The following is a 144,179-nucleotide window of genomic DNA, read 5'->3' as shown; positions in this document are numbered from 1 at the left end:
TCTCTGCAGATCCTCTCAAGGTCTGTCAGGTTGGATGGGGAGCATCGCTGCACAGCTATTTTCAGGTCTCTCCAGACATATTAGATCGGGTTCAAGTCCGGGCTCTGGCTGGGCCACTCAAGGACATTCAGAAACTTGTCCCGAAGCCACTCCTGCATTGTCTTGGCTGTGTGCTTAGGGTTGTTGTCCTGTTGGAAGGTGAACCTTTGCCCCAGTCTGAGGTCCTGAGCGCTCTGGGGCAGGTTTTCATCAAGGATCTCTCTGTACTTTGCTCTGTTCATCTTTCCCTCGATCCTGACTAGTCTCCCATTCTCTGCTGCTGAAATACATCCCAACAGCATGATGCTGCCACCACAATGCTTCACAGTAGAGATGGTGCCAGGTTTCCTCCAGACGTGACGCTTGGCAGTAATGATAGAGGCCACTGAGTTCTTGGGGACCTTCAATGCTGCAGACATTTTTTGGTACCCTTCCCCAGATCTGTGCCTCGACACAATCCTGTCTCGGAGCTCTACGGACAATTCCTTCGACCTCACGGCTTGGTTGTTGCTCTGACATTTACTGTCAACTGTGGGATCTTATACAGACAGGTGTGTGCCTTTCCAAATCATGTCTAATCAATTGAATTTACCGCAGGTGGACTCCAATCAAGTTGTAGAAACATCTCAAGGATGATCAATGGAAACAGGATGCACCTGAGCTCAATTTTGAGTCTCATAGCAAAGGGTCTGAATAATTATGTGAACAAGGTATTTCTGTTTTTTATTTTGAATAAATTAGCAAACATTTCTAAAAACCTGTTTTCACTTTGTCATTATGGGGTGTTGTGTGTAAATTGATGAGAAAACATATCATTTAATCAATTTTAGAATAAGGCTGTAACGTAACAAAATTTTGAAAAAGTCAAGGGGTCTGAATACTTTCCAAATGCACTGTATTCTTAATCTTCATTTTTTTATATGTTGGCTGCACTTCCCTTAGCGACACACTAAAACCATATCTCACCTGGGATTCAAACTTTTAAAAAATGACCAAGAGCCAGGCTTGTGAGCTATTCGTCCAGTGAAAATGTTGTGCGTGTTTTAGTAGGCTGACTTTTGATTAGCAGATGGTGCCATTTGACTTCTGTTAAGGACGCTGTCATGGAAAAGCGTTCGATCATATCTAACTATGTGAACATTTGTAATTGGCTGATGCATAATTTGTTACAGGAAATAATCACTGCCAGCTGGTCAGGTTAGAATAGGGCTAAATGTGCCAGTTTATCTAATGGGAACAGCTAACATGTAGCTTTTTATCATGTGCAACTACGTCAACTATTTTAATTGACTGATGCAAATTTTGAGACTGAGAAAAAGTTTAAACTTGAACTTTTTCTAATGTTCGCAAGTATGGACCCCCAGTGTTCTGACTTTCTAGTTCTACAAACACATTTCTGCTCTATGTTTTTTACACAAACAAGGACAGCTTGATTTTCTCCTTTTCTTGCTGTGTTCTGAAGCCAAAATGTCCCTAATTTCAGCTAGGTCTTAGGGTTACAGTAATGTCAGAATGTATTTGTTTAGTGACATGGCATGGGGCTCATGACTGAGCCGTTCACATGTCAGATGGTATCGTGACATCCAGCGCGATGAGAGAGCTGATTGTATTTCACTAAAACCTCTCGCAGCTAAACCTGCCCTGAGGATAGGATGGCACATTCACATCTGGAAGGTGGCGTGTCTTGTTAACTGTCACTTGACATGAGAAAAGGTTGACAGTCACATGTGTCAGAGACATGTGGCTGTCTGTGTGTGTGTGAAAGCATGAGCGTAAGCATGTATGTGTGTGTAGGTGTTTTGTGTAATTGGGGTTGGGGTGTTTATCAGCAGCTTTTGGAGCTACGTAAGATCAGAATGACATTGCCTCCATTCATGTCATTTACCTCTGAAATGTCACTCACAGTTGCCCCGTCACCATCTTCTTGTCCTGAGTGCCATATTCACCCTTCAACCTTACAGTAATGTAGAAGAGGATAGGACAGCCACACTCAGTTTCATTACGCCAGTTTATTTGCTTTGCATGTTTTACTGTAACACTGAAGGGCATTAAAGACATTGATACTTTTTTAAATGTAAAATAAGGTTTTTAGGAATTATGGTATTCTGTGTCTGAATGTCTATGTATGCATTTGTGTGTGCATCTGTGTGCGTGCCTACTGTGTGTGTGTGTGTGTGTGTGTGTGTGTGCGTGCGTGCGTGGGTGCATGCCTGAATGTGTGAGTGTGTGTGGATGTTGATGTGTGCTCAACAGTTTTCCTGTTGGCCCCACCGTAACCTTGTCCCTAGGCTATTGCACACAGCGCATATAAGCCTGGTACATCAACGATTCAAAAGTTGGCCTTAGTGGGAGTGAGTGACCATTGAATTCTATGGGAGTGATCTTACTGAGTAAAGTTCTTGTCATAATTTATTAGAGCGAATAACCTGACTGCGAGGCATGGCTCTGTGCTTGTGATGTGCTAGAGTACGGGGGAGGGTAAGAGGGAAGGTGTAGTGAGAGATGATTGGTTGGTAGATTAAGACGATTAAGCCAATGCCTATGTGCCGGGAGTTTCTCCTGGTCTTTCTGTACTGGCTAATGAAGGCAACATTGGTCCACCAGACTCTTAGAGCATTTGGGCAGAAATGTCTGGAAACGAGATTAGCCCCACCGTGACCTTTGATCCCGTGTGACCCTTGATTTGGTGACAGCCAGGCTAATTATGCACAGTGGGCCTGGGAGGGCTGTAAAACTATTAATGTCTATGGGAGGGCTTTAAAACTTCTCCCCACCTACAAACAAAGACTCAAGAGGGATGTTCCGGTGGTCAGGTCTGTACAGCGTTGGTCCGACCAATCAGAATTCACGCTCCAAGACTGTTTTGATCACATGGACTGGAATATGTTCCGGGTCGCCTCTGGAGATAACGTCAATGATTATGCCGACTCAGTCACCGGAGTCATCAAAAAATGCATAGATGACGTGATACCGATAGTATCTTTCAAAACATACCTTGTAGGAAAACTGAAAGAGAGAGATGATACTTATAAACAGGGCAAGGTGACCAGGGACAATAGTTTGGTTAAAAAATACAAAATTGACTTACGCAGATCGATCAAGATGGCGAAACACAAGTATAGGGACAAAGTGGAGGAGCAATTCAGCGGGTCAGACACAAGGAGTATGTGGCAGGGGCTCCTAAGAATCACTGGATGTTGTGTTCTCTGAAATTTTCAATCTCTCCCTAGCTCATGCCTCTAAGCCCACCTGCTTCAAGATGTCCACTATCATCCCTGTGCCCAATAAATGGAAAGTAACTGAACTGAATGACTACCAACCAGTAGCACTCACTTCCATCATCATGAAGTGCTTCGAGAGGCTAGTCAAAGACCAAATGTCACCTCCTCCCTCCCCTACACGCTCAACCCTTTCCAATTTGCATACCGCCTTGACAGATCCACGGAAGACTCAATCGCTGTTGCGCTGCACACTGCCCTTACCCACCTGGACAAAAGGAATGCATGTGTGAGGATGCTGTTCATCGACTACAGCTCGGCCTTCAATACCATAGTGCCCTATAAGCTCATTACAAAGCTCACGGACCTGGGTCTAAACACAAGGGTGCGTCCTCAATATCCTCCTCTATTCCCTGTATACCCACGACTGCGTGGCCTCACACAGTTCCAACTCCATCATTAAGTTTGCTGACTATACGTCAGTAGTAGGCCTGATCACCAACAACAACGAGACAGCCTACTGGGAGGAGGTAGGCACTCTGACGGTGTGGTGCCAGGTAAACAACCTCTTCCTCAATGTTAGCAAAACAAAGGAGCTGATTGTGGACTTCAGGAGGAACCAGGCTGAACACGCCCCATCCTCATCAACGGGGCCGCCGTGTAGACGGTCAATAACTTCAAATTCCTCTGTGTACACATCTCAGAGAAGCTGAAATGGACACCGTAGTGAAGAAGGCACGACAGCGACTCTTCAACCTCTGGATACTGTCAGGCTGCATCACAGCCTGGTACGGCAACTCCATCGCCGCGGACCGCAATGCTCTTCAGAGGGTGATACGTGCAACCGAACGCACCATTGGGTGCACACTGCCTGCCCTACAGGACACCTACAACAGCAGGTGTCGCAGGAAGGCCAAGAAGATCTTCAGCCACCCAAGCCATGCCTTGTTCTCCCCACTTCAATCACTCAGACACGGGCAGTACAGGAGCATCATGGCAAAAACTGAAAGACTGGCCAATAGTTTCTACCCTCAGACCATCAGACTGCTGAATAGCCACCACTAGTCAGCTATCTACTCTCCCAACACCCTCAACTCTCACTTACCTTACCTGCTGCTCCCCCTATTGACATTCTTTCTCCTACTGCTCCCCCCCCCCCCCCGCTACTCAGACTTTTACTCCATCCCCACCCCAACGACATTCATCACTGTTGTATTTGTTAATATGAAGTTATATAATGGCGCCGGAGGAGATGGCTGCTGTTTTATGGGCTCCTAACCAATTGTGCTATTATGTGTGTTTTTTCGCGTTATTTGTAACTTATTTTGTACATAATGTTCCTGCCACCATCTCTTACGACCGAAAAGAGCTTCTGGATATCAGGACAGCGATTACTCACCTCGTACTGGACGAAGATTTCTTCTTCAATGAGTCAGACGCGAAGGATTTACTTCAGACACCCGACAAGGCCCAAATCCCTGTCATTCGCAGGAGAAAGAGACAGAGATATCGGGGACGTAGGGGCCTTGTAAGGATCCGACGGCGAGTGAGTAATCTGGCTCTTCCATCAGTCCTATTAGCCAACGTCCAATCATTGGATAACAAAATTGAAGAGTTATGATCACGAATATCCTACCAACCAGTGGCGGCTCCTGAAAAAATTCTCAGGGGGGGCAATTTTTCTGATGATTTAGGTGACCTACACACATTTTAAAAAAGATATGTCCAGCAACAACATGAAGACAGGGGCAGCATATAAGTCAATACCAGAAGCATTTATTGACTGATCTCAAAAGTGTTGGCTTACCAGGGTTGGTGGAGCCCTCAGTTTCATCTTTGCCTCGCAAAGCTAACTCAAACTGGTGGTGGCAGAGAACGCCTTTGGTATTGTCCCATAGCACAAATCAAGAGTCCTATTTTTCCTAGTGTGACATTTCACATACTGATGGTATGTGCGCAAGACTTTGTGCAAGGTACAGTTGTTAAAATCCCCTAAAATAAATTTGGGTGCGTCGGGGGAGATGGATTCCAGTTTCTGTGACAGATTATAAATAATCTCTGATGCCTTTGTTATATTAGCTTTTGGTTGAATGTACACAACGGTAACAAACAATTGGGGGAACTCATGGGGCAGATAGTAAGGTCGCAGTGACACAGAAAGCAGTTCAATGTCGGGGGTACAGAGTCGCTCTCTTACCAGGATCGATTTACACCACTGGTCCCTGACAGACGCCCCCGCCGTGAAGTTTCCCTGTGACTGTCAGATCGCGGTCCGCTCTGACCAGGGTGAAGCCGGCCGGCTCCACTTCTCTGTCCGGGACTCTGTCATCCAGCCAAGTCTCAGTAAATGCCAGCAAACAGGCCTCCCGATATTCGTGTTGGAAGCGCAGATTCGCTGACAACTCATCCGCTTTCCCCCTCAGTGACTGGGCATTAATCAGCAAGGTGGTGGGTAAGGGAAGTTTGTTCTTAATTTTTTTAAGTCGTTGTCTGATTCCCCCGCGTTTTCCACGTTTGCATTTGGGTTTGTAATCCACTCGCAGACAATCAGGTATTAGATGGGCCATTGGGATATCCATCGCGTTGGTATTTGAGTTGCATTGTAGTAAAAAACTCCCTGCTGTATTGGATTCCGCTGCCAGCAGCGTTTTCATTATTTAGTCCGTTCGTAGCGGGTATGTACACGATCAACAAGATCAGTCCAACACCCCACCACTGGAAATCCATGGTTGGCAGAATGTTTGTAAACTAAGTGTACAAATTAAAAACATAAAATAACGCCACTAAGTGTACAAATTAAAAACATAAGATTAAAAACATAAGATAACGCCACACCAAACGTCACACACACTGCAGGTCGCAACAGAGACGCTGCTACCCGCTCTTTTCTTAGTTACGTTCATGGTTATGTTACGTATGACGAAAGCGCGTAAGTGCAAGCCCTCAGACACCCATAGAGATTGTATTGAAAGCTCTGATATTTGAAAAAAATAGATTTTACATGGGAGTCTATGACAGACTTCTGGGCGATTTTCAACCTGACTGAAATCGCCCCAAAAGGGGGGGGGGGCCATTTGAAGCACGACTTTAGCCTGATTGGACATTTAGTGGCACTGTGGCAGATCAGACGTCTAGATTACAACACTGATAACTACTGTTGCCGTGATATAATTGATTAGAAAAAAAATCCCTTCCTTTTCCCGTTTGGCAGTGCGTCGCCCATATCGCCCTATTGAACACACCGCCCCTGCTACCAACAGGACAATAGAAACTGTAATATCTTATGTTTCACCGAGTCATGGCTGAACGACGACATGGATAATATACAGCTGGCGGGGTTTATGCTGCATCGGCTAGATAGAACAACGGCCTCCGGTAAGACAAGGGGTGGCGGTCTGTGTATATTTGTAAACAACAGCTGGTGCACAAAATCTAATATTAAGGAAGTATCGAGGTTTTGCTCGCCTGAGGTAGAGTATCTCATCATAAGCTGTAGACCACACTATTTACTATCATCTATATTTTTTGTAGCTGTCTATTTACCACCACAAACCGATGCTGGCACTAAGACCGCACTCAATGAGCTGTATAAGGCCAATAGCAAACAGGAAAACGCTCATCCAGAGGTGGCTCTCCTAGTGGCAGGGGACTTTAATGCAGAAAACTTAAATCCGTTTCACCTCATTTCTACCAGCATGTTAAATGTGCAACCAGAGGAAAAAAAACTGTAGACCACTTTTACTCCACACACAGAGACGCTTACAAAGCTCTCCCACGCCCTCCATTTGGCAAATCTGACCATAATTCTATCCTCCTGATTCCTGCTTACAAGCAAAAACTAAAGCAGGAAGCACCAGTGACTCGGTCAATAAAGAAGTGGTCAGATGACGCAGATGTTAAGCTACAGGACTATTTTGCTAGCACAGACTGGAATATATTCCGGGATTTGTCCGATGGCATTGAGGAGTACACCACATCAGTCACTGGGTTCATCAATAAGTGCATTGATGACGTCTTCCCCACAGTGACCGTACGTACATACCCCAACCAGAAGCCATGGATTACAGGCAACATCTGTACTGAGCTAAAGGGTGGAGCTGCCGCTTTTAAGGAGCGGGACTCTAACCCGGACACTTATAAGAAAAATCCCACTATGCCCTCCGACGAACCATCAAACAGACAAAGCGTCAATACAGATTGAATCGTACAACACTGGCTCCGATGCTCGTCGGATGTGGCAGGGATTACAAACTATTACAAACTACAAAGGGTAGCACAGCCGCGAGTTGCCCAGTGACACAAGCCTAGCAGACGAACTAAATCACTTCTATGCTCGCTTCGAGGCAAGCAACACTGAAGCATGCATGAGAGCATCAGCTGTTCCGGATGACTGTGTGATCACGCTCTCCACAGCTGATGTGAGTAAGACCTTTAAATAGGTCAACATTCACAAGGCCGCAGGGCCAGACAGATTACCAGGACATTTACTCCGAGCATGCGCTGTCCAACTGGCAAGTGTCTTCACTGACATTTTCAACCTGTCCCTCACTGTCTAAACTCAGCAAAAAAAGAAACATCCCTTTTTCAGGACCCTGTCTTTCAAAGATAATTGGTAAAATTACAAATAACTTTACAGATCGTCATTGTAAAGGGTTTAAACACTGTTTCCCATGCTTGTTCAATGAACCATAAACAATTAATGAACATGCACCTGTGGAACGGTCGTTAAGACACTAACAGCTTACAGACGGTAGCCAATTAAGGTCACAGTTATGAAAACTTAGGACACTGAAGAGGCCTTTCTACTGACTCTGAAAAACACCAAAAGAAAGATGCCCAGGGCCCCTGCTCACCTGCGTGAATGTGCCTTAGGCATGCTGCAAGGAGGCATGAGGACTATGGGCACAAACCCACCGTCGCTGGACCAGACAGGACTGGCAAAAAGTGCTCTTCACTGATGAGTCGCGGTTTTGTCTCACCAGGGGTGATGGTCAGATTCGCGTTTATAGTCGAAGGAATGAGTGTTACACCAAGGCCTGTAATCTGGAGCGGGATCGATTTGGAGGTGGAGGGTCCGTCATGGTCTGGGGCGGTGTGTCACAGCATCATCGGACTGAGCTTGTCATTGCAGGCAATCTCAACGCTGTGCGTTACAGGGAAGACATCCTCCTCCCTCATGTGGTACCCTTCCTGCAGGCTCATCCTGACATGACCCTCCAGCATGACAGTGCCAAAAGCCATACTGCTCGTTCTGTGCGTGATTTCCTGCAAGACAGGAATGTCAGGGTTCTGCCATGACCAGCGAAGAGTCCTGATCTCAATCCCATTGAGCACATCTGGGACCTGTTGGATCGGAGGGTGAGGGCTAGGGCCAATTTGCATAACACCCCAACAGATCCACAGATGATGCAATCTCTATTGCACCCCACACTGCCCTTTCTCACCTGGACAAAAGGAACACCTATGTGAGATTGCTATTCATTGACTACAGCTCAGCGTTCAACACCATAGTGCCCTCAAAGCTCATCACTAAGCTAAGTACCCTGGGACTAAACATCTCCCTCTGCAACTGGATCCTGGACTTCCTGACGGGCCGCCCCCAGGTGGTAAGGGTAGGTAACAACACATCTGCCACGCTGATCCTCGTGCTCAGTCCCCTCCTGTACTCCCTGTTCACCCATGAATGCATGGCCAGGCATGACTCCAACACCATGATTAAGTTTGCCGATGACACAACAGTAGTAGGCCTGATCACCGACAACGATGACACAGCCTATAGGGAGGAGCTCAGAGACCTGGCCGTGTGGTGCCAGGATAACAACCACTCCCTCAACATGATCAAAACAAAGGAGATGATTGTAGACTACAGGAAAAGAAGGACCAAGCACGCCCCTATTCTCATCGACGGGGCTGTAGTGGAGCAGGTTGGGAGCTTCAAGTTCCTTGGTGTCCACATCACCAACAAACTATCATAGTCCAAACACACCAAGACAGTCGTGAAGAGGGCACGACAAAGCCTGTTCCCCCTCAGGAGACCCTCAAAAAGTTATACAGCTGCACCATCGAGAGCACCCTGATTGGTTGCATCACTGCCTTGTATGGCAACTGCTCGGCCTCTGACCACAAGGCACTACAGTGGGTAGTGCATACGGCCCAGTACATCAACAGGGCCAAGCTTCCTGCCATCCAGGACCTCTATACCAGGCAGTGTCAGAGGAACGCCCTAAAAATGGTCAAAGACTCCAGCCACCCTAGTCATAGACTGTTCTCTCTGCTACCGCACGGCAAGCGGAACCGGAGCGCCAAGTCTAGGTCCAAAAGGCTTCTTAACAGCTTCTACCCCCAAGCCATGAGACTCCTGAACAGCTAATCATTGTCCCCCCCACCCCCCTTTTTGCGCTGCTTCTACTCTTTGTTTATTATCTATGCATAGTCACTTTAACTATACCTACATGTACATATTACCTCAATTACCTCGACTAACTGGTGCCCCCGCAAATTGACTCTGTACCGGTACCCCCTGTATATAGCCTCGGTACTGTTATTCTTACTGTTATTTTACTGCTTTTATTTTTAACATATCTATTGCTTACTTACAGTGCCTTGCAAAAGTATTCATCCCCCTTGGCGTTTTTCCTATTTTGTTGCATTACAACCTGTAATTTAAATGGATTTCTATTTGGATTTCATGTAATGGACATACACAAAATACTCCAAATTGGTGAAGTGAAATGAAAAAAATAACTTGTTTCAAAATATTCTCAAAAATAAATAACGGAAAAGTGGTGCGTGCATATGTATTCACCCCCTTTGCTATGAAGCCCATAAATAAGATCTGGTGCAACCAATTACCTTCAGAAGTCACAAATTAGTTACAGTGAGGGAAAAAAGTATTTGATCCCCTGCTGATTTTGTACGTTTGCCCACTGACAAAGAAATGATCAGTCTATAATTTTAATGGTAGGTTTATTTGAACAGTGAGAGACAGAATAACAACAACAAAAATCCAGAAAAACGCATGTCAAAAATGTTATAAATTGATTTGCAAGTATTTGACCCCGTCTCAATCAGAAAGATTTCTGGCTCCCAGGTGTCTTTTATACAGGTAACGAGCTGCGATTAGGAGCACACTCTTAAAGGGAGTGCTCCTAATCTCAGCTTGTTACCTGTATAAAAGACACCTGTCCACAGAAGCAATTAATCAATCAGATTCCAAACTCTCCACCATGGCCAAGACCAAAGAGCTCTCCAAGGATGTCAGGGACAAGATTGTAGACCTACACAAGGCTGGAATGGGCTACAAGACCATCGCCAAGCAGCTTGGTGAGAAGGTGACAACAGTTGGTGCGATTATTCGCAAATGGAAGAAACACTAAAGAACTGTAAATCTCCCTCGGCCTGGGGCTCCATGCAAGATCTCACCTCGTGGAGTTGCAATGATCATGAGAACGGTGAGGAATCAGCCCAGAACTACACGGGAGGATCTTGTCAATGATCTCAAGGCAGCTGGGACCATAGTCACCAAGAAAACAATTGGTAACACACTACGCCGTGAAGGACTGAAATCCTGCAGCACCCGCAAGGTCCCCCTGCTCAAGAAAGCACATATACATGCCCGTCTGAAGTTTGCCAATGAACATCTGAATGATTCAGAGGAGAACTGGATGAAAGTGTTGTGGTCAGATGAGACCAAAATGGAGCTCTTTGGCATCCACTCAACTCGCCGTGTTTGGAGAAGGAGGAATGCTGCCTATGACCCCAAGAACACCATCCCCACCGTCAAACATGGAGGTGGAAACATTATGCTTTGGGAGTGTTTTTCTGCTAAGGGGACAGGACAACTTCACCGCATCAAAGGGACGATGGACAGGGCCATGTACCGTCAAATCTTGGGTGAGAACCTCCTTCCCTCAGCCAGGTCATTGAAAATGGGTCGTGGATGGGTATTCCAGCATGACAATGACCCAAAACACACGGCCAAGGCAACAAAGGAGTGGCTCAAGAAGAGCACATTAAGGTCCTGGAGTGGCTTAGCCAGTCTCCAGACCTTAATCCCATAGAAAATCTGTTGAGGGAGCTGAAGGTTTGAGTTGCCAAACGTCAGCCTCAAAACCTTAATGACTTGGAGAAGATCTGCAAAGAGGAGTGGGACAAAATCCCTCCTGAGATGTGTGCAAACCTGGTGGCCAACTACAAGAAACGTCTGACCTCTGTGATTGCCAACAAGGGTTTTGCCACCAAGTACTAAGTCATGTTTTGCAGAGGGGTCAAATATTTATTTCCCTCATTAAAATGCAAATCAATTTATACAAATATTTACATGCGTTTTTCTGGATTTTTTGTTGTTATTTTGTCTCTCACTGTTCAAATAAACCTACCATTAAAATTATAGACTGATCATTTCTTTGTCAGTGGGCAAACGTACAAAATCAGCAGGGGATCAAATACTTTTTTCCCTCACTGTAAATAAAGTCCACCTGTGTGCAATCTAAGTGTCACATGATCTTTCACATGATCTCAGTATATATACACATGTTCTGAAAGGCCACAAAGTCTGCAACACCACTAAGCAAGGGGCACCACCAAGCAAGTGGCACCATGAAGACCAAGGAGCTCTCCAAACAGGTCAGGGACAAAGTTGTGGAGAAGTACAGATCAGGGTTGGGTTATAAAAAAATATCAGAAACTTTGAACATCCCACAGAGCACCATTAAATCCATTATTAAAAAATTGAAAGAATATAGCACCACAACAAACCTGCCAAGAGAGGGCCGCCCACCAGAACTCCCGGCCCAGGCAAGGAGGGCATTAATCAGAGAGGCAACAAAGAGACCAAAAATAACCCTGAAGGAGCCGCAAAGCTCCACAGCGGAGATTGTATTATCTGTCCATAGGACCACTTTCAGCCGTACACTCCACAGAGCTGTGTTTTACGGAAGAGTGGCCAGAACAATGCCATTGATTCAAGAAACAATAAGCAAACACATTTGGTGTTCGCCAAAAGGCATGTGGGAGACTCCCCAAACATATGGAAGAAGGTACTCTGGTCAGATGAGACTAAAATTGAGCTTTTTGGCCATCAAGGAAAACGCTATGTCTGGCGCAAACCAAACACCTCTCATCACCCCGAGAACACCATCCCCACAGTGAAGCATGGTGGTGGCAGCATCATGCTGTGGGGATATTTTTCATCGGCAGGGACTGGGAAACTGGTCAGAATTGAAGGAATGATGGATGGCGCTAAATACAGGGAAAATCTTGAGGGAAACCTGTTTCAGTCTTCCAGAGATTTGAGACTGGGACGGAGGTTCACCTTCCAGCAGGACAATGACCCTAAACATACTGCTAAAGCAACACTTGAGTGGTTTAAGGGGAAACATTTAAATGTCTTGGAATGACCTAGTCAAAGCCCAGACCTCAATCCAATTGAGAATCTGTGGTATGACTTAAAGATTGCTGTACACCAGAGGAACCCATCCAACTTGAAGGAACTGGAGCAGTTTTGCCTTGAAGAATGGGCAAAAATCCCATTGGCTAGTTGTGCCAAGCTTATAGAGACATACCCCAAGAGACTTGCAGCTGTAATTGCTGCAAAAGTTGGCTCTACAAAGTATTGACTGTGAATAGTTATCCACGCTCAGGTTTTCTGTTTTTCGGTCTTATTTCTTGTTTGTTTCACAAAAAAAAGTATTTTGCATCTTCAAAGATGTAGGCATGTTGTGTAAATCAAATGATACAACCCCCCAAAAAAAAAAATCTATTTTAATTCCAGGTTGTAAGGCAACAAAATAGGAAAAATGCCAAGGGGGGTGAATACTTTCTCAAGCCACTGTAACATTTATTTTTCTTAAAACTGCATTGTTGGTTAAGGGCTTGTAAGTAAGCATTTCACTGTAAGGTCTACACCTGTTGTATTCGGCACATGTGGCAAATAAAATTGGATTTAATTTGATTTGATTTAATATGTATATTATTATTACTTATTTTATTACAATTTGTATTGTTTTTATTTCACTCAATGGTCATGCTGCTTCCCCTATGGTCATTCCCCCCCCACCCCCTCATCAGTCTTTACTCTGCTTCCACCCCAATGGACATTTATTTATTCATCACTGCCACCGTTGCTATTTCTATTTCTATTGTTGTTTTTTATTACCAGTTTCATTATTTTATTTCACTTAGTCCTGCGTGTTGGAGTTCAAAGCCTAAGATTTTCACTGTACCCTGCAATCACACCTGCAACACTGTGCATGTGACTATTAAACACTCTGAATCTCTGAATCTGAATCAGGATGACAGAGCACTTTATAGATGTGTTTATAATTGTGTACTATGTCATCGATTTCGCATGATATGTTTTTTTTTTGTTGCAATTCGTATGATATGTTATGAATCCAATTCGTTGTGCTTAAGATCCTGTTCAACCTCTTTAATGTCTAGTGTTCTGTCAGTGGTGTTCTAAGTCTTGTTGCCTTCATTATTCTTTAATGAATACTTCAATGTGTGTTTGTGCCTAACTAAAAGCATAACATCTTATATTTCTAAAAAGACATATTCAAAACCTTCATTATTACTCTCTAGAAAATGACCACATTGCTGTCAAGTTGGACAATTTTTTTTATCACCATGTAGGAGGGAGAATGGCTAGGTATTGGTGTTTTGTAATTATCAGAATAAGCCAGGCTAAATATCATGCTCTGTCAATATCTTCACTTTCACACACAGTATGTACATGGATGGTTTGGGATTGACAACCATTTTAGTTTCAATGACATAGCAAGAGAATTTCCTAGGGTATAATTTAAAAACTGAAACAACGTTTATTGATGCACAACGCTGCCTCTTCTGTCATAGATAAAATAATGAAACACTTCCTCCTTACTACGTCTAAAAATAAAGAATGAAAGTAGTGTCAAATAAATAAATAAATAAAAGATAATCCGTTTGTGACCCATTTCAGAATCAGTGAGACCCATTGTTTGGAATAATAAAAATATATTTCCCTTGGCGCGTAAATATCTACAAAGCCTCCATCACTGACAAAGGGGTTTGTTACTATGGGACCAGGAGGAAATTAGGACTCCAGAGCACGGGGTACAGAGCCCAATTCCTTCCAAAAACAAAGTGCTGTTTGTTGTGCCACGGATGTGGATGTGATCCCAGTTCTAATTTTGAGTGTCCCACCCCTGTGTGTTGCGTTGTGGTATTGAGATGTGTGAAGCTTGCAGCATTAGTGCTGCCTCCCTGCTCATCTCTCTCCAGAAGTGGAGCATTGTCACCATGTATGTTTTAATAGGATAGCAAAATAAACCTGTTTTCTGGTCAGCAATTACCCATTCTTCTGGCTCGGTGTAAATTAGGAAAAGCTGCAGAAAATAGGCTTTGTAAAAGCTACAGGGGAAGGGGGTGGGGGGTTACATACACAGGGTCTCAAATTAAGGAGTTGCTTCCCTTTTGTTACTGTGACATACTGTATATACAGCCTTGGCTCTGCTCAGGCTCTGTTGATTCCCCCAACCCCCACGGCCCACGCACTCCTCCAGATGCTCTTAGCTAGCCACTTACTACTACCAATCTCTTCCCTATGTGTCTCTCTGCACACTCTATACATATATCTCCTTTCTGTTATCTGACCCAGTGAAATAGTATATTCTGTATGTGCTCTGTTGGGTCTAATGAATTAGCTGACTGACTGTTTCTATGTGGAGGCTATGTGGTTGGTTGTCGTGACTTGACAAGCCCCTCTTATCCACTCCATAATGAACCACAGAACACAGGAAACTCAATGATCTAACTCACCACAGCCCTCACTGACCGGACTATTCATACTGTACAATGGGATTATGAAACAATATCACTGGTGAGTTCATTGCTCTCTGGACTTGGAATTCACCATGGATGTGGTATGTTAATTGAATCATGTCCTTTGTTTATTTATTGCATTGGTGTTGTACAGTGGACCAATCATGTTCGCTGTCCAAAGAGCCATAGTGTTGAGGAGTAGTGAACTACATGTAGTTCAACTAGTAATTAAACTACATTTTGCAGTAGCTTGGTTGTAGTTGAACTAAATTCAAATCTTGGTAGTGCTTTCAGTAGTTAATTACTGTTTTGGCCATGTAGCTAACTACTGGAACTACACACTACTTATTTAGCTAAAATAAAATATGGGTGAATGTCCTTTCTTTTTTTTGGAATCAGACCTTCCTAATTCTCACTTGAAACATATATTTTGTGTTTAATAGGCAGAATTACACATTCTGTTAACATCTGATTTCAGAGTGATCTGTTCTTGCAATTTGTAGCTTGGATGTGGTGAACTACTTTTTCAAAGTAGCTTTAGTTAAGTCAACTATATTTTTTATTAAGGGTAGATTTAGTGTAGCTTAACTTCTTCCGGTGTGAAGTAATTATCAGTTTGGTAAACTACGATTTCAGAGTAGCTTCCCCAACACTGAGTATCACACCTGTGTTTATTGTTATACATCAATGAGGATGTTTATTACATTATAGGCAGGAGCACATCCAAATGCCGCAGGGGGTTGGGTATGGGGGTGGGATGAGGGGAAAGGTGATAGGCCCGATGGTTGTGATTCTGGCTGTTGGCTGACATCTTCCTCAGCTTAGAGGTGTTACAGCTAACAAATAGCAGGTCTGTCTGCTGTCAGCCCGTGGGCCACCCAGGGGCTCTGGCCCCAGCCTCAGCCCCCACTGCATGACGTTCCACACTGTGACAGGACAGACCCCCCCCCCCCAACTCCTGGGGCACTCACAGCCTCAGATCCACAATGCACCAGGAGCCGTCATGGCGGATGAGAAGTGATGCTTCTGAGGGAAGGAAAAATCTCTATTTTCCTTAGGTGTAATGAAAGGTCAGGAGGTAGTATCACCGGGAGAATTACTCACCCTGCTGTGTCCCTCCTCGCCAAGGCAACAACAGAACAACAAACTTGTGGAAGGAGGGGGGGGTAGGAGAAGAGAAATAGAGGTGGGGGTAGGAACAGGTGCAGGGGGGGGTTGAAGTAATGGGCTGAGGGGAAGGAGGGGGAGGGGGGCTCGTTAAAGACATCTTGCCCTTGCAGCTCCTCATCACATTCAGAGTTTTTTATCCATGCTTCCTGAACTTCCACTGGCTTTTCCGCTCCACTTGGCTCACAGCGGACAATGTGATCGGAGTGTCCCTGCCTGCCTGCCTACGCTGTGCGTTGTGGAATGGAATGAAACGTGTTCCGGTCTTTAGTTAAGATGTCAATGGTGCATGAGCCTCCTCAAGGTCAACACCCTAATGAGAATCCTCCAGGGACCACGGTAATTATTGAGTAACAACGCAACGCAAGGCCAGGGAGAAAAAAATGTAATTATTCTTGGGCACGTAGTAGATAAAGGGTTTCATTGCCTCCTTTCTGGAGAGAGAAATGGCCTGAAAGAGATTATATTTCCCCAAATACTTCTCCAGCCTGCTCCTTCCTATGTGGTCATTGCAAATTGCAATGTCAGATCCCCATTGCCAGTCAATCTCAGGAGTGGGGTCGTTTAGATTAAACTGCTGTTGCACTTCACATTTCTCATGTTTAATGGAATGGTGATATACCTTCACACAAAGGTAACATAATGCTATTTGGCAATTCAGCCTAGCGAGATAGCTTCACAACAAGCTAACGGGGGGCTTGCTAATTTGTTTCCACAGATCCCATGACAGCTGCTATAACCTGTTATTGATGACATGCCACCAGCTTTACCAACAGACTGTATTATTTGAGTAGTGATGTCTGTGTGTGAATGACACAGAGGGGGAGCTGAGGTCAGCAGTGGATGGAGATTGATCAGCGCTGAGACAGGGGCCATGCCTCTCATCGAGAGTTTCAGATTTTTAAGGTCACCTCGGCAGAGCCAAAAGGGCACATCAATTTTAGAGCCCTCATGAGGAACAGAACAACATGTCTTCTCCTCAATCACTCAGCCCCCCTCCACCCCCCATGGAGCGGAGAGAACAGCTTTCATCAACCCATCTGCAAGGAGTTCCTTCTTGATTTGTGTAAAGCTCCAGCAGGTGCATGATCAGAATGAAAATAAAGACAAAAGGAGACACAACTTATGTAAACAGACAAAGCTGAAAGGAGGACTTGTTTTATTTTGTCATGGCAATGCCTGCGCTGTACTCGCTGCCTGCCTACGTTAGTAATACAGAAGAAAGAAAAAAAGCAATTGAGCTGCTGCATCACCATTCTGTGCTCACACGCTCAGATGTTTCATTATGTTGCATCTCACCTATAAAAAGGAGGATGTTTTGTTGTTTTTACATACAGTAAGAAGATTAATCACGCATAGTGCATGGATCCAAATAAATCACACACTAACAGGGCACAGTATTGTTCAGTTCTGATATGAGAATGAACACTGACATGTAGGCTACAGTCTGAGTGTTGCTGCGAGAGGATTAATTTTCTTTAAGTCGGCATTGGCCTGCTTCTGACCCATCCTCCTTTCAAAGGGGGCTGTGTAGGAAATGGCTAAACACCCTGACTAGTCATGCCGTGTTGGAACCAGCACAAGGACAAAAACAATGAGCTGTTCAGCCCGAGACAGCTTCAGGGAACAGCAATGAGTGGGAGGAGAGTGAAAAGATAACATAATTAAAAAAACACAGAAACAAGGAAAGGAGATGAGAACAAGGAGGAGGAGGAGGAGGAGAGAATGGGCAAGCAGGGATCAGGGTGACCGCGTGCCAGCCGCTCGGGAACATGTTCTGCTGAAGCCGGAGAAAAGCCTAAACTAAACTATACCAGGTAGTAATCTCACCACCACAGACACAAATCCTGGGAATCAGTCTTGACGCCGACCGAACCCTCTCCGTGGAACAGAGCTACGCTGCTCTCCCAGTCACCCAGTCCCACAGCACAGAGGAATAGGATGACTCTGACTCTGAGGAGCCACGCGGTCAAACCGCTCATAAAAGCAGCAGCAGCAGCTCCATCTTGACCTGACAGCAGTCAGTGGGATTAAAGAGACAGGGCTTCCTGTGATGTCCACCTGCCCTCTCACAAAGGCCCCATTAGGACCATGTGAAGAGAGGCAGGAGGGAACACTTAGACAACCACGATCAAAGACCCACTGGCTGTCTGTCACACCTGTGATGATGGGCTGGTTTAGAGGGTCAGTAGAAGGTTAAAGGGACTATTTCACCGCTGCTCTATTTCACTATATATGTCCATTAACATGTTATTAAAATATCAGATGTGCCATAAAAATATAGAATCTATTTCCTCACTACATGCAAATACAAGCATTTCTGCATCTCACCGATAGAAACGGGCCAGCTACATTTCCTGGTTGTAAGAAAACCACAATATCCAGAATTTATAGCGATTTCAGGACGTGGAGGACCGCCCCGTGGAGGAGTAGGCTATCCAATTGATGTGAGAAATATCAAAATGTTTGTAGCCAGCACTTTCAGCCAGAGGATTTTGAAATGGAACTGAAGTCTCAACTGATGGGGTTGCCATGTCGTCGAACATTGAAAAGTGATGCTATTCCAGTGAATTACCCCTTCACTTCAAAGAGGAAGGCATCCGATCAGCCAACATCAGTGCAGCAGAAAAGAAGGCAAGCTGAGTGTGTATTGATGGCTAATCACTGACTAATCCTGCTGCTGATGATGACAATGATCTTGACACCAGCTTTAGTAGTACAGAGCCTGTAGACCCATTGGATGAAAGCTTTCAGCCTGGAATAAGCTCAAACTCAACATCATTTGACTTTGAAACAAGCCAGGACAGCCAAAGGTATTTATGAAAGCACATTACCCTCTTGAGAAAACAATATCACCAATGCTCTAAACTGTCTACAAGACAAGTGTCCCTCAAACCTTTTACACCCTTCCATTCAGTTCTTTGGTATGGGGGAGAGGAGCCGTTAGTATACTCATCTAGCCTATTCACTCTATTCTTGGCAGTTCTTGTCTACCCAACAGCACAACTGTAGGTGCTCATACACAACAATACACAGCTAGATGGTCTACAAGTCAAGCCCCCCTCAACCTTTTCACAAGTCAATGCCCCATTATTGACTCTGAGTGTAACAAAACACATACCAGTCTACTGTACCCTTTTTTGTTTACAGATGAACATGGTTTATTATATGGTTACACACCCTCATGATTAGTCTTCCTGTCTTTCCAGGAGACTTGCAGTACATACAAATATTGCCACAGCGCCAAAGCCTGCTAAACCAGCTGCCATTACCCAACACAAGAAGAGGTTCACCAGCTGAAGAACATTCTGGAACTTGCCTAGAACATTCAACCAACACAACATCAATATTCAGTTAGACTGATGTTGTAGTATAATATAGAATGACCAGTATGCTCACAACTGCATTGTGGTATAGATATTGCTAGCTGTTGTACATACAGCGCCTTCGGAAAGTATTCAGACCCCTTGACTTTTTCCACATTTTGTTACATTAAAGCCTTATTCAAAATGTTTATCCTCAGCAATCTACACACAATACCTCATAATGACAAAGTGAAAACTGGTTTTTAGAAATTTTGCAAATGTATTAAAAATAAAAAACGGAAATACCTTATTTACATAAGTATTCAGACCCTTTGCTATGTGCCTCGAAATTTAGCTCAGGTGCATCTTGTTTCCATTGAGTTGTTTCTACAACTTGATTGGAGTCCACCTGTGGTAAATTCAATTGATTGGACATGATTTGGAAAGGCACACACCTGTCTATTTAAGGTCCCACAGTTGACAGTGCATGTCATAGCAAAAACCAAACCATGAGGTCGAAGGAATTGTCCGTAGAGCTCCGAGACAGGATTGTGTCGAGGCACAGATCTGGGGAAGGGTACCAAAACATTTCTGCAGCATTGAAGGTCCCCAAGAACACAGTGGCTGCCATCATTCTTAAATGGAAGAAGTTTGGAACCACCAAGACTCTTCCTAGAACTGGCCACCCGGCCAAACTGAGCAATCGGCGGAGAAGAGTCTTGGTCAGGGAGGTGACCAAGAACCCGATGGTCACTCTGACAGAGCTCTAGAGTTCCTCCGTGGAGATGGGAAAACCTTCCAGAAGGACAACCATCTCTGCAGCACTCCACCAATCAGGCCTTTAAGGTAGAGTGACCAGATGGAAGCTACTCCTCAGTAAAAGGCACATGACAGCCCGCTTGGTGGTGGTGGCAGCATCATGCTGTGGGGATGTTTTTCAGTGGCAGGGACTGGGAGACTAGTCAGGATCGAGGCAAAGATGAACAGAGCAAAGTACAGAGAGATCCTTGATGAAAACCTGCTCCAGAGCGCTCAGGACCTCAGACTGGGGTGAAGGTTCACCTTCCAACAGGACAACGACCCTAAGTACACAGCCAAGACAATGCAGGAGTGGCTTCGGGACAAGTCTCTGAATGTCCTGGAGTGGCCCAGCCAGAGCCCGGACTTGAACCTGATCGAACATCTCTGGGGAGACCTGAAAATAGCTGTGCAGCGACGCTCCCCATTCACTCTGACAGAGCTTGAGAGGATCGGCAGAGACGAATGGGAGAAACTCCCCAAATACAGGTGTGCCAAGCTTGTAGCGTCATACCCAAGAAGACTCGAGGCTGTAATTGCTGCCAATGGCACTTCAACAAAGTACTGGGTAAAGAGTCTCAATACTTATGTAAATGTAATATTTCCATTTGTATTTTTAATACATTTGCAAAAATGTCTAAAAACTGTTTTTGCTTTGTCATTATGGGGTATTGTGTGTAGATTCATGAGGTAAAAAAATATTTCATCAATTTTAGAATAAGGCAGTAACCTAACAAAAGGGGGATGAATACTTTTGCAAGGTACTGTATCCTTTCAACTTCAATTTGTTGGCAAGTAAACATGTTTCAATAAAACAATAGATTAGTCTGTCAATATAGCAAATATGTAGACATGGCTTGCATTCAAGACAATGTTTATTTGCTCTGGAGACTGAGGTGAGTTTACACAGCAGTATGCTGGAACAGTTATGGCAATATATGACATACAGTATATACAGTAGAATAAATATATACTACTAACGCTTATGATAAAAACGACAGTTCTACAAAGGGAATACTTGCATATGGTGTGTGTGGATGGTGCAGTGAGGTGTTCAGAGGCACTTTGATACAAGGGGAGATTGTTGTTATGGGACCTTTCACATCTCCTCTTGAGTCATCAACTTCTTTGTATCCAAGCGGTATTGTCTGTAAGAGAAATATGAAAACGCTATCAGACATTCATGGGCAATCGTTGTGTACTGTCTGTATTCCTACTGTAGCAGTATGGTGTAGAAATATAAGACATCCCACAGAAACACGTTAGCTAGCTAGCTAGCTACAACACTGGGATAGTTACTCCAAGACTAATATGAGCAATAAAGCCAAAGTCATTCCTTTACTCTCCGCCATCATCATCAAAACAATTATCCAGTTTTGCTCCTAATGAGAGGCACTGAGTATAGCTCGGCTAGTTAGCTAACTAGCTATAACGTTAGACTAAAGTACATTTTAGGTATAGCAAACACAGCTAGCAAAACATGACTCCATTCATTTTTAGATCTGGCAGCAGGCTCAATCAACCAATGACATCATTGGTTGAACTCTCTGGGCACGAAAATTCAGAAATACAGCTATAGTGCATAATTATGTCTGAAACACCCTCTGATCACTCAGAGGAGACTGCAAAAATACCCAGAATAGTGTGTAGCGGTGAAGTTTCCATTTAAGCTACAATGTGATGTTTCCACCAGGGCTGGGGTAAATTCCACTTCAATGAGGAACATTGAAATGTCAGTTTACTTCCTCAATTGCCTGAATTGAAAGGGAATTTACCCCAACCCTGGTTTCCACTGGTCGCTTTAAAATTTATTCCAAATTCGACCTCACATCAGCCCTTGTATTTACATTTACATTTTAGCCATTTAGCAGACGCTCTTATCCACAGCGACTTACAGTTAGTGAATACATATATATTTTTTAATACTGGCCCCCCGTGGGAATCAAACCCACAACCCTGGCGTTGCAAACACCATGCTCTATCAACTGAGCTACATCCCTGCCGGCCATTCCCTCCCCTACCCTGGACGACGCTGGGCCAATTGTGCGCCGCCCATGAGTCTCCCGGTCGCGGCCAGCTGTGACAGAGCCTGGATTCGAACCATTACCAGAACCCTAGTGGCACAGTTAGCACTGCGATGCAGTGCCTTAGACCACTGCGCCACTCAGGAGTATTATATTTGCTCAGTTGATGACATTTTATTGGCACTGTCTGTCTAGATATATAAAAACAGGCTTAACTGTGAGATCATGTGTGTTGTTGTTCCACATGATCCATTGATAGACCCATCCCATCTTGTGGTTTTCTCTCACCTCATGTTTAAATCCATCTCATTGAGATTTAATGGCAAAGCCATCTACAATCCTCCCTCCTCCTCTGGCCCCTTCTGACCTCTCCCTTTGGTCCTCTGTTAGTACAGCAGTGCTTCAGGATAGACAGTAATTTGCATTTTACAATTGTTAAACAAATACCCAGCCATGGCTCCCTCTTCTACCACCCAATGTGACCCTGCACCCAACATTGGTCTTCTAGGTCACCTAAAGGTAAAACCAGTCACACTGTAAAACGTACTACAAGGAAGGTTAAATTGAAAATAGTGCATTGATCCTGAGTGTGCGAAGACTTCTTTTAATTTCAGTGTTACTCTTTATCTCCTGCACCTCAGCAACTGTCGGGTGTGTGACAGATTCTCTCAAGAGCAGCGGGGCAAAACTATTTGCAGTACATATTCTGCTGTTCTATCGTGCGTGCAATGATGTCCAAGAGGGAAAAACTGTGCAGTAACTTCTTTGTTGTTGTAATATCCCAAACAGACGTAGTAGTTTCACCATTAAGGATTCCAGGTTTTAAAAAGCAAACATTTTTGGGGAAATATACCGCTAAAGCAGGGGTATTCAACCCGGTACTGCAGGGGGTCTGCAACAATAGTATATGTACAAATATACAGTATATAAAAAAAGTACAACTTTATTTCAATGTTTTTATGAATATCGCTAGCAACCACAGAATAAACAAATGTTGATATACGTACCTAATTACATACCTACAGTATAGTAGAAAATAGGAGAATATATTCCTAAGGATGCCAGCTTTGTACTGCTAATATTGAGCAAATTACACTCACTGGAGCTAATTACACTCACTGGAGTATCTGACATAGGCTTTGAAAAAGCAACTGTGAGTACCAGTCACAGCAAGTGCCGCTGGCTGCTAGTAAGTTTTCTTGACTTGGACATAAACTTTTGCAAACACATGGCTAACCTTTGTTTAACCAGCTTAACAGCTGTTATTAGCAAAAATGTGTTTGAAGTTACATTTCTAGCTAATAGGCTATGTTAGAGTTCACACTACCTTTCCAATTTTAATGTGGGGAGGTTGAAATAATAAAGAACTATCTACCAAATCTATTAATTAAAAAATGTCATTCACCTGATGTACAAGACATGCTAACACATAATGGGGGTACCTGGGATCGGTTTGCCTGGGAGGGGGTCCCTGGGCAAGAAAAGGTTGAAGAGGCCCCTGCGCTAAAGTACTGTATATTCAGTGATCAATGACTGAACACAGATCACTCCTCCATAGTATCATGGATGTACCAGGGAGTGTGATGAGTAATTTTATGTGGAGCCATTTTGTTTAATTTGTCATTTGGCTCGCTGAACCATTTTGCAGACGAAGGGATGGAGCCGTAATTTTTTTTGCATTATTGAACAGATGCAGCATAGATTGTCTCATGTACATTAGCTAATGATGTCAGCAGTGGAGTGGGAGAGGAGAGGAGATGGGCAGTTGTATGGCACCATGGCCTCTCTAACGTTATAGGAGATTTTGGTGCTATAGTACACTATAGAGAGAGGCCTGTCGTATTGGGTGTGTGGTGTGTTCGACTGGAGATCAATAACAGGCACCGGGCGTCGGGACAGGTAGACTCTGGTGTGCTGCAGTGCGCTCTGGGAGTTGCCTCTGGGGAGGAGTAGGTCACAGGGGTGCAGAGCGTGGTGGAGCACTGGGCTGCTTGTGTTGTTTAAGATGGGAGGACAGGCGAGGAGAGCGTGGTGTGTTTGTGTTGCAGCTGCTGATGCGTGAAATGGAACTCAGGTAGCCAAGCGGGCCTGAGGCCTTCCCTGTATCTTCCGCCCACTGATTACTTTACTCTATAGATTTTTTTCTCCACTCCTCCTTCAGTGATCTGGGACGAGGGAGAGAGAGAGAGGACCATGCAGGTCAAATTGATTGACCTGCATGGTCCTGAGGTTCAGCGATTGACAGCAGAACCTTAAGATACAATACGCTCCTCTTAGTGTGATAGCTAGCCTTTATGACCAACATCCTGCTTCTGCCAGTAGCTCTGTTTCACAAATCCCTTCAAATGATGTTTTCCTAGACAAACTAATTGTGATGCACGTAAAATAGGAAATTACCCATAGGTATAATTCTGAATTGCGCATTAAGAATAATTTAAGCACATCTAATACGTTCAATTAGTACTAATATCTTCTTCTCATTTTACATAATGGTTGTATGCACGGTGTGTGTTTGGTATTATTTCCCATGCTCTTATCAAGGTCTAGTGACCTGACTACGCTAGACAAATATATTCATGAAATTTGTATGGTCTCTTCTCATAATACGGTTTGTCTTCATTGTTCATTGTCATCCAAAACAGATTTTTACCTTCAAGGCAAATAATAAAATACAGTATATACCATATGCCTAAAATGCATGTCATTACCAGAACCTATAGTGGTATGCGAATGCCAACACTCACCTAAGCGTCAGTGATATTGTAGTTATATTATAGAAGAGAAAACCATGTCTTCACTTTTCCATAGAGCTTCCATAGTAAGATATTGTTACTGCATATGGTATGTGGACAATACACCAAGTGAACTTCTCACCATTGACCACTAGTACCCACAGCAGCCTTACAATTAAATCCCATAATACTGTATGGACAGAGTAGGACAAATGGTAGATATGTTGTTCAGCGTTAAAAGAGAAACATCTCAGCTCTGTTTGCAAAAATATTGAACAGTAAGATTTGGCAGGCAGGGTGAGAATAATCAGATCCCATGCGTTGGCCATGCAGCCGATAGCTAAGGTCAAACACAATAGTATTATTGGTCCATTATTAGGGCAGGAACCCTGCGAAGGCCACTGTCGTAATTAAGACCTGGGACCTGCGCTTAACACCGGAACACTCTGGGTCTGGAGAGTGATAAGTGCTTGATCCTGATCAATAAGATGCACATCACTGTTGCCACTCGTAAAATCAATATTGTTTTATTTGCTGTTACAATAGGCTTGTCTGGTTGCAAATGAGATCGGAGTCGCAGAGCTACTTTGGAAGTGGAACCCGTACCCTAGAGGTCTGCCCCAGTCCGCTTTAATGAAGAGGTCAATGATTGTCTGCACTAGTGGCCTTTCTCTAGCCTACTGCTGAGGTACTGGTGACCTCTCTCTAGTCTCTCCAGCCTCACTAGCCCCACTATACTGCAGGGGTTATCCAGAAGAGAGAGGAGTGAGGACCTATGACTGGACTACAGACTACAGACATTTACATTTACATTTTAGTCATTTAGCAGACGCTCTTATCCAGAGCGACTTACAGTTAGTGAGTGCATACATTTCCATACAGACAGACATGCTCCCCAGCCTTCTTCGGCATTGGCTTGGCCAGACATGTAATTATTCATGTAAAAAATTATGCAATAGTAGGGCTATGCATGCATACTCGTAGTTATCATACTTGTTTTACATGTAGTACCAGACAACTTTGTTCTAATGCCAGCCAGTGTCAAGTGAAGTGTTACTACTATTTTGATTAGCATTTTTATAGCCATGAACAGTAGGCTACTTACTGTACTGTAGTACTTAACATCTACTGTAGCAGTGTTAATTCTCCCAGACACCAAGAAAGTCTTAAATATAATAAATCAAATCAAATCAAATCAAATTGTATTTGCAACATGCGCCGAATACAACAGGTGTAGACATTACAGGGAAATGCTTACTTACAAGCCCTTAACCAACCATGCAAAGTAAAAAAAGAAAAAATTGTGTTAAGCAAAAAAGAAAAAAAAGAAAATAAATAATGAGCAGCAGTAAAATAAAATAACAGTAGGGAGGCTATATACAGGGGGGTACCGGTGCAGAGTCAATGTGCGGGGGCACCGGCTAGTCGAGGTAATATGTACATGTGGGTAGAGTTAAAGTGACTATGCATAAATAATAAACAGAGTAGCAGCAGAGTAGAAAAGGGGGGACGGGGTGGGGGTGGGGGGGCAGTGCAAATTGTCCGGGTAGCCATGATTAGCTGTTCAGGAGTCTTATGGCTTGAGGGTAAGACACTATTGTCTTCATTAATCATCTTCAAATTTTCTATCCAAGCATTGGTGGCTTGATTTCATCTGGATTTAGCAAACATGATGTCCAGTATTAAGAGCCTAATTGTAGTGCTAGAGAAATGATCGCTGAGGAACAATGACTTATAGATAGAAATCAGCAGATTTATGGATGGTGGGCAGTTGCGATAATAGAGGGAAGGTCAGGGTCATTATAGACTCTCCAAACGTATTGGTTTAATGAGAATGTACTGTGTCTTTCTGCAGTGTGATCATACAGTAGATCATGCTAATGTTCTTCTTGCTAATGCAGATCTCACCTCTAGTCTAGTCGTATCGTCTCCAAATTGTATTTTGGGGTGATATCGATATCATTCCCATGCTTTCACTGACATACTGTAACATAGAAGAGTATGGGTATTTTCCAGTGTCCCTTTTTAATGCTATTTCATCTCATTTAGGTTTCATAACACAATGCCTTTAATCTGATGCAATTTTATGGAAATATTAGTAATGTTATTTATGTTTAAAGATTAAACCATACTAATGCATTTTGTCAAATATTGCAGAGTGATTATGTTGAAGTTATCTCATGTAGGTTTCTGACCCCCCTCTCAGACAAAATGTTAGCCATATATGGCTGTAAACATTACCTTTCTCTGACCTCGTCATGCAAATTAGTCCAGTCAGTCAGAGGACAAACAGGAGACACATAGACACGCAGCAGCACAGCCTGCTACCCGCATTTGACTGTCATCCCCTAACCAAACACACACACACACACACACAAACCCACCGTCCATTATCACTAGGCTTTCATACAATCAAATCAATAATGTAGCACATAAGACACGAATGACCCCAAAGATTTAAAACCTCCATTACCGCCACCTCTATCCTCACAATCTGTACCAACTTAATTACGACACCGTGCCACAAAATATTTGCTACCCCAAACCATAATCCATTTCACCATTCCCCCATAATTCACCTGGGCTCGCTCCTGCGCTTCATCCTGGCCAAATGGCAGGGCTAATAAGGCTCGATAGCTCTTCTTGATTATTATCAGTGACTGCTCGGTCAGGAACCAGCGCCCCTCTGCTGGCCCTGTGTGCGTGGGACGCTGAGGTCCCTTGGCCCTGTGGCAGAGCAGCCTCAACCCTCTGACACACACACCACCACACAGGAGAGGAGAGCAGAAAGTAGAAGGGGCTGAGCTGGTGTGGGTAATTCCTCCTGCCCACAGCCGCACGCCAGCACCATGGCTCAGCTGCCCCTTCGAGGCCCCCAGGCTGTTCTGTCTGTTCAGCATCTCCCTTTAACCTTCAACTGAGAAACAATAAAACAAGAACAGAGAGGAGGGGAGTGTGTTTGTGCATGTGTGTGTACGTATCTGGTGTGTGTGAGATAGAGAGAGATGCTGGGGACATTTGACACATCTCCTTAAGCCAATGTCTCCTTTATTATCTTTGGCAGCCCTTATTGGTTGTGCTAATCAGGTGAAAGGGAGTAGCACTGTGTCGGGGGCTAACACACTGCGTGTGACAAATATATTATTAACTGGAGGGAGACGGGCGACCTTGCCAGTGTCACCTGAGGACCCCGCCGGCACTCGCTCTACCATCAGGAAACGACCTTCATATTAAATCCCTGGAGAGGTCAATAAACTAAATAATTCACAAAGGTTATTTGCTTTGCGCTGAAATCTGCTAAAAAGAAAAGAAAGAAGAGAGAGGGGGGAAAAGAAGACAGCAAATCTTTTAACTCCTCAGCGGCCAAACGAGGGCTGGGTGTGTGTCTTTGTCACAGTGCAGTCTCTTTATCATTGGGGGGTTTATATGAGTGTGTCAGAGGACGATGTAAATCCTGAATCTCTCTCTATTTCCTCACCGCTGTCACTCCGAAATCGACCCGTCATCCTGTGTCTGTTTCAGTGTCAGCATGTGTGTTTTGTGTGTGTGTGTGAGAGGGGACCAGAGCCTTTCACAACAAGACCAGAGCAGGCATTGTGCTTTTGAAAACCGTTATGAAGCTTTTTTCCCCTTTCAATTTATGACAAGAGATACCGATCTGAGGCATTATATGTACTTCTCAAAAGGCAGTTTCGAAATCATTATGGACATTTACAGTTTTCATTACACCAGACATAATGCTATGACTAAATTATCACATCTATTAAATCCTTAAGAGTCTGTTGACGCTCCCTTGCGTCAATCTAAGTAACATAATGAAAAAATCCCCATCAAAATCCGTCAGTTTAAGCTAGAGATGTTTTTTTGCATGGGCTGCGTCTCAATCCACGGCATCTGCCTATGTCGGTGGAAGGTGGCCGAGCTACAGCAGTGTTTGTCAGACCATGAGATATCCCGAAAATCAGTCTTCTTCACTACATTCCTAAAGAAAATATTGTACTTTTTACTCCATACATTTTCCCTGACAACCAAAAGTACTCGTTACATTTTGAATGCTTAGCAGGACAGGAAAATTGTCAAATTAATGCACTTATCAAGAGAACACGTGGTCATCCCTACTGCCTCTGGCCTGGCGTACTCACTAAACAGAAATGCATCTTTTGTAAATAATGTCTGAGTGTTGGAGTGTGCCCTTGGCTATACATCAATTTAAAAAACAAGAAAATGGTGCCGTCTGCTTTGCTTTATATAAGGAATTTTAAATGATTTATACTTTAAGTATATTTTAGCAATTACATTACTTTTGATACTTAAGTATATTTAAAACCAAATACTTTTAGACTTTTACTCAAGTAGTATTTTACTGGCTGACTTTCACTTTTACTTGAGTAACTTTCTATTAAGGTATCTATACTTTTACACAAGTATGAAAATTGGGTACTTTTTCCACCACTGCTTAAAACAATTCCATATGTTAGCTTAATGCCTCCCCAATGGCTTAGACTTTTAGCGGTGATTGTATCCTGTTTGTGATCATCCACACAGGCTATTCCTGTGTGCTGGAGGTATTGCCATCACGGCTAAAGGTCAGGGTTAGAAAAATAAAACAGTGGGTGGGGAACCAAGCCAGTCATTTATTCTGAGATAAAGTCATTCACACTTTAGTAGTTTACCAGATGCTCTTATCCAGAGCGACTAACAGTAGCAAGTAGGGTTAAGTGCCTTGCTCAAGGGCACATCAACAGATGTTTCACCTAGTCGGCTCAGGGATTCGAACCAGCAACCTTTCAGTTACTGGCCCAACGTTCTTAACCGCTATGCTACCTGTCGCCCTCATTGATGTCAAGCCCCAATTACTGGAAATCTGTCTGGACATTTGACCGATCGCTGGGGCTGTGCAAATGCTCAGTATTTCAAAAGTAAAGGTTTTGGTCATCAACACAGCAAGGTCAGTAATAGATCTTTGTGCATTTCACTTTTATGATGTTCTGTCCTGTCCTGTAAAGTCCTCACACATGTCCTGTATTCATGGGTAATTTTAATTAATTTAAATATCTCTTTACTGCATTCATGTATTATATTGTATACATTATATATTCATGGGATTTCATACTGTATCTATAGGTTGTTTATCTTCTGTATCGTTGTGTTCTAATCCTCTCGCTACAGTAGATCTTAGTAATATTCTAGAGCTTAACCATATGACTTGTTTACCCCGGTTAAACCCTGACACTTTATCAAATCCTCTCATACTGTGTAGAACATATTATGTTTGTCAATCTTGTTGTTTTCCTCAGCTCTCATTCATTCATTGGTATTATTGATTGAGCAGTAGGAACTACAGTGGTACAGTAGGTTAGATTAGTAGGGGCTGACAAGACAATGCTGTCCAGATGGTAGTAGAGGTGAATCACAGGACACTGGTAGTTGCCTGGCTGGTGTTGTTCTACCGTTGAGCAAGGAGATCCTAGCAGTTGGTTAACAGTGCACAGGGTGGGTAGGACCAACACACAACACAACACACTGTCTTGAGAGATGACTTACAGTATGTTAAAGCAAATAGTGCAATGTAAACCAATTTCCCAAACATCTCGTCAGTGGTGATTTAGCAGGACTTGTTTTCCCATAAACAGAAATATGTCCGTTTGAAATCTCCATGGAGTTGACAATGCATACACACACACACACACACACACACACACACACACACACACACACACACACACACACACATACACACAGCGAGTATTGGACTGGCAATGCACGTAATTAGACATTGCGTAACTGACATCTGGAACTTGCTGACACTCTTGCAATTTTCAGCAAATGCAGCAACTCTTGAAGCATCCTATACATCAAGGGGCTTGTGCTGCTCACCTGGCAAGGCAACGCTGCTTTAGCTGCTGCCTTCTTTAGCGTCAGATATTTCACAGCTCAAAGAGTCAGGGAAGTGTTTAATGTGACTGTAATGTCTGCTCTGTGTCTCTGGCGTTCTCTGGGCTTTGAACACGCTGGGGTATCAGACACATCAGTGCCATCACGGTGTTGTCATGAGGAACGCACACAGGCACACAGCTTTAAATAACACTAGCAGACTAGCGTGTTCAAGGAGCCTGACATGAAAGGATGACAGAGGTATCAAAGGTTGTTGAGTAAATGTTGCTTCCGCGTTCTTTTCTTTAGTGGCACATGTAGACATAGACTGTTGTGCATAGAGAGAAAGAGGGGGGAAAGTCAGAGAAATAGAGCTAGTAGGCGGTAGAGAAATAGAGAGAAGAACATTTGAGAGATTGAGAGATACTAAGGGAGACAAATGCTGTAGATGAAGGATAGACAATTGAAAGGGGGAAAGAGAAGGAGAGAGCTAGAGAGGAAGAGAGAGAAAGACTGGGATAAGGAAGCAGTGAGAGAGAGGCATGGAGAGGGGGATGAGAAGGAGTGAGAGACAGGCAGGGAGAGGGGGATGAGAAGGAGTGAGAGACAGGCAGGGAGAGGGGAATGAGAAGGAGTGAGAGACAGGCAGGGAGAGGGGGATGAGAAGGAGTGAGAGACAGGCAGGGAGAGGGGGATGAGAAGGAGTGAGAGACGCATGAAGAGGGGGATGAGAAGGAGTGAGACAGGCAAGGAGAGGGGGATGAGAAGGAGTGAGAGACAGGCAGGGAGAGGGGGATGAGAAGGAGTGAGACAGGCAAGGAGAGGGGGATGAGAAGGAGTGAGAGACAGGCAGGGAGAGGGGGATGAGAAGGAGTGAGAGACAGGCAGGGAGAGGGGAATGAGAAGGAGTGAGAGACAGGCAGGGAGAGGGGGATGAGAAGGAGTGAGAGACAGGCAGGGAGAGGGGGATGAGAAGGAGTGAGAGACGCATGAAGAGGGGGATGAGAAGGAGTGAGACAGGCAAGGAGAGGGGGGATGAGAAGGAGTGAGAGACAGGCAGGGAGAGGGGGATGAGAAGGAGTGAGAGACGCATGAAGAGGGGGATGAGAAGGAGTGAGACAGGCAAGGAGAGGGGGATGAGAAGGAGTGAGAGACAGGCAGGGAGAGGGGGATGAGAAGGAGTGAGACAGGCAAGGAGAGGGGGATGAGAAGGAGTGAGAGACAGGCAGGGAGAGGGGGATGAGAAGGAGTGAGAGACAGGCAGGGAGAGGGGGATGAGAAGGAGTGAGAGACATACATGGAGAGTGGGGTGAGAAGGAGTGAGAGACAGGCAGGGAGAGGGGGATGAGAAGGAGTGAGAGACAGGCAGGGAGAGGGGGATGAGAAGGAGTGAGAGACAGGCATGGAGAGCGGGATGAGGAGGAGTGAGAGACAGGCAGGGAGAGTGGGGTGAGAAGGAGTGAGAGACAGGCAGGGAGAGGGGGATGAGAAGGATAGACATTAACTGTCTGAAGGACAAAGCTAGTGACCCACAGATCATTTAGAGGATTGCCTTTCAGTTTCACAGCAAGGTCAGGCTGCTTATTTTACCTCAGTGTTTTCACTAATCTGCTTTATGTCTGACGCACACAAACACACACGCAGCAGGCAATGCACACACACACTGTGTAATCCCACACTGTATACACTCACGCACACTCACTGAAACTAAGCCTGTCTCCTACTGTTTTAACCCTCCCGTTGTCCTAGGGTCAAAATGACCCGCCACTGTGTTGAACCAACTTTATTTAATTTTTATATTTTGGGGATCATTTGTGAGAAGGAGGCAGTGAGACTTTAAAGAAAGTATCACTGCCTCCTTCTCACAAATGATCCAAAAAATATAAAAATTAAATAAAGTTGGTTCAACACAGTGGCGGGTCATTTTGAACCTAGGACAACGGGAGGGTTAAAACAATGTGCATTGTATCTATAAACATTAGAATTGCACACAGAAGTTGTGCAACTACATGCGCATTACAGTGCAGTACATGGCACTTGCCATGAATTTCAATTGAGTAGCACACACCTCTTTCTCAATTCTAATAGGTTTAATAATATTTTCAGGGTTTCTTTTTTTACATTATTACATTATTTTTACACATCTCACTTGAGGTGTTTGTTAAAATCTTTATATATTATAATATAATGAGTAAAAAAGTGCACCACATCCAGTATAATATAATATTGACAGTCAGTCCCTTAGTAGATCGATGACAGTGGATCATGGCTAGCAGCTCATTAGGAGACACACTACATTTCTGTCAACACATTTAGTGATGATAATCAGGGAGGCTGCTGCTAAGCACTGGCATTCCCTCAGGGCCTGACGATTGTGCTGCTGGAGGATACACTAGTGGTACCACTGGGCTTTAGGCTCTCTCCCTCTCTCTTTCTGTCACTCTGTCTTCTGTTTCTCTCTTTCTCTCATTTTTTCTCTCATCCCTGAATAAAAACCCTACAGAGAGAGATTAGCATGGTATCTGTCCTACAGTCATTACAGTACGGGCACGTGTTATTATTTTACAGTGGGGCAAAATCTCGCAAAAACTCAGGTATTTTTCATCCGGTATTGTTCTCCATCTTCTTTTTAAATATCCAAGACATTTTAAGAAAGTTAAAGCTAATTTACTACATTTCTATAGAATTTAAAAACTCTAAAATGCTGTTTGGAGAACAGCAAAAACAAGCAAGAATTACCCCAGACATTATTGGTTGCTGTAGCTTCATTCACCTCAGTCGATCTACAAACACATAGCCTATTAGCTATACAATTAGCCACTACACATTAACTCACATTAACTCAGCACCAGGATATTTATATTTTTTAACAATACAAAACATACACATACAAACGACAACACACAGACGCATACAAAAATCCACAACATCATCCCAGCCCCACCTGCTCACACACTCATCTCCAGTGCCCGTATCACTCTCTGCCACATGGCCTCAAACTGCATCATTTTGTTTCTCTCCATCGCCCACGCACTTTCAACATTTAGATAATAAAGCATTTGACCTTTGCATTGTGTTAACAATGCAGGATTGGTTGATTTCCAGTTTTTAAGTATACGCTTTTTCAAGATGATTGACAAGAAATGTCCAACCCATCGGGTATCTCACTGCACCCTCATATGCCATATAAAGTAATAGCAAATCAGCGTTGAGCTAAACTGAGTGAGCTCACCTGTAAATGGTCCAGGCGCACCAAAAAAGGGCAGCCAGTTTGGATTTTTTGCTTCACTCCTATCACAGAGAAATACGTCATCGAGAGAAACAACTTGAATTGCTGAATCTTGCTGTGTTGTTGTCCTCTGGTGGCTAGCTAGCTAGCTAAAATTGTCTCTTTCCTAAATTAGCCATGGATGGAGATAAGGATTTGGAATTGTGGTTTTATTTAATTATCCGTACTAGCCAATGATTAAAATGGCGATTCTGATCCAACCATAAAATACATTGTGCCCCTGGACTGAGAGGATGGAAGTTCAATACGTAACTAGATGTAGAAGGCTAATGTTAACTAGCTAACGTTGCCCATGAAAGGAAGTTAGGCTAGCGAGCAAGCATTTTAGCCAAGGTAGCCTAGGACAACAAAAAATTAAAGCGTGTACTATATGACAGATTCATAGACCATTTCGTCAACATGAAAGAGAGAAGGATGGCATTGGTGTTTCTCTAAAAGTAGGGTGAGTCAACATGTTTTTTCTACTTGCACGAACACACACACACACACACAAACACACACACACAAATCAGAACCATGGACAGCCACATCATACTTAGCTTACATTGATTGGACTAAATAGTTTTTTATATATTTTAGTTGTCACTGTATTAGACTAAGCATAGCTGATTTGATGATGTTGAAATGTTGAAGTTGAAATGGTGCTGGAATAGTGGAGGCAGCTCCTGTTTTCTTTGCGACTGGTAGTAACTCTCCACGGTTCTACAGTGGGGAGAACAAGTATTTGATACACTGCCGATTTTGCAGGTTTTCCTACTTACAAAGCATGTAGAGGTCTGTAATTTTTATCATAGATACACTTCAACTGTGAGAGACGGAATCTAAAACAAAAATCCAGAAAATCACATTGTATGATTTTTAAGTAATGAATTTGCATTTTATTGCATGACATAAGTATTTGATACATCAGAAAAGCAGAACTTAATATTTGGTACAGAAACCTGTACCTGTACCTGTACCTGTTTGCAATTACAGAGATCATACGTTTCCTGAAGGTCTTGACCAGGTTTGCACACACTGCAGCAGGGATTTTTGCCCACTCCTCCATACAGACCTTCTCCAGATCCTTCAGGTTTCGGGGCTGTCGCTGGGCAATACGGACTTTCAGCTCCCTCCAAAGATTTTCTATTGGGTTCAGGTCTGGAGACTGGCTAGGCCACTCCAGGACCTTGAGATGCTTCTTACGGAGCCACTCCTTAGTTGCCCTGGCTGTGTGTTTCGGGTCGTTGTCATGCTGGAAGACCCAGCCACGACCCATCTTTCAATGCTCTTACTGAGGGAAGGAGGTTGTTGGCCAAGATCTCGCGATACATGGCCCCATCCATCCTCCCTCAATACGGTGCAGTCGTCCTGTCCCCTTTGCAGAAAAGCATCCCCAAAGAATGACGTTTCCACCTCCATGCTTCACGGTTGGGATGGTGTTCTTGGGGTTGTACTCATCCTTCTTCTTCCTCCAAACACGGCGAGTGGAGTTTAGACCAAAAAGCTCTATTTTTGTCTCATCAGACCACATGACCTTCTCCCATTCCTCCTCTGGATCATCCAGATGGTCATTGGCAAACTTCAGACGGGCCGGGACATGCGCTGGCTTGAACAGGGGGACCTTGCGTGCGCTGCAGGATTTTAATCCATGACGGCGTAGTGTGTTACTAATGGTTTTCTTTGAGACTGTGGTCCCAGCTGTCTTCAGGTCATTGACCAGGTCCTGCCATGTAGTTCTGGGCTGATCCCTCACCTCCCTCACCTTCCTGCATGGAGCCCCAGACCGAGGGTGATTGACCGTCATCTTGAACTTCTTCCATTTTCTAATAATTGCGCCAACAGTTGTTGCCTTCTCACCAAGCTGCTTGCCTATTGTCCTGTAGCCCATCCCAGCCTTGTGCAGGTCTACAATTTTATCCCTGATGTCCTTACACAGCTCTCTGGTCTTGGCCATTGTGGAGAGGTTGGAGTCTGTTTGATTGAGGTGTGGACAGGTGTCTTTTATACAGGTAACACGTTCAAACAGGTGCAGTTAATACAGGTAATGAGTGGAGAACAGGAGGGCTTCTTAAAGAAAAACTAACAGGTCTGTGAGAGCCGGAATTCTTACTGGTTGGTAGGTGATCAAATACTTATGTCATGCAATAAAATGCAAATTAATTACTTAAAAATCATACAATGTGATTTTCTGGATTTTTGTTTTAGATTCTGTCTCTCACAGTTGAAGTGTACCTATGATAAAAATTACAGACCTCTACATGCTTTGTAAGTAGGAAAACCTGCAAAATCGGCAGTGTATCAAATACTTGTTCTCCCCACTGTAAATCAAGAGTTGTGTACTAGTCTGATTTTTTTATTTTTTATTTCACCTTTATTTAACCAGGTAAGCCAGTTGAGAACAAGTTCTCATTTACAACTGCGACCTGGCCAAGATAAAGCAAAGCAGTGTGATAAAAACAACAACACAGAGTTACATATGGGGTAAACAAAACATAAAGTCAAAAATACAACAGAAAATATATATACAGTGTGTGCGAATGTAGTAAGTTATGGAGGTAAGGCAATAAATAAATAGGCCATAGTGCAAAAATAGTTACAATTTCGTAATTAACACTGGAATGATAGATGTGCAAAAGATGATGTGCAAATAGAGATACTGGGGTGCAAATTAGCAAAATAAATAACAATATGGGGATGAGGTAGTTGGGTGGGCTAATTTCAGAATGGCTGTGAAAAGATGTCGGAAACATTAACTTTCTTGACCATGCTGTAGGTCATGTAACTGTTTGTTACATGCAATATGCTTTGTGGACTTCACCGGACAGAGATTGCTCTCCAGTTTTGTGATGAAACAAAGGTGTGGTTGAATTGAGACTAAATTAGTTTATACTGGATTAAACATAGATTTTTGTTAACTATTTGTTGTTTGTTGTCACTTATTAAGCATCCTAAGTATTTGACATTTTTTGTGGTCCACTTAAAGGATTGCTGTAGATCATGGGTTATTCTATTTATTTTTCCTATTGCCATTAATTCGGGGGGTCACCTAATTTTATTTCATGAAAATAAAAAGGGGGGTATTGAGTTTTCAATATTGGTCAAGTATATCAGGAGATCGTTAGCAAATAAGTTTAGTTTATATTCATGTTTACCAATACTGATACCTGTTACGTTTGGGTCCTGCCTAATTATTTCTGCAAGTGGTTCAATTGCCAGTGCAAACAGGAGGGGGGAGAGGGGACATCCCTGTCTTGTGCCCCTTTCTAAAGAAATTTTATCAGATAATGTATTATTTGTGTAAATTTTTGCTTCACGACGTTTGTATAATATTTTTATTACATGTATTATTTCAGCTTGAAAGTTGAAAGACCATTCAAGACGGTTGAACGCCTTTTCGGCATCAACAACCATTATTGATGAATCTTGTTTTTTAGAGTATTGTATTACATTGAAACATGTTCTTGTATTTGTTTGTAAGTGTCTATTTTTAATAAACCCAGTTTGATTGATATGTATCAAGTCTGGTAAGACTTTTGCCATTCTATTGCTTATGAGCTTTGTTATTATTTTATTGTCACAATGTATTAAACTTATGGGTCTGTAATCAGCAGGGGACTCTCCAGATTTTCCTGGTTTTAATATAACTGAAATAGCGTTTTGATAGATGGAACTAGGAAGCACTGAATTAAGTGACATGTTGTATGTGTTGTCATTTGTGTAAATAGAGGCGCTACAAATGTTAAATAGAATTCTATGGGAAAGCCATCCATTCCTTGTCACGGTTCAGACAGACGACAAGAGGACCACAATTGCGTCACACCAGAAAGTTTATTAAAACTTAAGGGAAAAGGGAAGTAGGGAGTGAGTGAAGGCTCCAGGGGTTATCCCGTCCAATGTGCTGGGTCTGTGCCCCCCCCCAGTGGCAGCGGTGCGTCCGATGACGCCGGTGGTTGGTGGTCCAGAAGTCCTGGGGGAGGAAACACAGACACAACGGGGCGGATGAAACAAGGCAGAAGTACAGTTCAAGGGAAATCCAAATACGTTGTAGCAAGGCAGAAGGCTGGTCAGAGTTACCGGGGTCGAAGAGTAGTCAGGAGTCGTAATGGCAGAAAGCAGGTCTGGTTTTCCTGGGGCAGAAGAGTATCCAAGAATCAGGCAGGTCCGGGGTCACAAAACAAGGGTGAGCCAGAAGCGCGAGCACACAGGTTCGGGTGTGAGCTTTGCAGACGATCTGACAAAGGAGAGCTGAGAGACGGGACTTTAAATACTGGGAGAGGTTAGTGGGTAATGCAGCGCAGCTGGCAGAGTAATTAGAGCCGAGCAGAGCAGGGACAGGTGGAGCTCGTTAGGCTGAGTAGAGAGAGAGAGATGAGCAGAGTGGAAGATAGTGGAAACACATTAAGGTGGTAACCCGGTGGAGTGAGAGGGCTCATGACAGAACCCCCCCCAAGGGGACGGCCCCAGAAGTCCCAAGAGCAACACCACGCCCGGGCGGGAGGAGGGGGAGCCGGAGGAGGGCTAGAACTCCTCCGAACGGTCCGAGCGAACGCCTCATCCTCGGAGGAAGCCGGAGGGCCGTGGTCGGGAGATGGGACAGGTCCCGAGACAGGATCAGGCACAGGACAGGAAGCCGAGCGGGCAGGACGGTTAGGGATCCCTCTGGGGCGGCCCCTACGGATTGCAGGTTGATCAGGATGCCGTTGGTGGAAGGCGGTGATGAGAGTCCTATCCACAATCCGACTAGCTGGCACCCAGGTCCTTTCCTCAGGTCCATAGCCCTCCCAGTCAATGAGGTACTGGAGACCCCTACCCTCCGTCTGGACCGAAGCAGGCGGCGGACGGTGTAAACCAGACCACCATCGACGAGCCGTGGAGGAGGAGGACAAGGCGCAGCAGGGACCAGCGGACTCTCATGAATGGGCTTAATCTTAGACACATGGAAAGTGGGGTGCACCCTCATGGAATTAGGCAGTTGGAGCCGGACAGCAGTTGGGCTAATCACTCTTATGATAGGGAATGGGCCAATGAACCGAGGTGCCAACTTCTGCGACTCCACCCTGAGTGGCAGGTTCCTTGACGACAACCACACCCTTTGACCAACATGGTAGGTGGGAGCAGGGATTCTCCGACGGTTGGCCCCGGTAGTGTAGCTGGCAACGGATCTGAGAAGTGTGGCTCGGGCCTGTGACCAGGTGCGGCGACATCGACGGGCAAACGCAAGTGCAGATGGGCAAGTAACCTCCCCTTCCTGACTGGCAAATAGAGGAGGCTGGTATCCATAAACACATTGGAAAGGGGACATACCGATGGCAGAGCAGGTCAGAGAATTGTGTGCGTACTCCACCCATGTCAATTGCTGCGACCAGGAGTGGGGGGTTGCGTGAAGTCATGCATCGCAGTGCCTTCTCGAGCTCCTGATTTGCCCGCTCTGACTGCCCATTGGATTGGGGATGGAATCCGGAAGTCAGACTGACTGTGGCTCCCAGCAGGTGACAGAACTCCTTCCAAAAAGCGGAGGAGAATTGTGGACCACGGTCAGAAACTACATCCTTTGGCAGTCCGTGGATCCGGAAGACGTGTTCCAGGACCACCTGGGCGGTCTCCTTGGCGGTTGGGAGCTTGGGGAGGGGAATGAAGTGTGCCATCTTGCTGAATCGGTCAACTATGGTGAGAATGACGGTCTTGCCCCTTGAAGGGGGCAGCCCCGTGACAAAGTCAAGGGCGATGTGAGACCAGGGACGTCTGGGCACAGGCAGGGGCTGCAGCAATCCGGCTGGGGGGCTGGCAGGACGACTTGTGTTGGTTGCAGATGGGGCAGGCTTGGACGAATTCCCGTACATCCTTTCTCAGAGCGGGCCACCAGAACCTCTGGGCGAGCAGGTTGTAAGTGCGGGTGGAGCCAGGGTGACAAGCTAGGCGGGAGTCATGTCCCCACTGAACGACCTGGGACCTTAGGTTTTCGGGGACAAAAAGGCGGTCAGCTGGGCAAGTGCTGGGACCGGGCTGGTTACGGAGAGCTTCCAGCACCTGTTCCTCAACAGCCCAGGTCAGAGCTGCTACGATGCAGGGACTTGGCAGAATCGACACAGGATCCTTGGAGGGGTTGTCATCCTTCTGGAATTGACGGGAGAGGGCGTCTGGCTTGGTGTTGCGTGATCCAGGCCGGTATGACAGAGTGAAATTAAACCTGGTGAAGAACAGGGCCCAGCGGGACTGCCTGGAGTTCAACCGTTTGGCCGTGCGGATGTACTCCAAGTTCTTATGATCGGTCCAAACGAGAAATGGAATGGTGGACCCCTCCAGCCAGTGACGCCACTCCTCCAAGGCAAGCTTCACAGCCAGCAGCTCTCGGTTCCCTATGTCGTAATTGCACTCAGAGGGGGACAACCGACGTGAGAAAAAGGCACAGGGATGGAGCTTCCTATCCTCCGCAGCCCACTGAGAAATCACAGCACCAACTCCCACATCCGAGGCGTCCACCTCCACAATGAATTGCCGGTCCACGTCAGGCATCTGGAGGATGGGAGCGGAGGTGAACCTTACCTTGAGGGTACTGAAGGCCTTGTCGGCTGCTGGGGTCCAGGTGAAGGGTTGCTTGGTGCTGGTTAGAGCAGTGAGAGGGGCAGCAACGGTACTGTAGTTCCGGATAAACTTTCTATAGAAGTTAGCAAACCCCAGAAACTGTTGCAGCTTCTTTCTGTTCTCCGGAACTGGCCATGACGTGACTGCTGATACTTTGGCAGGATCCATTTGGATACTTCCCTCTGCCACTATGTACCCCAGGAAGGCCACTGTCTTGACGTGAAACTCACACTTCTCTGCCTTGGCGTAGAGGGAATTCTCCAGAAGACGATGAAGGACTTGCTGGACATGGCGGGTGTGTTCAGACAGGTTTCTGGAGTAGATTAAGATGTCATCCAGGTAAACGAAGACAAACTTGTTTAACATGTCCCGCAGTACATCATTCACTAGAGCCTGGAACACAGCAGGAGCATTGGTGAGGCCAAAAGGCATAACCAGATACTCGTAGTGGCCTGTTGGTGTATTGAATGCGGTCTTCCATTCATCTCCCTCCCGGATCCGCACTAGGTGGTAAGCGTTTCTGAGATCCAACTTGGTAAAAACAGTGGCTCCCTGGAGCAACTCAAAAGCAGAGGTGAGCAGAGGGAGAGGGTAACGGTTTTTCACTGTGATGTCGTTGAGTCCCCTGTAGTCGATGCAGGGGCGAAGAGATCCGTCCCTCTTCCCCACAAAGAAGAAGCCAGCACCAGCCGGAGATGAAGATGAACGGATCAATCCTGTGGACAGAGAGTCATTGATGTAGTCCTCCATGGACCTTCTTTCAGGAGCAGACAACGAATAAAGACGGCCCCTTGGAGGGGCTGTTCCAGGGAGGAGGTCGATGGCACAGTCGTACGGTCGGTGAGGGGGCAGAGATGTGGCTCTTGCTTTGTTAAACACTTCTCTGAGACCATGGTAGCATTCTGGGACATGGGAGAGGTCAGGGGCGGAGTTAGTAGGTACTGGCCGAGGGGGTAGTGCGGCAGCAAGCAGGCAGGTTCGGTGGCAGTCCTCTCCCCACTCCCTGATCACCCCGGTCACCCAGTCGAGCTGAGGTTGTGCCGGGCGGAGCCATGGGTAACCCAGGATGAGGGGTTGGCCTGGAGAGGGGAGCAGGTGAAACTGGATAGTTTCTTGATGGTTTCCGGACAGACCCATCAAGACCGGGGCCGTGACATGAGTGACCGATCCGAGTAAGTGTCCGTCCAGTGCCCGGGCAGGAATAGGAGGTGTCAAACGGAGGTTCTCCAGTCCCAGTTGGCGTGCCAGCTTGATGTCCATTATGTTGGCTTCGGCGCCAGAATCCACCAGAGCAGCCAGGGTGTGAGTAGAGTCAGAGAGGCGGAGGTGAACTTGCAGCAAGGGTTTGCGGTCGGAGGACTGGATGGTCATTGAGCTCAACCGGACTCCCCCTATGCCCGGTGAGCTTCGGCTTTTAAAGGGCAGGTTACCACACGATGTCCATCACCTCCACAATAGAGGCAGAGGTTTGAGGTGAGCGGCGCTGGCGCTCTGCAGGAGTGAGAGAGGCTCGCCCAATCTCCATAGGCTCAGACTGATCAAGCTGACTTGGGTGAGTGGCAGTAGCTGACAGGAGCCCAGTCGGATCTCTCCGAATGCCGGTAGTTGGTGGACCTTGGCGCCCCCTCTCACGACGACGGGTCTGTATCCTTCTGTCGATCCGGACAGTCAGTGCGATGGCTTCATCAAGAGTGGAAGGCAGTTCATGGGAGACCAACTCGTCCTTGATATAGTCAGCCAAGCTATGGAAGAACGCGTCCACCAACGATGGTGTGTTCCAAGAACTTCGTCTTGCCAGGGTTCGGAAGTCGATGGAATGGTCTGCGACTGTACGTCTGCCTTGTCGAATACTGAACAGTTCACGAGACGCCTCTGCGGTTGGTGAATCCAGGTCAAACACCTTCAGCATCTCCTCAGCAAACAGGTCGAAGGTTGCACATGCGGGGGTTTGACGTTCGAACTCTGCTGTTCCCCAGAGTCGAGCTCGGCCCGTCAGGTGAGTGATGGCATACCCGACCCTAGCCCCCTCCGTGGCGAAGGTCCTTGGCTGCAAGGAGAACTGAAGTCGGCAGCTAGTCAGGAATGGCCGGACCTGGGTAGAATCGCCGTTGAACCGCTCGGGGTTTCCAATCTTGGGTTCCGGGGCAGCGGCTGAAATGACCGGGGCAGGTGACTCGGGAGGCAGGGCTGGTGGGCAGACTGGCTGGGGTAAGGTTGGTGAGGAGTTGGATGATCCTGGCGAGTTGTTGTTGCTGCTGCTGGGACTGCTGCTGGTGCTGCTGGAACTGCTGATGCTGTTGGTGGCCGACCTGAAGCAGAGAGGTGATGTCGCCGCTCATGCGGCCTAGCTCTCTCTCAGTGTGTTCCAGGCGTAGCATGGCGGTGGGTTGCTCAGGTTCTTCGGTTTCCATGTCGGGGGAAGTGTGCGCTGAGTCCATGATGGTCAGATCGTACTGTCACGGTTCAGACAGACGACAAGAGGACCACAATTGCGTCACACCAGAAAGTTTATTAAAACTTAAGGGAAAAGGGAAGTAGGGAGTGAGTGAAGGCTCCAGGGGTTATCCCGTCCAATGTGCTGGGTCTGTGCCCCCCAGTGGCAGCGGTGCGTCCGATGACGCCGGTGGTTGGTGGTCCAGAAGTCCTGGGGGGAGGAAACACAGACACAACGGGGCGGATGAAACAAGGCAGAAGTACAGTTCAAGGGAAATCCAAATACGTTGTAGCAAGGCAGAAGGCTGGTCAGAGTTACCGGGGTCGAAGAGTAGTCAGGAGTCGTAATGGCAGAAAGCAGGTCTGGTTTTCCTGGGGCAGAAGAGTATCCAAGAATCAGGCAGGTCCGGGGTCACAAAACAAGGGTGAGCCAGAAGCGCGAGCACACAGGTTCCGGGTGTGAGCTTTGCAGACGATCTGACAAAGGAGAGCTGAGAGACGGGACTTTAAATACTGGGAGAGGTTAGTGGGTAATGCAGCGCAGCTGGCAGAGTAATTAGAGCCGAGCAGAGCAGGGACAGGTGGAGCTCGTTAGGCTGAGTAGAGAGAGAGAGATGAGCAGAGTGGAAGATAGTGGAAACACATTAAGGTGGTAACCCGGTGGAGTGAGAGGGCTCATGACATTCCTGTTTATTTTCTCAGTGCAAATGTTTTAACAGTGTGTAATATTTATTTTTGGGTGATCTCTGTTTTTAGTGATTATTTTTTGTCTGCTGATAATTGGTTCAGGGTTGTTGAGTCTAAGAAGGCTATAGGATCAATCCCACTGTTGTCTAATTCAAATGTATATTGATTTTCATAGAAGCTTTTAAAATGGTCATTAATCGCATTGTTGTTTCTAATCAACACATTTGTATCTTTATCATAAAAATTTATAACTGGTTTGGCGTGTATTTGTTTTGTGAGGGCTGTGAGATGTTTACCAGGTTTATTTGTCATTAAGTAGTACGCTTTATTTGAGATTAACCCGTAATTGTTGGCTCTCTTCAGAAGTAAAAGATCATATTCCTGCTTATGTTCAGAAATGGTATATTCTTCTTTACCTTGTAAAAAAATCGTATGGGCTTTTTCTAAGATAGTGATTTATATCTCTTTAATTTGTATTTCTATGTCAGATTTTACTTTAGCTGAGTATGAGATTATCATTCCGCTAATGTACGCCTTAAAAGCATCCCAAATGATATTGGGGGTCTTCTTTTCTCTGTCATCTGTCTACATTTGTAATGGTAAAAGTTTTTATTTTTGTATTTACGTATTTAATAAATTTAGGGTCTTGAAGATGCGCTCTGTTCATTCTCCATATTCTGTCACTAAGTGTATTTTCTGTTGTTGTAATTAAGCATGATACCGGAGAATGATCTGATATCACTATGTCATTGATTTTTGAACACAGTAAATTGTTGAGATCATTTCTGGAAATAAAAAGTCAATTCTTGAATAGCTTTTCTTACTTTGAGAAAATAAGGAGTAGTCTGTTGTAGTTGGGAATAGTAATCTCCAGGTGGCCTGTAAATTATTTGTAGAGATAAAAATGTTTAGCCTCTTTGGAGGTTCCTTGAATTTGCCTTTTTTACTGCTACCTCTGTCAATCTTATTGAATGTATGATTTAGGTCGCCTGCTAAAAGAATAGTTCCTGTCTGGATTTGATCTAATATAGCTTGAATTCTATCTAAAAACACTAGATTTACCCCTTGTGGGATATACAGTGAAATCAATGTTTATTTCTCACCATGTAAGGGACAATTCAACATTAGAAAAAGGCCTTCTTGGTCCGTGGGCTGGGATATAAGGGTGTATTCTTATCTATCAGGATGCCTACACCTCTGCTGTTACTACAGTAGGTGTCAGCATAGGCCTCTCCAACCCAGCTCCTCTTTAAATATTAAATTTCTCATTTTTTGAAATGTAACTCTTGCAGGAAAACCACATCTGCTGACAATCTCTTTAAGTGTTCAAGAACCATATGCTTTTTCTCCCCCATCATGGAACCTGTGCACATTCCATGTAATAAGTTGGATTTTGTTGGTCTTTACTTGTATAGAATCAAAGTTAACTTTATCTGTTCCGTCTATCATTGAAGAACCAGATAAAACATTTTAGCAGACATGTCATTTAAGGGCGGTGGACATTCCATAGAATGGGAGCGTCATAATATGAATACATAGTTATTGTATATATTACATCTATAGAGATTGTAGGCATGTGGGCTGAGCAGACATTTAACAGAAAACATACAAAAAACATAAAGCAAAGTATTTTTTTTACTTTGAGGCGCTATGACTTTTTAGGGCTTTTAAGCTCCAACTCCTCTCCTAATGTATCAAAGGTATTTGGATTATGTCATTGTGCATACATTGGAGAAAGACTGCCACTTAAGTATTTTAGTTAGTTTGTATTACCTTGTAAATTTAATTAAAATACAGTGGCTGGTGGGGGTCTACTTGGGAAGAGTGGGTCCACCGAGAGACTGAAGTGAGATGAGTGGAGGCCCCACGCAAACCTCAGAGAAGTGTCTGATGCCCTCCCTGTCACCCTGTCCCAATCCCTCGGATAGAGCCCCTCTCCACTCTCACCAATAACCACCATTGAATCTTAGATATAATGACAAACAAGGAATAATAATGACTCGACATCCTCTCCTAGTCTGTCCAGAACTCTTGTTTATTTTACAGCAACTTTGCAAGTCACAAAAATAAATACAATTACATTGTAGTATAGTTAAATCCTTCCTTCTCTCTCTCAAGCCAACCCATCCCTCTCCACCTCCCCCCCCCCTTTACTCCACCCAAGCCAAACTTGTCCCAACCTCCCATCCTTGCTCACCCAAACCAAGCTTGTTCCAACCTCACATCCTTGCCCACCCCATGCAGACCCAAGTTAAGCTTGTCCCTACCATCCTTGCTCACCCTTACCCACCCAAGCCAAGCTTATCCCAACCTCCCATCCTTGCCCACCCTTATTACATTTACATTTACGTAATTTAGCAGACGCTCTTATCCAGAGCGACTTACAAATTGGTGCATTCACCTTATAGCCAGTGGGATAACCACTTTACAATATATATTTTTTTCTTCTTTGGGGTGGGGTAAGGGGGGGTAGAAGGATTACTTTATCCTATCCCAGGTATTCCTTAAAGAGGTGGGGTTTCAAGTGTCTCCGGAAGGTGGTGAGTGACTCCGCTGGGGGGAGGATTCAGCAGGGAGGAGAAGGTGGCAAAGAGCTTCCTAGGGTTAGAGGCAGATGCTTGGAATTTAGAGTGGTAGAAAGTGGCTTTAGCAGCAGAAACAGAGGAAGAAAATGTAGAGAGGAGGGAGTGAAAATATGCCAGGTCCGCAGGGAGTCTAGTTTTTCTCCATTTCCGCTCGGCTGCCGGGAGCCCTGTTCTGTGAGCTCGCAATGAGTCGTCAAGCCACGGAGCAGGAGGGGAGGACCGAGCCGGCCGGGAGGATAGGGGACATAGAGAGTCAAAGGATGCAGAAAGGGAGGAGAGGAGGGTTGAGGAGGCAGAATCAGGAGATTGGAGGGAGAAGGATTGAGCAGAGGGAAGAGATGATAGGATGGAAGAGGAGAGAGAAGGGAGAGAGAGAGCGAAGGTTGCGACGGCGCATTACCATCTGAATAGGGGCAGAGTGAGTAGTGTTGGAGGAGAGCGAGAGAGAAAAGGATACAAAGTAGTGGTCGGTGACTTGGAGGGGAGTTGCAGTGAGATTAGTAGAAGAACAGCATCTAGTAAAGATGAGGTCAAGCGTATTGCCTGCCTTGTGAGTAGGGGGGGTGGTGAGAGGGTGAGGTCAAAAGAGGAGAGGAGTGGAAAGAAGGAGGCAGAGAGAAATGAGTAAAAGGTAGACGTAGGGAGGTTAAAGTCACCCAGAACTGTGAGGTGTGAGCCATCCTCAGGAAAGGAACTTATCAAGGCGTCAAGCTCATTGATGAACTCTCCAAGGGAACCTGGAGGTTGATAAATGACAAGGATGTTAAGCTTGAATGGGCTAGTGACTGTGACAGCATGGAATTCAAATGAGGAGATAGACAGATGGGTCAGGGGAAAAAGAGAGAATGTCCACTTGGGAGAGATGAGGATTCCTGTGCCACCACCCCGCTGACCAGATGCTCTCGGGGTGTGCGAGAACACATGGTCAGACGAGGAGAGAGCAGTAGGAGTAGCAGTGTTTTCAGTGGTAATCCATGTTTCCGTCAGCGCCAAGAAGTCGAGGGACTGGAGGGTAGCATAGGCTGAGATGAACTCTGCCTTGTTGGCCGCAGAACGGCAGTTCCAGAGGCTGCCGGAGATCTGGAACTCCACGTGGGTCGTGCGTGCAGGGACCACCAGGTTAGAGAGGCAGCAGCCACGCGGTGTGAGGCGTTTGTATAGCCTGTGCGGAGAGGAGAGAACAGGGATAGACAGAGGCATAGTTGACAGGCTACAGAAAATGGCTACAATAATGTAAAGGATATCGGAATGAAATGAACTAAACATCTGGGAAAGCGAGAGAGCGGGGCCTCCCTCACTTACGTTTCACTGAAACACCCAAATATAACTCTCCCAACTTCCACCTCAGAAACTATAATTGTTGTAAACTACAGTGGTTCAATGTTTTCTATGAATAGACTAACTTAGTTTATTCAGCTAGCTAATTTGGTACAGTATTCTTCCGTGAAAACCGTCCAGGGCACCGAATCCTATGACGCCACAGCCAACTAGCATGCCAGCCTCCAGCAAGACGGTTTAGCACCAATACTCGGCCACAACAAACCACCAGTGTGTCAACACGCCAAGCAGATCATACGTGTCCGTGTCTAACGTTGTGGGTTAGTCCCGACAGCTTGAGCGAGTCCGTCGTCAACTTATTCAGCCAGTAAGTTAGCTAGAATAGTTAGCATACTAGCTAGCCATTGCTTTCTGCCAACGTAAAAAACCCTCCACCCACGGCACGAACACACAGAGAGAGCCAAGCTAACGTTAACTAGTCACCCATGTCCCGAATTCCTTTGAACGACTCTGGCTACCAGTATGTAAAAAACAAAACACAAATGTAGGTTTTAACTTACCCCTAGCAGCTACTGTTAGCTAGCCAAGTGCAAAGCTAGCCACTGAATTGACTCAGCCAGTTCGCGTCTGTTCGCTAGGTCGTTCCAGCTATTGTTTAGTTAGCTATCCAGGTAGCAACAAGCTAGCTACTGTAGTATCTGAAAGTTTATGATTTTGCTGACGTTTGAAAATGGTGTGATAGATGAACTTTACTCTGCTTTGCTGAAACATCTGGAAAACATTACTACATAGGCTTCTTGGAATAGAGGACATTTGGAGATATGGGGAGGCCAGGGATTGGTCTATCAAAAACCACCCATCTTATGTTACATAGGATAAATACCATGTTTGAACAAAGGACGGGGAGAATAACATATTAGAGATTGGGTCAGTTGTTCTCCGGACTTCTGCAGGAGTCTGTAAATTGATACTGTAATCTTTGATGTAATAAACCATTATAATCAAGGACAGTGTCAGCAGATTTCTTGTCATCACAGCATATCAGCATCGTTGTCTCAACACCACACTACATTTCGAGCACAGTAGCTACTTACTACCTAACGTTAACGCTTCAGACAATGAGGTTAGAAAAACAGCTGAATGGTAGGCATTATTGTATGTAATTATTGTAGGCAGCTAGCTGGCGTAATTACAGGCACTCTCAAGCGTGAAACAACTATCCACAGTTGCTAATAGTTACCAGTAGCTACCCGCTAGCTAGTCCAGGTAGTGGGTTAGCTAGCCTCGTGCTTCACCGGGCTCAGCCGAATACAATACCTACAATAATTACATACAATAACCCACGATAACTACCTACAATACCTAACTACAATCTAAATACATGGTTTAAGCTTTACTCGACACCATATAAGCCATATAAGCCACCCAAGCCAAGCTTGTCCCAACCTCCCATCTTTTCACACCCTCCCTATCTCTCAGACACACTCACCCATCCATCCATCGACTTACTCATCCATTCTCATTCATTCCCACCCAACATATACCCTATGCATCCACACACCCATTCTCTCCCACCCTCCTACACATATTCATATTCACCATCCCTCACTCATTCTTTACACTCCCATTCATATACACAAACACACACACACATACACACCTACACTCCCACACACACGCACACACACGCACATCCATAGACAGTTATTGACATACATGCTATATTTTCACATTTTAATTATCTTTTCAGTGTCCATGTAGCCTATTGGCATCGGCTACTTCTATCGTTACTTCATAGAGAAGAAGAGTTATTTGGGGAAAGTAGAGTATAGATTGAATTGGGGGGAGGGGGAAAGGATATTGTCTCAATTTACGATAAGTTGGTCTTAGGCATCACTGTATGTAGCCTAGTGAGCGCATAGTTTTTTCCTACTTCATCCTATTCTCACAACAGGGGGCTCTCCTCCTTCAACTGGGGAGGTTTCTTGTAACTTGATTAGCGCTTCATCGGCGGTTGTGAACTCCATCCTTTGCATTCCCTTCCATACCCACAGCATTGCCGGGAAGCGGAGCTGACACTTGACCCCTTTTCCTCCAGTAACTGTCTGATCGGAATGTATTCCTTGCGTCTCTCTCTTAGCTTAGCAGAGAGGTCCTGGAGGAATCGATTGGACTAGCCGGGGATTTTGATCTCCTTTCCCTCCTATGCCCTCAGAATGTTTTTTTCGTCTGATAGTTCCACAGTTTGAAGATTACCATGCATGGGTATTTAGCGTTCTTCTGTTTCATGCCGATCCTATGGCATAGTTCCAGATCTTCTGGTGATATATCCATGTCAAGTTCCTCTGATATCAGTTTGACCACATAGCTGGAAAGTTGTCCAATTAATCTTCAAAAGTTTGCAAATTTGTTTCCAAAAGGCTAATTTTGTTATCTTGTTCATTCATGCGCACGCAACAAGGCGTGTCTAACACGATAGCCTCTACTTTCTTTTTAAGTGAATCTGCTTTTGTTATAACTGATTGTAGCAGTTTGTTTGTTTTGGTGTGCATTGAGAGCATTTGAGCTATGTTTTCGCTATTGTTCTCGATTGCATCTCCAAGTTGCTCCTTGTCTTTTCCTCTGGGGGAAGCCATGGCTTGTTGGATTCGTGTCGCCGCCCCGCTTTACCAACTGATTGGTTCGCTGTTGTACATAACTGATCACTCTCACTCTCTCAGTTGCTTGGGGATATGTTGATTTATCGATTTTAGAGGCTTAATTTAAACGTTGTTGTCTGATTTCTACATATAACCACAGTTTTGTTTGTACAAAACGGAGCTACTCACTCCCCATGCATCCTATCGGTACGCGCATGCGCCTCTTCTGAGAAGTATTTTATGAACAAAAGGTAAACAAATACATTTGCTTTACAGAACTTTTTGTTTCAGTTTTATAGCTAATTTCATGCAAATTCTGCACACTTTGTGTCACGACTTCTGCCGAGGCTGCCTCCCCTCCTTGTTCGGGCAGGCTTCGGCGTTCGTCGTCACCAGGCTTACTAGCCACTGCCGCTCCATATATCATCATTCCATTTGTCTTGTCTTGTCAATTACACACACCTGGTTCGTATCCCCTCATTAGTCTGTGTATAAGTGTTCCCTCTGCCCCCCTTGTCCTTGTGGGTGATTGTTGATTGAGTAATGTAGCTCGGTGGAGCTAATCGCACCTTGTATTGCCGGGATAAATATTTCCCCTGTGCCTGTAAATTGTTGGAGCTACCCGTACTGTGTATTGCCAGGGTAGATAGTTTCCCCTGTGCCTGTTTTCGTTTGTCGCTCTCCAGCGCAATTGTGTACGACGGAATAAACTCTGTATTCGGTGATTTACCCTCCTGCGCCTGACTCCTTCTATCACACTCATCACACTTTGCCATGGGGTGGAGATACATTTTTGCAGTTTTAAAAGCTAATTTCCTGCAATTCTACACATTTTCCATGACTTATGCCATGTTAATATGATATCTTAGTGAAAGTGACTAACAAAATCAATGGGGGCCTCCTGGAGGTGAGTCAATCCGGAAATTTCAAGAACTTTGAAAGATTCTTCAAGTGCAGTCGCAAAAACCATGAAGCGCTATGATGAAACTGGCTCTCACTGAGGACCGCCACAGGAAAGGAAGACCCAGAGTTACCTCTGCTGCAGAGGATAAGTTCATTAGAGTTATCAGCCTCAGAAATTGCAGCCCAAATAAATGCTTCACAGAGTTCAAGTAACAGACACATCTCAACATCAACTGTTCAGATGAGACTGCATGAATCAGGCCTTCATGGTCGAATTGCTGCAAAGAAACCACTACTAAAGGACACCAATAATAAGAAGAGACTTGCTTGGGCCAAGAAACCCGATCAATAGACATTAGACCGGTGGAAATCTGTCCTTTGGTCTGATGAGTCCAAATTTGAGATTTTTGGTTCCAACCGTCATGTCTTTGTGAGATACAGAGTAGGTGAACGGATGATCTCCGCATGTGTGGTTCCCACCGTGAAGCATGGAGGAGGAGTAGTGATGGTGTGAGGGTGCTTTGCTGGTGACACTGTCTGTGATTTATTTAGAATTCAAGGCACACTTAACCAGCATGGCTACCACAGCATTCTGCAGCGATACACCATCCCATCTGGTTTGCTCTTAGTGGGACTATCATTTGTTTTTCAACTGGACAATTACCCAACACACCTCCAGGCTGTGTAAGGACGATTTTACCAAGAAGGAGAGTGATGGAGTGCTGCATCAGATGACCTAGCCTCCACAATCACCCGACCTCAACCCAATTGAGATGGTTTGGGATGAGTTGGACCGCAGAGTGAAGGAAAAGCAGCCAACAAGTGCTCAGCATATGTGGGAACTCCTTCAAGACTATTGGAAAAGCATTCCAGGTGAAGCTGGTTGAGAGAATGCCAAGAGTGTGCAAAGCTGTCATCAAGGCAAAGGGTGGCTACTTTGAATAATAAAAAATATAAAATATGTTTTACACTTTTTTGGTTACTACCAGGGGCGGCCTGTTCAATAGGGCGATATGGGCGACGCACTGCCAAACGGGAAAAGGAAGGGATTTTTTTTCTAATCAATTATATCACGGCAACAGTAGTTATCAGTGTTGTAATCTATACGTCTGATCTGCCACAGTGCCACACTGCCACTAAATGTCGAATCAGGCTAAAGTCGTGCTTCAAATGGCTCCCCCCCCTTTTGGGGCGATTTCAGTCAGGTTGAAAATCGCCCAGAAGTCTCTCATAGCCTCTAATGTAAAATCTATTTTTTCAAATTTCAGAGCCTTCAATACAATCTCTATGGGTGTCTGAGGGCTTGCACTTACGCGCTTTCGTCATACGTAACGTAACGTAACCATGAACGTAACTGAGAAAAGAGCGGATTGTGTCTTTGAAAGAAGTTCCTTTTGTCGGCGAACAAATGAAGATAAATTGGCAACGAAACAATTAGGACCTCCCAGACCAAATTTAATAATTCAACAGGTTTCTACTAAAGGCGGAAAGTCCTACACCCGAGGATTTTCCAAAAATTGGTACGAACGGAAAAATAACATTGCCACTCAACTTGATGAGGGATACAGGCTAGCTGTCCGCCGCCACAACGATGAGGTTAGTGTTGATAATCACAAGTTTACTGGAGAACTGAGACCAAGTAGAGACTTTGGACAGGGTGGATATGGTATAATAAAGGCAGTTTATTCAGAGGTAAAGATATCTGGAATCGCGTGCACGGACCCGTTCGTCAAACTCTTAGGGAGCTATAAATTAAGCCCCATTACTTACCATATCAGATAAGAGAAATTGCTGCAGCTACATATATTTTACATCCTGGCCCTACATAGTTCACTATTTGCATCACTTACCAAAATATTACATGTGGTCATATATGCTTGGAAAGTGGAGATGCCATAGAACGTCAAAAAAGTAAACATTGCTGGAGACACATTGCCGTTTTGGAGAAGACATCGCGTTTGCTAGCGAAGAGATTTGTTGTGGCAAATGAACTTGGGCTGGGAATTGCCAGGAACCTCATGATAAGATATATGCATCAGCATTGCGAGTCTCATGATTCTATACGTATTGCGATTCGATACTGTGATTTTATTGCGCACCATATGTCTGTTGCAGAGGGATCAGAAAGCCATGAGAACGAGTTTTGATCAGTCATGGAAATAAAAGTGCTGAAAACAAATTGGCTCCCAATGTGAAAAGATTGAGAACAAGCTATGAAGGAACAATAATGGTGTTTTGGTGCAGGTACAGCCAACTAGCGCTAAAATATTGCGATATTGTCAATACAGTATATCGTAAAGTATCACTATGTAACTCGATTTCTTTCACCCCAATCCCTCAAATTAATGGTAAATAACTGAATTGTTTGCCCCACATTTAGCTAAGATGATTAGCTAGCCAGCTAAAATGTTTTATTTAGTTAGCAGTCGCATCTACAATAGTTTACTGTCAATAACATGTCTCCAAAAATGACGTGGTGTCTCCAATTGTGTTGACATTTTACAATTGCGATGCGCATCCATGAGTATCCACTTTCTGTAGCTCAGCTGGTAGAGCATGGCGCTTGTAACGCCAAGGTAGTGGGTTCGATCCCCGGGACCACCCATACACAAAAATGTATGCACGCATGACTGTAAGTCGCTTTGGATAAAAGCGTCTGCTAAATGGCATTATTATTATTATTATTATTATCTGAAGAGAGCCCCGAAACATTGTGTGCAGACATTTTATGCAATAAATGAAGTAGGTTGAATCTAGTAGTTCTGATCTTCTGATTGGTCCTGATGAGTTGGGCGAGGTCCCCTCCAGGCTACTGTCACTGTTGCATTGGCTCTGAGTCGGGTTCTCTGTCTTCAAATGTTCAGCCTAAGAGAGGGGATTTGTGTGTGTGTGTGTGTGTGTGTGTGTGTTTAACAGTGATGATGTGTGTGTGTGTGTGTGTGTGTGTGTGTGTTTAACAGTGATGATGTGTGTGTGTGTGTGTTTGTGTGTGTGTGTGTGTGTGTCCTCAGAGCAAGAACTCGTGAGTTGGAAGAACTGAGAGGCCTATGGCGTGGGTGTTGTCCTTGGCCACCTGCTGACAAGGCTGACAAGATAGGACCCTTTTGTCCATTGTTATTGGATAGGAACAGAACTTATAACCAGCTCCTGACCTAAATAGATCTTAGCACAACATTTTACTCAACATATCATATTCCATATTCACTATAACAAATATATTTACTACGACATTAGCAAGAACCGCCACATCCTCAGCCGGCTAATCCAGTGTGTGAAGTTTTGCGGAGTGTTTGAGTTAGCTTTGCGAGGCAAAGATGAAACTGAGGGCTCCACCAACCCTGGTAAGCCAACACTTTTGAGATCAGTCAATAAATGCTTCTGGTATTGACTTATATGCTGCCCCTGTCTTCATGTTGTTGCTGGACATATATTTTTTAAAATGTGTGTAGGTCACCTAAATCATCAGAAAAATTGCCCCCCCTGAGAATTTTTTCAGGAGCCGCCACTGGTTACTACATGATTCCATATGTGTTATTTCATCGTTTTGATGTCTTCACTATTATTCTACAATGTAGAAAATAGTAAAAATAACGAAAAATCCTTGAATGAGTAGGTATGTCCAAACTTTTGACTGGTACTGTATATATTTTTTGCCACAAAAACGTTATAGAGGTCCGGACGTCAGTGTCCTCATATGTAGCTTCAGCCTTGAATAGAATGTTAACGACCCCGTGGGAACTGCTGGTGGTGGATGGAGGTGTGGAGGAGGGATGTGTGGAGAAGTGTATGGGTAGGTGGGTGGATGGAGGAGGGATGTGGCCCCAGCTAGTCAGCCAGGGCTGGGGAGCTAACAGTGTGGTCTTTGGGCGCTCGCTATACTGTGTCTGTGTGTTTGTCCCATTCAGGCAGCATGGGGGAGGGAGGGAAGGAAGGGTGAGACATTTGACTCCCCTATGCTCAATCCCCTCCCCTCCCTCACCTGTTCCTCTCATTAAAGGCCTCAGTCAAACAAAGTAGCAGGTAAAACCAAAAACATCCCTCCTTGCTGAATGAATAAAATACTTATTTGCACTGTATTTGCTCTTATTTTGTGTTATGTGCCCACCTGGAGCATTAGCAAGATATGTCCAATCAATTCACTCTTACAGTCAATTTTAACATTTAAAAAAGTTAAAGAACAAAATGTTGTTGAAAAATATGTTGAAGTAAAAACATGTTGGCAATTAAAACATTATTTTTAAGCAAATTCAATAATTTTTTATCCACTTGACTTGAAGACAGATGACTTCACCCACTTGACTTGATTTGGCAGTGTATACATTAATGGTATATCTATAGCTCATTATACTTGCAAATGGAAGTAAGGGCCATAAAGCACAAGGGGAAAGAGTAATTAGATAACCGAAATATAAGTAATAAAACCTCACACACACAAGACAGCATGTCACTGTGTGTCACTGAGAAAACTCCCATTATATGTGTAAGCTGATAGGGTAGCATTTATAGCTGGGTTATCTGTGTTAGGGTAGATGCTGGTGCTATGTAACCAGGTCCATGTTGGATATAATATGTACTTACCGCTCTCACAGTGGCCAACCTGCATACACGCACGTGCACACACACACACACACACACACAGGAGGAGAGAAAGAGGGCCGTGTGATCTTTGGTAAACAAGGCCAGGTAAAAAGGGAGGGAAAAAACACAGTACAAAACATGCCCTAGTTTTAGTTCTGTGGTTCCCGTATTAAGCTGGGGTGTCAGTATCAGACCCAATTCAGCTAATAAGATGGCTGCCATTCAAGGCTAACAAAGGAGAGAGAGAGAGAGAGAGAGAGAGAGAGAGAGAGAGAGAGAGAGAGAGAGAGAGAGAGAGAGAGAGAGAGCGCAAGGGGGCACTGAAAAAACATTGCGTGTTGTGTTGGCAGGCATTCCAGTCAAATCCCTTGGCAGTTCAGAGATGTTGTGAGGCCCCGCCTTTGCCATCTGATATTCAAATGTAGGGGAAACCGGAGCAGAGCTCCTCCCAGACCACCCGCAGAACCGCCAAGGATTAGTCAAATAGTAGCAAGTAGGTCAACAAGATGCAGGGGCCACTGCACGTACAGGGGGACAGACAGGCAGGGCAACTCACCCACAAAGCAGAGCAGGTCTAGGCCAGCTGGAGTCACTCCTCACTTCTCACACACACATGCACACACACACGTGTTCATGCACACTTACACACACACAATGCATACTCCTACACTTAGTCACACACTCACATGGTTAGGCAGTGACCTGTTTTTCTCATTTTGACAGTGATCCAGAAACAGCTCTAAAATTAGTCTTGATTTGTGAAAGCAGTAAATATGGGTTAAGTGCTGGATGTGATGTGTAGAGAAGCATTGGGAGATGTAAACATTCCCTCTGCTGTCAGGAGCTTCACACTATGACAGAACACTGCTTCTCTGGGGCAAAGGAAAACGTCAATGAGTACACTGAATTAACTTTTACAGTATACTTACTACTCAACAAGAAATCAATAGGGTTTATACAGTATGTGTTTAACAACTTAGTCTGTTGATTAGCGGCTCTTCTATTGATGGTAGTGTATGTTGGTTTTTCACTGCTTGTGCATGTGCATCAGGCAAGAATATCAAATCACATTTTTTTCACAGGCAAGTCTTGGTTTCAGGCTAGATGGCCTTGGACAAACTAGAGTGCTTTGTCTTGCCTTTCCTTTCCATGCCAATAACACAGGGGAAGAAGTGTACAATGAGAAATCAGACACCAACCCCATTGTGACCCAAACATCATAATATCCCTCACAGAGCAGCGAGTGGAGCGCAGATCCCTTCATAGAGATCAGTAACCCTCAGGAGAAATACAACATGCAAAAACACCCATCACACGGAGAATGGAGCCGTGAGCCTTGACATACCATAAACGTAGAATGTTGCGAGAAATGTCATATTTCTAAGTATAAAGCTATGGTAATTAACTCCATATCAATGTGTTAAAAATATATTTGAAAACATATTTTATCAGAAACATTTTTCACACATGCTTCGATGTTCCAAATGTATTTTGATGTACTTGACCTGCCGCCATGGCAAGCTTGGATTCCAAGACGTGTGTTATTACACATTCCAGGAACAACTGATAGGGATTCTTGTGGGAAAAGAAGGAGGTTATGGTCACGATGCAAAGTCAAGGCTGACCTTTGTGTTGCTCCCCACCATCTTCGATAATAAGTCTAGCATAGATAGTATATTTTCCCTTTCAGATATGCAGTCAACTAGAGGAGAGATATCTCATGTCCTCACATTCATCCCCTTTCCCTTATCAGAGGCAGATAAAAGAGGTGACACAAGTGTCAAATAGCTGTCCATCAACTAGGATTAACTTGTACAAACTGGTAAATCCAGCATGTTTGCATGAGTGCTTATATTCCATTACTTAACACTCACACCATAATGACAGTAGCAGTAGTTTATGGACTTCCCTATTTTTCATTTGCCTTATATACCTTACATAAATGCTAAATGATGTTGGACTCATTGTTAATTATTCCATTCTATCATAAATGCCAGTCAGTGTATCTATGAAAAAACAAGGAGGGAGAAGTAAAATAAATGCATCTCTGCTAGTAACAGTGTAATATCATCTGTGTTTGTTTACTCTGAGCAAAGACTTTCTTTTTCCTGTCCTTTGTTTGGTGCACCAATAAAGTCAGTTTAATTTGTTAAGGAGTCTCCTCTCCTTGTGGGAGCTAGAACCGTAGGAATAGGGTGACTAGAGAGGACATCACTTTTAAGGTCAGTATTTGATGGAAGCCAAACAAATTATTAAGTTGGTTGAACTTTTAAAATTGGAAAAATATTGAAATGGTTTGAAATTGATACAGTCAGTCAGTCTACAGTCAGTAAGATTGAATTCCAGATGAATTTCAATAGTGTCTCCATAATATTCTAGTCGATTAAGATTATACATTTGATAAAAACAGAACCCTCAATATATTTCATTTCCATACTCACGCTGTTGCCACCTCAAGTCTAAAGGTCAAAGTACAGCTCTATCCATTCTATTTCTTTACTAGGGACGTCACAACAATTCTTTACTCATTTGAGTCCGAAGGTTACAGTATATTGTGACTTTCAACAGTCCCTCTCCAATCCCAGTTTGCACCTGCCAGCCCCTCCCGCCACTCCAAACCGTAGGAGACGTTCTGGCTGAAATTGGGGAGTAGAGGTTAAAGGTCATGGGTTAATGTCTGCTGGCACTCTGGCTCTCTCCTTCGGAGACAAGCAGGCATCTGAATCTAAACTCTCCTCTGTTTGCACTACTGGGTTCAGGAGACCAGCCGTGGAGCACCACAGACCTTTGTGTAAAGGATGTCACGCTGCTTGCTCAGCGAGTACCACTTTCTCCCGATTCGGCACATACCTGGCTCAAGCCCGGGACCTCTGCTTCACAAATACACAACGTCCCGCTCAAGCCTCTCTACCAGTCATGCCATTTAAAAGCTAGTTAATGAGCGGCGCAAACATGGACACTTACAGTTCAAGTTGGATGTTTACATACACTTAGGTTGGAGACATTAAAACTCGTTTTTCAACCACTCCACACATTTCTTGTTAACAAACTATAGTTTTGGCAAGTCGGTTAGGACATCTACTCTGTGCATGACACAAGTAATTTTTCCAACAATTGTTTACAGACAGATTATTTCACTTATAATTCACTGTATCACAATTCCATTGGGTCAGAAGTTTACATACACTAAATTCACTGTGCCTTTAAACAGCTTGGAAAATTCCAGAAAATGATGTCATGGCTTTAGAAGCTTCTGATAGGCTAATTGACATCATTTCAGTCAATTGGAGGTGTACCTGTGTATGTATTTCAAGGCCTACCTTCAAACTCAGTGCCTCTTTGCTTGACATCATGGGAAAATCAAAAGGAATCAGCCAAGACCTCAGAAAAAATGTGTAGACCTCCACAAGTCTGGTTCATCCTTGGGAGCAATTTCCAAACGCCTGAAGGTACCACGTTCATCTGTACAAACAATAGTACTCAAGTATAAACACCATGGGACCACGCAGCCGCTCAGGAAGGAGACGCGTTCTGTCTCCTAGAGATGAACGTACTTTGGTGCAAAAAGTGCAAATCAATCCCAGAAATACAGCAAAGGACCTTGTGAAGATGCTGGAGGAAACAGGTACAAAAGTATCTATATCTACAGTAAAACGAGTCCTATATCGACATAACCTGAAAGGCCACTCAGCAAGGAAGAAGCCACTGCTCCAAAACCGCCATAAAAAAGCCAGACTACGGTTTGCAACTGCACATGGGGACAAAGATCGTACTTTTTGGAGAAATGTACTCTGGTCTGATGAAACAAAAATAGAACTGTTTGGCCATAATGACCATCGTAATGTTTGGAGGAAAAAGGGGGGACCTTGCAAGCCGAAGAACACCATCCCAACCGTGAAGCATGGGGGTGGCAGCATCATGCTGTAGGGGTGCTTTGCTGCAGGAGGGACTGGTGCACTTCACAAAATAGATGGCATCATGAGGAAGGAAAATTATGTGGATATATTGGTGGCAAATGGGTCTTTCAAATGGACAATGACCCCAAGCATACTTCCAAAGTTGTGGCAAAATGGCTTAAGGACAACAAAGTCAAGGTATTGGAGTGGCCATCACAAAGCCCTGACCTCAGTCCTATAGAAAATGTGTGGGCAGAACTGAAAAAGCGTGTGCGAGCAAGGAGGCCTACAAACCTGACTCAGTTACACCAGCTCTGTCAGGAGGAATGGGCCAAAATTCACCCAACTTATTGTGGGAAACTTGTGGAACGCTACCCGAAACGTTTGACCCAAGTTAAACAATTTAAAGGCAATGCTACCAAATACTAATTGAGTGTATGTAAACTTCTGACCCACTGGGAATGTGATGAAATAAATAAAAGCTGAAATAAATCATTCTCTCTACTATTATTCTGACATTTCACATTCTTAAAATAAAGTGATGATCCTAACTGACCTAAGACAGGGAATCTTTACTAGGATTAAATGTCAGGAATTGTGAAAAACTGAGTTTAAATGTATTTGGCTAAGGTGTATGTAAACCTCCGACTTCAACTGTAAGGCTGAGGAGTACGTTTTACACATCTACGTGTGCCTCATTTGCATTGGGATTCATATCAATTTTTTTCTTCATTGAAATGTTAAGATGGAATGTAATTACATTAAAGCATTTTTGGGGGGGACTGGGGGTTGGTTGGGTTATTTAATTCCTAGATTAAAAACAATAATCCAATCTCCTGTGTATCTTATTCCGATGATAATCTGCCACTGTAACTGTTCACTGAACCCTTGCTCAAATGGAAGGTGAATCACAGTTGAATGGCTATTTTCAACTATTTAATGGATGAATTTAGGTAGCGTAGCATTTAAGAGTGTTGGGCCAGTAGGTGAAAAATCTACCGATGTTCCCTTGAGCAAGGCACTTAACCCTAATTGCTCCTGTAAATCGTTCTGGATAAGAGCATCTGCTAAATAACTAAAATGTTATAACGATGAGAAATTCCATGTTTAGACTTGGAAAGCAACCATGCTAGTTAGCTTTATGAAACAATTTGTCATTTTAACATTGACAGGTTGGCTTTTTGTGGGGTTTTCTTGTAACATAATGCTTTCTTTAAGTTTTTATTAGTTGATGAGTAGGCAGTTTGTTAGAGAAAGACTAATAACATTCTACACAAGGATACTAAATATCTTTGTGATTTCCACCTTTTATTTTTATTGTATTTTTTATATTAATCTATTATTGTTTTGTATCAAATAATGGCGCCGGAGGGGATGGCTGCCGTTTTACGGGCTCCTAACCATCTGTGCTATTTTGTGTGTTTTTTTCGCATTGTTTGTAATTTATTTTGTACATAATGTTGCTGCTACCATCTAGTATGAAAGAAAATACCTTCTGGATATCAGAAGAGCGATTACTCACCTCGAACTGGACAAAAAAAAAAGATTTAATGAGTCTGACACGAAGGATATGCTGCTTCTCCGAAACCAGGCCCAAACCCCCGTTATTTGCATGAAGAAAAGACGGAAATACAAGGGGCGGAGATCGCTGTGCCTTGTGAGAATTCGTCGGCGAGTGGGTAACCCGCCTCTACCATCCATTCTATTGGCTAACGTGCAAACACTGGAAAATAAACTGGATGATCTCCACTCGAGACCATCTTACCAATGGGACATTAAAAACTGTAATATCTTATGTTTCACCGAGTCGTGGCTGAACAACGACACGAATAATATTAAGTTGGCTGGGTTTTCCGTGCATCGGCAGGACAGAACAGCTATGTCTGGTAAGACGAGGGGTGGAGTTGTGTGTCTATTTGTCAATAACAGCTGGTGCGCGATGTTAAGGAGGTCTCGAGGTATTGATGAGTACCTCATGATAAACTGTAGACCACACTATCTACCAAGAGAGTTTTCATCTATATTTTTCGTAGCCGTCTATTTACCACCACAAACCGATGCTGGCAATAAGCTGTATAAGGCCATAAGCAAACAAGAAAATGCTCATCCAGGAGTGGTTCTCCTAGTGGCCAGGGATTTTAATGCAGGCAAACTTAAATCTGTTTTACCTCATTTCTACCAGCATGTCACATGTGCAACTAGAGGAAAAAAAACTCCAGACCACCTTTACTCCACACACAGAGACGCATACAAAGCTCTCCCTCGCCCTCCATTTGGCCAATGTGATCATAATTCTATCCTCCTGATTCCTGCTTACAAGCAAAAACTAAAGCAGGAAGTACCAGTGACTTGCTCAATATGGAAGTGGTCAGATGACGCGGATGCTACGCTACAGGACTGTTTTGCTAGCACAGACTGGAATATGTTCTGGGATTCATTCAATGGCATTGAGGAGTATACCACCTCAGTCACCAGCTTCATCAATAAGTGCATCGACGACATCGTCCCCACAGTGACCGTACGTACATATCCCAACCAGAAGCCATGGATTACAGGCAACATCCGCACCAAGATAAAGGCTAGAGCTTATAAGAAATCACACTATGCCCTCAGACGAACCATCAAACAGGCAAAGCGTCAATACAGGACTAAGATTGAATCCTACTACACCGGCTCTGACGGATGTGGCAGGGCTTGCAAACTATTATGGACTACAAAGGGAAACCTAGCCACAAGCTGCCCAGTGACGCGAGCCTACCAGATGAGCTAAATGCCTTTTATGCTCGCTTCGAGGCAAGCAACACTGAAGCATGCATGAGAGCACCAGCTGATCCGGACGACTGTGTGATCACGTTCTCCGTAGCTGATGTGAGCAAGACCTTTAAACAGGTCAACATTCACGAGGCCGCGTGGCCAGACGGATTACCAGGACATGTACTCAGAGCATGCGCGGACCAACTGGCAAGTGTCTTCACTGACATTTTCAACATTTCCCTGACCGATTCTGTAATACCTACATGTTTCAAGCAGACCACTATAGTCCCTGTGCCCAAGAACGCGAAGGTAACCTGCCTACATGACTACCGCTCCGTAGCACCCACGTCGGTAGCCATGAAGTGCTTTGAAAGGCTGGTCATGGATCACATCAACACCATCATCCCAGAAATCCTAGACCCACTCCAATTCGCATACCTCCCCAACAGATCCACAGCAATCTCAATCGCACTCCATACTGCCTTTTCCCACCTGGACAAAAGGAACACCTATGTGAGAATGCTGTTCAATGACTACAGCTCAGCGTTCAACACCACAGTGCCCACAAAGCTCATCACTAAGCTAAGGACCCTGGGACTAAACACCTCCCTCTGCAACTGCATCCTGGACTTCCTGACGGGCCGCCCCCAGGTATTTCTATTTGTATCTGTATTTATTATTGTGGTAAGTGTAGGCAACAACATATCTACACAGGGGCCCCTCAGGGGTGCGTGCTTAGTCCCCTCCTGTACTCCCTGTTCACCCATGACTGTGTGGCCAAGCACGACTCCAACACCATCATTAAGTTTGCTGACGACACAACAGTGGTAGGCCTGATCACCTACAATGATGTGACAGCCTATAGGGAGGAGGTCAGAGACCTGGCAGTGTGGTGCCAGGTCAACAACCTCTCCCTCAAAGTGAGCAAAACAAAGGAGATGATAGTGAACTACAGGAAAAGGAGGGCCGAACATGCCCCCATTCACATCGATGGGGCTGTAGTGGAGCGGGTCGAGAGTTTCAAGTTCCTTGGTGTCCACATCATCAACAAACTATCATGGTCCAAACACACCAAGACAGTCGTCAAGAGGGCACGACAACACCTTTTCCCCCTCAGGAGACTGAAAGGATTTGTCATGGGTCCCCAGATCCTCAAAAAGTTATACAGCTGCACCACCAAGAGTATCCTCACCGGTTGCATCACCGCCTGGTTTGGCAAATGCTCGGCATCCGACCTTAAGGCGCTACAGAGGGTAGTGCGTACGGCCCAGTACATCACTGGTGCCAAGCTTCCTTCCATCCAGGACCTATATACTTGGCGGTGTCAGAGGAAGGTCCAAAAAATTGTGAAAAGACTCCAGTCACCCAAGTCATAGACTGTTCTCTCTGCTACCGCACGGAAAGTGGTACCGGAGCGCCAAGTCTAGGTCCAAAAGGCTCCTTAACAGCTTCTACCCCCAAGCCATAAGACTGCTGCACAATTAATCAATCGGCCACCTGGACTATTTACATTGACACCACACCCTTTGATTTTACACGGCTGCTACTCGCTGTTTATTATCTATGCATAGTCACTTTACCCCTACCTACATGTACATACAGTGAGGGAAAAAAGTATTTGATCCCCTGCTGATTTTGTACGTTTGCCCACTGACAAAGAAATGATCAATCTATAATTTTAATGGTAGGTTTATTTGAACAGCGAGAGACAGAATAACAACAACAAAATCCAGAAAAACGCATGTCAAAAATGTTATAAATTGATTTGCATTTTATTGAGGGAAATAAGTATTTGACCCCCTCTCAATCAGAAATATTTCTGGCTCCCAGGTGTCTTTTATACAGGTAACGAGCTGAGATTAGGAGCACACTCTTAAAGGGAGTGCTCCTAATCTCAGTTTGTTACCTGTATAAAAGACACCTGTCCACAGAAGCAATCAATCAATCAGATTCCAAACTCTCCACATTGGCCAAGATCAAAGAGCTCTCCAAGGATGTCAGGGACAAGATTGTAGACCTACACAAGGCTGGAATGGGCTACAAGACCATCGCCAAGCAGCTTGGTGAGAAGGTGACAACAGTTGGTGCGATTATTCGCAAATGGAAGAAACACTAAAGAACTGTCAAACTCCCTCGGCCTGGGGCTCCATGCAGGATCTCACCTAGTGGAGTTGCAATGATCATGAAAACGGTGAGGAATCAGCCCAGAACTACACGGGAGGATCTTGTCAATGATCTCAAGGCAGCTGGGACCATAGTCACCAAGAAAACAATTGGTAACACACTACGCCGTGAAGGACTGAAATCCTGCAGCGCCCGCAAGGTCCCCCTGCTCAAGAAAGCACATATACAGGCCCATCTGAAGTTTGCCAATGAACATCTGAATGATTCAGAGGAGAACTGGATGAAAGTGTTGTGGTCAGATGAGACCAAAATGGAGCTCTTTGGCATCAACTCAACTCGCCGTGTTTGGAGGAGGAGGAATGCTGCCTATGACCCCAAGAACACCATCCCCACCGTCAAACATGGAGGTGGAAACATTATGCTTTGGGGGTGTTTTTCTGCTAAGGGGACAGGACAACTTCACCGCATCAAAGGGACGATGGACGGGGCCATGTACCGTCAAATCTTGGGTGAGAACCTCCTTCCCTCAGCCAGGGCATTGAAAATGGGTCGTGGATGGGTATTCCAGCATGACAATGACCCAAAACACACGGCCAAGGCAACAAAGGAGTGGCTCAAGTAGAAGCACATTAAGGTCCTGGAGTGGCCTAGCCAGTCTCCAGACCTTAATCCCATAGAAAATCTGTGGAGGGAGCTGAAGGTTCGAGTTGCCAAACGTCAGGCTCGAAACCCTAATGACTTGGAGAAGATCTGCAAAGAGGAGTGGGACAAAATCCCTCCAGAGATGTGTGCAAACCTGGTGGTCAACTACAAGAATGGTCTGACCTCTGTGATTGCCAACAAGGGTTTTGCCACCAAGTACTAAGTCATGTTTTGCAGAGGGGTCAAATACTTATTTCCCTCATTAAAATGCAAATCAATTTATAACATTTTCGACATGCGTTTTTCTGGATTTTTTTGTTGTTATTCTGTCTCTCACTGTTCAAATAAACCTACCATTAAAATTATAGACTGATCATGTCTTTGTCAGTGGGCAAACGTAAAAAATCAGCAGGGGATTAAATACTTTTTTCCCTCACTGTATTACCTCAATTACCTCGACTAACCTGTACCCCTGCACAATAACTCTGTACCGGTACCCCCTGTATATATAGCCTCAGCATTGTTATTTTTTTGTGTAACTTTTTATTTTATTTTTTACTTTATTTTGAAAATATTTTCTTAACTCTATTTCTTGAACTGCATTGTTGGTTAATGGCTTGTAAGTAAGCATTTCACGGTAAGTTCTACACCTGTTGTATTCGGCGCATGTGACAAATAAAATTTGATTTGATTTGATCACATCAGCTATTCAGCATTCTTGTATTGCTTTCTTTGGTACCACAGTTATTTTGGTAATGTCCCATGATACAAAATCCAAACCTACCACTTTTGGGTGTTCTGCATGACAGAGCAAAGCAGTGTGTTGGTTGTTAACAAGATTGTAACTAGTGTGTCCTGTAAAACATCAGAGTGCATTTACAAATGGCTCTTAAATGCCTTGTTATCCAGCCCCCTTAAACATGCCATGCTTTCTCCTCTTTTCTGTCTTTTGTTGTTTGCCAAACTCCCACTAACGTCACGGTTATCCTAATGACTGCCCTGACCGACTTTACCCTCACCACTTCCACCGTAGAATGTAACACACAAAGCATCATGTCTATTACCAAAGACTTTGTTTGGTGTGTAATCCTTTTCAGTGTTACTGTGTTTACCAGCAGACTTCTTAATACGGCCACAAAAACAGCCACAGGCTGTCCTTCCCCTAGGGTCAAAGTTGGTGGTTCTTTGAACCACATTTCTGTGAAAAGCTTGTGGGCAGAGGTCAGGGGAGCTCTGGTGGGGGAAGGAATGAAGGGAGGATATTGTGTCTCCATTCATGTGGCATTTGAGGTCAAAGTTCAAAGATGAATGGTCACTTTAGTTCAGACAGAGGTTACGAGATACTGTTTAAATTGCTGAGTCAGTTTGCTCCCCCTAACCTAAAGTCTGCCCTCTCAGTGGTCAGGTAGAAGATTCTAGATGTATTGTGCACATTTAGTTAGACAATTAATTAGCATGCATCTTTATTCACATAAGAATCTCAAAGTTAAGCCTTTTTTCATGTGTAGTATCTATTCAGACAGTGCAAGCCATAAACTGAGGGAATACAAGTTTGATATGAATGCCAATTTGGACTGAACTTTAATCTATGAGGCCTACATTAACCTCAGTTACACTGTAAAATGCAAATTAAAGGTAAGACATGTCATGAACAATGACCTTGTAAAGTGCTGTACAATTTACCTCAGAGACAAGTTGAGTGTTAGTTCTGTTTATAAAACTGACATTTAATTAAATGACTGTATAACCATTATGGTGAGGTTACATTAGGTTGTGAGGCACAGTATCCATTGGTTACCTAAATGCTGAAGCTGTGTGTGTGTGTGTGTGTGTGTGTGTGTGTGTGTGTGTGTGTGTGTGTGTGTGTGTGTGTGTGTGTGTGTGTGTGTGTGTGTGTGTGTGTGTGTGTGTGTGTGTGTGTGTGTGTGTGTGTGTGTGTGTGTGTGTGTGTGTGTTTGCGCATGCACATGTGTGCGTGCGTGTGTGTATGTATGTACAGTATGTATGTGTGTGTCCTGTTAAACACCTGTCTAGACAATAACATGTAATGATAAAGATAGTGAAAGGGAGGGAGAAAACTGCACTGCCCATCACACCCGCCTGCCCTCACCCTCCAGACCCCCAGTCTGAAAATAAAATTTAAAAAAGTTTATCTGGAAGAAGGGCTGTGCAGAAGAGAAGTAGGTTATGTTGTTGTATTTCTATTCATGAGAGAACACGGAGATGTTCCCCAGGTTCTCTGAGACATTTGTTCAAGGCTAGATGAGATGGAAGACTGTCTGTGGGCCATCACAGTAGATACCACAGAGATGATCACTATATATCACAGAAAAAAGGAGCTACGGCTAAGTAATAATAGAAATTCACAACGTACTATACTGAATTGCCCACACTGTCAGTGTAATGATAGAAAAACCCGACTGTGCTAATTTTTTTAGTTTTTAGATTGGAATATTCTCATTCTATTTCACTTGATGTTGTCATATAATGTGGTCCTTTGTAGCTCAGTTGGAGGAGTATGGCGCTTGTAATGCCAGGGTAAGAGCGTCTGCTAAATGATGTAAATGTAAATGTAGTTGGTTCGATTCCTGGGACCCCCCCATACATAAAATGCATGCACACATGACTGTAAGTCGATTTGGATAAAAGTGTCTGCTAAATGGCATATACAGTGCATTCAGAAAGTATTTAGACCCCTTCACTTTTTCCACATCACGAGTGGCACAGCGGTCTAAGGCACTGCATCGCAGTGCTAGAGGCGTCACTAAAGACCCGGCTAAACTGAGCAATCGGGGGAGAAGGGCCTTGGTCAGGGAGGTGACCAAGAACCCGATGGTCACTCTGACAGAGCTCCAGAGTTCCTCTGTGGAGATGGGAGAACCTTCCAGAAGGACAACCATCTCTGCAGCACACGGAAGCCACTCCTCAGTAAAAGGCACATGACAGCCCGCTTGGAGTTTGCCAAAAGGCACCTAAAGGACTCTCAGACCATGAGAAACAAGATTCTCTGGTGTGATGAAACCAAGATTGAACTCTTTGGCCTGAATGCCAAGCATCACGTCTAGAGGAAACCTGGCACCGTCCTTACGGTGAAGCATGGTGGTGGCAGCATAACAAAATGTGGAAAAAGTCAAGAGGTCTGAATACTTTCTGTCTTTCAGGGTTTGTAAGTAAGCCCAGTTTATAGAAAGTTAATTATTTGATATTAGCCATGTGTATATTTCAATAATGAACTAATATTTAACTGTTTATAAACTACTTATAAACACAATACAACTCAAATGTTACATCATTAAAATACATTTTAATGAAGTCTAATGATATAGTACATTTGGAGAGGGGCAGGGATAGCTTGATAAAGCCACTGCTCCTTTAAGGGTCGTGTCAGCGGCAGAGAGTAGGAGTGTCGCCTCTGCTGAGTTCTCCGGAGCAAGGGGATTCCGAGAATAAACAATTCCGTCAGACTCGACTACAGGTCTCAGAGCCTGATCACTTCGATCCAAACGCGAAGCGTTTTGAAACAAATCTACCATTTGATATTCATTTTTCATCATTAACGCGCGTTAGAGAAATGCGACCTTTTCACTGAGACTATCGGACGGATTTCCTGACGAATAATGATGCGCCTTTTCAGTTGAGTGGGGTCCACTGCCAGCCAGCGGGGTAGACAAACCCAAGCAGGTAGGCTACGTGCCGAGCTAAATGTAAAGAATAGGCTGTGAAATTAATATGAGTCTGTAAAATCCGCGAGGGCACAAACGGGGTGTGTGTCATGGATTTAACATGTTTACAGCATGTTTTCATGGATTGAATAATGTTTGTGTCTCGAGCCCGAGTCTCTGGGCTCATACTGGTTATAGCGGTGTGAACGCTGCGTAAAGAAGTCGGAATAAATCAGCCAGTGCTGTGGTGGTTGTGTCGTTTCCATTTTGTTAAATGGCATCAACGATACATTACAGCCAGTTTGAGATTATTTCCTTCTCAACCACCCCACCCCAAAAAAACGCATCACCGCACGTAGAAATGTCATATTTCATATTTGACATAGAAAGCGCCAATGTTTTTGTCTCCAAAATCTAATGCCTCAAACACGAATCATTTAGCTTGCTCGTACTGGCTACTTTGTTATTCCGTATTTTTGTCACATTGTTGCATTGTCGTTACAGTGTTGTTACAATGTGAAATTGTTGTTAGTGTTTGTTGTTACAGTGTTACAATTGTTGCACTGTCCTCGCTGTAGTCTAGTTTACGTACAAAAATGACACAAAATGATAGGCCACAGATATCTGTTCAGTTTAACCTGCATTAAAATCAGAAATGCTGCATAGGACTAGTAGCCTACTAAGTAACCAGGCGTACAGCCACTGCCTGCTGAGACAGATAATGAATAGTATTTCTATGAACATTAGTAAATAGGCCCGGTAGGCTATTGATATTATGACTGTATGACTGTCAGCATCAGCTTGGCTTTTTCGTAGGGTACTCCATTGTAGCCAAATTAGTCATAATTTCAGAGTTTTGTGTGGTGTAGTTTAGCATTATAAATGCATTATAATGCTTCATAGTTAAAATGGATTCACTCTTGCTGATTATTCTCAATTCATATCTTGTGCTTCCTTGTTCCTTGTCGAAAGTGACACAAATATTTGGCATTGCATGACTCAAATGTTCATTCAGCATTGGTACGTTGTCTGGAATAATGTACAGTAGCTACATTTACTCACTTTATTTTCTGAGGATTATTCAATATTCAGTTCATAAACCAGATTGTAAATTAGCCTAATGGATTTCTACACAGAATGTACTGGTATCATAGTATTACTACTGCTTATTTATTATTATTATTGATGGAGTTGTTATCTACATCTTATATAATATTTCTTGTGCTATGGTTTAATTCAAGATCTAAGTAGGAGGCTAGTGACAATTGACAGGTAGACTGGATTTGAACTATTCCAGGGTTTGGAACAGTGACTGGTTTGGAGTAATCATCACAAGATGTCATCTTGCTTCATTTGACCATGGGATCAGTGGAGAGGCAAAAGGTCAGGGGCTGAAGGTTGGCCAGGGGGGAGTCACAGGGGAGAGAGAGGGCAGGACCACACTGTTAGTTCAGGTGTGCTTAGCCTTAACCACCCTGGCTAAACTTCCCTCCAACAACAAACCTGTTTACTTTTCATGATTTGGAACACATCAGCACATTCATATGTGTACTAGACCTACTTTTACAGCAAACTCGGGTGGATTAGTCAAAAATAGGCTTGAGCTTTGTTGAAGTGAACTTGTCTGACTTTTACAAATTCTAAATACTCTGTCTGTCTGGGGGTCTGGCTTTTAGCCCTCCTTTTGTGAAGTGTTTAAGCTGCTTAATTATTTGACCTGATCTTGTACGGGATGTTCAAGGGTAGCTGCTTATAGTCCTATGTACTGTACTAGAGCCATAGATAACTAAAACCTCCACATTTAACATTGTCTTTCTCTTGAATAATCTGTCTTCAATAATGTGGTGCACATCAGCCATCTTCCTCCTTTACTGAGTTAGTGTACTGTACTCTACACAACTTGTTTTGTTGTTGCTGTGGGTTGTCTAGGGAGCTACTGATGATGATTGATGTGCAGTATCCCGCCACAGAATCAGAAGATATGTAAATGACAAATATGCAAATTATGTTAGGTCTTCTGAATGGTCACACTACTGGACTCTGGACCCTGGTCTGACAGATCAAGGGTCTGTCTTCTCAGGACAATACATTCATCTACCTGCCCCCCAAATGGTTGCTACAGTGTTGTTACAGTGTTGTTACAGTGTTACAATTAAAGACAGGCTCCGGAACTTTGGCGACTAGTAAGTATTTTTTGGGCTGGGTGTGTCAATGTGTAGTTCATACATGCATAATCTATGAGCAGAATTACTGTTTTGCCAAAATTGAAAGTGACTGTTTTCTGGAAGCTGTGCGATGCCATTTTCCCTACATTTACCCCTACTACTAAAAAGTATACAAAAGTACCGGAGAATCTCTTTAATGCACTGTCTTTGCTGTAGTTTATGTATTAAAATGACACAGAAGGAATATACCCCAGTTGGTATATTAAGGGTAAAAGAAATATGCAATTGTAGAGGAAGGTGTATGTAGGCCTATACTGTGAGAGTGTGTGTGCATATCCGTGTGTGCATACATGCATTCCTGTGTGTATGCTTGTGTTGTGTGCTGAGCCACTGAAACGAGCTAGCTGTGTTTGGATTACACTCTCATGTGTCAGGACAGTGTAAGGTCATTTGTCAACAATCGGCATACTGTAAACTACTGGATATGACAGGTGTCATGGTGTGTCCATGATAGCTCTCTGTAGGCCTTATGAACGTGTGGTCGGAGTCAAGCATTTACTATCAGGCCTTTAGGTTGTTGTAGATGAAATCAGAATGCTGATTGTGTTGCAATGACAAACCTCTTAACTGTACAACACCACAGTATGGTCATTCAGTGGCTACTCATTAGACATGTTGCTTGGGTAAAATACACTCTGATCTCTAACAGTAGGCCTAGATGTTGAATTAGTGATGTAGAAATACAGTGTCATGTCGATCATGCTTTCACACCATCACTCCAACTCTCCTAGGCTATCTATTCCAATCTGGGAGTGGGCGGTAGGGAGGAAGAGAACCAAAGTCAATGGGACTCATTTTGATGACACGGCAGGAGCAGCTAAATGCGTCTTTATTGCTGTGGCTCCTGGAGGCAGGCAGGCAGGGTGGAATGATGAAATGGAGGGATGAAAGATGGAGGGAGGCTGGAGCAGGCAGGAGGCAGCCCTCTGAGAGCCCCCCCCCCCGCACCCTGGCCTTGGAGCACTGACAGGGCCTCTCAATTATCCACACACATTGATTGTTACTGATTGCGATTGCAGTACATTATTTATACTTTACTGAAATCACTCCCAAAGTGATCCACGGAGAGAGGGAGAGATGCAGGTCAGATAAATGAAGCATGTCACCCACATGAAAACGTTGCACCCAATTTCAGAAACAACAGCTGTGGAACCTAACTGTGCCGATCAATGAAGCAGGGACAACGAGAGAGCAGAACAGTGCTACCTTGTACTATTAAACACATATGCCAAACATAATGTGTGTTGCCATTGTTCTGTCTTTTGCCTGACTACTGCTGAAATGTGGATATAAAGCCCAAACCTACAGGATGATGTGAGTAGAGCTAACTGTCTCCTTGGGTTGGTTAGTGTGGTCACAACCGAGGAGCAGAGTTGACAGGAACAGACACTCATGAATACAATACAGTAGTTGTAACTGTAGTAGTTCTGGAGCAAATTAGGGTTAAGTGCCTTGCTGAAGGGCACATCGACAGATTTTTCACCTTGTCAGCTCAGGTAGTCAAACCAGCGACCTTTCAGTTACTGGTCCAGCGCTCTAACCGCTAGGCTACCTGCTGCACCACAGAAGAGCACAGCTATGAGGTTAAAGGTTAGCACAACAAGTCACAAAGTCCGATTAGGATGTCAGACACACCAGAGGATTTTTGCGGCCTAAGGGAAGTGTTACTCAACTGTGTCTTGTTTTAACCAGGTTATGTGCAGGGACAGAGAGCAGAGCAGATTTCAGAGCTGGGGGAGAGAGAAGCTGTCCAGGCTAAGTGAAAATGCCACTCATTGCTGACGAGTCCCTGGCCTTATGAAGGTTAGTGGCTTGTCTTTGTAAGCTGAGGGATTGATGCATGAGCCTGTCTGGCGGAGAATTCAAAGTCCAAGGCCGTCGCAGGCAGGCGCAGTCTCAGCACAGCGCTACCTCCCAGCCAGCCTATCACAGGGGCCCTGTCCTTCCCAACTTCTTAGCAGCCTGTCCTTTTGGGACCTTGAAGCAGCCCAGGCAAGGACACAGCGTCTGGTGCAGTAAGCCTGTGCAGGGGGAGGCTTTACGTAACGCTGCCTGCCTGGCTCGCCTCTGCTTTAAACATGGGCATATGTGACTTCCTGACACCACGTAAAGTAGCGCAGAGCAGCACCCGGCCCCCAGCCCGGCCCCCTGGACAAGGAGGGGGCAAAGAGATCCCGGCAACTTTATATCTTTCTCTTTTAAAAGCTTTCGTTTGAAATTACATTTCCCAAGCAATTAACTAAAGAGGAGTTTTCAGAGTTGATGAATGAATGATGGATATATTGCACAGGAAGACAGGAGAGCAAAGGAGGGAGGAGGGGGGTGGAGGGGTGCATATGCTATATTTGCTGTGTCTGATTTATTTCCCTCAAGAAGGGCTGCGTTCGGGAAAATTTAAATGGTGTAAAACGTTGTCCTTTGAGTAGTTAGCTGAAATACTTCAAGACCAAGAAAGAGCACTGACCAGAGAGTTCATTGTGCACAGTGTGGCAGTCAATATATGTCAACCCACACACACACACTCACACATACACAGACACGCACACCCTGTTGTCTGACTCTATAGGCAGACTGAAATCTGAGTCATAAGACTTTGCAAGTGAGATGAAAGAACAGAGCTAGGGCCAAGTTCAAAGGGAGTAGGATCCTGATGACGTCACAGTGACTTTGTATCTGTTTGTGGTAGTAAGAGCTGCTAGCTGGGATTTCCCAAGTCAGTCAGTCAGTCAGTCGGTGCTTCTTTTAGACACACATCCTTTATTGTTTTAGTGCTGTGGAAACAACCTGAATCCTATTATGTACTGTATTCCACAACACCTCCACACCACCAACTGTAATTGTGTAACTTTTGGGAGCTCTTTTAGGCTTTTAGTGATGAGGCGATGCTGTTGCTGGGCAACAGGGGACCTTGTGCAGGTGGCTGTGCTATGGAGAGTGATGACTGGAGCGGGGAGTTTAGGAGGAGAACTAAAGTATAGCCTACTGCACAGACATGCTACTGAGAGATAAATGGACTATGACATAAAACCAGGGAGAATTTCAGCTTCTAGGTGTAAAAAAATAAATCCTAAATGGTTTATTCACCTACTGACTACATACCAGTAAATACATTATTACATTTTGGAGTGATAATTTATACATGACAAATGTAACATGTTGCCCCTTGCTTTTCAGACAAGAGTTCATATGACGTTACAATATTTTGCCTGAACATGCATAGGCTCTCACACACTGATGAATAGTATTTTTCAAATCGAATCAAATTTTATTGATTGCATACACATACACTGAGTATACCAAACATTAGGAACACCTTCCTAATATTGAGTTGCACCCCATGTTGCCCAAAGAACAGCCTCAATTCGTCGGGGCATGGACACTACAAGGTGTCAAAAGCATTCCACAGGGATGCTGGCCCGTGTTGACTCCAATGCTTCCCACAGTTGTGTCAAGTTGGCTGGATGTCCTTTGGTGGTGGACCATTCTTGATATACACGGGAAACTGTTGAGTGTTATTGCAGATGTTATTGCGGGTGTGGCGAAATGCTTGGGTTCCTAGCTCCAACAGTGCAGTAGTATCTAACAATTCACAACAATACACAAATCTAAAAGTAAAATAATGGAATTAAGAAATATATAAATATTAGGACGTGCAATGTCGGAGTGGCATTGACTAAAATACAGTAGAATAGAATACAGTATATACATATGAGATGAGTAAAGCAGTATGTAAACATTATTAAAGTGACTAGTGTTCCATTATTAAAGTGGCCAGTGATTCCATGTCTATGTACAGTACCAGTCAAAAGTTTGGACACACCTACTCATTCAAAGGTTTTTCTTTATTTTTACTATTTTCTACATTGTAGAATAATAGTGAAGACATCAAAACTATGAAATAACACATATGGAATCATGTAGTAACCAAAAAAGTGTTAAACAAATCAAAATATATTTTAGATTTCAGATTCTTCAAAGTAGCCACTCTTTGCCTTGATGACAGCTTTGCACACTCTTGGTATTCTCTCAACCAGCTTCACCTGGAATGCTTTTCCAACAGTATTGAAGGAGTTCCCACATATGCAGAGCACTTTTTGGCTGCTTTTCCTTCACTGTGCGGTCCAACTCATCCCAAACCATCTCAATTGGGTTGAGGTTGGTTGATTGTGGAGGCCAGGTCATCTGATGCAGCACTCCATCACTCTCCTTCTTGGTCAAATAGCTCTTACACAGCCTGGAGGTGTGTTGGGTCATTGTCCAGTTGAAAAACAAATGATAGTCCCACTAAGCGCAAACCAGATGGGATGGCATATCGCTGCAGAATGCTGTGGTAGCCATGCTGGTTAAGTGTGCCTTGAATTCTAAATAAATCACTGACAGTGTCACCAGCAAAGCACCCCCACACCATCACACCTCCTCCTCCATGCTTCACGGTGGGAACCACACCTACTCTGTGTCTCACAAAGACATGGCGGTTTGAACCAAAAATCTCAAATTTGGACAGATTTCCACCGGTCTAATGTCCATTGCTCGTGTTTCTTGGCCCAAGCAAGTCTCTTCTTATTATTGGTGTCCTTTAGTAGTGGTTTCTTTGCAGCAATTCGACCACGAAGGCCTGATTCACGCAGTCTCCTCTGAACAGTTGATTTTGAGATGTGTATGTTACTTGAACTCTGTGAAGCATTTATTTGGGCTGCAATTTCTGAGGCTGGTAACTCTAATGACCTCATCCTCTGCAGCAGCGGTAACTCTGGGTCTTCCTTTCTTGTGGCGGTCCTCATTAGAGCCAGTTTCATCATAGCGCTTGATGGTTTTTTATGACTGCACTTGAAGAAACGTTCAAAGTTCTTGACATTTTCCGTATTGACTGACCTTCATGTCTTAAAGTAATGATGGACTGTGGTTTCTCTTTGCTTATTTGAGCTGTTCTTGCCATAATATGGACTTAGTCTTTTACCAAATAGGGCTATCTTCTGTATACCAACCCTACCTTGTCACAACACAACTGATTGGCTCAAACGCATTAAGAAGGAAAGAAAATTCCACAAATTAACTTTTAAGAAGGCACACCTGTTAATTGAAATGCATTCCATGTGACTACCTCATGAAGCTGGTTGAGAGAATGCCAAAACTTTCATCAAGGTAAAGGGTGGCTATTTGAAGAATCTCAAATATAAAATATATTTTGATTTTTTAACACTTTTTTGGTTACTACATGATTCCATATGTGTTATTTCATAGTGTTGATGTCTTCACTATTACTCTACAATGTAGAACATATAAAAAATAAAGAACAACCCTGGAATGAGTAGGTGTGTCCAAACCTTTGACTGGTACTGTATATAGGGCAGCAGCCTCTAAAGTGCAGGGTTGAGTGCAGGGTTGAGTAGTGGCTCGGGTGGTTGATGTCCTTGATTATCTTTTTTGCCTTCCTGTGACATAGGGTGCTGTAAGTATCCTGGAGTGCAGGCAGTGTGCCCCCGGTGATGCGTTGGGCAGACCGCACCACCCTCTGGAGAGCCCTGCGGTTGAGGGTGGTGCAGTTGCCGTACCAGCCGGTGATACAGCCCGACAGGATGTTCACAATTGTGCATCTGTAAAAGTTTCTGATGGCCTTAGGGGCCAAGCCGAATTTCTTCAGCCTCCTGAGGTTGAAGAGGCGCTGTTGCGACTTCTTCACCACACTGTCTGTGTGGGTGGACCATTTCAGATTGTCAGTGATGTGTACGCCGAAAAACTTGAAGCTTTCCACCTTCTCCACTGAAGTCCCGTCGATGTGGATAGGGGCGTGCTCCCTCTGCTGGTTCCTGAAGTCCACGATCAGCTCCTTCGTTTTGTTGAAGTTGAGGGAGAGGTTATTTTCCTGGCACCACTCCGCCAGGGCCCTCACCTCCTCCCTGTATGCTGTCTCGTCATTGTTGGTAATCAGGCCTACTACTGTTATGTTGTCTGGAAACTTGATGATTGAGTTGGAGGCGTGCGTGGCCACGCAGTCATGGATGAACAGGGAGTACAGGCAGGGGCTGAGCACGTACCCTTGTAGGGCCCCTGTGTTGAGTATCAGCAAAGTGTAGGTGTTGTTTCCTACCTTCACCACCTGGGGGTGCGGCCCGTCAGGAAGTCCAGGACCCAGTTGCACAGGGCGGGGTTCAGACCCAGGGCCCCAAGCTTAATGATGACCTTGGAGGGTACTATGGTGTTGAAGGCTGAGCTATAGTCAATGAACAGCATTTTGACATAGGTATTCCTCTTGTCCAGATGGGATAGGGCAGTGTGCAGTGCAATGGTGAATGCATCGTCTGTGGATCTATTGGGGCGGTAAGCAAATTGAAGTGGGTCTAGGGTGTCAGGTAAGGTAGAGGTGATATGATCCTTAACTAGCCTCTCAAAGCACTTCATGATGACAGAGGTGAGTGCTACGGGGCAATAGTCATTTAGTTCAGTTACCTTTGCTTTCTTGGGTACAGGAACAATGGTGGACATCTTGAAGCAAGTGGGGACAGCAGACTGGGATAAGGAGAGATTGAATATGTCCATAAACACTCCAGCCAGCTGGTCTGTGCATGCTCTGAGGACGCGGCTAGGTATGCCGTCTGGGCTGGCAGCCTTGCGAGGGTTAACACGCTTAAATGTCATACTCACGTCGGCCACTGTGTTATCCTCAAAGCGGGCGAAGAAGGTGTTTAGCTTGTCCGGGAGCAAGACGTCGGTGTCCGCGACGTGGCTGGTTTTCCCTTTGTAATCTGTGATTGTCTGTAGACCCTGCCACATACGTCTTGTGTCTGAGCCGTTGAATATCGACTCCACTTTGTCTCTGTAGTAGTGATACTAATGCAGTCTTTGTGTGCATCCCAATCAAGGACTGCTGCCTGCCTGCCCTGTGCAGTGTGAGAGAAAGAGAGGAGGGAAGATGTCAGCAGGCAAGCGCTATGACCTATTACTTTGTGAGAATGGACTGCTGACCAGAAGATTGCTGGCTCATACTCTGCTGTTCTCCTTTGCCCTTGAGCAAAGGCAATTAACCTGGATTTGCCCAGGAAATATCCAGCAGTACCCCCCCCGCCCCCCACCCCCCCCAATTAAGACCAGAGCACTGACCTTGACCTGATTGCTGAGGAGGCTTTTTAAGTAACTCTTCAGAAGAAGGAGATCTAATCATGTGACACACTTCATCCAACATTAACATGACTAGCAGCTGCGGGGGTTGTCCTCCTATTGGCCAATCACGCCAGTCAAAGGTTAAACAGGGTGGAGGTCAACTTGTTAGAGCCAGGCAGATACATGGCTTCCCCTAGTCTCTACCCCTCGGATGACTCCTGTCATGATCTGAGCTGGAGCAAACAAAATAAAGCCCCACTAGTCCCCGGTCAGGCTGGTTTAGTCATCGTCTCGATCATCGATCCCAGGATATGTCAGTTTGAAGGTCAGTCTGTGTCTAAAGTGATTCATGTCCTTGCAGGGTTTCATGTTATTGCAGTTGTCTTGAGTCAGTCCTTCTCTCGGCTACATCAGCTGTGCCACTCTTTAAACTGTACCTGCTCCTACCATACTTCTGCTTTCTTAGATGCTGACTGCTTTTCAGAGTATTTTTACTCGGTCATTATAGTATTTTTCCCCCCTCTGATGTATTTGCCATATGTGCTGCCTAGTGAATGGAGCAACCTGATCTCTGTGTTAACACCACATTAACACATCCCAATGAAACTCCATGATTTCCATGAAGTGTGTAATGATACATTAGGCAGCAATCTCTCACTCACTCAGTATTTCTCATCTCTCTCTCTTTCTCTCTCTCTCTATCTCTCTCTCTCTCTCTCTCTCTCTCTCTCTCTCTCTCTCTCTCTCTCTCTCTCTCTCTCTCTCTCTCTCTCTCTTTCCCCTCTACCCTTTTCTCTATCTCCACAAATGTAGTTGGTTTTAGGTTATAGGACTTTGGATCAAGGGTTAATTAGATGTCAAATGCTTTTTATGGAATAAAGAATGCTTTATGAGTTCAACGCATAAACAGAATGGACTGAAAGTCTGTATTTTCTAAGGTAATATTTGAGTTATAACAGAATTGTGTAACATAAAGGAAGTATTTTCAGTATGTAACCTAGGTGTTTTTCAGACAGTCAGACAGACATTTTAATAGAAGTGTTAACATGTAGGGTTAGCAGCCCATGAGTAATCCTCAGCTTGTATAACCTTGTTTGCATGTCAAGGTTTAGCATTAGCGCTGCACAAACGCACAGCAGCTTGTGCAACTGTATTTACATGTCAGTGAATGGGGCTAGCGTTTGATTAGCTAACGCACATCTCAAGTATTTTTTAATCAGGGACGTGCTCTAGCGAAAAGATTTGGCAAGTGCCATACCAAGCGGCTTAAACTTTTAAGAATTAAATAGTTAACCAATAGCTACCCGGACTATCTGCATTGACCCTTTTTGCACTAACTCTTTTGACTCGTCACATACGCTGCTGTTACTGTTTATTATCTATCCTGTTGCCTAGTCACTTTATCCCTACCAATATGTCCATATCTACCTCAATTACCTCGTACCCCTGCACATCGACTCGGTACTGGTACCCTGTGTATAAGTAAGCATTTCACTGTTAGTCTACACCTGTTGTTTACGAAGCATGTGACAAATAACATTTAATTTGATTTGATTTGTAACTGATGCTAATGTTCAGCTTGTGTAGCATGGTTAGTCTATACCAGGGCTGTTCAATGTCGGTCCTGGTTTTTGTTTCTACCTCTTAGTTAATTGCACTCACCTGGTGTCCCAGGTCTGAATTAGTCCCTTAATAGAAGGAGAGGATGAAAACCAGAAGTGTTTTGGCCCTCCAGGACCAACATTGAACAGCCCTGGTCTACACGTACACACACACAAGTGCTTGTGTCTTTATGTGGTTTAGCAAAGCCAGGCCTCTCTCACTCTTTCTCGCTCCCTCTCTCTGTGTAAGCCACCTGCCGTTCCATTCAGCAGCGTTGACCTTGGTGCTTATGAGACCAGGCCTGACCTACACCCAAAAACAGGTTTAGACGGTTCCACTTACTGGCTTTTCCTAGGGAATCTCAACCCTCACAGGCCACATAAACACATCGGACACACATTCACCCCACAAGAGAATAAGACCATGGTCCTCTGTTCTCAGCTGCTGATGTTGCTCATTCACATCAGTTCTGGGTGTCTTGTGTTGTGTTTTTGTCCAGTGTTTTGTTTTGAGCCAGGCTAGGCCAAGCGTAGGGGAAAGTGAAGCAGCAGCAGGCTTCATGATGATGACTGTGTCTCTGAGGCTACATCAGGTCTGTGTAGTAGCAGCAGCAGGCTTCATGATGATGACTGTGTCTCTGAGGCTACATCAGGTCTGTGTAGTAGCAGCAGCAGGCTTCATGATGATGACTGTGTCTCTGAGGCTACATCAGGTCTGTGTAGTAGCAGCAGCAGGCTTCATGATGATGACTGTGTCTCTGAGGCTACATCAGGTCTGTGTAGTAGCAGCAGCAGGCTTCATGATGATGACTGTGTCTCTGAGGCTACATCAGGTCTGTGTAGTAGCAGCAGCAGGCTTCATGATGATGACTGTGTCTCTGAGGCTACATCAGGTCTGTGTAGTAGCAGCAGCAGGCTTCATGATAATGACTGTGTCTCTGAGGCTACATCAGGTCTGTGTAGTAGCAGCAGCAGGCTTCATGATGATGACTGTGTCTCTGAGGCTACATCAGGTCTGTGTAGTAGCAGCAGCAGGCTTCATGATGATGACTGTGTCTCTGAGGCTACATCAGGTCTGTGTAGTAGCAGCAGCAGGCTTCATGATGATGACTGTGTCTCTGAGGCTACATCAGGTCTGTGTAGTAGCAGCAGCAGGCTTCATGATGATGACTGTGTCTCTGAGGCTACATCAGGTCTGTGTAGTAGCAGCAGCAGGCTTCATGATAATGACTGTGTCTCTGAGGCTACATCAGGTCTGTGTAGTAGCAGCAGCAGGCTTCATGATGATGACTGTGTCTCTGAGGCTACATCAGGTCTGTGTAGTAGCAGCAGCAGGCTTCATGATGATGACTGTGTCTCTGAGGCTACAGCAGGTCTGTGTAGTAGCAGCAGCAGCACAGTAGGTCACCATTAACACACACTGGCTTAGCACTCTGCTGCTGAAAGTGTAGCGCTGGGTCAACCTCCTCTCTCTGCTTTTAAAGTAGAATGTCAGGCAACGGCTAATGCTATTCAGTACGCATGCAACCACATAGCAAACGTGCTGCTGCTTCCACCTGAGTTATTATTGTGCTTGTCCACACTAGGGTGAGACATGGGCTGAACTAGCTAAGGGATTCTAACATATAGCTAGTTTACCCACCACTGGGTAGAATCAATAGGTTTGACGACTTATCGCTGAGTGCTTTGTGAAAACAAATTATCACGTTAGCAGATAATTGTGTTGTTGTTACTTGGTACTCTGATTGCCTTTAGAGCAACATACATTCGTCCTGCCTCACATTATACCAGTCCTGGATTCTCCTAACCGTTATCAATTCAAACAGTGTCAGTTTTGAATTTTAGACCGTTGACGTGCCTTAAACTTTGTTTTTGTTTTTAAAGATGTATTATTGCGTTACAGACGTTAAATAACATGCAATCCCTCGTGCACTAGTGCCTGTTGGTCTGTGTCCCAAATGGCACCCAATTCCATATTTAGTGCACTGCTGTTTTTCAAACGCCATGTGGCTCAGTTGGTAGAGCAGGGTGCTTGCATTGCTAGGGTTGTGGGGTTGATTCCCACTGGGGAATGTAAAATGTAAAATGTAGATCAACCTCAGGGACAAGAGGAGCCGTTGTCATGTTATCTGCTGCTGTTGTCACTACAGCTAACTGAGGACTATGGCTAATGCAGGGGAGAACGCATGACTGAATGCTGGTTAATGAAGAATTGTGTGTGGGTGGAGATACCACGAACTACATTGTCAGGCAAGTCCAATGGTATTACATTGAGGGGCTAGAAATGCTACTAATTGTTCTTGTCTGATGGCATGTCATAGCTACCTTTACGGTGTTAATAAATTAGTAAAAAAACACTGTGTGTTTTAAATAAGGCAAAGGATCCCATTTAACATTTTGAGTAACAGATAAGCTAATTTTCACCTCCAAGCTCAGGAGGGGTAGCATGGGATGGGTGTCTGTGTGTGTACGTTCGTGCATGTGTGTGAACGTGGTAGACTGGTTGGTGTTGTGCCCTGAGAGCAGTAGATAGTTGTTTAATGAAGGCGTGGGAGGATTGCTCTTCCTACTGTACATACAGGCCAGGCCAAGCTGAAAAGGGTCAACTCTGTTTCAAAGGCCACGGGAGCGAGATCTCACAAACACTGGGGCTCATCAGGGTAGTCTCTTGTCTCTTTCTTTCTTTGTCTCTCTCTCTATCCCCCCCCTCTCTCCTTGTCTCCCTCCCCCCACCCCCTCGCTCTCTCTCTGTCTCCCTTGATCATACTCTGCAGAACTCCTAGCACAGTCTCGGGGAGAAAAAGGAAGAATGAAAAGTGGGTCAGGGCGACCTATTTATTCCCACAGTTCACAGAGGCAGAGAATGGCGGAGTTATCATCAGTTAGACTGTAGAGGAGGGAGAAGAGCAGAGCAGGGCCTGATAGGGAGGCAGGGCCCTGGCTGTCACGAGACGCAGGCAGAGGCAGCCACTCAGAACTGGGTCAGCAGCAGAGGCTATGTCTTGTAAACGGCTTGTCATACTGGGTAGAAAAGCTGCAAATGAACCATAGATTATACGCCCCAAGCTGAGCGCTGAGGTCTCTCCTCGCCATTCCTTAGCCCTACATCACACAGAGACACACACCACACACACACAAATACACTACACACACTACAGAGAAACACACGCACACATGCAGGGCCTACAGTAGTGTAGGAGTCTGAAGTACTGCCACCTCCTATAAGCTCCTCTGTTCCCCCCTTCGTCTCTAGTAATAGCATTTGATTACTGCAGTCAAAACTGACAAGCTCAAAGCCAAGCCAGTCAAGCCACACACACTCAGAAGAAATGAAGCTCTCTACATTCTCTTCTTCTGACCTCAGCTTGTTATTTGTCTAAAAATAACCCAGATATCTCCCAGATCTCTTCCCTCCCTCATCACATTCAGGTCAGGGTATTTACAGTGCAGTTGTCCGTGTTCAGTGCTAGGCCTAGCTAGCTCCTGGTGGATGGGTGATGGGACAATACTAATACTCACTCCCCCTGAAACGATAACCATGCATATCGTTTGTATTTCCATCTGATTCTGGATTCCCCTGTTATGTAATGAGATGTGTGTTCCTGATAAGTCAAGCACTACACTCTTATAAATAAAGGTGCTATCTAGAACCAATAAGGGTTCTTCAGCTGTCCCCTTAGGAGAACCCTTTGAATAACCCTTTTTGGATAACCTTTTTGGGTTCCATGTAGAACCCATTACACAGAGGGTTCTACATGGAACCCAAAAGAGTTATCCCTAGAACCAAAAAGGTTCTACCTGGAACCAAAAAGGGTTATCCTATGGGGACAGCCGAAGAACCCTTTTGGAACCCTTTTTTCTAAGAACTTAGCATGTGTATGTATGTACACAGTCAGTCAGTGTCTAAGCGAAGCCTTCATCCAAGGCAATCTCCATTCTACATCGAGGGGCTAAATTAAGGAGGCTATTGATGTTATGGGAGATTGACTAGTGAGCAACACCAGCCCATGCTGATTCCTGTCACATCCTCATTAGGTTTGGGCGATATTACAATAGTATCGTCTATCGACAATGATTGACAGCCATCGACGATGATTGACAGCCATTTTCGATGGTGACAACATCGTGATGTGACAGACAATGGTTTAGCCTATTTGAACTTGACTGGCGCCGTAGTCGGACACAAGTGACATTCCGAGTAATTTGCCTATTCCTATTTGCTATAGCCTATTTTAATAAACATGTTATATACAGAACGCACGAGGGGAATGTAGGCCAGACTGAGCAGAGAATTCCACTAAAGCAGCGCAAAATGTCCAGTTAGAAAATATTGTTTCTCTCTCTCTCTGTCGGATGCATGGGCCTTATAGCCTAAACCTATTCCTTTTTTATATAGGCTATATAACGGACACTCCTTAACTATCGTGTGTCTAGCTGTTTTCAAAAATGTATATTCCCTTCTCTCTCCATTCAATAGGCTATGAATATGACTTTGGGCTTTCATCGTTTTATGCATGCATGGCTTTCTCCCGATCAAACAATGAATTAATCTAACGGAGTTCTATCTCAAAAAGTTATTTGAATAGCCTTAAAATGTAAGGTAGCCATAGGACTAATAATGAGAGAGAACATACAATATCAATAGCCTTTAGAAAAATCGAATGACAAGTTTAAATTAGTTTACGCTTATTAAGATAGAAATGATCCGTGTGGGGCGGAAAAATCCCTCCATGCAAGGTTGAAAACCAAATGGCCAATCCTATGATAAAAGCTTTAAGACAAATTAGACAGTAGCCTATTTCCCAAATATTCTAATAGCCTAAGAATGTGTCCGTCCTAAAGTTGCCACTTTCAAATAGAACAAGCATGGAAGTCAGAGTATATTCTCAATTACAGCTTTATGAGACATTGAACAAACAATATTATGAGAGGAGGATTAGGCAAATAAACAATTATTATCCAGTTCGGAAGACGGTAGACTTTGCTTCTATCCAGCCCATGATTTATAACCTAACTCGGCAAGACAGCCCGTTCCTCATCAGTTGACTGTCACTTTGCTTGGTCATGTGCTCGCCGAACAGACACAGACAGACACACACAAACCTGTTTCATGCTGAAGCTCCACCAGAAAGGAATATTAGAAAAGATTTGCCTGCACTTAGCCTCTGTCCAGGCTTTCAACAACATTATCTTCCATCATGATTCATCCAGTTGTTGCGTGCGATTTTGCGCTTTAGCCCAACAGTGGTTTATAGCTGTTTTTATTTAATTAATTTCACAGGGGAAAAAGGTTACCAGCGATATCACAATGTTTTATGAGTACATAATCACGATAGGACAAAGGTTGACAACGCCCAACCCTAATCCCCATTTAAACCCCGTGAAATACACCACACTCACTATAAGTTATTGGTATTGACTTCAACACGCATTTATTAATTTACTTGGCATAGTTTATGTCTCCAAAAAGACAAAGCAGGATAAGCAGGGGTTGACTTGACAGAATATTTGCTTAGAAAATATTTGCCTGACTTTGTAGGGAGCTGAGCTTAGCTGGGACCTTGGAATTGAAATCAGGGTTTATCCTTGTATTGGGTTTGTTTATGGACCAATTCAATGTTCAGACAGTCCGGTAGCTCTCATTCATATTTCACTATGTGGAACAGAACTGCTTGTAATGAATCTCCTAGGCATTGTGGAAGAGAGGTTCCACACCCCAGTCTGCTTTCAGGCTTCTCGTCCTCCACAGGGGGATCTATAGTATCCTTGTCGGCTGGCTTCAGGTTTGAGGAGACTTTTGTCATATTGAAATTTGTGATTATTATCACATTAATAAACACAGTAGTGCAAATTTCTCCACTGTTTGTAACTGTTAATAACCGTCCTAGGATAGCTAGTGGTAATTAGATGTTACACTAACAGCAACCTCATTAAGCAGTGTCACTAACAACAACACAGAGTCATGTCCTGAGGTGGGGAGCTATACATGGAGTGTGTAGTGTAGGATTAGCTCTTAACTCTCTCTCTCACACACACACACACACACACACACATACTCCTATGTGCAGTACTTTAGCCTCCCTTTGCTTGTTATTCCTAGCCTCAGAACTTGTCTCGGTAAGAGAGCACCTTCCACTAATTGAGGAGTCTGTTTGTTGCTCATGTCACCAAACAAGAGTCCCTGAGGACACTCATATGTCACTGTGTGTCTGTCTACATGTGTTGTGTGTGTGTGTCGTGTGCGTGGCGTTTGTGTGTTTATGCGTCTGTGTGTGTTTCTATATTTGTGTGAAGGTGAGACATGCTGAGCAGTAAACCAGTTCGATCCAGAGCTGGGCCTGGTCTCTCCAGCCAGTACCAGAGCAGTGTTTTAGTGAGGGGGCCACAGCCGCCATGGTGCCTCTAGCAAATGGTTTCCAGCAGGCCTGCCTGCGTATGACATGTGATAACATTACAGTCATGAAAGGTCAGGCATGAAGGGAGCTGCAGGGGAGAGGAGGGGAGGGTAGGGGGCTGGGCCGGTGGTGAGGAGGGGGGCTAGGCCTTTCTCTCTCTGCTGCTCCCCCTAGTACACTCCTCAACACAGACCTGGCACACATTGATACACACACACTGATACACGCACACACACAGTCACAGACAACACTGTGATTCCTGGAAGTTGTATTAGCTTTCCTTCCAGTTCACATATTGAAACAGTGTCTCTTGGTGCAGTGTAAATATTAGCTCTATTCCATGAAGCTAGCTGACCTGCACTTGCATCATGTTGAAAGGGAGCGGTGCTCTGCACTATTTGCATGTTGATAAAAGCATCTGTGTGCTTTACAGTGGCTTAGGTTGAGTTTCCAGCCCAGGTGAAAGTAGCAGTAATGACTGGCTAGTATGACAGTACAGAATGAGAGGAGGACTTTGTTCAGTGAACCATGGTGTAGGGATGTGCACGGTTATTTGAATATCTGAACGGACGTTAGTATACGAATACTAGTGTGAGTATTCATTTTTTATAGCCTTATTCTAACACTGAAAAGGCTTTTTGTAAATTAAATAAAAATATCCATGTGACATTATTATATACAAGGATATACCATGACTTTTCAAATGATACATTTAATAAAACAAACTTTTCAATGTAGTTTTTATGACGTGCGCCCCATAAAAAAGACTGGTAGCCGTCTAGTAGTCTTCATGTGTGTAGCTTGTTGTTTATGTTGGCCAATCAAAGCGTCTCAATTTGTAGCAGGTGTAGTGAGAGTTCACTAAGGCAATGCAAGATGGAATAACATTACAGAATTCAAAGTTAGCGGAAGGAGTAGGCTACAATGAGCAACCAACAGGTAAGCTGTTGGCACAAAATATGGCCTCAATTTGCCTAGCTAGCAAGCTTCTCTTGGCTACTCCAGTCAAGATAGGCACTGTTATATGGTATGATAAATAACATTGTGGCTGCTACAAGTTAGGTAGTCTTGGCTTTCTGCCTCCGTCTGCTCACTCCCATCTCACTGGCACCTCCACAGCTGCAGTAATAGAGCGCAGGCCTCAGCCTCACCCTCGCACAGCAGTGCTCAATATCCAGATATCCGCCAAAAATGAATGATACTATTCTAATAGTGAAATTATTTCAAATCCCCATTCCTACCATGATGTTGTTTACCCATGTAAATGTCACATTTCTTCACCATGACCTAGCATTCCCGCCAGTCACCATGGTTAGCCTGTTCAAATCGACTGCCAACTGTTCAGAGGCTCCTCCCCTTTCTAAGTTAGTTAGAGAGGCCACCTCTTCAGCTGATGATTCAACACAAAGCTGTCAGATCTCTAAAAGAGAGAGCAATGGGATGTTTGTTTGGAGCTCCAGTACAGAGCCCTTGTGCCAACTGCCTGGAAGTGAAGGGGGGAAAACTGTCTGGGATTTCCTGGTATGTACCCAGCTAGCAACAAACGTTCCCACAACTTTAAAGAACATACCCTTAAGAGTCTCATTAGGTCAAGGTTTTCATAGGAATGTTCCTGTGATATGCAAGTAATGTTTCCAAGAGACCATTCCCTTAATGTCAAATAGAACTTACCCAGAACGTGGGTTCCATGTTTTCAGAAGATAAGATATTAATGTTTTAGACACGTTAAATGAGAACGTTGCAAGAACATTCATGTGTCCAGTTTTCTGTGAGTTTGGAGAATATTCCATCAACGTCCCACCAAACATACACAGAACATGGTTGCCATGTTCTCAGAACATTAGATATGAACGTTCCAGGCACGTTTCATCGGAACGTTGCAAGAACATTTCTGTCCAAAGAAAAATTCATTACATATCACGATGTCTTGTTACGCTTGCCGAGCCAATCAAGGCCCTGATTGATGAACCACTGATCCATTCATAGCTCTTTGTCTATTGGCAAGGGATACATACAGGTCTTCAACTTAAATATTTGACACACTTTGACATACATGATTACATTGTGCATGTTCATTTATACAGTAATTATTATTGAACATGTTCTCACTAGGGATGTGAACTCACAACCTCCTGATTCACGGTACTCCAATCTTCCTGCTACGCCACCATGTCTGTGTCAAGTCTCAGCTAATCTGACTATTCTCTCATCATTGATTTTATTTACTTATTTAAGCAAATTAAGGGCTTACTGTATAGTTGTCTAATGTTGGTGGGGCATATTAAGCTGTTTTAATGATACTCCTGAATCACTATGATCAATAAAATATTTTCTTGATTGTACTTTTAAAAGAGCTGAGATTTACTTCAAAGTGCGTTCACCCTATTGCTTACACATATCATGTTGTTTCAGTGCCTAGGAAGGAGGGTTTAGGGTATATTCTGGACAGGGCCTAACTATACTGACCAAATAAGCACATGCCCTAAAGATATCCCTTATTGGGACAGTGGTTAGGGCATTTGATGTTGGTGGCCTGGGTTCGAGACCTGCAAGGGGAGTTGTCCTATTCTCACATTCTGTTGCACGTTATACCAAAACGTAGGTACACTATACTATATACAAAAGTATGTGGACACCCCTTCAAATTACTGGATTCGGCTGTTTCAGCCACACCCGTTGCTAACAGGTGTATAAAATCGAGCACACAGCCTTGCAATCTCCATAGACAAACATTGACAGTAGAATGGCCTTATTGAAGAGCTCAGTGACTTTCAACGTGGCACCGTCATAGGATGCCACCTTTTCAACAAGTCAGTTCATCATATTTCTGCCCTGCTAGAGCTGCCACGGTCAACTGTAAGTGCTGGTATTGTGAAGTGGAAACGTCTAGGAGCAACAACGTGCACAAAGCGAGGCCCATACAGAAATGGTTTGTTGAGATTGGTGTGGAAGAACTTGACTGGCCTGCACAGAGCCCTGACCTCAACCCCATCAAACACCTTTGGGATGACTTGGAACGCTGACTGCGAGCCAGGCCTAATCGCCCAACATTAGTGCCCGACCTCACTAATGCTCTTGTGGCTGAATGGAAGTAAGTCGGCACTATAATTTTTGTTAAGTTCGGTACTTCTGTCAAATGTGTCTCACATGAGTCTGTCTATCAGCGCAGCCCCTTTATAGTGCGAAAAGTGCCTGCTCCACTTACTCATTCATTGCTAGGACTGTCTGGGCTGCACTGTTAGCTCCCCACTCATGCTGCACAGAAGTTAACACACTTGAATAATGCAACACGTCATGTAGAAATGTTGAAACTGTTCATTACTGTTCGCAAAACAATGTCCATACACGCTAGAACACTTTTACAATGCAAGACAATACCAGTAACATCCAGCTTTAATTGTACTAGGCTAACTTTCCTTGCTAGCTTACAGCTGAAGCAATTCACTAAACTAGTACTTTGATTGTGATAATATGCTAACCATAACACAAAATATGCTGATTTCGAAGCTGATTGTCACCAAAAACTTTATTAATTCACTTAATCTCCCTCGCCACCAAAAACTAAATCACTTCTTCATCTCCCTCGCCTCCCGAATGGTTTCCACTAGATTCCATATAGTGATGGATTGTTTGCAAACGAACAGCTCTTTCTGAACTGATCTTTTTGGCTCACTGATTTGCATACTGCTACTAATGCTTTTTGAGCTCAAAACAATGTTTCTCTGCAGATAAGTTACAAAATAATTATATAAAGAGGGTGAATGCCAGGGTTGTGGGTTCGATAAAATAATGTATGTGCTAACTGTAAGTCGCTCTGGATAAGAGCGTCTGCTAAATGACTAAAATGTAAATGTAATGTGAATCCTCACTCCAGAAACAATAAATAGTAGGGAGTGTGAGTCAGTCTGGTCCACGCTGATTTTTACAATGCGTAATTTAAAAAAAAACAAATATTGGTCCAGGTAGAAATGTATTTGAGCCAGCTTATCACGATCTGACATAATGGTAGCCTAACTTTTGGGCTTTACATTGGAGATTTGCAAATTAAGGTCGATTTTTAAGCATTTTGAGCGAAGAGCCATTTGGGAACCAAATGAGCCGGCTCTGTTATGTGAATGGAGCCAAATGAGCTGGCTAACCAAAAAGACTTGGAATGCCCATCACTAATTCCATAGCCACAAAGTCAGATTCCACAGCCATGTTCTGCCTCACGAATGACGTCATCACTTTCTTAAAGAGAGAGCGCACACTTTTATAAAAGAAGAGCTTGCTTCTTCTATGCAAATGTTGTTGATCAGTACAATAAAAAAATATGTTCTCCTAACAGTTGCCAATAAAATAAGTCCTAAATGGAAGGGATTGTTTGTCATTTGTAGCCCCATGAAATCAGCTAAAATAAGCTTAACATACAGTGTTTTCAACTTACTTATTTGACACCCTTAGATATACTGTACACTGAGTGTACAAAACATTAGGAACACCTGCTTTTTCCATGACATAGACTGACCAGGTGAATCCAGGTGAAAGCTATTATCCCTTATTGATGTCACTTGTTAAATCCACTTCATGTCCATTACTTTGTTTTTACCAATCTAACTACAAAACAACATAATGGTGATCACTTATTTGAATGATAAGTCTCTATTGCACCTATTATATTGTCATTATATTATTTAATAGGAGTGTGTGCATGCATTGAAAAACTCAATGCATACACCCAAGTGACATCAATAAGGGATCATAGCTTTCACCTTGATTCACCTGGTCAGTCTATGTAGTGGAAAGAGCAGGTGTTCCTAATGTTTTGTACACTCAGTGTACAGTATATCTAAAGGGTGTCAAATAAGTTGAAAACACTGTATGTTAAAAGCACTGTGTGTGTGTGTGTGTGTGTGTGTGTGTGTATCCATAACCTTACCAACAGACAAATAGAGCTGTGAACCAGTGGATCAGTGGTTCACCAATCAGGGCATTGATGGGCTTGGCAACAGTAACGGGGCGTGACGTGTAATGAAACAAGTTTCTTTGGAGAACGCTTCTTTGGGACCATCAGGCGACGCCCTGACAACTGATACACAGAAATGTTCTTGCAAAGTTCCTATGAAACGTGTCTAGAACATTAATATCTTATATTCTGAGAACATGGCAACCATGTTATGTGTATGTTTAGTGGGACGTTGATGGAATATCAAATCAAAATCAAATGAAATTGTATTTGTCACATGCTTCGTAAACAACAGGTGTAGACTAACAGTGAAACGCTTACTTCCCAACAATGCAGAGAGAAAAATAGAAAAATAATAACACAAGGAATAAATACACAATGAGTAACAATAACTTGGCTTTATACACGGGTTACCAGTACCGAGTCGATGTGCAGGGGTACAAGATAATTGAGGTAGATATGTACATATAGGCAGAGGTGTAGTCCAGGGTATACGCTGGTATACGGCGTATACCTACTTATTTTTCAGTCAGCATTGCGTATACCCACTTCTAAATCCCCCCTGATGCGCATCATTCAGTAATATCTGTGAGTCAGATTGCCTATTTTCTTCCTCGGGGATAGTGAAGCCATGACCCACCCTCCTCTGCCTCTAATTGGCTGGTACTCGCTGCTTTCACTGATTAGATTGGTTAACTTTAGGCATGAGGACTGATGAGCCAATCAGAGGCAGAGTAGGGCGGGTCATGCCGAGGAAAATATCGCTAATACCTCAGGTGCCAGTGAAAAAAAAAAAAAAACTCAGGTGCCGGTGCCACTTGACTACGATAACGGCAGCAGACCAAACAACGGATGAAGAAAGGACACAAGCGGCGGTGTGCCACCCCAGTTGATGGAAGACATCATTCTGAGGTAAGTTTTAAGGTGGTTTCCAAATGAATCATTATTTTAAACTACTGGCAAATTGCCAGTGACTGCACATTTAGAGGAGAAGAGATGTTGCCGCCAATAGTTAGTGCGAGTCGGCTAACGTTATGAAGCTAGCTACGTAGATTGGGATAATGTGGGGGAAACCGGGGCATTGTTGGTTTTCAGTAAGTGTTTAATCAACCCAGTTCATAAGAATTTCATACCAGACTGATGAAACTGATTATCTCAATGTTTATGAAGCTTGTTTATTATTGTAAAGGTCTAAATTATAACGTTAGCCAAGTTACTAAGCCCTAAATTATAACATTAGCCAAGTTACTTAGCCCTAACTAACCTATATGATCTAGTTTAATTGCATAGTAGCTAAGCTGGTAGTTGATTTTTAAGTAAGTTAAAACACAAGAATGGGGACAAATAGTTTAAGATTCAGCCTAAAACAATATTGAGGTCTAATCAGGCTGTCTTATTTTGTATAGGGACAGGTAACCATGAAAAGGAAGGGGAGATATTGCAGACTTTTTTTGTAAAGAGGCACAAATCAGGCCCAGATCAGGCCCAGGCAGACCCCACCCCTAAAACCAGCAGCCCTGGCAGCTCTCAACCGGGAGCTAGCCAGGCAAGTCAGTGTGAGCATAGAGAAGGATCCAGTCTACCACCACCAGGTCAGAACACACAGGCAGTAAATTGCATCTCCAGTTTATTGAAAAGTGAAGCCTCACACTGTAACAAAAGGTGATTTTGACAGATTAAGCCTCATTTTGAATTTCTGTGTGATGTTATTTATTTTATTGCCCTTCTATTTATTTTGTCTGTATCCATGTTTGTTTTTTACAATGCTACTGTTATATAACATTTTGTGTTAAATTTGTTGTTTTTTTGTTAAATAAACTCTCCCAAGTATTTCACTCACTAATCTCCTGTATGCTTCAGCTTCACTTGCTGAAAATATTTCCACTTGGTTATGCAGATTGTTAATGTAAAGAGGGGGGACCCATGTCTTGCTGATGACTATTGTGATCACAGTAGTGTGTGTGTGTGTGTGTGTGTGTGTGTGTGTAAGTGTGTGAGAGAGAGAGAGACAGGGAGATGCATAATTAGTTTTGTTGTTGTCTGTAGACATCAATAATGACTGGCCAGACCTGTGGAGTGCTAAACAAACAGAAGACTTCAAATCCAAGAACCCCTGGTTGGGATCCAAAAACAAAAAATTGGGTAAGTTTAGGTAGATTGCTAGTTTGGGTAACTTCTGAAACAGTGGGCACAGATAACTTTGTGTGTGTGTGTGTGTGTGTGTGTGTGTGTGTGTGTGTGTAAAGGACCATGCACACGTACAGCTGTGGATACAGGAGTAGTTACATTGTTTGTTTATGCTTCGCAGGATGTCTGGTCTGTAGCAGTGTGAACTCCATTGGGATCGACAAGGAGCAAGGACAAGGTGTATCGCTCTCAAGAGAATGGATGAACTTTGAAATTCAAGTGTCTGGCCAGGGAAGTAGAACAACAAGTTTGTCAATCTTGAGAAATAAGGTGAGGAAACATGCGTTGTCCAAGGCCCACACTCAGGCTGTGAAGGTGGCAGAGCAACAGAAAGAAGCTGCCATTGAGAATGCAGTGGAGACTATGACTGAGTCCTACATGAAGGAAACTGAAGCTGTGTTTCGAACAGCCTACCATCTGGCCAAAAAGAACCGACCCTTTTCTGACCATGAGAGCCTCATTGAGCTGCAGGAACTGAATGGTGTAAAAATGGGCTCAATACTTCATTCACGTTACAGTGCAACACAAATAATACAACATGTTGCTAGTGAGATGCAGAGCAAAATCATCAGTAGCATTATAGCATCATCCAGTAAGTTAGCTGTCCTAATTGACGAGGCATCTTCTTTAAGTCACAAAGCTGTCATGACAGTTTCTATTAAAGCATCAATTCAAGAAGAAAGCCCTGAGTTCATATTCCTGGAACTTGTTGAACTGGAAAATCAGAGAGCAGATGGCATATTACAGGCGTTACTCACCTGTTTAACTAATGCTGGCTTTACAGAAGAGTGGCTTCATGAAAACTGGGTAACATTTGTATCTGATGGAGCCAGTGTCATGCTAGGAAAGAAGTCAGGAGTAGCAACCAGACTGACTTTGAGATTCCCAAAGCTTTTTGTATGGCACTGCATGAACCATAGACTTGAACTTGCTGTGTCAGATGCAGTTGATGAGGTAAACTCTGTCAATCACTTTAAAACTTTTATCCAGAAGCTATACTCTCTGTATAGTGTGTCAAACAAAAATGAACGTGAACTTGTTAATGCAGCAGCTGAAGTAGGCTCACAACTTCTTCGCATTGGCAGAATCTTGGATGTACGCTGGGTGGCCAGTAGCTTTCGGACTGTTCGTGCTGTTTGGACATCCCTGGGAGCTCTTGTGCAGCACTTTAAAAATGCTTGCAGTGATGAGATGAGGTCCACCAAAGAGAGGCAGATGTACAGAGGTTTGTTAGACCGTGTTCAAAGTCCAGAATTCATTTGTGACCTTGGCCTCATGTACGACACTCTCCATGAACTAAGTCTCCTGTCACAGGAGCTTCAGTCTCGTTCTATAACGCTCCTCAGAGCAGAGCATCTGCTGAAACGCTCAATCAGAGTGATCCAGTCATTCAAAGAGAGTCCAGGTGAGAAATATAGTGAGGCTTTAGAAGCAAAACAGACTGGGGAGTATCGGTCTATAGCCCTGAAAACAAATGCAAAGCTGAAGTCTATCAATCCAGGCCAGTTCTTACAAAGCCTTGTGAACAATCTGGAGAAACGCTTGTCTTTTGAAGATGAGACCATCATGGACCTCAGCATCCTTGATCAGAGTAAGTGGCCATCAAAGCCCAGCATCCGCCATGGTGAAGAACAAGTTAAGCGACTGTGCAAGCGATTTAACTTGTGCACAGACCAAGCACTGAATGGGATGCGGGACCTACTGGAAGAGCCCAGTAGTGAGCCCAAGGACCTAAAACCACTTATGAACTGTATGAAAACATTCCCTGTCGGTACAGCAGAGTGTGAGAGGAATTTTAGCCTTATGAACAATATAAGCTCAGACAAGAGGGCTGTCCTTCTGATCTCAAACATATCAAACTTGATGATGATTAATATCAACGGCCCACCAACTTCCAAGTTTGATCCTAGAAAATATACAAGGACCTGGTTGAAGAGCCATCGTGCTGCCTCTTCGGTGCGTTCTAGACAGTGCAGTGTGAAAGCTCCTGCAGAAAGCAAATTTGTCTGGAATATACTGTAGTATGAGCAAAGGTCAGAAACCCAGTGCTGGGTTGAGAGAGTATATCACTGTTGATGTGTTGTTAATGCATATATTTTTGTTAATTGTTAACTAAATATTGTTGTAACATATTTTGTTGAATGATTTACCGGTAAATGAACATGTTCAAAACAAAGCATATAGCAATATGAACAAGGATGCATTGTCACCTTCAGATTTGAAGTATTTTATTTAAATAAATGTGCAAAAAATAATCGAAACACCATTTCCTGTTTGCCTCATGATAAATACATTTTACATTCATCCAGGCTGCTCTTGTGACCAGTAGTAACTACAAACTGCTCCTAATCAAGTCATGATCATTTTATAATAGTGTGCAAGTAGAAATTACATATTTTTGGGTAAACTAAATCATAGTCTTACATGTCACTGTTTCTAAAACAGGGCTTTTTTCTGGACTACTTAAAAAAAAAAAAGGTGAATACTGAGAGTATACCCACTTCTCCAGGGACCACTACACCACTGCATATAGGTAGGGATAAAGTGACTACGCAACAGGATAGATAATAAACAGTAACAGCAGCGTATGTGATGAGTCAAAAGAGTTAGCGCAAAAAGGGTCAATGCAAATAGTTAAAGTGGAACTGACAGCGTTTTAATTACTTTGCAGATTTGAAACAGACAATCATAATGTCAGTAAAAAAGATGAAATTCCCAGTTTATGCTACAAAACCAACTTTATAAAGGTTTTAAAAATAGGTTCTATTTGATTCCAAATTTAATTACGTACATTAAGACATTGTTGGCAGAATACATGCTGGCACACAGCTCGGACACCCATGCATACCCCACAAGACATGCCACCAGAGGTCTCTCTTCACAGTCCCAAGTCAAGAACATGGGAGGCGCACAGTAGTACATAGAGCCATGACTACATGGAACTCTATTCCACATCAAGTAACTCATGCCAGCAGTAAAATTTGATTTAAAAAACGGATAAAAAATACACCTTATGGAACAGCGGGGACTGTGAAGCAACACAAACATAGACACATGCATACAAACACACGATAACATACGCACTATACCCACATGTACACATGGATTTTGTGTTATATATATGTGGTAGTAGAGTAAAGGCCTGAGGGCACACACTTAATATGTTGTGAAATATGTTATGAATGTATTATAATGTTTTTTAAATGGATAACTACATTAATTTTGCTGGACCCCAGGAAGAGTGGGGCTCCATAATAACTACAAATACAAATGCATGATTCATATCATTCACCAATAGATTTCTTGGTAGTCCCAAAAATATTGCCATCAGGTTGTAAATCACAGCTGGCCTGGTACATTGTTTGCTGCCTCCACCCATTCGGGATGCACTGTTTGAGTTTCAATGACTCAATATTTTGGACAAAAATGGACGAATGTAACTAAGGCTGGGAATGTCAATACAATCAAACTAGCCAGGGCAATGATCACAAGTCAATCATAACGTGGCTAATAGGCTAGCGTATCTATTTATGTAACTATTTATTTAGCAAGCTAAAAATACGGAGCCTAATGTTAGCTAGCTAGTTGAGTGTACCAGAGCGCAGAATAACTGATGAATTTACGAACACACAACACCCACTGAATATGAACACTGTCAGTAAACATCGGCAAAAAAAGTAATTAAATTGTTGCCAGCAGCACAGTTAGTAACTAACGCTCTAGATAACATGCAAACAGCCTAACCAGCTCTGATAGGGTGAGTAAAATGGCGAGGTGCTCTCTCATTTGTGTCTGGAAGTAGCTAGCAAGCTAGCCAACTTTAGCCAGTTAGGTTGGGTGCTTGACTGCGGTTGTGAGGAACACTAGGATCAACCCTACTCCTCGGACAGAGCGTCCAGTGTCAATCATGCAGTGTGCACTCTGAATGCTCGGAGAGCGAAACGCTCTGAATTTACAAACAGACAATCTGACAACACTTTGAATGTATGAACGACCCAGAGCACACTCTGACACAGTGGAGGCAATTTATGAACGCAGTTGTTCAATCAAATGTATTTGGCATCGTTCAAATGGGCGGGCAGGCAAGTTCCCATTCAGTTGTCAAAATGTGGGTTGGGACAAGCATGCGGCAAGTTCCCATTCAGTTGTCAAAATGTGGGTTGGGACAAGCATGCATTGGCAGGCAAGCTGCAGAAGGGCGAGCAGGCTACTATTCCCCATCGTTTATCAGTGCAATTTTGACGGCCAACTAGCTGAAAAAGTTTGAGAGGGTTTATCTAATGTTCCCTCGTTAGATTTTTGCTTATCTCGCTCTGGCTAGCATTAGTTGTTGATCTTGTTGATGTGCATAACTGAGGGAGAGATAGCCTACCTTTTCATGGTTGTTTGATCAATAGGACTGTAAAGTGCCCAAATGGCCCCGTGTAGCTCAGTTGGTAGAGCATGGCGCTTGCAACGCCAGGGTTGTGGGTTCGATTCCCACGGATGAACAGTATGAAAATAAAATGTATGCACTAACTGTGAGTCGCTCTGGATAAGAGCGTCTGATAAATGTAAAATGTAAGGGGACTCCCATGGTATTTACATATTTGCAGAAATCCATTCAGATGTATTTTGTGGCTTTTGGCGAATGCTTTCTAATGATCTAAATTCGCGCTGTTGCTACTTTCTGTAAACACACAGTTCAAGGTGAATGATGGCAGGCCCGTGTGGCAAATGACTTATTTGCATAAAGGCCTACTGTAGCTCTGATTATAATATAATAATATGCCATTTAGCAGACGCTTTTATCCAAAGCGACTTACAGTCATGCGTGCATACATTTTTGTGTATGTGTGGTCCCGGGGATCGTACCCACTACCTTGGCGTTACAAGCGCCGTGCTCTACCAGTTGAGCTACAGAGGACCGGCTATGGTGCACCGGTCTGCGTGGACTCTGGTCCTGGATGAGACAGATGTTTTTATTAGGTTTTATTTCCTGCGATTTCCCACTCTATATTGCTATAGAATTTTCACAAATGTCTGACTATATGTCATTCCCAAACATTCTATGAATTTATGAAAACGTCCAAATTACCATATCTAAGTGCTCGTTTGTCAGAAAATGTAAAAAAAAAAAAAAAAAAAAAAAAGTGTCCTATTCTTCCTGGGGGTGTATATGAACAGATTTTAATAAGATTTCATGTTGCTAAAACGCTGTCAGTTCCACTTTAAATAGTTAACCAATAGTTACCCGGGCTAACTATTTAGCAGTCTTATGGCTTGGGGGTAGAAGTTGTTCAGGGTCCTGTTGGTTCCAGATTTGGTGCATCGGTACCGCTTGCCGTGCCATAGCAGAGAGAACAGTCTATGACTTGGGTGGTTGGACACTTTGACAATTATTAAGGTCTTCCTCTGACACCGCCTGGTATAGAGGTCCTGGATGGCAGGGAAGTTGGCCACATTGGGCCATATGCACTACCCTCTGTAGCGTCTTGTGGTCGGATGCCAAGCAGTTGCCATACTAAGCGGTGATACAGCTGTATAACTTTTGGAGGATCTGAGAGCCCATGCTGAATCTGTTCAGCCTCCTAAGGGGGGAGAGGTGTTGTTGAGCCCTCTTCACGACTGTGATAATTCCTTAGTGATGTGGACACCAAGGAACTTGAAGCTCTCGACCTGCTCCACTACAGCCCCATCAATGTGGATGGGGACGTGCTCGGCCCTCCTCCTGTAGTCCACGATCAGCTCCTTTGTCTTGCTGACGTTGATGGAGAGGTTGTTGTCCTGGCACCACACTGCCAGGTCTCTGACCTCCTCCCTTTAGGCCGTCTCATCGTCATCAGTGTCAGGCCTACCACCATTGTGTCGTCTGTAAACGTATTGATGGTGTTGGAGTCATGTGCAGCCACGCGGTCGTGGGTGAACAGGGAGTACAGGAGGGGACTGAGCACACACACCTGAGGGGCCCACGTGTTGAGGGTCAGCGTGGCGAATGTGTTGTTGCCTACCCTCACCACCTGGGGGCGGCCCGTCAGGAAGTCCAGGATCGAGTTGCAAAGGGAGGTGTTTAATCCTAGGGTCCTTAGCTTAGTGATGAGCTTGGAGCGCAATATGGTGTAGAACGCTGACCTGTAGTCAATGAACAGCATTCTCATGTAGTTGTTCTTATTGTCCAGGTGGGAAGTGTGGAGGGCAATAGAGATTGCATCATCTGTGGAACTGTTGGGGTGGTATGTGAATTGGAGTGGCACCAGGGTATCTGGGATGATGGTGTAATGTGAGCCATGACCAATCTTTCAAAATATTTCATGGCTACAGATGTGAGTGCTATGGGGCGATTTAGACAGGTTACCTTGGTGTTCTTGGGCACAGGGAATATGATGGTCTGCTTGAAACATGTAGGTATTACAGACTCGGTCAGGGAGAGGTTGAAAATGTCAGTGAAGACACTATGGGTCCTAGTAATCCTTCTGGACCTGCGGCCTTTTGACTGTTAACCTGTTTTAAGGTCTTACTCACATCGACTACGGAGAGCGTGATCACACAGTCATCCAGAACAGCTGGTGCTCTCATGCATGGGTCAGTGTTGCTAGCCTTGAAGCGAGCATAGAAGGTATTTAGCTCTTCGGGTAGGCTTGCGTCACTGGGCAGCTCGCTGCTGGGTTTCCCTTTGTAATCCATGATAGTTTGCAAGCCCTGCCACATCCAGTGTAGTAGGATTCGATCTTAGTCCTATATTGAAGCTTTGCCCGTTTGATGGTTCGTCGGAAGGTGTAGTGGGATTTCTTATATGCGTCCGGATTAGTGTCCCACTACTTGAAAGTGGCAGCTTTAGCTCAGTGCGGATGTTGCCTGTAATCCATGGCGTCTGGTTGGGATATGCACGTACGGTCACTGTGGGGATGATGTCGCCGATTCACTTATTAATGAATCCGGTGACTGATGTGATAAACTCCTCTATTTTTATTGTATTTTTTATTTAACCTTTATTTAACCAGGTAAGCCAATTGAGAACAAGTTCTCATTTACAACTGCGACCTGGCCAAGATAAAGCAAAGCAGTGAAGCAGTGTGATAAAAACAACAACAACACAGAGTTACATATGGGATAAACAAAACGTACAGTCAAAAACACAATAGAAAATCTATATACAGTGTGTGCAAATGTAGTAAGTTATGGAGGTAAGGCAATAAATAGGCCATAGTGCAAAATAATTACAATTTAGTATTAACACTGGAGTAATAGATGTGCAGAAGATGATGTGCAAATAGAGATACTGGGGTGCAAATGAGCAAAATAAATAACAATATAGGGATGAGGTAGTTGGGTGGACTAATTACAGATGGGCTGTGTACAGGTGCAGTGATCGGTAAGCTGCTCTGACAACTGATGCTTAAAGTTAGTGAGGGAGATACGAGTCTCCAGCTTCAGAGATTTTTGCAGTTCGTTCCAGTCATTGGCAGCAGAGAACTGGAAGGAATGGCGGCCAAAGGAGGTGTTGGCTTTGGGGATGACCAGTGAGATATACCTGCTGGAGCGCATACTACGGGTGGGTGTTGCTATGGTGACCAATGAGCTAAGATAAGGCAGGGATTTGCCTAGCAGTGATTTATAGATGACCTGGAGCCAGTGGGTTTGGCGACGAATATGTAGTGAGGGCCAGCCAACGAGAGCGTACAGGTCACAATGGTGGGTAGTATATGGGGCTTTGGTGACAAAACGGGTGGCACTGTGATAGACACATCCAATTTGCTGAGTAAAGTGTTGGAGGCTATTTTGTAAATGACATCGCCGAAGTCAAGGATCGGTAGGATAGTCAGTTTTACGAGGGCATGTTTGGCAGCATGAGTGAAGGAGGCTTTGTTGCGAAATAGGAAGATTATTCTAGATGTAACTTTGGATTGGAGATGCTTAATGTGAGTCTGGAAGGAGAGTTTACGGTCTAACCAGACACCTAGGTTTTTGTAGTTGTCCACATATTCTAAGTCAGACCCGCCGAGAGTAGTGATTTTAGTCGGGTGGGCGGGTACAAGCAGCGTTCGAATGAAGAGCATGCATTTATTTTTACTAACGTTTAAGAGCAGTTGGAGGCTACGGAAGGAGTGTTGTATGGCATTGAAGCTTGTTTGGAGGTTTGTTAACACAGTGTCCAATGAAGGGCCAGATGTATACAAAATGGTGTCATCTGCGTAGAGGTGGATCTGAGAGTCACTAGCAGCAAGAGCGACATCATTGATATACACAGAGAATAGAGTCGGCCCGAGAATTGAACCCTGTGGCACCCCCATAGAGACTGCTAGAGGTCCAGACAACAGGCCCTCCGATTTGACACATTAAACTCTATCTGAGAAGTAGTTGGTGAACCAGGCGAGGCAGTCATTTGAGAAACCAAGGCTATTTAGTCTGCCAATAAGAATGCGGTGATTGACAGAGTCAAAAGCCTTGGCCAGGTCGATGAAGACGGCAGCACAGTACTGTCTTTTATCGATCGCGGTTATAATATCGTTGGATGAATCCCGGAACGTATTCCAGTCTGTGCTAGTGAAACAGTCCTGTAGCTTAGAATCCGCTTCATCTGACCACTTTGTATGCATCTCTGTGTGTGGAGGAAAGGTGATCTAGAGTTTTTTCACCTCTAGTTGCACAGGTGAAATGCTGGTAGCAATTAAACAGAGTTCAGTTTTCCTGTATTAAAGTCACCGGCCACTAGGAGCGCCGCCTCTGGGTGTGCATTTTTTTGTTTGCTTATGGCCCTATACAGCTCGTTTAGTGCGTCTTAGTGCCAGCATCGGTTTGTGGTGGTAAATAGACAGCTACGTAAAATATAGATGACGACTCTTGGTAAATAGTATGGTCTACAGTTTATCATGAGGTATTCTAGCTCAGGCAAGCAGAACCCTCAGAAAACTGGACACAGGAATGTTCTTGCAATGTTCTCATGAAACGTCTAGAACGTTAATGTCTTATACCAACCATGTTCTCTGTATGTTCGATGTGACGTTGATGGAATATTCTCCTAACCCTCAGTGGATAGAATGTTCCCATAACTAACGGAAAACTGGACACTCAAACATTAGGGGAATGTTACGGGTAACATTACAAAAACCTTCTCTCTCCCTAGAATTGTTAGCTGGGTAAATAACACCTCAAGTGGACCCCGGCTCTGTCCTGGGTCAACCAGCCAGCTAGTTATCTTACTGCACACACACACACACACACACACACACACACACACACACACACACACACTGGTGTGTTCCAAAAACACTCCTCCTCTCCTGAAATGGCATTGGTGCTCCAGCCAGTAGAACGAGGAGGAGGAGTTGGAGGGAGGTTTAAAAATATATCCACACAACCAGGCCAGTCAGACATTTTGAAATTCTGTCTCTATCTTGGTCTGATAGGGAGGTCTTGATACATCTTTTCCCACCGCGTTGACAGATAAGAGCAGCGCAGATTGAATAAAAAAGAGCTAGGGAGAGAGAGAGGGAACAAGAGAAAGAGGGGTACAGAGGAGATCTGAGATGTCTTTTAAGTTTGTTTTGTCTTGCAGATCCAGTTCAAGGACGCCCGCAGGCGAGGCAGCGGCAGCTCTCTCTCTTGCCGTGCCAATGATGCCACTCAAGGTCATATGAGCCAGCCCTGTGATATTAAACAGGAAGGGGGAGAGGTGACAGCGAGGGGGGGGACGACAACCTTTAACTCACTCCACCATTACATTTCCCAACATTTGGTTCTAAAGTGGGTTCTGTTGGAGTGTGAGTGTGACTGAGGTGGTTTGGTGACCATGAGTAACCTTGCCTGAGACCTGAACAGATGCATTGGCACCCTGAGTCATTGCCAAGGCTTTGGCATGGTGGCATATTACGCTCTTCTGGCATATACTGCAGGAGACTCAGGTTTGAACCTTGTTGATCACAGGGGCACAGGGTGTTTTAAGGGCTGTAATGAGTGTCTTATTCACTCTCGCCTCAGAGCCCAGAGATGCTTGGATAACTACTTATCCAACTGTTGTTGTTGCCAGCAACACACACAGACAGAGCTATGTGAGTGTGATAAATCAGGTGAGGGAGGGATAGGACAGAAAAAGGTCTTAAAGGTCCAATGCAGCCATTTTTATCTCGATATCAAATCATTTCCCTTGCACTGCACTGCTATGTAACCTTTTGCTTAGTTGTTTCGGTGGGCTGTCCCTCGTCATCTGTTTTGTAACCAAAGTATTCCCATAGTTCGCTTCTGCAGCCAGTATTTGTCAACAAGCTGCCGGTGTGGAGGTATGTTTTCATTTGAAGAAGCAATTATGTCTGCATTTATTTTTTTCTTATTGGTTGTTTATCAAAGGTAGCTCATGCTATGTCAGCTGCATGTGCATGAGCAGCCTGGCTAGCTACTGCCCACTTGAAAAGATTCAGATAAATTACTAGACAGACTCGATCCTCTCAAGACATATTTCACAGCAGAACTGAAATTAACACAAATTCCAGTACCAAACCGTTTTTCATGTACTAGTTCTAAAAAAGTACAGAAGTTTCAGTATACCGTGCAACACTAAAAGCCTCATCATTGTATCCTTGTCATTATGGTGTCTGTGACAGCATTGAACTATCTCAATTTTGAAGTAGTCCATTTTCTTCTTCACGATTGCCTGACCCCTCCTGATGACCCGGTTGGACATGAATCTAACAGGGTCACCAGGAGGGATCAGCCAATGAAGTTGGAAGTCCCACCCAGTTGACAACATTAAAATGGTGGAAGCCCTCAATGGCGCTGCCCATGCTAAAACTGCCTTTTGACCACTAGAGGCCTCTATCTTTCTCTATGGTAACAATTACTGTAAGCACATTACTGTGATTGTTTTAAATGAAAATTGTCAAAAATAAACAAAAATAGCTTCTTAGCAAAGAGTGTCTGGGAATGGTCTGTCTGGGAATGGTCTGAGTGGGGAGGGGAAAACTGAGAACTAGCTGTTATTGACAGAGAGGTTTGGAACTCTCTTTCTTATTGGTCTATTAACTATACTGAACAAAAATATAAATGCAACATCTAAAGTGCTGGTCCCATGTTTCATGAGCTGAAATAAAAGATCCCAGAAATGTTCCATACACACCAGAAAATCGTTTATCTAGAATTTTGTGCACAAATTAGTTTACATCCCTGTTAGTGAGCATTTTATCCTTTGTCAAGATAATCCATCCACCTGACAGGTGTGGCATATCAGGAATCAGATTAAACACATGATCATTACACAGGTGCACCTTGTGCTGGGGATAATAAAAGGCCACTCTAAAATGTGCAGTATTTTCACACAACACAATACCACAGATGTCTCAAGTTTTGAAGGAGCATGCAATTGACATGCTGACTGCAGGAATGTCCACCAGAGCTATTGCCAGATAATTGAATGTTCATTTCTCTACCATAAGCCACCTCCAACGTTGTTTTAGAGAATTTGACAGTAAGTCCAACCGGCCTTACAACCGCAGACCACGTATAAACATGCCAGCCCAGGACCTGAGGAGTATTTCTGTCTGTAATAAAGCCCTTTTGTGGGGAAAAACTCATTCTGATTGCCTGGGGCTGGCTCCGCAGTGGGTGGGCATGGCTTCCAAGTGATTGGGTCTATGCCCTCCCAGGCCCACCCATGGCTGCCCCCCTGCCCAGTCATGTGAAATCCATAGATTAGGGCCTAATGAATTTATTTCAATTGACTGATTTCCTTATATGAACTCAGCAAAATCATTGAAATTGTTGCATGTTGCGTTTATATTTTTGTGCAGTATAATTTACCACCTGGTAGGCCAAAACTCAGCTCTTACACTAAAAGGGCATTATCATCATTTTCACAATTTCACAGTATTATTCCAACCTTATAGTGTGGAAATATATATATAAAACATGAAAATCTAGTTTTAGACTTCGCTGTGCCTTTAAAGTTATTTAAAGAAACAGAGGTCCAATGTTTGTGGCCTCCAAATCCTCATCTGTTGACTTGTTTTGGCTGGTAGGAGTTAGAATACTGAAGGGATAACCCATTAATTCTGCTCTGGACAGACTGGAGCTGCTAACAAGAGAAAGTCAACAGGGTGCCTATTCTTGCTTCAAGAAACCTTCTGATGTTTTTCTGAAGACTAGGCTGTTTGTCTTTTTAGCAGCTCCATTATTAAGAAGCATTATACCAAAACTCAGTAAATGAACCTTGCCTACACAGACTAACTACAGAATGGTGCTTGAGGGGGTGGCTGCCGTTTTACGGGCTCCTAAACAATCGTGCTATTCTGTGTGTTTTTTTTGTGTTGTTCTTAACTTTTTTTGTACATAATGTTTCTGCCACCATCTCTTATGACCGAAAATATCTTCTGGACATCAGAACAGCGATTACTCACCTCGGACTGGACAAATATTTTTTTTGAATGAATCGGATGTGAAAGATTTACTGCTCCTCCCGGACCAGGCCCAAATCCCTGACATTCGCATGAAGAGCAGACGCCGATACAGGGGGTGCAGATCTGGGTGCTTGGTGAACATTTGTCGGCGAGTGGATAATAATATAATAATAATATAATATGCCATTTAGCAGACGCTTTTATCCAAAGCGACTTACAGTCGTGTGCATACATTTTTACGTATGGGTGGTCCCGGGGATCGAACCCACTACACTGGTGTTACAAGCGCCATGCTCTACCAATTGAGCTACAGAGGACCACATAATCCGCCTTTACCATCTGTCCTACTGGCGAACGTGCAATCACTGGAGAATAAACTGGATGAGCTCTGTTCGAGACTATCCTACCAACCGGACATTAAAAACTGTAATATCTTATGTTTCACTGAGTCGTAGCTGAACGAGGACATTGATAATATACAGTTGGCTGGGTTTTCCATGCATCGGCAAGACAGAACAGCAACCTCCGCTAAGACGAGGGGTGGTGGTCTGTGTCTATTTGTCAACAAAAGCTGGTGCGCGATTTCTAATATTAAGGAAGACTCAAGGTTTTGCTCGCCTGAGGTAGAGTACCTCATGATAAGCTTTAGACCACACTATTTACCAAGAGAGTTTTCATCTATATTTGTCGCAGCTGTCTATTTACCACCACAAACCGATGCAGGCACTAAGACTGCACTCAACAAGCTGTATAAGGCCATAAGCAACAAGAGAATGCTCACCCAGAAGTGGCTCTCCTAGTGGCCATGGACTTTAATGCAGGAAAACTTTAATCCGTTTTACCTAATTTCTACCAGCATGTCACATGTGCAACCAGAGGGAAAAAAACTCTAGACCACCTTTACTCCACACATAGAGATGCATACAAAGCTCTCCCTCACCCTCCATTTGGCAAATCTGACCATAATTCTATCATCCTGATTCCTGCTTACAAGCAAAAAGTCAAGCAGGAATTACCAGTGACTCGCTCAATACGGAAGTGGTCTGATGACACGGATGCTAAGCTACAGGACTGTTTTGCTAGCACAGACTGGTATATGTTCCGGGATTCATCCGATGGCATTGAGGAGTATGCCACATCAGTCACCGGCTTCATCAATAAGTGCATCGATGACGTCGTCCCCACAGTGACCGTACGTACATATCCCAACCAGATGCCATGGATTACAGGCAACATCCGCACTGAGCTAATGGCTAGAGCTGCCGCTTTCAAGGTGCGGGACACTAATCCAGACGCTTATAAGAAATCCCGCTATGGCCTCTGACAAACCATCAAACAGGCAAAGCGTCAGTACAGGACTAAGATTGAATCCCACTACACCGGCTCTGACACTCGTCGGATGTGGCAGGGCTTGCAAACTATTACGGATTACAAAGGGAAACCCAGACGCGAGCTGCCCAGTGACGCGAGCCTACCAGACGAGCGAAATGCCTTCTATGCTCGCTTCGAGGCAAGCAACGCTGAACCATGCATGAGAGCACCAGCTGTTCCGGACAACTGTGTGATCACACTCTCCGTAGCTGAGTAAGACCTATAAATAGGTCAACATTCACAAGGCCGCATGACGAGACGGATAGTCAGGACGCGTACTCAGAGCATGCGCTGACCCAACTGGCAAGTGTCTTCACTGACATTTTCAACCTCTCCCTGACCAAGTCTGTAATACCTACATGTTTCAAGCAGACCACCATAGTCCCTGTGCCCAAGAACACCAAGGTAACCTGCCCCGTAGCACTCACGTCTGTATTCATGAAGTACTTTGAAAGGCTGGTCATGGCTCACATCAACACCATCATCCCAGAAACCCTAGACCCACTACAATTTGCATACCGCCCCAACAGATCCACAGATGACGCAATCTCCATTGCTTTAGGGCAGCCCCAAATATTTTGTGCTGCTGCGATGGTGTAAAAAAAAAAAAGTCAACTGAATGTGCCGCTTAGTTCATAGACTTGTGGTTACGTGAAACTCCCGAAGTCATCCAACCATTATAATCAGGGATGTAGTGCTGCCAGTGCGCATACTAATATATAAATGCAACATGCAACAATTTCAAAGATTTTACTGAGTTACAGTTCATATAAGGAAATCCTCCCAAAATTCTCTAAAACGACGTTGGAGACAGCTTATGGTAGAGAAATGAACATTAAATTATCTGGCAACAGCACTGGTGGACATTCCAGCAGTCAGCATGCCAATTGCACACTCCCTCAACTTGAGACATCTGTGGCATTGTGTTGTGTGACAAAACTGCACGTTTGGAAGTGGCCTTTTATTGTTCCCAGCACAAGGTGCACCTGTGTAATGATCATGCTGTTTAGTCAGCTTCTTGATATGCCACACCTGTCAGGTGGGTGGATTATCTTGGCAAAGGAGAAATGCTCACTAACAGGGATGTAAACAAATTTCTGCACAAAATTTGAGAGAAATAAGCTTTTTGTGCGTATGGAACATTTCTGGGATTTTTTTATTTCAGCTCAAGAAACATGGGACCAACACTTTACATGTTGCATTTATATTTTTGTTCAGTATATCTTGCTTACAATTTGTGATGAATTAGTGTGTTGTTGCAGAAATAAATAAGCCTATACAAAAAAAACAAGTACATTTTCGCTACAGTTACGAGTTTCAAGATATGAATTATGAAAGTAGATTGTTTTTGTTTTTTGGCACCTGCCCCCTAAAAGGTCTGTGCACGGCCCTGGAAGGTTGGAGGTTTAATCACTAGTTAAGTCATACCAAAGACTCTAAAAATGGGATTCGATGCCTCTACTTGGCACTCAGCATTAAGGAGATGGATTGATTGTAAGGCCCTGCTTACATCAAGCTGCCTCACTCTACAGAAACAGTAGATAGGCTCCTGCCCTATGGGCCATTCTGGATCGAACAAGGCTACTTAGACAAGAAGAAGGAAACAAATCTTTGGTAACACTTGGTTTGTATAGTCCCCAGTAGATGTTTTATAGATGTTTAACTACTTAACAAACGCTGCTACTTTTCAAACTAGCTACTAGCTAACCGTGCTGAAACCGAACCGCAACCAACCTAAAACCCACCTGACCCCAATCCCCCCCCTCTTGCTGCTTCCTGTTTTGCAGTCTGTATCATTTCTGCTGATTACTTCTCCCATTACTCAAAACTGATGTGTTGGGAGATGATGAGTTATCCAATTAGGGGCTGTTTGTCAGCCATTTGATATCTAGTGTACTTCGAGACACACTGGAAAGTCTCTCTGTCTGTCTGGTGGGGCTTCCTCAGACCTTCTCCTCACTCCATGGGCGTATCCACTAGCATGGCTGATTAGACAGATGGTTTAGTGGGGATAAATTGTGGGACACCTACCATTACATTTACTTTTTTTGTATAGTAAGAATAACCTACGATTATCCTCAACCAAGGGAGAAAGCCTGGGGAAACATGCTCTTCTTTCTTTCTTTCTTTCTTTCTTTCTTTCTTTCTTTCTTTCTTTCTTTCTTTCTTTCTTTCTTTCTTTCTTTCTTTCTTTCTTTCTTTCTTTCTTTCTTTCTAGACGAGTCTCCTTCTACCTCTCCTTTATCATTTCATCACATCTGCAGGCTATTGATAGAGAGGAGACATTGTCATTGACAAATCTTCCGGGGAGAGAGAGAAAGCGAGAGGGTGGGACTGGTTGAAATGTCAAACTCAGCCTCAGTGGAAAGGCTGTCAGTGAGCTCTGATAATGTCCAGTGTTAGTAAGAGAGAATGGCATAGGTGGTGGTTTGATATTAAACGTAATTTAACAGAAATAGTGGCTTCAAACCCCTCCCTGCCCCATTCCTCCTCCTTCTCACATTAGAGTTCAGACACACCGAGAAAACTGACGGCCGATAGGTACTTAGCACAGTAGAAGGCCATTCTTTCAATTGCTAGAACAAAAGATGTACCTGCTGCGTACTGACCTGGTACCGACGAACCTGCCGTTTCTACTTGTAGAATTGGCCTGCTCATCAGTGGCCAACAACTTGACTTTGAGCCAATCAGAGAGCACAAACCTCCACGTGGGGTGGCCGACAGGAGTGACAAGAAAAAGGAAAAAAAGAACGTGTAATCTCCCCCCATTTTTCATCAGAATTGTTCTAACTAAAACAATAAAGCTGCATAATAAATCTTATTTCTGTAGAGCACATTTTTACATATTTTACATCTAGCTAAGGAGTTTTGTGTCTGATAATGTGCACTTGCTCATTAGTTAGCTAGCTTGCTAACTGAGCCAGGCAAATCAAATCAAATCAAATCAAATTTTATTGGTCACATGCGCCGAATACAACAGGTGCAGACATTACAGTGAAATGCTTACTTACAGCCCTTAACCAACAGTGCATTTATTTTAAACAAAAAAAGTAAGAATAAAGCAACAACAAAAAAAGTGTTGAGAAAAAAAAGAGCAGAAGTAAAATAAAGTGACAGTAGGGAGGCTATATATACAGTAAAATAAAGTGACAGTAGGGAGGCTATATATACAGGGGGGTACCGTTGCATAGTCAATGTGCGGGGGCACCGGCTAGTTGAGGTAGTTGAGGTAATATGTACATGTGGGTAGAGTTAAAGTGACTATGCATAAATACTTAACAGAGTAGCAGCAGCGTAAAAAGGATGGGGTGGGGGGGCAGTGCAAATATTCCGGGTAGCCATGATTAGCTGTTCAGGAGTCTTATGGCTTGGGGGTAGAAGCTGTTGAGAAGTCTTTTGGACCTAGACTTGGCACTCCGGTACCGCTTGCCGTCGCGGTAGCAGAGAGAACAGTCTATGACTAGGGTGGCTGGAGTCTTTGACAATTTTGAGGGCCTTCCTCTGACACCGCCTGGTATAGAGGTCCTGGATGGCAGGGAGCTTTGCCCCAGTGATGTACTGGGCCGTACGCACTACCCTCTGTAGTGCCTTGCGGTCAGAGGCCAAGCAGTTGCCATACCAGGCGGTGATGCAACCAGTCAGGATGCTCTCGATGGTGCAGCTGTAGAATTTTTTGAGGATCTGAGGACCCATGCCAAATCTTTTTAGTCTCCTGAGGGGGAATAGGCTTTGTCGTGCCCTCTTCACGACTGTCTTGGTGTGTTTGGACCATGATAGTTCGTTGATGATGTGGACACCAAGGAACTTGAAGCTCTCAACCTGTTCCACTACAGCCCCGTCGATGAGAATGGGGGCGTGCTCAGTCCTCTTTTTTTTCCTGTAGTCCACAATCATCTCCTTTGTCTTGGTCACGTTGAGGGAGAGGTTGTTGTCCTGGCACCACACGGCCAGATCTCTGACCTCCTCCCTATAGGCTGTCTCATCGTTGTCGGTGATCAGGCCTACCACTGTTGTGTCGTCGGCAAACTTAATGATGGTGTTGGAGTCGTGCCTGGCCATGCAGTCATGGGTGAACAGAGAGTACAGGAGGGGACTGAGCACGCACCCCTGAGGGGCCCCCGTGTTGAGGATCAGTGTGGCAGATGTGTTGTTACCTACCCTTACCACCTGGGGGCGGCCCGTCAGGAAGTCCAGGATCCAGTTGCAGAGGGAGGTGTTTAGTCCCAGGATCCTTAGCTTAGTGATGAGCTTAGAGGGCACTATGGTGTTGAATGCTGAGCTGTAGTCAATGAATAGCATTCTCACGTACAGAGAGGCCTGTAATTTTCATCATAGGTACACGTCAACTATGACAGACAAAATGAGAAAAAAAAATCCTGAAAATCACATTGTAGGATTTTTAATGAATTTATATGCAAATTATGGTGGAAATAAGTATTTGGTCAATAACAAAAGTTTCTCAATACTTTGTTATATACCCTTTGTTGGCAATGACACAGGTCAAACGTTTTCTGTAAGTCTTCACAAGGTTTTCACACACTGTTGCTGGTATTTTGGCCCATTCCTCCATGCAGATCTCCTCTAGAGCAGTGATGTTTTGGGGCTGTCGCTGGGCAACACAGACTTTCAACTCCCTCCAAAGATTTTCTATGGGGTTGAGATCTGGAGACTGGCTAGGCCACTCCAGGACCTTGAAATGCTTCTTACGAAGCCACTCCTTCGTTGCCCGGGCGGTGTGTTTGGGATCATTGTCATGCTGAAAGACCCAGCCACGTTTCATCTTCAATGCCCTTGCTGATGGAAGGAGGTTTTCACTCAAAATCTCACGATACATGGCCCCATTCATTCTTTCCTTTACACGGATCAGTCGTCCTGGTCCCTTTGCAGAAAAACAGCCCCAAAGCATGATGTTTCCACCCCCATGCTTCACAGTAGGTATGGTGTTCTTTGGATGCAACTCAGCATTCTTTGTCCTCCAAACACGACGAGTTGAGTTTTTACCAAAAAGTTCTATTTTGGTTTCATCTGACCATATGACATTCTCCCAATCCTCTTCTGGATCATCCAAATGCACTCTAGCAAACTTCAGACGGGCCTGGACATGTACTGGCTTAAGCAGGGGGACACGTCTGGCACTGCAGGATTTGAGTCCCTGGCGGCGTAGTGTGTTACTGATGGTAGGCTTTGTTACTTTGGTCCCAGCTCTCTGCAGGTCATTCACTAGGTCCCCCCGTGTGGTTCTGGGATTTTTGCTCACCGTTCTTTGACCCCACGGGGTGAGATCTTGCGTGGAGCCCCAGATCGAGGGAGATTATCAGTGGTCTTGTATGTCTTCCATTTCCTAATAATTGCTCCCACAGTTGATTTCTTCAAACCAAGCTGCTTACCTATTGCAGATTCAGTCTTCCCAGCCTGGTGCAGGTCTACAATTTTGTTTCTGGTGTCCTTTGACAGCTCTTTGGTCTTGGCCATAGTGGAGTTTGGAGTGTGACTGTTTGAGGTTTTGGACAGGTGTCTTTTATACTGATAACAAGTTCAAACAGGTGCCATTAATACAGGTAACGAGTGGAGGACAGAGGAGCCTCTTAAAGAAGAAGTTACAGGTCTGTGAGAGCCAGAAATCTTGCTTGTTTGTAGGTGACCAAATACTTATTTTCCACCATAATTTGCAAATAAATTAATTACAAATCCTACAATGTGATTTTCTGGAGAAAAAAAATCTCAATTTGTCTGTCATAGTTGACGTGTACCTATGATGAAAATTACAGGCCTCTCTCATCTTTTTAAGTGGGAGAACTTGCACAATTGGTGGCTGACTAAATACTTTTTTTCCCCACTGTAAGTATTCAAGCCCCGGGTCAATACATGTTAGAATCACCTTTGGCAGCAATTACAGCTGTGAGTCTTTCTGGGTAAGTCTCTAGAGCTTTGCACACCTGGATTGTACAATACTCACACATTATTCTTTTTAAAATTCTTCATGCTCTATCAAGTTGGTTATTGATCATTGCTAGACAGCCATTTTCAAGTCTTGCCATATATTTTAAAGCCAATTTAAGTCAAAACTGTAACTAGGCCACTCAGGAACATTCAATGTTGTCTTAGTAAGCAACTCCAGTGTTTGATTGGCCTTGTGTTTTAGGTTATTGTCCTGCTTAAAGGTGAATTTGTCACCCAGTCTCTGTTGGAAAGCAGACTGATGGAGGTTTTCCTCAAGGATTTTGCCTGTGCTTAGCTCTATTCTGTTAATTTTTATCCTAAAAATCTCCCTAGTCCTTGCCGATGATAAGAATACCCATAACATGATGCAGCCACCACCATGCTTGAAAGTATGAAGAGTGGTATTCAGTGATGTGTTGTGTTGGATTTGCCCCAAACATAACGCTTTGTATGAAGTTCTTTGCCACGTTTTACTTTAGTGCGTTATTGCAAACTGGATGCATGTTTTGGAAAAAATGTATTCTGTACAGGCTTCTTTCTTTTCACTCTGTCATTTAGGATAGTATTGTGGAGTAACTACAATGTTGTTGATCCATCCTCAGTTTTCTCCTATCACAGCCATTAAACTCTGTAACTGTTTTAAAGTCATCATTGGCCCCATGGTTTCCACCTGGCTACCACTACCCCGGCCACCAGCTCTGCACCCTCCGCTGCAACTTGCCCATGCCCCCACCGCTTCTCCTTCACACAAATCCAGACAGCTGATGTTCTAAAAGAGCTGCAAAATCTGGACCCCTACAAATCATCTGGGCTAGACAATCTGGACCCTTTCTTTCTAAAACTAGCCACCGAAATTGTCGCAACCCCTATTACTAACCTGTTCAACCTCTCTTTCGTAACGTCTGAGATCCCCAGAGATTGGAAAGCTGCCGCGGTCATCCCCCTCTTCAAAGGGGGTGACACTCTAGATCCAAACTGTTACAGACCCATATCCATCCTGCCCTGCCTTTCAAAAGTTTTTGAAAGCCAAGTCAACAAACAGATCACCGACCATTTCGAATCCCACCGTACCTTCTCCGCTATGCAATCCGGTTTCCGAGCTGGTCATGGGTGCACTTCAGCCACGCTCAAGGTCCTAAACGATATTATAACCGCGATCGATAATAGACAGTACTGTGCAGCCGTTTTCATTGACCTGGCCAAGGCTTTCGACTCTGTCAACCACCGCATTCTTATTGGCAGACTAAATAGCCTTGGTTTCTCAAATGACTGCCTCGCCTGGTTCACCAACTACTTCTCAGATAGAGTTCAATGTGTCAAATCGGAGGGCCTGTTGTCTGGACCTATGGCAGTCTCTATGGGGGTGCCACAGGGTTCAATTCTTGGGCCGACTCTTTTCTCTGTGTATATCAATGACGTCGCTCTTGCTGCTGGTGACTCTCAGATCCACCTCTACGCAGACGACACCATTTTGTATACATCTGGCCCTTCATTGGACACTGTGTTAACAAACCTCCAAACGAGCTTCAATTCCATACAACACTCCTTCAGTAGCCTCCAACTGCTCTTAAACACTAGTAAAACTAAATGCATGCTCTTCAACCGAACGCTGCTTGCACCCGCCCACCCGACTAGAATCACTACTCTCGACGGGTCTGACCTAGAGTATGTGGACAACTACAAATATCTAGGTGTCTGGTTAGACTGTAAACTCTCCTTCCAGACTCACATTAAGAATCTCCAATCCAAAGTTAAATCTAGAATCGGTTTCCTATTTCGCAACAAAGCCTCCTTCACTCATGCTGCCAAACATGCCCTCGTAAAACTGACTATCCTACCGATCCTTGACTTCGGCGATGTCATTTACAAAATAGCCTCCAACACTCTACTCAGCAAATTGGATGTAGTCTATCACAGTGCCATCCGTTTTGTCTCCAAAGCCCCATATAATACCCACCACTGTGACCTGTACGCTCTTGTTGGCTGGTCCTCACTACATATTCGTCGCCAAACCCACTGGCTCCAGGCCATTTATAAATCACTGCTAGGCAAATCCCCGCCTTATCTTAGCTCATTGGTCACCATAGCAACACCCACCCGTAGTCTGCGCTCCAGCGGGTATATCTCACTGGTCATCCCCAAAGCCAACACCTCCTTTGGCCGCAATTCCTTCCAGTTCTCTGCTGCCAATGACTGGAACAAATTGCAAAAATCTCTGAAGCTGGAGACACTTATCTCCCTCACTAACTTTAAGCATCAGTTGTCAGAGCACCTTACCGATCACTGCACCTGTACACAGCCCATCTGAAATTAGCCCGCCCAACTACCTCATCCCTATATTGTTATCTATTTTGCTCATTTGTACCCCAGTATCTCTATTTGCACATCATCTCTTGCACATCTATCATTCCAGTGTTAATACTAATTGTAATTATTTTGCACTATAGCCTATTTTATTGCCTACCTCCATAACTTGCTAAATTTGCACACTGTATATTATATGTATTTCTGTTGTATTTTTGACTTTGTTTTGTTTTACCCCATATGTAACTCTGTGTTTGTTTTTATCGCACTGCTATGCTTTATCTTGGCCAGGTCGCAGTTGTAAATGAGAACTTGTTCTCAACTGGTTTACCTGGTTAAATAAAGGTAAAATAAAAAATAAAATAAAAAAAAATAAAAAAATGGTGAAATCCCTGAGCGGTTTCCTTCCTCTCCGGCAACTGAGTTAGGAAGGACGCCTGTATCTTTGTAGTGACTGGGTGCATTGATACACCATCCAAAGTGTAATTAATAACATCACAATGCTCAAAGGGATATTCAGTGTCTGATTATAATTTTTTTACCCATCTACCAGTAGCTGCCCTTTTTAACGAGGCATTGGAAAACCTCCCTGGTCTTTGTGGTTGAATCTTTGTTTGAAATTCACTGCTCGACTGAGGGACCTTACATATAGTTGTATGTGTGGGGTACAGAAATAAGGTAGTCATTAGAAAATCATGTTAAACACTATTATTGCACACAGAGTGAGTCCATGCAACATATTATGTGACTTGTTATGCACATTTTTACTCCTGAACTTATTTAGGCTTGCCATAATAAAGGGGTTGAGTACATTTCAGCTTTTCATTTGTAATTAATTTGTACAAATTGTACAAATCAAAAAACATAATTCCACTTTGACATTATGGGGTATTGTGTGTAGGCCAGTGACAGAAACATTTATATTTAATCAATTTTAAATGTGGAAAAAGTCAAAGGGTGTGAATACTTTCTGAAGGCACTGCATGTCCCCCATTGCTCACCCCCCTCCACCTTCTCTCCCTGTCTGTGGAAAGTGGGCTGATCCAGCAGCCTGCCTCCCTCCCTCGATCCCTCCCTCGATCCCTCCCTCGATCCCTCCCTCGATCCCTCTCTCTCCCCTGCTCTCTCCCGCTCTGCTGTGCTAGGCTGTGTGTGTGTCTGTGTGCGTATGTTTGAGGGTGACAGCTGCCTAATTGGGCATTCTCCCCTCGTTGGAGCGGCTGCCTCTCTTCTCTCCTCCAGCCTGGGCCGGGGCTGCTGGCGAATGGCAGCGGATTACAGATGAGGACACGGTGACCCTCCCGACCTTGCCACGCTGTTGCGCGGGAGAGAGGGGGTTGAGGAGAGGAGAGGATAGGATAAGGGGGGGGAGCGAACTGTATCGGCTCACCGGAGGATGAGGACAGGGGAAGGTGGGGACTGCCAGGTGGCCACGCAGCTGATGACAGAGTGTCACATGACAGGGGCCCCATGTCAGTATGTCAAGGGCACAAGCCCCGCTGGCACGACCACTGCAGCATTTTCCCCTTCTTTTATTTATTTATTCACACTCTGGCAGGGGTATTGGTCAGTCGGGCAGCAGCAGCAGTAGCACAGAAGATGGCAGATCCCTGAGTGTGGTGAATTTTAATTTCTACCCCTACTCCCTTCCACCCCCTTCCTCTCTGCCTCATCCCCCTGCTATGCGTGTTAGACTACCAAGGTGAGGTTGCGTCCTCTTGTTAAGAGCGATTAATGGTACTCGTTATGTACATAATGAAATATCCCTGCTGATGCATAGGGTGGCGTTCTCCTCTCTCCTATCTGTGCTCCACGGCTGGCCTGTCTCTGTGTGCACACACAGCACTGGGACTGAGGACGCACTGCTCCTACCTCCAGGTAGACAGACAGACAGACACACTAGAGGAACTGTTTGATACTGTGGAGACAGACAAAGAGACAGCGAATGAGACCCGCCTCATAAACCATCTCTGTATATGAAAACAAATTAGAATTATGTCAATTCATGGTTGTTGAGTTTGTGCCCTTCATTTGAAATGCACACAACACCATGAAGCAGTGTTCATGAAGTGTGTTCAGAGAGAGAGAGAGAGAGAGAGAGAGAGAGAGATAAAGAGGCGTGGTTTACCAAAGATTATATTCTGACTTCAGGTGTAAATTTAACTCTAATCGTGTTGTGCTGTGAGTTATTTTATAAAGAGAGTCTGTTCTCCTGCTGCAGCGTTTTACGTTGACCTCATTTTAGTAGGGCGAGACACTTCTGGGTTGTTACAGGTTTTATTTTGACCTCATTTTGTGTGTGTGTGTGTGTGTGTGTGTGTGTGTGTGTGTGTGTGTGTGTGTGTGTGTGTGTGTATTTGTGTTTGTGTGTGTCTGCTATTCAGTGCCTGAGTCAAGCTGTGCGAGCTCTTTAATCCCACGGCCGGGTGCACGTAGGCTTGATTAGTGGCAGCAGTTATCTGTGCAGAAGACAGCACGCTCTCCTTTAGCGTTTGGTCAGGTCTGGGGCACAGGGGGGTGTCAAGTCATGAGAAAGGTGAACGAGGAAGGAGAAAGAGAGAGGACGAACAGAGGGAGGGAAGGAGAGAGAGAAGAAGGGGATGAGAATGAGGGAGGGTAGGGTGGTATAGGGCCTGATTAGTATTCTGCAGGAGCGCTCCTGCCAGTAGAGCACATTGATTACTGCACTTTACCTGTATCAGCCTTCACAGCTAAGGATGACAAGGTAGGGGAGAATTATGTGTGTCTGTGTTCGCCTCGCAATCAGAGAAGACTTGTGTTAGCTAGCCTACAGTGCATTGCTTAGGGTAGCATTCACTACAGACTGCTACTGAATTAATCCCGCCGTTGGTCTTTCTATTGTATTTATCACTACATAGCCTAGTCTGCTTCCATTACTACAAAGTAATAGGGCTGATGGTGGGTTGGTGCCAATGACTGTATATATGAATGGAAAACCCATCGTTCACGTGACACAATTCATTCCTATGTGAAGACTTAATAGCGCATTAAAGCCAAATGAAGTCGGTTAAGATGGCGTCTCATGGAGATATAAAATGTGCAGTTTGAGCTACTCCAGGAAGTGACGTTGCAGGCTAGCTCAGTGCTGCCCCCTCTCATTGAGTAACTCAAGTCGAAGGCCGACCGGGGTACTGCAGGCTGCCATTAGCAACTAAATTATCCTTATAACTTCTTCTGTGTGCGATTTTAAAATAATCAAGGACACATATCTGGTGTATTAAAAGCAATTATTAGTACCATGATTGTCTTTTAAACACGTTTTATTTACACAAAGATTGACCACGAATATTGCCATTTTTCCATTCACTATAATGGGAATCCTGCAGTACCGCGATCAGCCTTGAACTTCTGTGGCATCAATGAGGTTGCAGTCGTTCTCCCCTGGTTGGTGCTCACTTCCTCTCCCTCTGTCTATCCTGCTACTTACACATCCTTAATGAGCTCCTGATCTCAAAGGCTCATAGACAAATATTGGAAGTAAACAAACAGACACACAAACAAGCCTTCACATGTTCAATTGTACTGTCCTGCCACTGCAGTGCTTCAATGGTTGCTTACTTGTTGCTAGTAACTGTACCGTACTGTGTGTGTGTGTGTTGTTAGACAGTTAGACCCTTTAGTCAGTTTGGAGGGGGCAGCGAGAGAGGGGACATGGTGTTATGGCCCATGTAATCCAGATCTAGTTAGGTGAAGGACTCTGCAGGAGGAGGAGGGCATTTCAAGGTGATCCTGCTTAGCATGGAGGACTGAGAGTTACTGTTATTATAAGGACTGATTCAAGACCAGAGTTGAGATCAATTTAATTTCAATTGAGATTATTAATTTGAAATTCCCAATTCTACAATTTAAAAGTGCTATTTGGTTTCAGTGAGGATTTTTCACATTCTTGAACTGTGATTTCCTATTCACTTCCTGAATTAAAATGTAAATGAGCCCTAACCCTGATCAGGACAGTATGGAGGGATGTGAAGCTACTAGCTAGCTAGCAGAAGCACTGTAGTATAATAGCACTGAAGTGTTTGTGGTTTAGCTCAAGCTGTAGCACAAGCAGGGCCGGTGTTATGGGCGGGCCTTAGGGGGTCTGCCCTACCGTACCTCCTTGCCCATCCAAATAAAATATTTAAATATTTATTGTTTATTTGACTGAGACGCTCTCCAACAGAAAGACACATCAATCTCAGTTAAAGCATCCGAGTGAGCGAAACAGCGCCCCTCTATTGGAATAATATGCTGACCTAAGCTTGTCGCCTGCCTTCGCCCCTTTGGGACAAATACTCTTATTGTTAGGGCGGAGACATGAGCATCTCGTCATTATATAGAGATCTTTGGTTTCAGCCTCTTGCGAATTGGAAAGGAACGTTTTCTAGTGCACGGTGCACTGTCGTGATGCTGGATTGCCCTAAAGTAAATTGATGTAAAATTATATAATTACTCCTGTCTAAATAAAATAATTCAAAATACTTCACCAGGGAGCATTACTTAGCCACAGAGGATCATTAGCTTCTTTAAAAATGTTTTGCTGTGGATTTGGGTAGTGCTCGTGGCAATAGGTCTAGCTGATTGAGTTGCGGCTGTCAGTGAAAAGCGTCTGAAATATATGTGAAGATAATGTGTCTTGAGTATAATTTAAAATGTTGCATCAAGAAGAAGGGGAGGGGGGTGTGGCGAAGATATGGTGCGTCTCTCTCCAGAATGCATGCATATGTAGGAAAGTGCCCATTTGGAAGTGTCTGATTTCTGACTGTCGTAACTCACCACATACAGCACACATTTTTTCTTTGCCTCATACAAGTCAACGAAGTCCGTTTTTTAACATCCACTGCGAATGATAGTTCCACAGCATTTGAATCTTTCCAACCCTTCCGGCCTCAATAATTACCAAGCCGTGTGAAAGAGCAAAATATAATGATCTGATGATCCCATATATCCAGTGGAAATGCCATAAAAAACAGCTTTCTGTCCCGAGCTCACTGGCGGAGGAAATTTTGAGGGCCCGGAATAGGCTAGTTGATACAATGTTGGACTTCACTAGCAGTAGCTCAAGTCAAGACAGACAGAAAGGGAGGCAGACAGGTGGAATAGAGAGATTAATGTGATTGAAAGAACCAGAATTTTCATCAGGATATTTTCTACTGTTTTTATTTGTCAGCTTTAGGCCTGTGTATTTTACTTAGTTGACGATGGAAGTTATAGGCTTACTGCTGCATCTCTGAGTTCTATGCTCTCATTTCTTTAGCCGCTAATGGATCACAGTGTATCAGTGTGTCCATATGGCAGAGGCTAGAGCTCTCTGCATTTTAACTTTGAGATTTTTATCATTTTACTTCAGATTTTTATGATTAACCACTTAACAATGATTTAGCGGGGGAAAAAAATATATATTATTGAAATGAAACTGTTCCAAGAAAATGCGCATATAAAAATTATCATAATTACTGAACTGCCACGCAGATCGGTAGAAATTGTAGGATAAATTCTAAGCTTCCCCAAACTTGAAACTCACAAGCTGCCTATGGTCTTTACTGTTACAGCCATTTATAAAATGGACCCCTATGGAATTCAAAGGCCTGTCCAACTGATTCGTTCTGGCGCCAGGTCTGAGCACAAGGAGTACTGGATCGAGCTTCGAGCTCCAGGGGTAGGTGTAGTCCTAATCGTGTTGAGGTGTCCTGGGATGTTTATTGGCATATGTTGGCTTCTGGCCTGACAACTGGATTGGTGCTGCTGCTGTGCTGCCTGCCTGCCTGCCTGAAAATGTCTCCCAAAAGGTTATGCATAATTGTTGTATCTTTTAGTGGGTTAAGTGCACTTAATTGATTAAAGAGATTTGTTTAATTGTGTGACTTTGAATGAGCTGATATTCTTAGTTGTTTCAAGAAACAGAAAAGGTAGAATGGCCGAAAGAGAAATTACCTGATATAGCCCATTGTATCCAAATCATGCCCCACCCTGCCATTTCCTGAGCTCACTGTGGGCAGAAGCATTAGAATGATTGAAAATCTCCTGGCGAAGTAGGTAATTGGAGGCATCATGAATGGTGAAATGATGGGTGAGAATGCAGAGATGTCCCCTCTTTTTTGTCACTTAGTCCTCTGTCACAGGATGGCCATCCTATTCACAAAGCATCCCAGAATTACTCATCCTATAATCAGCAGACTACTCCTTTAAACCAATAAAGACCCATCCTGCTGACTCCCACAGAGAGAGAGAGGGAGCTGTTTAGGATGGAAGCCAGGGATATTATGGGAATTGTTCATTAAAGGCCAGGGTTTTTTAGCTTGGTTTAGTAGCCAATGTTCTGGGCATTAGCAGCAGCCTGACACAGGGAGGGACAGATGATTTCGGTCCTCTGTAGCTCAGCTGGTAGAGCACGGCGCTTATAACGCCGAGGTAGTGGGTTCGATCCCCGGGACCACCCATACACAAAAAAAAAAAATGTATGCACGCATGACTGTAAGTCGCTTTGGATAAAAGCGTCTGCTAAATGGCATATTATTATTATTATTATTTCAATGGGAAAGTGGCCTATTAACCTCAGCCATCATCATCATGATCGCCAGCCCAGAGTGGTCTGGTTCAATACCTTCAAAGGGGTTCTAGATGACTAGATGTGTCCTTTGGCTTCATGGCCCTGGGCTAATCAGCTGTTCTGGCTTCTAGTTCCTCCAACCTCAATCACTCTCAGCTGAGGCCGCTTCACATGGAAAATGTCTTGTTGCTTTGGGGGTCGATTTTTTGTGTGCATTTTGAATAGACAATGTTAGCATAAGATTAGCATGGAGGCCCAATAGGAATGAATAGGTCTAGATGAATAGCGGCCACGGCTCATTAAGATAAAGGAATGTGTGTGTGTGTGTTTTAATCAACACACTAATTCCCCAGCCCTCTCTCTCTCAGGAAATAGCCCTTGGGTGGGTCTTCCACCGCCACACAAATATTTACTATGGACACAAACATTTTGATAGCCTTGCTGTTCTATTGTGGACCCAGGGCCATGCAGGCCATCCATGCAGGCCAGGGCACAGTGGGGAAAGAGTGATATCATCCAGGGTCGTCTGGGTTTGGCTGTGTCCTCCCCTCTGATCATCCTGCCAGTCTGCTAGGCTCTGAATCGCTTAGATGACTCATCAATGTGCATGAATTATTTTCTGTTGTCCCACCGAGAACTCTTTGTACTGATGCGTACAGAAGTTAAACCCCCCTCTCCTCTCGTCAAGGCCTGACACTGACATAGGCCAGGAACTGTAACTGGGGAACTCTGTTCGGTTCATATTTAGTTAGACAGTGATGTTAGTGTTAGGTCAACACGCAATGTTCATGTTCACATGTTAGACTGGGGAGTATGGCTGTTGCAGCAGGAAAGTGTGTGTTTGGACTGACTGGGGAGTATGGCTGTTTCAGCAGGATGGTGTGTGTTTGGACTGACTGGGGAGTATGGCTGTTTCAGCAGGATGGTGTGTGTTTGGACTGACTGGGGAGTATGGCTGTTTCAGCAGGATGGTGTGTGTTTGGACTGACTGGGGAGTATGGCTGTTTCAGCAGGATGGTGTGTGTTTGGACTGACTGGGGAGTATGGCTGTTTCAGCAGGATGGTGTGTGTTTGGACTGACTGGGGAGTATGGCTGTTTCAGCAGGATGGTGTGTGTTTGGACTGACTGGGGAGTATGGCTGTTTCAGCAGGATGGTGTGTGTTTGGACTGACTGGGGAGTATGGCTGTTTCAGCAGGATGGTGTGTGTTTGGACTGACTGGGGAGTATGGCTGTTTCAGCAGGATGGTGTGTGTTTGGACTGACTGGGGAGTATGGCTGTTTCAGCAGGATGGTGTGTGTTTGGACTGACTGGGGAGTATGGCTGTTTCAGCAGGATGGTGTGTGTTTAGAGTGTGGAGGATGTACAGCTTTGTGGTTTTGAGTCCCACAGTAATGCTGGTGCGTTTTGGAATTCTAACCCCTTTTAAACATTGTGTGTTTGAGCTACAGATTGCTGGGTTGTTGCATTGGATTTGTCTATTTCTTCTGCATCCGCTGATACCAACCATTCGCTAGAGCGGTGTTTGTGAGCAAGGGCGAAAACGAAAACAGTTCTTCTCACATAAATGTCTGTAAAGTCTGAACTAATTGAGCTACAAACTATTATGACCCCACTATGAAAAACTTGAGACTCTCACGAACACACATGTTTTGCTTCTATGATGCTCACAAGCCACACAAGTCGTTTTGAAGGGAAGAGATTCTTCTACATAGAAGATCATAGGAAATCCCAGGACATTGTGTATATAATACTCTAATAAGCTCACATAGTTGCGGTCACAAACTCTAAACTCCACACAGTTGTCACTAACTATATTATATATTAATTACCCACTGGGCAAACCATTTCTGTAGTTACAGCATTCTTTTAAATACATTTTTTATCATGTTTTTGCTTGGTGGACCTTATTTGTTTATTGACGTTTGTCAATGAAACTCATGAATGCAAGTGTTTATGTCAAATAGTTTTGTGTTCTACTTGTAGCCCTGGTTGTCCTGAAAATAAATGGTAAAACACTTCCATGTGATGCTAAATATGAGGGCAGAGCAAGCAGAGTAATTCAGTGAGTCAGGTGTTGGTGGTGGAGGCCAGTGCTCTCCATGGGCTCCAGGGCGGCCGGTCTGTACCCAGGTGGGTGTGCCTGTGTGCACTGTGCCTGTGTGTGTGTGTGTGTGTGTGCATGTGTGTGTGTGCGTGTGTGGGTGTGTGTGTGTGTGTGTGTGAGTGTGAGTGAGAGAGAGAGAGAGAGAATGTGGGAGTGTGTGCACTATGCATGAGTTGTTTGGTCAATGCGCCCTTAGAATTGGGTCAGAGTGCCCTAGTTCTTGTGTGTGTCTGTGTATGCGTGTGTCCGCGTGTGTGTGTCCACGTACATGTGTGTTTTCCTTGTTACTTGGTCCTGATTGACTTATCTCTAACATAATCTTTGGTTGTGGTCTCACGCTGTTCAGTAGCATGTTATTCTCTTGTTTACCTCTGCCAAGGTTAGACAGAGCTTTTAATTTGACTTTCCCACCGTGTGCAAGTTCACTTGTGTTCCCAGTTTGAACAATTGCATTTGGTCAGGTTGGTAGCTTGCTTTTTGTCTTATTTAATCATGTCAGGCCCGGGCCATATTGAATTTACAAATGGCAGTCACGCTGCATGTGTAAGTGAGGTACCCTGTTGAGTATGTGCAGCAGGCTGGCCTGCAGATTACATGAAATAATAGTGTTTAGGCATCGCCTCTTCTTTTAAATTCCTTTAACCTTGACTCCCCTTTAATGCAGGGAAAACACATCTGCCAGGCTGGTGTCAGACGTTAGTGATCCCCCATGCTCGGGCTGCATTGTCACTTTTTATTAACGCCCAGAGCTTTGCATGGACACCAGCTGTTGCATCAAGTGGAAAGCCTGGGCGGTGTGAATGACCTTGACTTTAACTGCCTGCTCCTGTGGCTCTTCCCTTCTTCAGTCTTTTGTTTTGACTCATACATTTAAAATGGCTTAAATGGATTACCATTCCTGACAATTAAGGTCATTGAGGAAACTCTCATTTTGAGGAGGGTGGGGGATGAGTGAGGGGGATTGAAGGTCAAACTTGGATATCTAATCCCTGACATCTGCATCGGGTCGTATTCACTCCAGTTTTCTGGTTATTCCACAGAGGAAATGGCTGATAGTGCGCTGACCTTCCTGTTCCTAGTGCTTCTGGAGAAAAGGAGGAGAGGGAGAGAGGAGAACAGAAGTGAAAAATAGAGGGGAGGGTAGGAGAGAAGAGGAGAGGAAAGAAAGTGGAGGAGAAGAAAGGAGAGAAGAGAAGCAAAGAGAAGGGGAGGAAAAGTGGAGATGAGTACAGGGGAGGAGAAAGGAGGAGAGAGGTGGAGAGGAAAGCAGAAAGTAGAGTAGGAGAGCGAGCAGTCAGTTGGGGGATGATAAAGCTCTCGTCTCCATAGCCGTCTTCCCTTTCGCCCATGGCCACTGTAGTAAAAATCACTTTAGAATGCGTTTAGGTGTCATTGCGTGACATTGTCAAAGATAATGGATAATCACCACGGTAACTGGAGTCGGTGGAGAGCGGCTCATTGGCCCTCTGGTGTCTCACCATGGAGATGGGGAGAGGGGTCATGTTTTGGGGGCCAGGAATGATATGACATGTTAACAGATGTGTAAGGTCATTTTCAATATATACACAAGGCGAGATAATGTAATAGTAATACACATGCCCGTATCGCCTGCTGCTCCTGAAAGCAGAGGGGGGTCTGGGCTTTAGGGGCTAGGCTTAGATGACAGGCTCCATATATTAAGGTAATTTATTTGTTCACAGTGCACAGTGCTCTTTTACAGCACACACTTTCTACTGCTGCTGCCACTGCAATTCCAGGCCTTTTTTTTTACCTCAGTCATGGCTGCTGTCTAGGGCCCTGTCCTTCACAAAGTCCCCACCAACCCTACCTATCCACAGACAGGACAGGACCCCTACCTACACTTAGATTTACATTATGAATACAGTCCACTTTATGGGCCTTGTAACCCTTTATTACATTTTATTTCCAGTTGATTATTATATTTTGATGGGTTATAGACAAGCTCAGTGTCAAGCCTAAAATACCTTTCCACCAGCCGAGAATATGTCCTGTTTTGAACATGCTGAATGTATGTAGGCCTGAATGCCAGTTCATCTTCAGGTTCTTTCACATTTGTGGTCTGATTCTTAAACACACACAAACACACACACACACACACACACACAGTCTCGACAACTAACCTTGTGGGGAGACACAATTCAGTCCCATTCAAAATACTATTTTCCCTAACCCCTAACCCTAACTCTAACCTTAACCCTAAGCATATCCCTAGCTCCTAACCCTAACCCTAAAACGAACCCTATCTCATAACCCTAAACACTAATTCTAACCTTAACCCTAAACCCCCAAGAAATAGCATTTTACCTTGTGGGGAATAACAAAATGTTCCCAGTTAGTCACATTTTTGTTTGTTTACAATTCAAGTATAGTTAAACACATCCACACACACACACACACACACAGGTCTCTAGCTAAGTGACTAAGTTAACTTGACGGTACACATTTATTTACACGTTTACTGCCCCTACCAAACACATTCATTGCGTTCCTTTTTTAATTGAGTTAAGCCCTCGGGTCGGCCAGCACAGCGGGAAAATAGACCTAATCCTGCCGTCTAAGATTAGCAGGACAGCAGACGTCAGATGGTCTGTCACTCCAGTCCAGTGGGTGCGCAGGTTGGCTTTTGTTGTGGTCAGATTTGGGTCAGCAGCATAAAGCTGGCCTTGAACTGTAATCGACGCTCATTGGGTATATGTTGTGAAATTGTTAGATATTACGTGTTAGATATTACTGCACTGTCGGAGCTAGGAGCACAAGCATTTCGCTACTCCCGCAATAACATCTGCTAAACACGTGTATGTGACAAATAACATTTGATTTGATTTGATCGGCCAATCTCAATTAAGTCATTTCTTATCTTTGCCATTCGTGTTACTTGGCCAGACGGGTTCCCAGACCTGTTCCTTATAAACCTTGAGTTACAGGCTGGGGTTCCTTTCCTTTTCTTGTTCCATCCTAGTATTTCATTGCAGGCTGTCAGTTGGGCTAGCTGATCAACTGTTATCCCACAGCTAATCCCCACTCATTTTCAAGGTTGCACTTTGGTGGACGTTACAGTCGTGCCAACCTGTGGACCTGGGCCATCCCATGAGATGGATTTAACTCAGATTATAGATAGCCTACTGTGTTGTTGTTGATCCTGGCTGCTTCATTACGCTTATTAATATATAGGTTAGACTGACTGCATCATGACTGACCTCCAGTCATTATGATGGGCTATACTTTCCTGTACCATGGTTAGTCTGCATCATCACTGACCTCCATAATTAAGGGCTAAGGCTAAATCCTATCTGTCCTTTCGTTGCGACCCTACACTGTTCTGTCCCATATTATTTAGGTTAGACAGCATCATCACTGACCTTCATCAAAATCAAGAGCCTCATTGTAATCAAGGGCTTCACTATCCTGACTCCTGTCGTTGTGACCCTGTATGTCGTCCACTCGGCGAGTCACGCCAAAGGTGGGGCAGGCAGGCAGCTTCAGGGAGAGACATTGGGCATCAGGCAGGCAAGCAGGAAGGCAGCTGAGGTGGCGGTGGAAACTCTCTGTATTAATTAACCCTGATGGCCACGGCTCTGACTGTGGGACGTGTCCTGTAACCACAGAGACCAGCCTGACAGGGTTCACACTGCAGGTCTCTTAGGGCATTGTCATGTCAACCGGCAACAGTGGTCAGTCGCCTGAGTGTCAATGTCTTGCCCTCCTGACAGTGGCACGGCAACAGTGTGACAGGTGCACCGGATCCACACACACACACAAACAAACACAAAAACACACACACACACACCTGGCAGCTCAACCAAGCCTTATCCTGTCTCTTCTCTGTGGAGGCCAGTGTCAGTACTGAGTAAACCTGTGCTGGCTTTGTACATAATAACCGGGCTTATGTCAAGTCAATGCAGTTCTGGTATTTAGAATACCTTCAGGGCTCATGTCATTGACAATGAGAGCTGAAGTGCGGGTCCATATCTTGTCCAGACAGGGATCAACTGAGGCAGGTGAAAGATCTAGCTGGGCAGGTGGTTGGTGGTGATAAGGCCAGTGCTCTCCATAGGCACCAGGGCAGCCAGGACTGTACCCAGGTGGGAGAGCACTGAGTCACTATACCTGTGTGTGTGTGTGTGTGTGTGTATGTTTGTGTGTGTGTGTGTGTGTGTGTGTGTGCAGCTGCTGTGTGAGAACGGAGACAGGGTAGTGTGAAATGCTCAAGTGCAGGAGGAGTGGTAGTAGGGAGGGAGGGAGGGAGAATAATCCACTGAAATGACAAGCTGTATAAGAAATGATTCACAGCTCTCACAGACCCTTCACTTTTGAAAGACAGCACCGACACTTTGCAACGAGGGGCTTACGGCTTGAAGACCAATGTTTTCGAGGTAGTGGGCTTGAATTTACAATTTGAATAAAATCAGACCCTAATCTACATTTGTTGTCATCGATTTGGTTGAAATAAAAAAATACACAGGGATTAGGGGTTGCCGTGTGCAGTCAAACTGAAATTTTGCCAAGTAACAGGCATGGCGGACAAGGTGTTGAAATGAATGTGATGTAGTTCTGCCATGCTGCAAGTCCCTCCTTCTCACGCTGTTTCTCTCTCTCTCCCCATCTCTCGCTTTCTCCCTCTTTCTCGCTCTATCTTCCCTCTCTCTCTTTCTCTTCCCTCTCTCTCTCTCTCTCAGCTCACATAGGTCCCCCCTCTGAGATCAGGAGAGCGGAAAGGCACCACGGAGAGAACCGCCCCCAGGCTTCTCGACAGACAGACATCCAAAACATCCACAGTCACGGAATGCGCCAACATCACTGTGGTGTTGAAATCCCGCTGACTCCTCGTTCCTCGCCGTTAGCTGCATAAGCTTGGACCCGGGAATTCTGGGAGCATCCGGTGTCACAGGCACACAGGAATGCCAGTGAGGGCTGGGTGAGAGCCCCCAAATGGCTCCCGTCATGGCCACAGTTTCTTTGTGTTAGTGACATTTTCCACTGTGGAGAAGGGAATACTGTACATTGAGCCAGTGGATTCCAGAACCTGTAAAAGACCTGCCCATGTGCATCCTCACCTCTTATCAATATCTGGAAGTACAGTACCTGATGACCTAGTGGACCTTGTTATTCCCAGTAGCAGTGCTGAACCATACGAGGGGGATCCTAGTATTGAACATGACTCATGGGGAGGAGCCTGGCCCTGAAACACACACGGATTCAGCTGTTCTAACTTATCTTGAAGGTTTACTGATGCATCCCGTGGCGGCTGGGCCTGGGGCCACGGCAACCCGGAGATCGGAGGCTGCCCACGGGCACGGCAACCAGGTGGAGCAGGTCAACAAAGCGGCCCGGCCCTTCCAGCTGCCCAGCCACAGCCCTGCTATCGCCGCTGTTCAGAAGGCCGGCAATGGGAATGGTCCCACGCTGCACCATGGGGCCTCCCAGAACCTGAAGAAGGCCCGGCTGCTCCGCTCAGGGCCCTGGAACGAGCCTGGGGCCCAGAGGCTGAGCTCCCCCCCTGTGGAGCTGAACGGCCAGGGGGGAGGAGGAGGCCTGCAAAACGGGGCTCTGGAGGGCTCTCCTCACGCTGGGGAGAGCACACTGCTGGCCTCCCTGCTCCAGTCATTCAGCTCCAGACTGCAGAGTGTGGCCATGTCACAGCAGTCCACCAAACCCCCCAGCGAGCACTCCCCGCCCACCGATCTCCCTCCTGCTGCAGACAAGGAGCCTCTCCCCTGCTACGGAATGGCCTCCAGCCGCCTCAAGGGCCTGATGAGGAAGACCAAGCTGAAGAACCACAGCAGCACGCCTTACAGCCGGCGAGGCCACAGCCACGGCCACAGCCAGGAAAGGCCCTGTGAGTCCCCCCGCTCGGTACAGAGCAGCACGCCTCCCTCCACCCCCACCGCTGCTTCTGCTGCCACTGATGCTGTGTCCTGTGCTGAACGGCTCAAGGCTGTGGCCAACCTTGTGAAGATCCGCTCCAGCCCTGCCCCCTCGCCCAAACCCAGTGTGGCTTGCAGTCAGCTGGCCCTTCTGCTGTCCAGTGAGGCCCACCTGCAGCAATATTCCCGGGAGCATACCCTCAAGGCCCAGCTCTCCGGACGCTCCGCCAGCGAGAGGCTGGCCGCCATGGCAACGCAGCAGACCCAGGACAAGAGGCCACCCAGCGCGGGAGATGCTCCGCCCACCAGCGCCACCACCACCGCCCTAGACGCGCTAAGCTCCTTAACCACCCAAAACGGAACAACGTCAACAACACTCCCCCGACTGGCACTAAACTCCAGCTCCAGCCAGCGGAGCCCCTCCTCCCTGCTGCCAGTCCACAGCTCGCCACATCCAACCCCCCCTCCTCTGCCCCTCACCCCCAACACCCAGACCCAACCCCAAACCCCCACTAGGGAAAAACGGGGATTTGACTCGCGCCCCGCCAGGCCCCCCCAGACCTGCAGCAGCCTGCTCCTGCTGCTCCTCAACAACCACAACAACCAGAAGCAGCTAACTAAGAACGGGCACCTGGAGGACAACTGCAGGGTCCTGCCTGCCAGCCGCGGCTCCTCCGTCACCTCTGACAGTGAGTGCTCTGTCCAGGAGAAAAGCCTGGCCAAGAGAGAGGAGAGCTACAGCGATGCAGAGATCTCCTTCTCCAGCTGCTCTCCTATTGACCTCTCTATGAGGAGCAGGGCCAGCACCAGAGCTCCAGAGACCAGGCCTAAAGCCACCTCCTCCTCCACCTCTGCTTCTTACTCCTGCTCTTCTACTGCTTTCTCCTCCAACTTTTCTTCTGCTGTTTTCTCCTCTGCCCCCACTGTCTTTTCTTCCTCCACTACCGCTTTCTCTTCCTCCTCTACCGTTCTCTCCTCTTCCTCCACCACTTTCTGTTCCTCCTCGTCCTCGTCCTCGTCCTTAGACAAACTCACTGAGTCCCTGCTAAACAAGTGGAAGCCGGATCCTTCCAGGCTGAAAGTCCCCCAGGTTAAGAAGGAGCTTGAAATGAGCCCAGACCTTAAGTCCCAGCCCAAGGTCACTCTCATGCAGCTCCTTCTGGAGCGCAGGAATAACGACAAGGTAAACAAAATAGTCGTTAATCCAGATTTGCAGCATGACGCAACCCTGTCCAGTCTGTCACGGATCCCACTTAAATCACTGGCCCCCTGGGAGGAAGTCAGGACACAGAGCCCTCTGGACAGACCAGGCCCAGGCCCTCCCATGTACTCTCTCAGCCGAGACCCCAGCAGCACCCCGTCCCCGTTCTCCTACCCCTCTCCCCATGTCCAGTCTAGCCCTCTGGATCTGTGTAAGTCTAAACCCTTCCCTGTTGAGAAAGCTGCAGCTGAGCCGGCGTTCAGCGCCAGTAAACTGTTACAGAACCTGGCCCAATGCGGCACTGCCTCACCCTCCCCGCCCATGGCTCCCAGCAAAGTACCCAGCCAGGATCTGGAGGTGGGTGGTGGCAGGCCTTTGGCCCTGCTGGAGAGGCTCAACGCCCCTATCCAGAGGAACACAACAAGTACCCCCCTCTCAGATGGGCCCTCAGGCAGCGGCACACCGTCGTTCGGCCGTTGGGGGGAAGTGTCGCCCCCCGCATCCCAGATCGAGAACCTTCTGGAGCGTCGCACGGTGCTGCAGCTCCTGCTGGGAACAGGTTCCTCCTCTGCCTCCTCCGTGGCCTCAGCCACCCACAGAGACAGGTCCGGTGGGAGGCGCAGTGTGGAGACGGCGGTGGGTGGCTGCTATGAGAAGCACCCTGGCACTTCTGTCATATGTGACAACTCCAACGGGCCCTCGGCAGCAGACGTCAAGGTCAAAACTGAACCGGGGGAGGAGGGCCTGGACCTGTTGTCCTCTGCTGTGTGTGAGGAAGTGACGAGCCGAAAGAGACGGGGAGGAGGAGGAGAAGGTTATCACTACAGGCATAACCCATTCTCTGAACCCCAGCAGGACCTAAAAACAGAGCACCGGCCCACAGAGGTCATTGCTAAATATGGCCTCCTGAGCCAGCTCCTAAAACAGCAGAGTGCTACCTACTACACCAGCGCTGCACAGCTACACACAGATCGCCGGCCCAGCCCTGTCCATGTAAAGGAGGAGCAGAGAGACTACCACCACCAGGGGCCCAGCCCTAAAAAGAGACGGCTCTGCTCGGAGCTGGCTGAGAGCCTGAACAATGGCAGCCCTCAGATGGCAGTGGTGGACAGTGGAGGCAGCTACAGGCACAGCAGCCTGGTTCACAGTCTGGTCCATAAGCAGATACAGGAGGAGCCTGACTACCACAGGGCCCTGAGGGGCCCTAAAGAGGAGGAGACCCCAGCCAGGAGCCCCAGCAGTGAAGCTCTCCTCCCTAGGGAGAGCCGGGGCTTCAATGTGCTCAAACAGCTGCTCCTGTCTGACAACTGTCTGAAGGAGCTGTCCCAGCATCCCCGTGGGGGGCCCAGCCCCTCTGTCCTGCAGGCCAACGGTAAAGCCAATGGGAGCGTACTTAACCTCAATCAGCCGGGCTACAATCACCACGACCTCCTCAACTTGCCTACCCTGCCCTGGCACCACCCCAACCCCCACAGCTCCCTCAATTCAGGGCCCCCCAGCCACCTCAGACCGCTGCCCACTCCCCTGACAGGGGACAGCAGCCAACGCTCCCCCTGGGGGCGCCACACAGCCCTCCCACCCCACCAGGACTCGCCCAAACGGGACTCCACTCCAGTGAAACGGGAACCGGAGAGCCCGGTGCAGTGGGCAGGTCGGGACCGGGAGGAGGAGGGCTCTGATTCGAGCCCAGACTCCCCCCGGCTGACCCGCTCCAACCCCATCCTGTACTACATGCTGCAGAAAGGCAGCGCTCAGCTGAGGAGGGAGGGGAGGGACCAGGCGGAGGGGACTCAGGGGTCAGGGCCAGGGGTGAGGGTGAAGGAGGAGCCGGGTACTAACAGCAATGATGCCTACAACCACAGACTGAGCTCCACCAGCACCTCCACCCAGCACTCCTCCCTGTCCCCTCCCTACAACAACGACAAGCATAGGCTGAGCGACTCATCTGATAAATGGTAGTTTTATGAACTAATGACTTTTATGAACTAAAACATAAAAAAAGACTGAAGGGGGAAAAGATTGCAATGTTTATTTTTTTCTTCCTTTTTTTACTGACTTGCCAAATTCATTTGTAGTTTAATGAGAAGAAATAACAGCAAGGAATGCAAGAGTGAGGATTTTGAAAAAGAAGAACAGAGAAAATTAATTCAAGGCATTCGTTTCATTATTGAATCATAATTCTAGATGGCTCAGGTTACAGAATGGGTGGTACGATATAGCTCTACTTCAACAGAATGTCAAATTACTTGCACCAAAATAATCGTCAAATTTTAAGATTGCCCACTGGTGATTTCCATACAGTATGTATTTCACATTCTCAAATTATTGAAAGAAGGCACCATTCATTTTACTCCTATGATTTGTGCCTGTATTGCACACATATCACTATTCTGTGTCCTCTTTGTTGCCACTCGTAAAACATTGATGAAGAACATTTCCAACTACATTTATTATTGATGTTAGCGCTCAGTTCACTGCATATTTATTTATTTTTCACTTTTAGATCAGATCCTAAATAAAGTAATACCAGGGCAAGCACAGCAGTACATTAAAACGTAGACGTTAGAGACATTTTTAAAGGAAGACCTTGAGAACAATGTTAATCAAATCGACTAAAGGTACCTAGAATTCCATTCTCTATGAAGGCTCTGTATTGGTTGCTACTGTAACTTCTCCTCAAGAGTAATTTTATTTTATGATCATCAGTGAGTCGGCTATGTCAACTGACAGACAGTGCTCATGTGGTCACAACGCATTGCATTTTGCTTTGATCTGAAATTAACTTGTTGGGGCTTCGTTTTGACAGTGCAAACGCAAGGTAACATTATCTTAATAGATGGTAATACAACTGGTAATACAGCTATTACTAAATACTTGTAGTAGAGGTTATTTTAAAACCTTGCTGAGCCTACCTGTGGGACATACAGTGAGTGTAGTAGTTGTATACAGGTTCGGAGCAACAGTTAAAAGACTGCAGTATCTGCATAACTGTTACATTCCAAATGAATGAAAAATTAACACAGCTTCCTCACACATACTTAATCTTGGTTTTGAAATATAAATTGATATTCTGAAATAAATAATACAGTCTCATTTGATATTGTACCCCTGAGTTTGAACTGTCAAAGTTTAGCTCTTGGTGTCCTTAAAAATAATATGTTTATGGCATGTAATGAAAAACTGTCAGTGTTGTTATCCGTTGAGAATTTGACAGTTTGTGAAGTTTATTTTGTGTTTATTGATTATCGTGCTTTATGGACACCATTTACTTTTTTTGCGGTTTCTTAGCTCATATTAAAATGTCTAAATAATTGCATGGAAATAAAGAGAAAACCGCAGGTACATTTGAAAGCAGCAGGATATGACGTGAACCTGCCACCCAAGAATCATGAAGTCCTTTTTGGTGTCTTTTGGGGGCTTATCTGATGTCTAGCTCCTTATTTTGATTGTACTGTATTTTTTCAGTTTCTGGTTTCAGTTTCACACATTGCTGTCATGCATTTAGTCTTACATGTGATATTTTTTTATACATATACATATGAAGTACATATGAAGTAGATGTTTCTTCTATTATTAATACATTTTCACAATGGTTAAATATATTTGTGTAAATAGTACTTTCATTATGAAAGATAACTATTTTGTATTGTTGAAGAAAAATATATTACCCTAGTTTTTAATGCCCTAAAAAATGTAAATATGAATTCAATGCCTATTAGTGTACATACATACAAATGGCAGAGGATACTATGCCTGTTTTTTGGTTGGTTTGTTCTTTGCATGTGTCTCTATGTGGTAAATGATAATCTATCCTGCGCTGTGTTGTGTAATACTGTCTGACTCTCCTCACTGCTGCCTGTTGCATGCAGACGCATGGGAACTACCTGTGTATCCCTACTGGTGATGGGGCAAAATGTCAAGTCTTAAAATAGGTATTTTTATCACAGAGGGAGGGTCATTTAGAACATGAACAGTCCCTAAATAACCACAGGCTGTTGAGCAAGTGGAGAAAAGGTGTGAAAATAAATGTGCATTGAATATTTTTGTGATTTTATTTTCTGCTACTGGTTGAAGACAGAGCTCGGATGGACGGAGCTTGGGGGTTTTAGCGGATGTATGAAGTACAATCATCATTGTGCATCATGCATCTGAAACATGCATTTGTAGCAAAAAGAAAGTGTTTCATTTTTCCATGTGACAACCTGAAACATTATTTCATTTTTTATGTTTTCATTTTTTTGGTGTTCATTTGCACTGATATCTCCAAAATAAAGTACTAAAACGCTTGACTGAGTTATGCTCCTGTTTCACCTTCCCTAACTATAATATCTCATTATGTTACTACTGTATTTCATATTATTTATTTAATGGTTTATTCCTCATACATTGAATGTTTCTTATTTAGTTGTTTTATATTGCTCTATGTTCCCACACACATAAGGTCAGTGTCAGTGCGAGTCAGTTGCTGTTCAGTTTCCTCATTCATAGTGCATTCTGAGTAACGTGGACGTGATCTATTTTCTGAGTTCAGAGAACTTTGATTCTGAGTTCTCTGCCAGATCTTAACAAAGGCAGGAAAGGCATTGAAAGGAGTGAGGACAGGAGTGGAGGTCAGCAGATGTGCCCTAGATGCATGCACCATGGTATACCCTTTGAAGCTGAATCCACATCACATTTCTCCCTCAGTCTAAAATAGATCACATTATATTATTGCCATTAAACACCTGAAGTCCTGTTTTCAGACACCCTGATGATCCATTTCATGAAGCAGCAGCTCTGCTCAGGGACAGAAAACAGCCCTTAGTGAAAGAGGAGGAAGAGAAAGAGGAGAGAGATTATTTTAAAGGTGAAGGGAAGTTCACCCCAAACTTTCTTTGCCCCTGGGTTCTGAATGTTGAAGTCCAGTGGGTGAACAGTCAGGTTTTTGTCCGTCTGCAGACAGTGCACTTTTGAAATCCTGCTCGGTTTTCTCAGCAGCCCTATCCTGACTAGCTGCCCCTTTATTTAATCCTCTCCATGACTGGCTGCACTCTCTTTAAACTCTCAGTAACCTTTCCCCTGTGTGAACTTCTCCCTCCCAAGATCCTTATCAAGCCCTGAACTGCCAATAACCCCTCCATTTCCTCCCACTGCCAAAACACTGGTGAGCATAAAGGAGGCAAGTCACAAGTTTAAACCGAGGTCAAGGTGTAAAACTTCACAATCGTCTGTTTGTCTGTGCTTCCCCCTTTGATTTCCTGACCTCGACATGGGGCCAGCAGGATGTGAATGCAGCACAGCAGGTCACAAATGATTAAAATTGAGTCAAACAAGGCCTCTGATGTCAAGATAACTTGGCATTTCTCATAGGCTTGTCAGAGGCCTCAAAAACAAGTTCCCGGTGTCATGTAAAAAGGCTCACAGCGTGAAATAGCTCACAATCAATGATTATGATTGACGGTGAGCTTTTTCAAGCTTATAACACATGCCGTAAATATCCTCACAGCATGAAAATTATCACGGGTCAATTACTCGTGCCTCTGCTTCAATTCTGCTTCCGGGTTATCTGTGTTTCTTAGGTGGATAACGTCAGTGCCTGATTGAAATTGACGCTGTAAACATGAAAAAATAAGTGTTATCACTTTCAAAATATATTACTGATTGTTTTGCGCTTCTGTCAGGGCTTTTTTAGCTAGTGTCGGGTAACTTTAGAAACTGTGGGGAAAGGCGAGAGTTAGCTGTTTATGCACTATTATAGCAATTGCTGCATTAGCCGCAAGCCTGTTAGCTAGTTGTGTAGATGGCTGCGTTCGTGCGGATCTCTCACCTCTCACCCTCTCTCAACCTTGAATTACTGTAACGATCCCGGGAGTCTGAGTCGGGTCCTGTCTGGTGACTAGTGTTTTGTTCGTGAGCTCCAGTTTCCCGAGGGTTCGGGAACGCTCCGGGGAGCGCTCTTGATTTCCGCACCTGCATCCCATCAGCAATCTGCACACCTGGTCCTGATCATCACCCTTCTTAGGCTCTGGCCTAACATCCAGTTCCTGCCGGATCGTTAGCCATGAACAGTATGTTTGTCAGCGTATCGGCCTCTGAGCTACTAGTGTTAGTTTTGTTGTTTTGTACCTTGTTGGCTTGCCGTGTACTTACCTCCGTTTGTTTCTATCTGCAGTCTCTCACCCGGAACCTTCTCCCAACCTCTGCCTGATGGTCGGCGGCTGCCGAGCCATTACCGGACCAACCACTGCACCCTCAACAACCCATCCACGCCACCCGCTCTGTTCCCTGGATTATTCAGCCTCACTCTGGAATCTCTTAAATAAACACTCACCTTTGTCTCAACGTACCTTGTCCTGGTCTGCTTCTGGGTTCTGGCTTAGTAAACCGTGACAGAACGATCCGGCCAGTAATGAACCCAGCGGACCTGGACTCTGTTCGCCATGCCATTACCCATCAGGAGAAGATGTTGGGCCATCATAGCACGGTACTACAGGAGATCGCGTTGTCAGTTCGGAACCTTTCTACCGGTCTGACGGAGGTCCAGAACCAACGCAAGTTTCCGGTGGAGGATCCACTACCGGTTTCACCCATCTCGCCTGCCGCTTCTGGAGCTGTGTCCTTCCGTGAACCCGAGGTTCCGACGCCGGATAGATATGAGGGGGAGCTGGGAGGATGCCGTTCCTTCCTTATGCAGTGTGGATTAGTGTTCGATCTACAGCCCTACTCTTATGCCACAGACAAGGCTAGGATAGCCTTTGTGATTGCGTTGCTGCGTGGTCGAGCGCTGGAGTGGGCTTCAGCCGTTTGGGAACGACAAGACCCCTGCATGGCTTCATACCAGGGGTTCACGGCCGAGATGAGGAAGCTCTTCGACCATTCCGTCCGAGGGAGGGACGCAGCTAGGCGCCTGTTTTCGCTTCACCAAGGAACTCGCAGCGTGGCCGACTTCGTGATCGAGTTCAAGACGTTGGCTGTGGAGAGTGGGTGGAACGAGGAGTCTCTGCAAGGGGCCTTTTACCAGGGTCTGTCGGAGCAGCTCAAGGATGAGTTGATCTCCTATCCGGAGCCTAGTGACCTGGACAGCTTGGTAGCCTTGTCTATTCGGGTGGATAATCGAGTCCGAGAGCGAAGGAGGGAGAAGCAATGGGGTCCGTCCAATCGATCAGCTTCTCAGTTCCCAGTCGGGTCGGGTGGTGGACCAGAACACGTCGATCATTCTCCACCACAAAGGATTAGTGGAGAGGTCCCTCTCCCGATTCTGAACCCATGCAAGTGGGGCGGCACGGGTTAACCAAGGAGGAGCGTCAACATAGACGTAAGACCAACTGCTGCCTCTACTGTGGTAGCTCGGGACATTACATCTCCACCTGTTCCCGGCGGTCGTCAAACTGCCCGGCTCGCTAAAGTTGGGAGGACTTTTAGCGAGCCAGTTTCAACCTCTCAGTACCTCTGTCAGACCCCCGTTTCCGGCTACCCTTGTGAACAGGAATCAGAGCTTAGCGATTAACGCTTTATCGATTCAGGTGCCGATGGAAGCTTTCTTGATGCCGAGTTGGTGGAACAGCTGGGGCTTTCCAAGGAGCAATTGCCGGAAGCCATTAGGCGACCACTCTGGACGGCAGTAGTCTGGCACGTATCACGATGAGGACTGAACCGGTTAAGATGCGGTTGTCGGGGAATCATTCTGAGATGATTTCATTCTTCATTCTGCCGTCTTCCCATGTTCCTCTGGTCCTTGGATACCCCTGGCTGAAGGAACACAATCCCACGTTCGATTGGGTGACGGGCAAGGTAACGAGTTGGAGCCTTGATTGTCATGCTAACTGTCTCAAGACTGCCTGCCCCCATTCGGTTCCCAGTCAGGTGATTGAGGCTAAACCCCCAGATTTGTCCCTGGTTCCCGAGACATATCACGATTTGGGGGAAGTTTTCAGTAAGCAGAAGGCTCTGTCACTCCCTCCCCACCGACCATATGATTGTGCCATCAACCTGTTCCCTGGAGCTGTCTACCCCAAGGGAAGGTTATACAGTATCTCCCGACCGGAACGTGAGGCGTTGGAGACCTACATCAAGGAGTCCCTAGCTGCTGGTCTCGTTCGCCCCTCGTCATCACCCCTGGGGGCAGGATTCTTCTTTGTGGGTAAGAAGGATGGCTCTCTTCGACCGTGTATTGATTATCGGGGGTTGAATGACATCACGGTCAAGAACAAGTATCCCCTGCCCTTGATGAGTTCTGCCTTCGACTCCTTACAGGGTGCTACGGTGTTCACCAAGCTAGACCTACGCAATGCGTATCACATGGTCCGGATCAGAGAGGGGGACGAGTGGTTGACGGGTTTCAATACACCGATGGGTCACTTCGAGTATCAGGTGATGCCGTTTGGACTGACCAATGCTCCAGCGGTATTCCAGAGTATGGTGAACGACGTCCTGAGAGATATGATCGGTCTCTTTGTGTTTGTTTACCTGGATGACATTCTGATCTTCTCGAAGGAACCTTCCGACCACGTCCAGCATGTCCGGCAGGTTCTGCAGCGATTGTTGGAGAATCGCCTGTTCGTGAAGGCCGAGAAGTGCGAGTTTCACGCCCACACGACATCCTTTCTCGGGTACATCATCTCCAGGGGGAGAGATTAGGATGGACCAGGAGAAGGTTAGAGCGGTTCTGGAATGGGCCCAGCCCGGTACGAGATTGCAGCTCCAGAGATTTTTGGGGTTTGCGAATTTCTACCGCCAGATTCATCCGGGATTACAGCCGTGTGGCCGCTCCGTTAACTGCCTTGACTTCCAGTATCAGGACCTTCAAGTGGAGTCCGGAGGCGGATCGAGCGTTTCTGGATTTGAAGAGGCGATTCACCAACGCACCGATTCTCTCTCAACCGGACACGGCCCGTCAGTTCGTCGTTGAAGTGGGACGCGTCTGATGTGGGAGTTGGCGCCATCCTGTCGCAGCGATGCTCCACGGACAGTAAACTCCATCCCTGCGCCTACTACTCTCGTCGCCTTTCGCCTGCGGAGAGGAATTACGATGTGGGTAACCGGGAGCTTCTCGCGGTGAAACTTGCCTTGGAGGAGTGGCGCCACTGGTTGGAGGGGGCGGAGCAACCGTTTATTGTCTGGACTGACCACAAGAATCTTGCTTACGTGCAATCGGCTAAACGTCTCAACTCCCGTCAGGCCAGGTGGGCGTTGTTTTTCGGACGATTCAAGTTTGCCCTGACGTTCCGACCTGGATCTAAGAACGGCAAGGCGGACGCCTTGTCCCGGATGTTCTCCAAGACGGAGGAGAGTGGGTCCAAGACCGAGACAACTCTCCCCGGAACTGCGTCGTGGGAGCAGTTATGTGGAAGATTGAGGAGGAGGTGCTGGCGCCCCTTCGGACTCAGCCCGGTCCCGGTAACGGTCCACCCGGTCGGTTGTTTGTGCCTGAGTCGGTTCGTCCTGCTGTCCTCAAATGGTCCCACGCCAGCAAGATGGCTTGTCACCCTGGCGTGGCTCGGACAATGGCGTTTATTCGCAGACGTTTTTGGTGGCCTGCCATGGCCGAGGATACTCGGGGTTTTGTTGCTGCCTGTCCAGTGTGTGCGCAGAATAAGAGTACCAATCGGCCCAGCTCTGGACTACTTCACCCCCTTCCTATTCCCCGGCGACCTTGGTCGCATCTGGCCCTGGACTTCGTCACTGGGTTGCCCGCTTCTGAGGGGAACACGGTCGTTCTGACTATCGTGGACAGGTTCAGCAAGTTCGCCCACTTTGTGCCAATTGCCAAGCTTCCCTCTGCCTCGGAGACGTCCGAGATCCTGGTTAGGGAGGTTTTCAGGGTCCACGGTTTGCCCAGTGATATCGTTTCCGACCGTGGCCCTCAGTTTACCTCTGCTGTCTGGAAGTCCTTCTGTTTGGCCATTGGAGCTACAGTCAGTCTCACATCTGGTTTTCACCCCCAATCCAATGGTCAGGCGGAGAGAGCCAACCAGAAGATGGAATCCACGCTACGCTGTCTGGTCTCTTCCAACCCCACCTCCTGGGTCTCTCAGTTGCCTTGGGTTGAGTATGCCCACAATACTCTCCCTACATCTGCCACTGGGATGTCTCCCTTCCAGTGCCTGTATGGCTACCAACCTCCCCTGTTCCCTTCTCAGGAGAAGGAGCTCTCAGTGCCTTCTGTTCAGGCCCATATTCGTCGTTGCCACCGGACCTGGCATCGGGCCAGAAAGGCACTCCTTAGAGTTTCGGACCGGTATCAGCTCCAGGCGAATCGTCGCCGGATCCCCGCTCCCACCTATACCATCGGAGATAGGGTTTGGTTGGCCACACGGGATCTTCCGTTACGGACTGAGTCTAGGAAGTTGTTACCGAAGTTCATTGGTCCGTTTGTGGTGGAGAAGGTGATCAATCCAGTGGCAGTTCGACTCAAACTACCGAGGACGCTCAGAGTCCATCCCACCTTTCATGTCTCCTGCCTCAAGCCTGTCTTCCTCAGTCCTCTGTTGCCTCCTCCGCCTCCTCCTCCTCCTCCTCGGATGATCGGAGGTGGTCCTGCCTACACGGTGCGTCGCATCATGGATTCCAGACGGCGGGGCCGGGGTTTCCAGTATCTCGTGGACTGGGAGGGGTATGGCCCTGAAGAGAGGAGTTGGATTCCGCGGCGACAGGTCCTAGATGCTGACCTCATCAGTGACTTCTACCGCCTCCATCCTGGCGCTCCGGGGAGTCCGCCCGGTGGCGTTCGTCGGAGGGGGGGTACTGTAACGATCCCGGGAGTCTGAGTCGGGTCCTGTCTGGTGACTAGTGTTTTGTTCGTGAGCTCCAGTTTCCCGAGGGTTCGGGAACGCTCCGGGGAGCGCTCTTGATTTCCGCACCTGCATCCCATCAGCAATCTGCACACCTGGTCCTGATCATCACCCTTCTTAGGCTCTGGCCTAACATCCAGTTCCTGCCGGATCGTTAGCCATGAACAGTATGTTTGTCAGCGTATCGGCCTCTGAGCTACTAGTGTTAGTTTTGTTGTTTTGTACCTTGTTGGCTTGCCGTGTACTTACCTCCGTTTGTTTCTATCTGCAGTCTCTCACCCGGAACCTTCTCCCAACCTCTGCCTGATGGTCGGCGGCTGCCGAGCCATTACCGGACCAACCACTGCACCCTCAACAACCCATCCACGCCACCCGCTCTGTTCCCTGGATTATTCAGCCTCACTCTGGAATCTCTTAAATAAACACTCACCTTTGTCTCAACGTACCTTGTCCTGGTCTGCTTCTGGGTTCTGGCTTAGTAAACCGTGACAATTACAGTGCCTTCCACATTTTGTTATGTTACAGCCTGAATTCAGAATGTATTAAATAAAAAAAGTATCCCCCATTTACACACAATACCCCATAATGACAAAGTGAAAACATCTTTAGAAATTTTTGCAAATGTATTGTAAACGAAATACAGAAATATGTCATTTACACACCCCTGAGTCAATACTTTGTAGAAGCACCTTTGGCAGCGATTACGGCTGTGAGTCTTTCTGGGTAAATCTCTAAGAGCTTTCCACACCTGGATTGTGCAACATTTGCCCATTATTATTTTCAAAATTCTTCAAGCTCTGTCAAATTGATTGTTGATCATTGCTAGACAACCATTTTCATGTCTTACCATAGATTTTCAAGCAGATTTAAGTCAAAACCGTAACTCAGCCACTGAGGAACATTCACTGTCTTCTTGGTAAGCAACTCCAGTGTAGATTTGGCCTTGTGTTTTAGGTTATTGTCCGGCTGAAAGGTGAATTCATCTCCCAGTGTCTGGTGGAAAGCAGACTGAACCAGGCTTTCCTCTAGGATTTTGCCTGTGCTTAGCTCCATTCCGTTAATTTTTTATCCTGAAAAACTCCCCAGTCCTTAACAATTACAAGCATACCCATAACATGATGCAGCCACCACTATGCTTGAAAATATAGAGAGTGTAACTCAGTAATGTGTTGTATTGGATTTGCCCCAAACATAACACTTTGGATTCAGGACAAAAAGTTCATTGCTTTGCCAAATTTTTTAGTGCCTTGTTGCAAACAGGATGCATGTTTTGGAATATTTTCATTCTGTACAGGCTTCCTTTTTTTCACTCTGTCAATTAGGTTAATATTTTAGAGTACCTACAATGTTGATGAGCCATCCTCAGTTTTCTCCTATCACACCCATTAAACTCTGTAACTGTTTTAAAGTCACCATTAGCCTCATGGTGAAATCCCTGAATGGTTTCCTTCCTCTCCAGCAACTGAGTTAGGAAGGATTCCTGTAGCAGCATACCACCCAGCATCCCACTGCTGGCTTGCCTCTAAAGCGAAGCAAGGTTGGTCCTGGATGGGAGACCAGATGCTGCTAGAAGTGGTGTTGGAGGGCCAGTAGGAGGCACTCTTTCCTCTGGTCTAAAAATAATATCCCAATGCCCCAGGGCAGTGATTGGGGACATTGCCCTGTGTTGGGTGCTGTCTTTCGGATGGGACGTTAAATGTGTTTCCTGACTCTCTGTGGTCACTAAAGATCCCATGGCACTTGTCGGTGTCTTGGTTAAATTCCCAATCTGACCATCATGGCCACCTAATCATCCCCAGCTTCCAGTTGGCTCATTCATCTCCCCTGTAACTATTCCCCAGGTTGTTGCTGTAAATGAGAATGTGTTCTCAGTCGATGTACCTGGTAAAATATGTGATAAATAAAAATAGTGACTGGGTGTATTGATACACCATCCAAAGTGTAATTAATAACTTCACCATGCTCAAAGGGATATTCAATGTCGGCTTTTTTATTTTTACCTATCTACCAATAGGTACCCTTCTTTGAGAGATATTGGAAAACCTCCCTGGTCTTTGTGGTTGAATCTGTGTTTGAAATTCACTGCTTGACTGAGGGACCTAATTGTATGTGTGAGGTACAGAGATGAGTAGGTAGTTGTTCAAAAATCATGTTAAACACAGAGTGCAACTTATTATGTGACTTGTTAAGCACATGTTTTACTCCTGAACTTATTTAGGCTTGCCATAACAAATGGGTTGAAT

The 144,179-nt window shown here is 44.9% G+C and overlaps 2 protein-coding genes across 3 annotated transcripts; both read left to right on the top strand.

The window, feature by feature from the left end:
• The first annotated feature begins 68,768 nt into the window (after positions 1 to 68,768).
• LOC121573590 (nuclear receptor-interacting protein 1-like) lies at positions 68,769 to 135,460 on the top strand. Of its 2 annotated transcripts, none has more exons than XM_045222462.1 (2): positions 68,769 to 69,012; positions 128,788 to 135,460. In XM_045222462.1, the coding sequence occupies exon 2, from the start codon at positions 129,257 to 129,259 to the stop codon at positions 133,124 to 133,126; it is 3,870 nt and encodes a 1,289-aa protein (XP_045078397.1). In that variant the 5' UTR covers positions 68,769 to 69,012; positions 128,788 to 129,256; the 3' UTR covers positions 133,127 to 135,460. The 2 variants fall into 2 exon arrangements, with proteins under 2 accessions (XP_045078397.1, XP_045078396.1); XM_045222461.1 differs by having other exon boundaries at positions 128,779 to 135,460.
• LOC121566915 (E3 SUMO-protein ligase KIAA1586-like) lies at positions 92,712 to 95,705 on the top strand. Its single transcript, XM_041876833.2, has 3 exons — positions 92,712 to 92,849; positions 93,304 to 93,399; positions 93,566 to 95,705. The coding sequence occupies exon 3, from the start codon at positions 93,646 to 93,648 to the stop codon at positions 95,464 to 95,466; it is 1,821 nt and encodes a 606-aa protein (XP_041732767.1). The 5' UTR covers positions 92,712 to 92,849; positions 93,304 to 93,399; positions 93,566 to 93,645; the 3' UTR covers positions 95,467 to 95,705.
• Positions 135,461 to 144,179: the final 8,719 nt, after the last annotated feature.

The sequence above is a fragment of the Coregonus clupeaformis genome, chromosome 9 (genome assembly GCF_020615455.1).
Source record: "Coregonus clupeaformis isolate EN_2021a chromosome 9, ASM2061545v1, whole genome shotgun sequence".
NCBI lineage: Eukaryota > Metazoa > Chordata > Actinopteri > Salmoniformes > Salmonidae > Coregonus > Coregonus clupeaformis.
This window is presented reverse-complemented; position numbering and strand designations above follow the sequence as displayed.

Excerpts from the sequence above, each read along its gene's own strand:
- LOC121566915 (XM_041876833.2), top strand. The coding sequence starts at position 93,646 with ATGAACTTTGAAATTCAAGTGTCTGGCCAGGGAAGTAGAACAACAAGT.
- LOC121573590 (XM_045222462.1), top strand. The coding sequence starts at position 129,257 with ATGACTCATGGGGAGGAGCCTGGCCCTGAAACACACACGGATTCAGCT.